This window comes from Drosophila novamexicana, unplaced genomic scaffold (genome assembly GCF_003285875.2).
Source record: "Drosophila novamexicana strain 15010-1031.04,08,12 unplaced genomic scaffold, DnovRS2.1 tig00002047-arrow-arrow-pilon, whole genome shotgun sequence".
NCBI lineage: Eukaryota > Metazoa > Arthropoda > Insecta > Diptera > Drosophilidae > Drosophila > Drosophila novamexicana.
In genome coordinates, this window is record NW_020824930.1 from 71,878 (window position 1) to 216,056 (window position 144,179).

Sequence of the window (144,179 nt, forward strand, 5' to 3'; positions counted from 1 at the left end):
CTAAACCTGCTTAAGCTACCCTGCCAGCTGTACAGCCCCCTTGCCACCGTTGCAAGGGTCGTCGCCTTTGAAGGCTGCAGCTCTTGTTTGAGCGCTAGTTGCAGCTTCCCTAAGAAAGTGCACAATTAATCTATGGCTTAATTAGAATGCTAGCTAAGTGCTTGGACAGACAACTTGGCTTAAAAACTTTCTACGTGGACTAAATAAGAAAACTTTACCTCTGTCCTGCCTTTAGCTGCAGTGCACCAGCCGCGGATGCGTGGCGACAAGTGCAAAACATTTTGTTGCACATCATCAAGCCCAAATCAAATACTCGGTGGAAACAACAACAACCGTGGCAACAACATCAAAACACAATTGTTGAACAGTTTCAACGCTTAATGAACAAAAATTACTAGACGGCAACCGCAGCCGTTGACAACTAACCAAATATTGAGTTTCACAAGCTGCTTAACGTTGTATACCCTGTAAGCCGTATTAGCAGAGGCTATGATGACTCACAGTACACAGACTATCAGATTTCCCAAAGGGTATAAATGGCAAAGGGTATGCCATAGTCGAATACTCTCTGGCTTGCATTTGTATGGCAATTGCTGTAATAAGATCAACAGCTGCTTTGATGCGTGCCTGGCAAATGGAGTTGCGAATGCAAATTGTGCGATTATGCGAACAGTGAATAACAGCAACAACAACAACAGCAACAGCAAACATAAAAAAGATACAAAAGTGCTGAATGAGAAAACAAATTTGAGTTTCACATAGTTATTCCCATTACAGTTGGGCAGCTTGTCTAAGTTTAGTCGGGTTTAGTTTGAAGTTTGCTCAGCTGAGCAAAGGCGAACAAGCAGCAAAGCGAGTAACTGCAGCTGGCAAGAGAAAGAGCAGCGGAAAAGTGTGAGAAAGTGAAAGTGCAATGGGGCGAATGCCGAGTAAAAAAATGCGCAGGCTGCAGCAACAAGGCAGGTATGCAAATAAGTGGGGCAGAAGCAAAGGGCTATAAAAGAATCTAACAAGAGAAAAGGGATATGGCTAAATGAAGCCAGTTAAGCCATGAAGAACGAGAGAGAGCGAGAGAGATATAATATTATTTTCTATATTAACAAATCATTTACAATTTGTGTTGTGTTGTGATTAGATGCTTAAGTAATTATATTGATCAAATTATATTAAAAATAATTATATAGAAATAATAAATGAAAAGTTATTTTTGGAAAGTATTCCAAGAGTTCCATCATTTGTTACCCCTACTATATTAATAATATAAAGAAATTAAATTTGAAAACTTTAATTTAAACATAGATAAAACAACACTAAATGCTGCTCCCTATAGAGGTGGAATATGTAGTATGAAATGACTTGATTTGTATCTACTATTTTAGAAGCTACATGTCAGATTTGCTCAAAGAACAGGATTTCGATATTTTTATCGATTGCTCAGAAACAGAGTATATGATCGATTATCGGAAACAAACTCGTACTGCGCGAGTCGAAGGATCTATATTTCAATATGCTGGCTCAGAGATCGACGCGTTTATACATACGTACTGACAGACAAACGGACGGGCAGATGGACAGAAAGACGGACAGCCGGACGGACATGGTTAGATCGACTCGACTATTGAAGTTGATTAAGAATATTTATGCTTTATGGAATCGAAGATGCTTACTTCTGCCTGTTACATACATTCGCACACAAACAATTTACCCTTTTTACCCATTGTTAATGGGTTCAGGGCATAAAAAGATGCAGGGTAAAGTGAAAAAGTGAAAATATTGCATAAATCATTAAAAAATATTAGTATATTATAAGAGAGCACACAAAGCTTACACACACGGGGTTCGTAGTGTGACCCACTTCTGGGCACCTCCAATGGCATAGTCGACCAGGTCGGACACATAATGTGCTGTACATAAATCAGAGATAAATCAACTCACTTTCACGATATTAACGCCCTCGGCCAACGCAGAGCCAAAAGACAAATCGCAGACAAATCAGAGACGGCAAAAATTCCATTTGATTACAATGGATTAATTGATTTGCTTTATCAAATTGTTGTTCAAAATTTTTTATGACGATTTTGAATTCCAATAGCCAAAAAAGAATTAAATAAATAAATATATATATATAAATATATAAAAACATTCAAGCACTCAACGACAGACATTTGACCAAAAACGGCAGCAAATACGATTTTCGGAGGCGCCTACAACATAAACCAAAACAAAGAGACAAAAAAACAACAACACATATAAAACAAAAATTGCAGTCGAACATTTTGTATTTTGTTTGCCATAAAAATCAGGTAGTTAAATAAGCAGAACAACAAAAAACAACAACTCTAACAGCAGCAACAAATTTTAAATTAAATGCGCAAAAGAATATATAAAAATCGCATAAAAATATCGAAAACGAACAAGAAACCGACCACAGATAAATATGTTTATATATATATATTTATATACATATGTATATATATATAAAGACGGAGCTTGATTAAAGTTGAGGCTGGCGACACAATAAAAAGTGCTTAAAACTTTTTCTTCTTCTTCTTCTTTTTCTTTTTTAAATTAAGCATTTTGAGCAGTTCGAACATTGAATAAGAAAACAACAACAATAACAACAACAACAACAAAAAGCGGCAAGTAGTGGACACGAGATATCAACAAAAAGTTGGCCAACAGCAGGCAGAATGAAGCGAATACGGCACCGAAAAAAACCGAATGTTCTATACCCTTAATAAACATGGGTGAAGTCTTAATAGAAAAGACAACTAATAAATATTACTATATATTATACATCATATAAAAAGCTTTATATAATTATTGGTAACAAACGGAAATTTATTATCTTATCAATTTTAACCTTGCAATAATAAATGTAAATAACTTTTATTTAGTGACATTTCTTCATTGGAATTGTGTTAAAGCTTAGACAAATACACAAATCCCTTACTTGTGCAATAAAGAATATTTTTTTCTATTTACACACTCAAGTTAATAAACCATAAGCTTGCTAATATACATAGGAATATATTATTTATTTATGGCATAGAATGCAATTTTCCATCAAGTCAAGCTATAGAAATAAAAGTTCACAGCTGCCTCTATTGGCTACGAACTTAATAATAATGTTATGATACCCATCTGCGATTCGTATAGAGCATTTGCTATAGAGAAACTCGTTTCGAATCGAATTTTAGCTGTGCGCTGCCCATTTTATGTTTTTGTTATTGTTATTAGCATTTTTCTCTGTCATTTGCTGCTGTCAATTTGGTTGTTGTTGTTGTTTTTGTTGTTGTTGCTGCTGCCGTTGTTGTTATTGCAATAAAATCAAAACAAATCCAAAGTTATAGCCAAGAGCTGTGGGGCAGGTTTTTATCTGGCTCTTGCCGTTGTCGAAGACGCAACGCCCACGCGACCAACATTTTTTCATGTCTCGCGCTTTTTGTTAGCTGCCGCGTTGCGCATACGTCGCGTGGTCCATGCCAGCGTCGCCTTTTGATTTGGCTGCTCGATTTGAAAACATAAAGACGCACAAAACCCGTCCGTTGCCTGGCTGGCACACACACACACACACACACAACAAATAATATAGAAAAAAATAAATTCAAAGTGTTACACGACAATTCGTGCAGGTGTCATTGAGACTTGCGAATGATTTGGCGCCAGTTTATGGCATTATATGACAGTCAAACAGCACGCACAGCAACTACATATAAATATATATGTATATGTATGTATAATAAACGACATTGGCTATCTTAAGATTGTGCTTGTTTATATCGCTCTCCTGGCGCTATGAAAAATCACTCTGCTTTGCATTTAAATTGATCAGTTGCAATAGTAAAGCAACAATAAAAATATTATTTTTAAGCCAATTGGTTGTCATAGCTTTTGGATGTACATGCATGTAAGTTTCAGCTTAGGTTGTGGCTCACACTTTTGCCACTTCTTTGGGGAAAGTTCAACTTTTGGCCATATCTGAATATTGGCAAGACAAAGCTGATGATTATCTGTTGCTCCATACTCTGTCCAGCTGCTTGGCTTTGTTAGAGCTTTGCATTGTATACAATTTTTATAATGTTGTGCAGTTTTTTTATTCGTTTGCGTGCTTTTAGGTCAAACTTTGGCACATCGTAAATTATATTCGGTGAGAGCGAGAGCAGCAAGAACAACTGCACTGTAACTTGGACGCCTTAAACAAAAACTCGTAAATTTTCATAATTGCATTGGTGGGACGACAGTTGCCAGTCGCCAGTCGCCAGACGCGTATGTCATGCGCACATCTCGCAATGGATATCGCTTTAAGGGTCGCCGCCGGATTACACTAAACACATTTCCGCCGCAGCCGGGCAACGTGTCGTATGAGTAATGTCTCGGTGCAAAAGTTGCGCCGGATGTGTAATCATTTTATCATATTACCCATGCCCGGACTCGAACAGACCCAGCCGTATGATGGCGCCCGCGTGGCCCACTAGCACTTGCCAGCCAGTGGAGCTCTGGCTGGACCCCGGTCTGGTTGGCCAGTTTGGGGGCCAGCGGGCCACGTTTCGTTCGTTAAGTTCGTCATCATCGTCATCGTCATCGTTGACGGCGACGCAAATTCAATTAAATTAAATACATGGCAACAACGCTCACTACTACCACTTAGCAAGAGGTACACTCTAGCGGGGGTAGCGAGCAGCGGTGGGGCAAACGGGGCCAAAGACTATGTGAAAATTTTCGCACAACAAGCAACCGGGCAAAGAGCCCACTTGTCTTGCTCTTGCATTTAAATTTCCGCTGAATTGCTCTGCCTGCCTGCTTATAAATCTTAATTAATTAAAGTACACACAACACTAAGCAAAAAAAAAAAAAAACAAAAAACCAAACACAAACAACAACAACAACAATAAACAGCGACAGACGGCGGTGAAGGCTAGTCCAAGCAAGACCCGAACTTTAGACACTCTCCACAAAAATAAACCGTCTGAAATTGGACAAATATAATATTACGGGTATTACGGGTTGCTGCAGTTCCTGCATTTTGGGCATTTTTTTTTTAAATAAGATGAAAATTTGCGCAAACAAAATATTTATTATAATAAGTGAAAGTTATATGAAAATATGCGGACTTTTTTGCACACTGCATAGATATAGAAATTAGAAAAAAGAATAAAGCAACTAATATTAATTTGCTTATAATAAATAATTTGCTTCAAGTATCAAGCACTTTTATATAGGCATTTCAAGTTATGGAGTGTATGTAAGGTAAGGTATGAGTTGTAAAAGAATTCAATGAAGAGAACTGCAGAAATTAAAGAAGATTTCTGGAAGACAGCCTGTTCAGTTGGGTGCTGTCACTTGGACAACATTATGAGCCACGTGCGAGTACTTGAAGATAAGCCAGCTCTAGTACTGTGACAAAAGCGCTGACATAGCTATTATGCCTGTTGCTTGACAGGCTTGAGGAGAAGCGCTCTAATGCCCAGCCGACGAAGAGAATTCGTAGTGTGCCCGCATTTGGTAGCGGACCCTTCCTATGCGCAGTTTCTCCGTTTGTCAGCACCGCGTGAACCGCGACATTTGTGAGGCAACATCATTGTCATCGTCATCATCTCCAGTGGCAGCTTCATCTCCAGCTCCAACTTTAGCTTCAGCTTCAGCTTCAGCTTTGTTGTCGCTGTCTTTCATCGGCTGATCATCAAACGGCTCGAGAACAGTTAGCAGCATTTCTTTGGGACCGCGCTTTTAGCTGCTTTTTTGTCTTTGTCTCTTTTTGCTGTTTTTAGCTTCTAATCGAAATGATTTTGCTTAATTCATCTTAATTAGAAGCGCTGGCAAAGCTGAAGGCGAAGACAAAGTTTGCTGACCGTCAGCTCTGCTAAAGAGCAAATACAAATGAAAGACAGCAAAAATATAAAAAACAGTAGAAAACAAAACAAGAAAGCGAAAAAGTAGAAATTATTTAAGAGCGTATCATTCGCCCGGCTATTTATTTTAATTTTCATTTTAATTTGCGCAACTGCCGTTAGTTCTGTTGGTTTTCATAACTTTAACTGTGGCTAGTTACCGCGAAAAATGAAAGACACAAGACTTGCCACAGCTGCTCCCGCCAAACAAGCTGAACTTGAGGTCAATCTAATCGTGCTTAATTGAGACGTGGCTTTTGCGGTTGGTCCGTAATATTACCTGCTCTTACAATTAGTTCAATTTCTTAGCCATCAAGCAAACTTCTTCTTAAGCTCTTTAATCAAATAAAAATCAAATGGATTATTTATTGTAATATTTACTTACTTAAGGAGTTTGAACACATTGGATAAGTTTGAAAAAAATAGTATATTCTTGCAGCAGTCTAAAGTCAGACCCTTCCAGCTCAAAGTTACGAACGAAAGATAAATAAAATGCTATTGCAAAATGATTTCTAGACATTACCAAGATGGAGCCAACAGATTATTTACCTCTCGGTCAGCAGCGACTGCAAGTATAATTTGCACAGATTTGAGCTGCCACAGCGGCTATGATTAAGACGATGACGAGGATGATAATGATGATGGTGGCAGTGACAGCGGTTGGTGGCAGCAACAAGTGCTGCACTTAATTTGCATGCAACATGCGACAGCATTGCTGCTGTGTACACTTTTCCCGTTGCCCGTTGCCCGCTGCCCGTGCACCACACCCCTAACACCGCAGCCGACGCATTCGCGCAGCAGTCGCAACTCCCCCAGCGAAGATTTGCATACAATCAGAGTGAAACGAAATTGATTTGCCACTTTGCCGTTGCCGGTTTCAATTTAGCAAATGGCAACGCTCGGCTGCTCAATTATTAATTTTTGTCGCGTGCCGGCAACGCCAGCAAGTGCCGACAACAACGGAATAAAAAGGAACGGAACGGAACGGAACGGAAAGGAACGGTAAGAGGCGGCATGAAACGATGACAAGGGCGAGAAGCGTTGTTCTGAACTTGAAAAATGATTGCGCATAATTGAAATCGAAATGAAGCGCAGCTTTTTTGTTAACGTCAGGCATCAGCAGAGGCAAGCAGGCAGCCAGGTGGGACGAACGGACAGATAGACATAGAGACAGACTGTCGGGCCGTCAGACAGACAGGTGGAGCAGCTAACGACAGGCTGGCAGCCCACGAGCAAATGCTCAGCGCCATAGCAGCGGTCCATAGCCACAGTTACAAAATCCTGCCCGGCAACCTGAGCCGCATCTGCAACAGCTGCTGCCACGCCAATTTGACTCGTTAGATACCCTGTAAAAAGAAACCGGCAAAAGATTATATGTGCTGCTACTATAAATGTGCTTACTATGCTTGTCAAGCTCATAATAAGCTATAATTACAATGGAAGTATTTGGATTGCATTTTAATATACCCTGTAATTTGCACAGCATGGTACATATTGCATGTTTTTCTGTGAGCTAGCCGTTAAGCGACTTAGCCACGATATCATTTGCAGGGTATCGCAGCCGCATCAGTTAATTTTCGACGGATTTTTATGATAAATGTGGGCGTCAAAGTTGCGTCTTTTGCCAGCAGCACCTTTGCGTGTGGGCGTACGCTAACAACGGGCCGATCCGTGAGGGCTGAAGACGGGGCAGCGGGGGCTTGTGCGAACAAGGCGTGGCCGTCGTCGTGTTAGCAACCTCTAGTTAAGTATGTCAACTTTGTTGGCTCACTCAATTTATTAGACTTGTTAGACACCAGCCGAACCAAAAATACCGTGCACGCATGTTTATCGATTGCCCAAGGATCTCCAATATCTGCAATACGTACGGGTTCGACTATGCAGTGTCGGAGTTGGGCCAGCGCTGGCCCAACCGGAGCCAGCTGTGCCATAATTATAATAACTATTTAAGAAAAAAATAAAACAAAAAAGGAATAACGAAAAGCGTGAGAATTTTACGTTTGAGTTTTCCGAATGCCTTGCAATTATATAATTAATTATTTAATATAGAAGAAAATTGTCTGCGGCATGCAAGCCATCGACAGGCAATGGCCGGCTACAGCTGAGGTTGAGCTCTAAGCAGCTGGAAGGGGTTTTCCAGGGGTCAGTTTGCCAACCACAGAACGCCACAAGTCAGGCGATTTTAGCCATGACAATGGGATTGAATGTGCATTTGATGGGGGGGTTCGAGTTCAGTTAACCCAACTTGTGGGTGCCTAGGACAGTGAGAACGCCCCAAAGCCCATGAATCGAGTGCCCCTTATTTAGGTATTGCATTCTGCTGCAAGATATTCCTATACTTATATTGATATACTATATATATAGTATTCTTATATATCATATTAGCTTCATCTAACTCTGTGCTGTGCTGAAAAGCTATCCTTTTTATGCAATATAATAGATTAAAGTCAATATCGATAAGCATTCTCATAGTTTTAACTGACAACTTTAACCACGCACTGGCCTGTGATTCGAATTAGCATCTTTCCCTTTAAAGTTGTCCAAATAAGTTGCTCTGCAGGCCAACTCTTCTGCTAACGAATGCGTTTCGTTTATAAGTCTCTTAATTTATAAATTAATTTCGAATATAACCTGCATTAATCCACGACTGAAACAATTCGATAGCACATTTCACAGGCTATCGACTACGAACCGCATCTCCATAAATCTCTGCTCATACCTAATAGAGATATTTTCGATATAAAATGTAAAAGGCCTAATTAATGCAGACATTTCACACAGGTGTATTTGGAATGCGTATTTTCCAATATTCCAGATGCTGGCCATAATTTCCATTAGGCGAATGATCAATGACCCGAGTTATTCAAGTTATTATGGCCATTATGCCGAATGCTTTGCATATTTATGGTCAAGGGTATCATACACGCACGCACGCACGCACACACACACACACAGTAGTTAGACAGTGGGTGGGCGTGGCACCAGTGCCCACAATGGGTAATGCATTTGGAAAAGCCACACGAATAACCGCATGAAATCACATAAATTAAAATAACTCTATTAACCTGAACAAATTTATTATTTTGACCAGAAGCATTTTTTGCACAACAAACCAAAAGTGGGTAGGGGGCGGGGCACATAACAGGTCAGCCCCATACAAAACTCTGACTGGCTGTGACAATAACGACGCGCAGATGGAGGCGGATGGGAGGAATTGGTGGGGGTCACACTGGTCTCTGCTTTGTATTTTTGGTAAAGCAAGCGAAAATTTATTATCCTTGACTCCCGCTGCTCCCTGCTGCCTGCCAATTGTTCGCTGTTCGTTTCTGTTCCGGTGCTCCGTTAACTATGCGCCATTTAAGCACCTGCTGTGCAGCCCAAAGCTCTCGCATCCGTGTGCCGCAGTCAGTTTGACTCCTCTAGTCCCCTGTCCGGTGTCCCACCCCACCGAAATCAGCCCGAAACCAAACTCATTCCACACGTCTATACATCATTGCGCCACAAAATGTTTATGGGAACCCCGGGCGGCGGCCGGAGCCACAAAGCGCCAGCTAGCACTCTGCCCCGCTGGCAATACCAACGAGCTTTTAATAGTTTTGTGCGCCAGTCCCTGTAATGCTTTATTTATTTTTAATCATAGAACAAATACGAGACGCCACCAGGAAAATATGGCCCGTCATTTGTACGACGATATGTGCAAACAATTGGCGCATTAAAGCCAAGCGCCGAATTCAATCATTTGAAGGCATGGCAACGAAACCGAACAGAAAAACAGTGTTAAGCAACGAGCGTGGCGGCAAATAACGGGCTCGATAGCTATCGATTATTTTCTGATTAAACCTGATGAGATATGACAAGCGACAAGAATTGGCCTTCGGACAAATGGTTTTGAATTTTATGTGCCACATACTTGTGTTTTTTAAGAATTTCAACTAATTAAAAGCGAAATTAAATAATTTTAATTTATGTAAAAGTTATTGCTATTAATGAGAAGAGGAAATTTGCACGAAATTTTCATAGGAGCTCAAGAGCTAGCCAGAATTATGACGAGCAGACGCTCAGATAGTTATTTTAAAGCTGAAACCAGAATGAAGATATATCTTCAAAATAAATATTGAAATCGTAATTGTTGGATATACAAAAAATAAATATACCTCAACAACAGAAATTAATCCCATTGGTTTAACTTGTGGTGTATTTGTCGAACAGCCCTCGCACATACAACTATGAGTTAAAGAGTTACGAGTCTCTAATTTTGAAGACATTTACTGGTAATATTGGACCAATGAGCTTAGAAGTGAGCCGCGGGCTGTGCTGATGTCTGCTCAACTGGTTGACGGCTTCACTTCTCGACGTTCTAACTGGGCGCTTGATTGAGGGGCTTTGGTTTCGGTTCTGTTTCTGATTCGGATTCTGGTTTTGGTTGTGGATCTCGTGCTAGCCAGGCATGATTCTGAGGCCGAGCAAGGGCCGCAAGCGTTTGAGTGTCGCTTAGATAATCGTTGATGTTGTTATTCTTATGTCATGTAGTCATTATTGGCACTGTTGTTGTTGCTGCTGCATTTAAATAGCCATTTGATAGCTGTAACAACAGCAGCAACAGCTCATCAGCAGCATCAGCATCAGCATCAGAAAAACTCAGTCACCGACTCGTTCATTATTTCAAGTCAATTAATCAATCATTTTGGTAAATGCTTAAAATGCTCTTTAACGTTCGTTTTTCTTTTTTTTAGACATATTTCGTGTCGGCTTCAGCTGAAGGGGTTGCGGTGGGGTAAGCGAGTGGCAGGCCGGGCCCCACAGCAAAAATTATGTCAAGCTTGCTGTTAAATGGAAATGGAAATTAAAAGCAGCTGGAGCAGCGTTGGGGCAAGGTCACATGGAAGAGCGGGCAACCAGAGGAATTTAAAAAGCACATGAGAATTTATTGAAATTGAATGGAAACTAGTCGCATTACTGAAATCAAAAATTCAGCATTATTTAGCTAACTGAATGAATAATGATTTGAATAAAAAGGCCAAATTAAATACCGGAAGGCCAGCCAACAAATGCACGGCATGAAAATAAACGATACAAATTATGTGAAATATTTTGCCAATACAAATCGCAGCTCAATGCTATGATACAATTTTAAATTGGGTGCGAAACTGCTGAAACTCGATATGCCAAAAGAAGCAACAAACTGAATGATTTTGAACAACGCTTCAATAACCATCAACGAATATGCACAAAACAAAGCAGGCAATAAAATATAAGATGAATTACAGATAAACAAATTAAAATTTGCAATATTTATCTCTCAAAATAAAATATATAATATCTAATATACAATAGATTTTATAACCTTCTAGACATGTGCCTCTTGCGGATATGTGAGAATCGTTCATATACCCGCTATATATGATAGATGTTCCGATCCGGTCGGATAGCCTTCAATAAAAAAAGGACCTATGCAAAGTTTCAAAACGATAGTCTTAAAACTGAGAATCCAGTTCGCAGGACACAGACAGGCGGGAAGAAGGGCAGATGGCAGACAGACAAGCAGCTATGGCTATATCAAATCGTTTGTTTATGCTGATCTAGAATATAAATATATATTTCATAACAAAATGATGATACGCTCTATAAAAAGTTCATAGTTCATAGTGTAATTCTTGCTTAGATGTTGACCCAACTTGAATTGAATGAACTTAAAAAAGTTCTAGCGCCACATATATAGCTATATAGCCAGATCTGCTATGAACTTAAAGCCTGCAGCCCATGCTTGGCTGCCAGTTGCCGGCTAAGTTTTCCTGCCCCAAAAAAGAGTTTTGGCTGGGGCAAACGCCTAATCGGTGCACAGCCCTCAAACCGCAGTTCACATTCTCATTACGCGTCACCGCAAAAGTCACAGCAGCTGCAGCCATTTTTGCACCTCGCTTTTGTTGCTTCCGTTTCCGTTTTTGGCATCGCCAACTCCTTTGAATGCTACTTGGACTCGATTCGAGGGCGCTGCAAGTCTGCGCTTTCTAATTAAGCGACTGCGCAATCTTTTTTATTGTTGCTGGCGCAATAGCGCAATCCCCACACCTGCCTGCAGAGACCCGCAGTTACCCTCACATCATGTGGAAAATGTTAATGGCATTTCGGGCAATTTGGAAAGTTGGCAGCAGTTGGCGGCGACATCAACAACTTTGCAATCATTTTAAAATTTCAAATTTGTTGATAGTTTCAAATCTATGCATGAGTATTCGCAGCATTTACCGCAAAGTATCTCATAATACTCATAGCTGTGATGGTGATTGTGTACACAAAGTACAAGGAATATGCCTCATACATGCCGGCATATATGTGAATATACACAGATGTTATATACTGAAGAACTATCAAAGCACACAACAGAAAACAAAATTTAATCACAACTTCCTGTACGCTGTGATTTAGAGTTTCTTTTTTATTTATTTTTATATTTGCTGTCTTCATAATTTGTTGGGCTTTAGATTTTTGATTTGCTTGCCAGCTGGGCGTGGGAAAAAGCTTAAGGCGTTTTGGGTGTGCACCACGACGTCATCGAGAGGAACGAATTATGTTAGCCAGCGTCAAAGACAATGTCGAAACTAGCGCCAAATGAGCCAAAGATCCGATATGTTTTATAGGCCAAGGCAAGACAATCAACTGACTAAGCTGATTTTTTTTTCCTTTTTTTTTTTGGAATTTCAGTCATTGAATATTCTGTCATTCGGTGCGAAATGTTGGCCAAGACGCATAATGATTCTATTCCATACACGACTATGGAAATGATTTCTGACCAAGCTCTGAAACAGTTAACACTCTTCTCTTGATACTCAGTTCTTGATTGTTTAGGCTTGATTCTCTTGAGTCGCTTTGAACTCATTTGGAACATTCAATAGACGATCGACCATCGTCGGGCCATAAATTATGATTTAAATATTATCAAGCTTGTTTTTTGCTTATCTTTTAATAAGAATTTCACAAACACAATATTTCGAACTGGAAATGAGGTGTTATATACTATATTCATATCTTAAACGCATCGCAAGCATTTAAATAGATTTGATTTACATATTCGCTTGGCATTTGTAATCCGAGTGCCCCGCATAAATCGCTGTCAGATGAAAAAACTAAACACTGACAGGCAGAGAAACTTTGCGCCCTTCGTATGAATGAATGTGCCAACATAGTGCGCCGAGCTGGTAGCTATGATCCTGTTAGCTGATTGTTGCAAAGTAATTGATAGGTTGATAGTTTTAATTTGACGGTTCATAGTTTTGATCTTTGAGCTTTTGATGGAATAAGCATTTATATAATTGCGATCAAAAACTGTCGAATCAGACTATTGCTTGTTGTGAATAAATATTATCAATATGGCCATCGACAAGTCTTTCAAAACAACTGTATCAGATCAGGCTTGAAATCATTCTTAAGGTATATTTTATGTACTTTTGTTAAAATCGTTTGATTGATCCAGGCAAAATTGCTGCTAAGTATATATTATTGCTGCTAATATTATCGGTCAGCTGCTAAACGAGCACAAATTGAGCGCCAATTAATGTGAAATTGTCAACTTGAAGACATCTGAACACGGTAAGTGAAGATCCAGTTGTTGCTCGTTGTCGCCAGCTACCAGTTAGTTAATATTAAACACTCGATACTTGTGGCCTGTCGCCAGTCGAACTTGTTTTGCGCACGAGTTTAACACGCGCGCTAATTTTTCGCCTTAATTATGCAACCAAGAAACAATATCTGAATCATATCAATATTCAAATGAGCTACCCGCGGCGCCATCCGCCAAACTATTGTGGCCGCTTTTGGCCGTGTGTTTTGTTTTGATTGCTCGGGCCTTTTGTATGCCAAATTTATGGGCTTGAAAGTCTCAAGTTTTGTGAGCCAGCAACTATACCCAAAGTCAATAACTTGCTTAAATGCGCATTCAACCTGATTAACGCACATAACTCGAAAACGTGAATATGGTATATACGCATAGTTACAGGATGTGCCCTGGCATTTAGCATACTAGTTTAAACAAAATATATGTATTTAATATACTATTTTGAGTAACTTCTGATAATAATTTTTAATCATCAAAGCGATCGAAGCGTCTCTCCTTTATTCGGACTAAAATACCAAACAACAAGTGAGTGCGTTCTTGTCGGGAGTGCCCGAGTAAGAGGTACCCTAAGCCCAGCTTTGAGCTGGCACTAAAAACATTCTTGCTTCATTCTAAAAATACAAATACCCACAAAGGCTGTAATTTGTTTCCCTTAGCACTATAGTTCGATCTTCGCAACATAAATATGGCAACCAAATACGTATAAATACCAAATATCTATCTCAATAGCCTATTTTAACTATTATGTCTAACTGGAGCAGGTATCGAAAAAGTAGTGCATACTGAAGCTGTGTAAACTAGACAAGAGACTACATATCAAATATGGTATCTTTAGTTGTTAAAGCTGCGGAATTGCTTAACAACACGTGAAGTCGATAGCGATTATTATCGATTTCACAGAGCGAGCTATCGATTTTTAAAAAGTGGACGATCTTTTCTTTCGCAGGACACACATTTCAAATTTTAAGTGTCCATGGTCACTCAGATAGACGTGTTCAGTCACACGGACTGACTAGAATATATCTACTTAAGGGCATCAGAAAGGCCAACTTCTGTCTGTTACACACTGCCGTACAAAGCCATTAGACCCTTTCGTTGTTCATGGGCTTTGGGCATTAAGGCAGATGTAATTCCTATGCCAGATTTAGTTTATACCAAAATAGTTTCGAGCTCCCATTGCCAATGTTTTGTACATATTCTGCAAATTAAACTGCAGCTCTTGTAGGTCTTAGCTAGCATTTGGCTTTGACTGAGTCAATCATCGACTCGACCTAATGCCACTTTATAGTTATAAGCAGAAGCTTTGGCAGCTCTTATCTCTGCCGCCATTCGCAGTTGTTGCCATTAAAGTTTAATATTTTCAACTCTGCTCGGTGCAAACATATTTCATATTCTATATTCAATTGCTGTGCACAGTTTTATTTACGACATTCACACACAACACACACACACAGCACACACACAGTACACACACAACCCACACACACTACACACACACATTACCTAATCTGCGCTTAAGCTTAGGCCAGCGATTTAAATTGATGCGACTGTGCAGTGGGAGGGTTTACGCGGGGTAGCAGTATGTATGTGTGTAGGTGTGTGTGTGTGTGTGGTTACAGGAACTGCTAGACCTCGGGTGATTGGGGGGTTACGTTGCCAGGGTCTGAGCGGATTTCGTGCATGTCGCCTGTCGGCTTTAAACGTCAACTCAATGCTTCTAAGAGGGCGGCTACTGTATTTGCCATAGTTGTCGTTGTTCTCGTTGTTATGGTTGTTGTTTCTGTTGTTGTTTTTGTTGTTCTTGTTGTTGCTGGCTAAAACTGTTGGTTAATAAATTGTTGGCTAAGCGCCGATTCTATTTTTCGCCCCAACAGCCCCTTAAACATTTTATTTATTTGTTTATTTTTCAACAAGATTCGCTTGTCTGTTGCTGTATGCATTGTTGTTGTGCCTTGTTGTGCATTGTTGTTGCGATTGTTGTCTGCTGTCTAATGTTCATTAAACGCTTCCGCCTTTGATGGCAATGATTTGATGATGAGCAAGATGAATTTGATGAGAGAGCACAAATACATCAAAGTCTCTCTGACAAAATTTATTACAAAGCTCGCAAGCCAAAAAAAAACCCCGAGTAAAAACATGAAGAGCCACAGGAATAAAGAAAATTGAATGCCATAATACACTAAACTTTGTTTACTTCATTTAAAATTAAACAAATTCATATTGAAATATACCTTTATACTTACATATTTACGTAATTATTTATATATAAATATTTTTATATTTTGAAATTCATTAATTAAAATATTTATATAAATATAACTTCATTTATTTTTATAGAAATATTTTGGTAGAATTTATGAATTATGAACACATTTAATGGTATAGCTAATATGACCTGTCTTTTGTGGCATCTGCAAATATGCAGAGAAGTAAACAGACAGCGGCAAAGGGCAATGGAAAAGTCAAAGGAATGCGAGCAGCAGCAGGGCACGGGGCCAACGGACTTGGGCAATTGGGCATAAATTTCTGGCACAATTACAACGCAATCAACTTAATTACATTGAATAATTAGAGATGAAACCCACTAAGCCGAGCGGAAGCTGTAGGCGAGGAGAGGGGGTGGTGGTAGTGGAGAATCGGAGCAGCTCTGGCGCCAGTCGACTTACAACTGTTGCACACTGAACCGATCTGGACAGGATCGAGAGCAGCTTTAAATCGTTGCATATGTGTGCGTGCTGCATTAACTATGGACAACAAAAAGGGCGTCGGAACTGCAAATAAACCAACAAAAGAAACAGACAAAGAGCCGGCACAGAGATCAATGAAAGGCAAATGAATAAATTAAGCATGAAAAGAGCTGAAATAAGTCAAAGACCGGAGAGAGAAGGAGAGAGAGAGAGAGAGAGAGAGAGAGAAAGAGAGAGAGAGAAAAAGAGTGAGAGTGAGAGGGAGAGAATGAGAATGAGAGACAATTGTGTGGGTGCTTCAATTGAAATGAGGGGCAGCAAGCCGGCAATTTGCCTTATTAATATTGTAGTAGTCGTTGCTGTTGTTGTACTTAAATGAATAGCCATGCAAATCAAAAGGCAACCTCGTCTATCATTGAGGGACCAATACAATGCGCACACAATACAACAATAGTGTAAGCAACCCATTTAACTTATAACTACCAAATGGGCTTTCCTCTTTGCAGATTAATGTGAGCAGCTGAAGCCGAATTGAGGGGATTTCGAAATTGGAATTGCTGATTAAAAATGCGAGTACTTGGGCTCAAATCAGAAGCTTGCCAAATTAACATTGTAAATGGCAAACATGCATTTCATTTATATTTAAAATAAACAAGAAACTAAATCAAGAACTACGAATAAATATTCTATTCGACCGATTGTTCCCATTGGAGCCATAAAGTATAGTATTTCAATTAGATACAGATTTGCAGACGCGTGAGAAGAAAAGTGATGTATGTAAGTAAATAGTATTCAGATATGAAAATATATAAAATAAATAATAAGAGATATTAATATAATAATTAATGTTTATTTTATTATCAAAAATGAACTAAATAACAAATAATATGTGTATGGCAAATTAAACAAAAGTTTCACAATCTCGTGAGATTTTCGAAAGAGTTGAATATGAATATGAAAATTGTATTTATTATTACTTTCTTCTATCAATTAACTATGTAATGAGGTGCATATGACGTTAAGTGCCGAGGCGAGTGGCTGAGAATCGGCAACAAATAGAACTCAGAATGGAGCAAGGAGTGCGTTTTAGTGGATCGTTTGTCAAATGCATTTCATTTGTGGAAAATTTGACAGTTTTACGCATTGCTTTGTACGCAGAGTCATAAAGCGGCCGTTAAACGCAGCGACAACTCTATTCAAAAGTATTGCCCCAACTCATTTATGTGTGCGTAATTCATGCCACAGGGCACATGATAAAAGATTTGAACTCAAACAAAGTCGAGTCGACTCGAGTCGAGTCGAGTCGAGCAGGTGCCGTAAAAAAGGGCGAATAGACGGATGCGGTTACCGCTCACAGTTCCCCAGCTTCAGTTGGAAGCAGAGTTTTAACTTCAGTTTAAGCTGTGTTAAAATTTTAACGGATTTGAAAAAGGGCCGCATCGCTCGTAAATGTCGTCCGGCGGGCCTTTGGTCATAAAGTTATTAAACAGCATCTTGCGGCTATCAAGCCAGAGATGCGATACTTGGGGTTTTATAGATGGATAGATAGATTGACGCTGAGATGAATTAATGAAAAGCAGTCGAAAATATTTCCGTCTTAATTGGACGCCAGCCTTTGTGCCATAAACTTTACGAGCTCGAAACGGCAACCGAACCGGTTCGGCGTGCGCACCAAATTGGGCAACGCCAGCAACGTCAGCCGAGGCGCCAGCAGCAGCCTCCAACTGTTCAACAGCGCTCAACTGTGTTCAACTACTCAACTGTTTAACTATTCAGGCCAAACTTTTTGCGATCCGGCCGGTTCTTGGTTCTCATGACAGCGCGCCAAAGTTGGTAGCCAGAGATTAGCTGTAACCAGAGACGCGCCAACATGCGACTAATAGAACTATTACACATTATCGAAGTGCAGCAGGAGAAGCAGCAGGGCGAAGGCCGAAAAGGGGGCAGAGAAGGTGGAGGCGAGGAGGCGCCGTTGTAGCTGTGGCTGTGGCGGACTCTTGAGCGTAGGCCGTTTAACGTTCGGCATTGGCGTTCCCATGGCACCGCGTCCGTCCATGTCCATATACCGTCCCAGCAGCCAGCGAGCAGCTCCCAGCTTCAGCTCAGGTGTGGCTGGCTGTTTGTGGCCTGCGCGTGTTGAAAATTGTTAAGCACTCAACTGGAAAGTTGTCTACAGATTTATGGCCAGCCATGGAGCTGCCGCCACTGCCGTTGCTGCCATTGCTGCTGCGGCAGCCTCATATTTGGCCGCTTGTCTGCGCCTAACTGGGCCGCGCACAGGTGTCTCTGGCAAAAACAAAATCTAGCGGGTACTACAAATTATTGTGAGAAAAATCAGCTGTATGGGAATTTGAGTCTGTCAGCAAATCTGTTGCCGTTGCCAAGCGAGCGAGCTCTGATTGATTGACAGTTTTGCCGCCATGTGGCAGCGCCTGCCGCTAGCGCCAGTTGCCAGTGTTGGGCAACTAAGTTGCAAGAACTGAGTTTGGTGGATTGCCAAATATACAAATTAACGCAAGACAAATTCACAACTTAATTATGAGCTTACAATTAATTGATCGATAATAGTGCTTTGTCATTCCCATAAGAAAAGCAACAATAGATACACATATTGCTACTCATTATTACTCGATTACAATTTATCGATTGCTTTTTTTAAATATTCTTGAAACTTATTGATCAAGAACCTAAGCCCATTTGCTGTCCATAAAAACTGATGAATTGTTCACTCAAGAATCGAAATAATATTGTAAGGCTATCGATATAATCCAATTTTTATTAATTCACCGATTACAATCTGACAAACATTCTCTCATACATTTCCATATAAACTGATCGATATAAATCGATAAAATGAAATCCTCATATTTTCCATTCCGAAATATATTAGCCCCCTCCTAATCAAATAAATTACTCAATGAATAGAAATCGATATATTAGCTGCCTTAGAATATCAAATACTCTTGCACCCATTCAAGATATGTGGTAGCGTTTTAGCTATCGAATATCAGATATCGATAACGCTCCCGCTTGTTGCCAGTAGTCTTCGCAGTCACTCGATTCTAACCACATGCAATAAGCCACTTCCAGTGCCACTTTTGCCACAGCTCCCAGCTGTCAGCTGTCTGAAATTCTTGGAGAGAGCCCCCCGTCTGTCCGCCCCTCTGTCCGCTGACCCCTGTCCGCTGTCCGCTCTGGAGCTCTTTATGAGTGCCTTGGCTTGGCATTTTTAGGGCTACATGCCGCAAAAACCGCAAGAAATCAATTCCAAGAAATTGTTTGTCTTCCGCTGCCGCGACGTGTGGACGCGTCGAGGGGGCGCCGCTGCCGCTTGCCGCATACTGCTTGTTGCACAGCCGCCAATTTTGATATGTATAGAAAATAAATCGACGCATTTGCCACGCTTCATTTGGCTTAGGTCTGCATCGGACATTGGCGCTAATCGGAGTCCGACTCCGAGTCCGATTCAGATTCCGCTGCCAAGTCCGCGCTGGCCTCCGTCCGTGTGGCCGGCTACTGCCTGGCGGCTGCATTATTGATGGTTTATTAACACGGCATGAGGTGTTGAGTGCTGTCCCAGTTGGTTAGGCTTACGGCTCAAAGCTATCCAGCCTCTACCCTGCCGCTTCCCCTCCGTCTGCCACGGTGTTCCACATATATTGAGGCGCGCTGCAATTTTGCGCGCTTGTTTTTTTATTTCTATATTTTTTTTAATCGCCGCCTTTTTGGGTTAATTTCATTGGCAACAAAAACATAAGTACAAAAAAAAAAAGAAAACAGTATGATAATAAAACTAAAATTAAGTGGCGAAAGGAAGTGAAAAACGTTGTTCAACAGCCGCTGCAGAAGCTCAGCCTCAGTCTGGCCGTGCGATCATGATGACTCTTAGTGTTGGGTCTGTCGAAAATGAAACCCAAACGAACACATTTATAAGGTGCGGAAATTCGAGGCGTGACATTTACCATTCCATGTCCAGCCAAAAGCTACCAACAAATACAAATGACCATCAACCGTTGCCGCTAATGACGGCAAATTTTAACATTTGCCGCCCTTGTCCCTCACTTTGTGGTGTGTGTGATGTTGTGTGTGTGTATGTGTGTGTGCTTGTGGCAGAAACATCGCACATTAATGCCATGCTTCGCAGGGGCCGGGTCAAGCATTTGAAATGCGAATGGACAGCGACTGCAGTAAACGGCGAATATATCACATTTATGTGATTGATATTTTGGGGCATTTAATTGTTTATTTTATTTATTTATTTATTGCTGGTGGACAAAGCGAGTGTCAACCAATGAATTTTATGCATTTTAATACACAAATTAAAAACTAAATAAACAAAACTTGCCCAATAACCAACTATTAGTGCATTTTTCAAACTCTTTTTATTAGTTATATCCCATTTATTTTGCCTTTGGTTTTAAAGCAAACAATATATTATTATAATAGAGAGATTATATATGCAACAAACAGACAAACAAACATTTTACTTCGACTCCACGTATCATAGGACACAATGTAGCCTTCTTTGAATGCATTTTTATATATCCAAGTCGAACTCTGTGACTTTTGTGCTGAATATTCAATTGTTTAAGATTTTGTAAAGCCGCTTTAATAATAATATTAATGACACAATCATCTCTACACTAATATTGCTTATAATTATTATTGTTCTTTGATCTGTGTAAACAATAACCAACAAGCAATAAGCGATAAGCACCGGAGAGTGAGAGGACTGTCTACATAGGCAACTATTTCAATAACTTAATTGTCCCATCGAAGCCTTAACTGGTTGGGAATTATAAGCGTGAGCTTACGAATAACAGTCAAATCAAAGTCTCCCTTTAGTGTGCTTTATCCTGACTGCAATAATTGCTGTATCTTTCATATAGTTTTATATAAAATCTGTATTCTCAATATTTTACTGAGTGGCATAATAAACGCAAATTGAACATACGCATATGGAAATAGTATAAGTGTGTGCATATAAAACTATCTGACATCAATTGTGTATTAGGTTAGTTTAGCACTCATTACTGAGAATTTGTTCAACATTAGGTTAATTAAGTTTACAGGCAATTTGTTAAGCATTCTAACTATCTCACAGTTTCCGGCTTATATATTTCAGTAAATTACATTACATACTAGGCTAGACTACTTTTTGGAAGACCTACAGATGCAACTTAATTAAATCTCTAAAATGTTGGCGATTTAATGTTGTGAAATTAAATTTTTGGAAATGCTGTTAAAGATAGCCTTGCTAAAGCAGCAAACAGGTCGGAGATTTGCCCTCCACTTGCTCCTCGATTGCCCAGCGGTTGGGCTTTTCTTTTGTTCGTCCGTTTAACCCTTGATCTGAGTTCGTTGGAAAATGTTGCACTAAATTATGCTAAACATTTTACAAATTGCAAAAATATTTTGTCGGTCACTTGCGGTTTTCAATTAAAATGGTTAAATTAGACACACACGCACACACATGCACGGTCACACATATGCACACGCCCTGCACACACCTGCACTGATGTCCAGGTTGTCTGAGCAGCTCCTGGTTACTGCGCCACAAACTAATTAAAAACAAGCGCTTGGCCACTTGAGCAGCATGTAAAATAATTTCCAGTTCATTTTTGCACACACACACCGGCACACACATGGCACACACACACACACATACACACTCGCACGTAGGCAGTGGAGCCAGTCAAGAGACTGCGGTCCCAGGCAGCTATTTATAATTACCTTGTGCGGATTCAGCTGCCAAAAACTTTTACATAGCAAGTGAAATCTAATTTGTGAACCAGTCGCAACTCTGGCGTGTCCGCCCTCAACCTAAGCCAAAATTTAAAATCGAGCAAAAATTAAGAAAATAAACGCATTTCACATGCGTCAGGTGGGCAGAAAATGAAAATTGGCTGATCCGGTGCAGCGGTACAGTAAATACCCACTAATGTAGTCTATCCGGAAATACCTGAGATGCGGCAGAAAGTTGAAACTGAGTTTGACGAAGGAAGGCAGCGAGATGTGTATTTGTGGGCATAACGTCAAAGAGAGAGAGAGTGTGGCAGAGAGAGAGAGAGGGAAGGATAGTGCTAATTGACATGGTTTTCTGTCAGTTGAGCGCCAAACGGTTAATCAGTGAGTCAATCAGTCAGTCACTCAGTCAGTCAGCCAGTCAGTCAGTTACTGCACTCAGCCACATTTCAGCATCATGTCCAATGCCCTCCAGCTGCTTGCCTTCCGTCTGCCGACTCCTGCAGCTTCACTCCGGCAACGACTGGCTAAATGCTTCATTTATTTTATGAATAAAAGCCAAGAAGAGCTGAGCCTCCGTTGAGTCGCGCCGAGCCAAATCAAGATGAGTCTGGGACAATGGCAATGCACATGGCATATGGCATGGCACACGGCCACCCGGCCGCCCATCCATCCAGCTACCCAGCCACCCACCTGACAGCAGCCACCACCCACTCGACACACAGCTTGAAGTGTTGGCAGCGACGATGACTTCCTGTTTATCAGCGTCTGGACTCGGGCTGCTGACTCCTGCCGCTCCTTTTGCACCGCCTCCAAGTGGCGTCCGTGCATGCTGAAGCGTCCACTTTGGTGCCATTCACACGACACGCAGCAACAGCAGCAACAGCAGCAGCGGGACGCGACTGGGGCTGCGGTTGGGCCAGCCTGAAGATGTAGCCAGCAACAAGGCAGCGACTTCAGCTGCCTCAAGAACAACCTGAGCCACCGCAGGCCGAGCCTGATCCCTTTGCTGCGCTGTGGTTGAAATGCCTTTGCACCACGCACACACATAGACACACAACTGAGACAGTGGTGGGGTGGACGGGGTGGCTTGCGCCTGCGAGCGTTTATGGTCTGGTTTATTTATCTTTAATAAATTTTAATGCTGAGATTGCAGAACTTTATATTCTAAGGGCCCAAGAACAAGAGCTGCTGCTGCGCTGTGTGGGGTTTCTTGCCGCAAAATTATAATTTTTATGCCACATACTTAAAGATAAAATTACAAATAATTCATAATTGGGTTCATGCTGAACAGCAGCCGCAGCAGCAGCAGCGTTCAAAGAAAACCTACACCGGCAATCTGTCAGCCGGAAGCACAACTCTTTGCTGTTGTTGCTACTCTTGTAGTTGTTGATGTTGTTGTTGCTGCTGCTGGCTTTTAGAAAGTAAGCTAGACTAAATGTTTTGCTTGAGCAGCTGCAGCTACAACAGCAGCAGCAACAATAGAGACCGCAAGAGTTTGTTACTAAACAAAAACAAATAAATACAAATCAAATAAATGCAAAAGCAAAAACTTTTATTCGTAAAGCTCGCTGCAACCAAGATATTCATCATTTTAATTGAGTTGTTATCGAAGATTCATTTAGTTAAATTTCAATCGTATTTTCAATTTCTTCTTCAGCTCATTTTTGGGGCAGTTTTCTTCAATATTAGGGGAATTGGCAGAGATATTTACGATATTTCGGAGCTGCTTCTGCGCACATTTTCAATGGGTTCAGGGAACAAAAATAAATAAAAATAACTAAAAATACGTAACTTCAACTCTTAATTTAAGTCTCTCTCCGAGCAAGAATATATATTTTTTATGAGCCAGAGGCGTCAACATACGTTAATACAAAATCATGAAAACCTTTAATAAAGGAGTTGTCGTGCATAGCCTCTAGATGATAGTTTAATCGTGTCAGCCAGCGGGTTTTGGTACGTGTTTGAGTGTTTAAAATGTTCATAGTAATAGTTATCTTAAAGAGGCTCAAAGCCCTGTCTGGTTTGAGTTAAAATATTTCAAAAAACATCTAAGGGTAACTTATCTTGCGAATCAGATTTAGACAAGCTTCATCAAAGAAAAGAATCGAGCTTCTGTCAAGTATCTACAAAATATTGTTAGTCGCACAATTTGCAGATGAAACACACCATATTAAAGGTGACAATCTTAACGTGATCTGCATTTAAGCCGGTTCTCATTACACTCAGAGAAATGAAAGATGACGGGTGACCAGAAACAGATGCGCGTCTGCGCTTGAGCGTGGGCTTGAGTTTGCGAGCGGCTTAATAAATATTAAAGTTGGAAATAATAAGCTCATACGCACACACAGAGACACAGAGCCATGTACATTCACAGACAGGGATCGCAATAAAAACAGCAAGAAGAAGAAAAAGCATGAGAGCAGCTGCGCCAAAAAGTATGCTAGCAAAATTGTTGCTTCTTTTGCATAAATATGAATAAATTAAAATCAGAATGAACATGTTTGATATGCGCACGGTTTGAGGCCTCGCTCGCGTGGGTGCCGGACACGGACATGGACATGGATCCGGACATGGGCATGGACATGGACATGGACACGAACACGTACCCAAGCGCACAGACAGTGCAAAATCGAATTGGCCCGGATTGGCGGGTGAATTGTCGGGGGCGAGGCTACGGCAACGAAGTGACTGACGCACTTTTTGCGGCCTGCAATTAAAAATTGCGCGCTGTTGCACATTTAATTATTGGGAATCGGCTTTCGGGTAATCATTGTTAATGGCAGCTACGCTGCATTTAATCTCAACGGTTATGTTGTTGTTGCTGCCACATGTATCTACATAAATATATATATACATACACCCCTTGCCACCATCAGAGCTGTTATTGATGTGCAGCCGTCGCCTTTAAGTTGTCATTGCTCATTTGCATACACATATTTATACGCAGGTTTGATATATTGACATAATTACTCCTATGGCACACCTGGCATATCAGCGCAGAATGCGGCTGGCGAGCTGCCATTTAAAGCGACAGCATTAATACGCATTACCTAACATTTTGTGCATGGATCGGTCGCAATTCACCATTAAAAAATAATTAAATCATGTGCGGAAATTAAAATTAAATTGTTAAAAGATAATGCTAAGGAAATCGTGTCTATATAAATACATAAAATATAAATAAATATATGTGTGAGTCTATTTAACTGTGGCATCATCATGGCAAATTGCAACTGCAAGCTGTTATGCCCTGCCATGTGTAGCGCAGCGAGCGGCAGCTTAAAAAGCGACAAAAATTTGCCTGTAAAAGTCATTTAAAATATTTATGCTTGAAAATTGCATAAACTAAAGCGATGAGCGTTTACGCGGCGAATGCGTGATATCAAAAGAAATTGTCTACCGTCTATAAATGCTGCACCAGTGTGCGAGCGTATGTGTGTGTGTGTGTGCGAGTGTGCGATTGTGTGTGAGCTACAATTTGGATACAATTTAAATTTAAAACGAATAAAAGTAAATGTGCTTTACAAATGAATTGCATTTGGCAGCACGGCAAACAGACTGAGACAGAAAGAGAGAGAAACAATACAATTTGAAGAATGTAAGGCAAACTGAAACCAAGTGACATCAAAAAATAATCATATTGTTATAATTGACCCAACTGTCGCCACATTCCTTGGCACTCGCATATTTTTAAATAGTTAATTAACTGTGCAACTTTAACAAACTGTACAAGAGCATAAACAATATTCAACAAAATGGTTGCTGCGTGTCACCAGCTTTGAGGCAGGTCAACGAATTAATTTTGGTCAAGGATTCCACGAATTTCTTTATTAATATGTCAGTTGCAGTTTACAAGGGGGCGGAAAGCGCTGGGAGCGAGGCAGAGATTTTGATATCAGCTCTTGGTTGACACAGAATAATATTCGACAAATTGCAAAGGCAGGCGGATATTTTTTTGTTTGTTAGCAATATTAAAATATGTATATATATTTGAAGGGTGCATTCAGGGCAAGACCTCGCGCAGACCAGCAATAAAAAATGTGTGCATAGCAAAAAATAATCTTAAAAACTGCACACGATGCACAACAAAAACAACAACAGCAATAACAATATAATGAAAGAGCATAGCTAGAAGAAGCAGCAGAAACCGATATAGTAGTAGAACCGATAAAAGTAAACAAAATCGGGGACAGAGGGCGCTGGAAAGACGCCTTTTGCCCGGCTGAATTAAAGTATCAGGCTGGAAATTTAAAACCTCTTCAATAACAACAACAAGGAGCAGCAGGAGCAGGGCGACACTGCAGCTAAAGCGTCAGGGTAAGACAGCAGATTGAGGGTGTTAAGGCAAGTGGTGGGGGGAGGGGAGGGGGGGTGGGGGGATTGCTTGGCAGGAGCATAAAAACCAAACTGCAACCAACTGAAAAATTAAACAACAACCAAGAAAACGACGACGATGAAGCGCTCTTCCAAAAAGAACAAGGCAAGAGTATAATGTTGCAGCCAGGCTGCGAGGCAGGCAGGGTCTGGGCGTGGTGCCAGAGACAGGAGACCAGGGTGCATAGCGGGTCGTGGCATCAATGTGACGTTCAGGTTGCGGTTTCGCTGCCTCTTCTTTTTGCTCGAGCTTGTATCTGTATCTGTGCCCCTATCTGTGCCGTTGCCACTGCCTGTGTGGCAGGTAGAGCTGTTGGCTGGCACGACCCTGACCAGCTTTCCATCAGCAGCAGCGGCTACAGAAATATTTTTAATAACGGGCCGGCGCATAAATAACATCGAAATATGAGCGTCCATCCTGGCAGCCGCCATGTCCTTGACCAGCCAGCGTCTTTGACCATTAAGATATTACATTGACCACGGCAGTCGTCCCCCAATCGAGTCTCTCCCCTTCCCGCCCCTCAATACTGCACTATACTCCAAAATATTTACATAAGGCCCGGGCGCTGGGAACCGGTTCGACAACTACGCGGCCCCACTGCTCCATGACGACGCGCTCATGCACTCCAGCGCCCTGTCAACAGGGGTGCGACATTACAATATGTCAAATTGGGTATGGCCAGCCGGAGACCAGGTTCGTGACAGGCATTTGCAATACTACAAGAATATGCGCTCTATTTGGTATTACAATTTTGGTCAAGAAATTAAATTTAAATTCTAATATTTTGTATTCCCTTGACATATTTGTATATACAATTAAAATCCAAAAAAAATCTTCAAAGCACGCACTTTTATATTTTTTGTTAATAAAACAAGTGTATTCGATTTAGTTACACTCTTATTGAGGGTATTATAATTAAATTGTGTAATGCATAGAAGAAATGTTTCAGACTCATATAAGTATACATATTCCTGTTAAGATTCAACAGATGATCTGACATAGCTATGGTTCCTCTATCAACTATATACCTATCGTAACGGAAACTTTATTATCTTCGTCTTTCTGTTATATGTATATGTCGAAAGTGTTCGGATATTGCAACTTTATCATATAGTTGGCAACATTTCTTTGGCTTTACAAAGCTTCTGAAATATGAACAAACATCTTATCAATATCGGTCTATTGTATCATACAGCTTTATAGGAAAAATGGTTTGAAACATCTGCAAGGGTATTTAAAATTCGGCGTGAGATTTCTCAAGATATTTCAATGAATTTCAACTAATGCAGAAATAGGATGAGTATGAAAACAGTACATATTCTTTACTCTTCAGGCATATCATATTAATAAGCAGAGTATTTGCGGTTCGTTATAGATAAGCCCAAAAAGGCTTCACAAATCAGTTTTTGTTGTTATTGTTGCGCTATTCGCTTTGCTTTGAATTAATCGCCACATGACGCGGCATCCTCATCCTCATCCACATCCACATCGCCATCGCCATCGCCATCGTCATCGTCACCCTTCAGCTACAATCGTATGTCCCGATTCAAGCTGGGGTCGCTTTGGTTTCGGCTCGAGTGCGTGTCGCTTATCAATGGAAAGTGCTGACGACAACGCAGCCCGAGGCCAAGGACCAGGACCCCTTTACGTGGCGGCATCGGTGAGCGTTGGGGAGCAGCAGCAGGAGCAGAGGCAGGGACTGGCGAGAGCCTGTTTATAGTTTGCCAGCAACTAAATTAAAATTATTTCAACTTGACTGACGTTCTGTGCGAAGCTGGCAATAACGGAGCCTCAATCGAGCCCTGAGTCAAATCCCGAAACCCGAGTTGGCAGCTCGATCCGTGGTCTAGGTGTGGTGTCTGAACACTGGAGACTGGAGTCTGCCGCTATGCCTGATTCCCGATGCCCGATGCCTGATGCCAGGGCCATTAAAACGAGTTTTGTCGAACCACTGCAGAGAGGGTTGAACTAGTGAGGGTGCGGCAACGGCGGCAGCTGTGCGCAGGGAAAGCGTTCTGATTGTACTCGAGTCTGTCGTTGTCGTTGTGGGTTCAATGGGTTCAAATTATAAATGCTGCTGCGCGAACGTAAATAATCTTAATAGAAGCGGCCAAGAGGCGTATACAAATAATGATTTGAATAATAAAAATAATAATAATAATTATAATAGTAATACTAATTATAATAATATAATTAATAATAATAAAATAAATAATATTTATAAAAATATATTTTTCTGCTGAGGTGGACAGTAATTCCTTCTGCATCTCAACTCTGCCGTTGCAATGTGGCATTTGGAGCTTGTTTTCACTAAAAAGCCCCCTCGTTAACCATACTAAAGCCCCCTCATCAGTCCTATCTTCCGTTTTGGTAAAGCTTTTGCATTGCTTCAAAGTGGGGCCTACTTTGGGCAATGCGATATCATCTCTGGCCTGCATTCAGACAGACAACAATAACAAAAAACAAGAAACTAAATAATTATTATAAAAATCATCAAATAATCATAGTTAAAATAGGAACAACAACAACATAATGAAGCGTGGCAATAACAAATCGAATGACACATTGAAACAAAAGGGCCAAAAAGTGTAAAGTCAAACAATTAAAAACTCAATTAGCGCCATATTGAAAAGCTGCCAATCATGTGGCACAAACACACACACACACACACTAACACAGGCACACACACATGTGTGTATACGTACTAGTGCGTGTGTATGTGTGTTTTTAGTGCTTGTTTGTTTGCATTGTGCGCCGCAAATTGGTCAAAAGTACAAAAATATCAAAGATTGTACCGAAAATAAAAACGAGCGAGCCAACAAAAACCAAATCAAACAAAAGGCAAAGGCAAATGGCAAACCTCACAAATAGAGCGTGAAATTGACAAAAAAAAAAAGAGTAGAAAAGGACAAATTTACAAAATAAAAGAAAAATAAAATGAAATGGGCAAAAACAGCAGCAAATGCAAAATAGCACACAAATTTTTTGGGAGCAACACAAGAGCTGCAACTGCATGGATACAAGTGTATCTGCATATGGGTGTGACCATGCCAAGGTAATAGTTGTCGTGTGTGTGTGCAGCCGGAAGGATTTAGCATATGTCGAAGGCATATGGCAAGCGTTCTGAATCATAAGAGATGCAAGGACAGAAGAGAGAGAGAGTACCAGCTATGCACACAAGTACAAATGAGCTGTAAAAGGAATCAAAATGAGTAACATGCAAAAAGACAAGCAAAGCAAAAAACGAGAAGACAGACACGCAGAAAAACAGGCCAGTTAGCTAAAAGAACAAAGTCAAGCAGTTGGGGAAAAAAACTGGGATTTATGTAAAGAATTGATTACTTGGGCATAAAAGCAAAAAGGATTTAATTCAGGAAAATGTGAACACAAAGAAATACAAAATATCTTGATTTTAATATATTGTTGGTTTTCTTTCAGTTACATAATATAGTTATTTTGCATTCTCCATCATTTTGTCGCCCTTTTATTAAACTTCCTCTCTTTCTCTCTCTCTCACCCCTGCAATATTTCATTTAATTTTCACAAATTCAAGCTTACATATTTGCAGCATGGCAAGAAAAGATTTTCAATAGGACTAACGTATTCGTAGGAACTTGTTCACTTTGGCATTGATTTACCCTCAACTAAAGCAGGAACCGCTAAATAAATGTACTTCATTTTCCAGGCCCGTTCCACACTTCAAGCCAAATCCTGCACCTTTTCCGCGTTTCCGTTCAGGCACTCAAACAGCCGTCTCATCATATAGCACAGGGCCGGGCCCAGGCCTAGGGCTAGGCTTATCATCAACATCAACATCTGCGTCAGCGACAGTGACAACTTTCTGTCTAGACTTGACCACGCCCACTTGCTTGGCCGCCCATGTTGGATAGCCGCGCCGTCAATGGCAGAAGTCAGCAGAAAACGGAAAGGCAGTCAAATGCAATTATGAAAATTCATTTGATTTGTGTTTATGATTTTGCCAACGTCCGTTGAATGTTTAAAATTTAATTTACCATGAGGATAAGGTTAAGCAGGGGACCAGCAGCAGATAAAAACGCGGCGACTAACACTTAGCACTTTGACTTGCCAGCCGCAAAAGCGCAAATCATGCCCAACACTAAATATCTCAGGCGGCAGCAATCGGTAGCCACATGGCCAATGCCCAACAGCAACAGCAACAGCAACAGCAGCAGCAGCAGCAGCAGCTCGGACCCATTGGCACCCCATGCAGATGCACGCAACTGTTGCAGTTGCTGTTGCAGTTGCAAACGTACGTATTTTGCTTTTACTCAACTCATTGCCTCGTAATTAGTGGAAATTACTTGTGCCGCTTCCCCCAAAATACAACAGCAGCAGCAAAAGCAGCAGCAACAACAACAGCAGCAGCAGCAACAACAACGCTAGCAAAAAAGTAAATAACCGAAGACAAAAAAAAAGTGCGGCTGCAGCTGAGAGTCGCTTGTAATTACCGCAGCGATCACAGAACAGCGATCAACGTCCACTGCCGCTTGCCACAGGTGCGTGGCACAAAAAAGGCGACAAGTGGCTGCCGCATGCAGCTTACAGAATTATGAATGCTCTACCACAACGATATAACAAGCTTTTGCGCACTTTTATCAATTTTAAAGTAGATTACAACGATAATAAATATAAAATTGTAGAACTTAAGATACAAAATAAAAAAAAATAAATACTTATTATATATATATATGTATATATATATAATACCTTCAAAAAATTGTATTTGAAAATATGAAATCTAAAAGAGTTCCATTATATATATTTGTTATTCTTATTATTTTTTATAATTATTTGTTATTATTATTAATATTAAATATTATTTTTATTATTTTTTTATTACTATTATTATTATATATTGTTTTTATTTATAAACCTTTGCCTTTACTTCATTTGAAAATAGTTTTTAAACTATGAAAATCAGTTAAGGCTCATTGTTAAAAATGTTAAAATTATACATGAATTAATAATGTTATGTCGCTGTCAAATATCTATGTTAGTTTTCAAAAGACTCTGATACTATGTGATGCGATATTTTGCTTTTTCTCATTTGGTTTCAATTGACTCAATAGGAAATGTTGAGTCAAATAATCATAGTTAAATCGATTCCTTCAATTTGGCAACAGACTTCACCCTGCTCACATAGTTGGATATAAAATATTTTTAAGACCAAATTGTGGTCAGTTATTTACTTATTCAGCTCACCTGGCGAGCCTTATGACCAACTTATTATGCTCTCTCTGGCTTGGAAAGCAAGTAAAATAATAATAATAAATACATCAACAAAAAAAAAAAAAAATAAGTGGAGAAAAAGAAGAGAAAAAAAACTCAACTCTGGACATGACACGGCAATTTGTGTCGCCAACGACGGCTTGCAAAATTAATTTGTGTCCGCTGTTATTATAAACTTTTTCTGTTGTCGTTTCTGTTATTGCTGATGCTGTTGTTGTTGCTGCTGTTATTGCTGCTGTTGTTGTTGTTGTTGTTGTTTTTGTTGTGGCTGTTGTTGCGGTTGTTGTCGTTGTCTTTATTGAATTAAGCGTTTTTGTAACTCGATTTCAATTTGTGTCAAAAAGCCGAACGCAAATCTCTGGGAGCCAGCGGCAAGGTAAGCTCAGCATTCACTTCCACTGCGCTCCGCTCGCACCTCCACCTTAGCACTCCGTTGCCGACCTTGTTGCCGGCTCCACGCAGACATTTAGGGCTGGCACGCTGGACATGTTGTGTGGGCGCGTGGGCGTGGCACTGTTTGATTTCTGGCTATGATGACGATGACGATGGCGTCTCATTTGCACTTGACATTGACGCCGCCACTGCTGCGGTAGCTGCTGCTCGCATCAACACTTTATGCTTCATTTAATGCTGCACAGCTGGCCAGAGATGCTGATGGTGCCGTGGCATCCCAGTTAGCGGTGTCTCGGCTCCAGTCAACCGTGGCCAATGGCATCGCCAACGCTGCTCAATCAATCGGAAAAGTAAACAACTAGCCAGGCTGCCCAGCAGGAGGGGCAAGGCGGGATGGTTGACGGGGTCTGAGGTGTATCAAATGTTTACTTCAAGTGGACAAGCAATTGGGCTGCCCGCCTCTAGCTGCATTCCTTTAGAAACCCCATCAGGAATTGCCGCTCCTTGCCGCTCGCCAGTTGTCTGGCTCAACTTTTCTTTGCTATTTTGTTCGCCTCCCTTTGACAAAGTTTGCCGGCAACTTGCGAGTTGTTAAACTGCAAATTCTTCTAGCCCTAGCTAATTAATTAAGTTAAGAACACTAATGTCCTAGTTAGATTCTTGTTCAGGTATTAAGGGAGTAGGAGTCCCCGAAGCACTAGTTCATGTTAAATATATATTCTAGGAGATAGCCCGTATCAACGTCTGACACAGATTCAATATTCTATATTCTATATATCTGTATAAAGATAGGCACTTACCCAATATTAATTAGCCTCCAGTCGAAGATTTAAGCAGATCACTGAAAGAACAAAAGAAGAAGAGAGTTACTCTTTTTAGAAACAAAAGAAAAGACCAGATGGAAAGAGAGAGAATGATTTGAACAAACTTTAGTTTATTGCTAACACAAGATATTTCTACTTAACACTAATCAATAAATCTGGCAAACCTCTAATGCTTTCTTGAATTTGTGAGAATCGAGGAGGAGGGCTAATGTTAGAAGGTTTTATTTAATTTGCAACGCTGCAGAAAGTGAATCAGGTATGCGTTTGGCATGTGTAAATACGTGCACTAATACAAACTCGCATACATAAGAACATACAAACATACATTAGAAAATTGATATATACATACATACACATTAATCCTACGAACACACTTATATTTATATAATAATGCATTCTTAGCATTCATTTCTGCATACATACATACATGCATACATACTTACATACAAAACTACATACATACCTTGATACACACATGAACTAATTTTAATTGACTGAAAACACTACCTTTTATTTCAAAGGCATGGCTTTTCTGATAGTCAGGACAATATAAAAGGATATATGTATATCTCCAGCACATTTTTTAATTTTCTGATAGCTTCAAATCTGTCAGCTTCCTGATAAATAATAACCTGCCTGTAAACCGTAACCTATGGACTGGTTTAAGTAACTTTCACTTTTCAATTTGTTATAAACGACGAAGCTAAAAATAAACAAAAACCATTTCCAATCGCTACAAAAAGGCAACATTAAATTCATATTGATGCAATGTCATTATCTTTTATGTTTACTGTTTTCCAGACATCCAACTTTTAAAAGGAAAACCCATTTAAACATATAACAATTTTGTGGCTTACCCCAACACAGACCACTAAAAAAATTTGTCACGTAATTTGTAAAATAAATAAACTAATAAATAGAGCATTTCTTAAGTTTCTTAGACGGGTCTACTTGGAAAGTAAATAAAAGTTACATTTTTCTTAATCTATATCTATATAAATATAAAATATTTTTGCGCCTTGATTAAGAATCGAAATTTGAATACGGGAGCTCATATTTATGTTTCAGCTAAGACTTTATAGAATTTAAATTTAATTCCTAATCGCAAATCAAATATTTACATATCTTTTTGTTGAAGGTAATGTCAAAAATGCAAGTCAAGTTTTAAAATGTGTTAAGTTTCTATCAAAATCAGATGTTTTTTGATTTCTCAGCTCTTGTCTGTCACACCTAATTTATCTGAGTGTATGTGTGTGTGTGTTCCTTTTTGGCACAGCCTGCGTGCCGCGCTGCCATTTGCAGTGGAGGCAGCGCCAATCAATTAGCCAAATTGTGCATAAATTTGCGACGCTTATCAATGTCAATATTATCATTATAACAATAACTGCCTTTTGGGCGGGTGGAGGGCGTGTCTGGGGGCGGCTGGCAGCTCCAAATTAACACATATTTCACTTTATAGCCTAGAAATATTATTGAGAGACGTTTCGCCTTCAGCTCGAGTAGGTCCTCTTCCATCTCCTGCTGCCCTGCCGCCTTCTTCTTCTTCGCTCCTTTGCTGGCTAATACAATAAATTGCAATATCGATAAAATACACGAACGTCACGCATCGCTCACGGCTCACGACCTCTCCCCGTTCTGTCAACTGGCTCCGCCATCGCTCCTCTGCCCCCCTTTATCCTGCCGCGCTCATTAGATCGGCCTCATTTTATGGCACGTGGGCGTTCAAGTGGGCGTGCCAGAATCTGTAGCTTGCGCATAGACATAAGCACGGGCACCATGGACATGGGCTTGGGCTAAGGGGGGCTACGTTGTTCCAGGTCTGGGCCTTGGTCTTGGTTCTGGCTCTAGCTCTGGCTCTGGCTCTGGCTCTGGTTCTGCGGGGTTGTCGTGTGCCGCCCTGTCTGCGCAAATGGCGCAGCAAATTGAATTTCGTTTATTGATTATCCTGGCATTTTATTTTTTTCGTCCTTTACGTACATATTTACGGACATACATATATATATATATATTTACAAATATATATATTTGTCTTGACTGCCGGGCTGGGACCACAGCGACTGTTACCATTTATGCAATTTATTGCCCAACAGATGTTGAATTAACTTTGCCAAGCCCTAAATAGATTTTGCGCCTGCATCCGAATCTAATATTGAGCCCGGAACACTTATAAAATTAGTCATTATTGGAGCGATTCGCAAGTTAAGCTGTCATTCGTTCAGCTCTGACTTGGCATATACCAAATACGCAATCCAATTGATGGACTTATGCGGCCCCTCGACCTGTACGCAAAGTGCCTGCTGCATATTTTAATAACTGAAAACATAAATAAGTGGAAAGCATGGCCGCAGTTGATCCATTTTGGGCCAAGACAGTTGGCGCACTGGAGCCGTGCAGCCGGGCAGTCAGGCGGTCGGACGGTCGGGCGGTCGGTAAGCGTAGAGAAGTCTAGTTGGCCCTCTCAATCCGGTTGACTATTATAAAACCAGGGCACGTAGCCGTTGTCAATCATTATGACAACTTAACGCACTCACACACACACACACATTAGTCAGCAGCAGCTGTGTGTGTGTATGAATGTGTGTGTGTGTGGGGGCCATGCATCAAAGTGCCAAAGTGTGCCTAGGCCAAAAGGAAAGAAAGAAAGATCCATTGCAGAGAGCAAAAAGTAAACACACACACGCACACACACACACACACACACACACGCACATACACATGCAACACATATTTTAATATAATAATGATAAAAGATTTATGACAATGGGCAAACGGCTCGAGTCCAAGCAAAGCCAAGTAGCTAATGTGAATAAATTAAGAAAACAAAACTCATAATACAGAAAAAAATTTACAAATAAATAAACAAAAATAAAAATAACAAAAAGAACTTGATTTAAATAAAGTGCAGGTGTCTGGGCTGCTGCATATATAATATATTTATATTTATATACAAACATTTCCATGCATATAATTTATTTATCATATGCAGCAAAGAAATAAGCCACGAAATTTGTATACCCTAGCATATGGACAAGTCTCAGGTATGTAGGACCTCCAATATATATATATATAACACAATATAATATCCTATATAGAGATATCTTTTTTGTTTTAATCAATTAGATTTTCTTTCTTATTAAGTAATAACTATTATGCATAAGCAATGTAAGTAAGATATATAATATATATATATATATATATATATATATATATATATAGGTATTTATAGGTATTTATCCTGTAGAAATGCTCGCAGCATACAGGGTAACCACGCTCGACTACATATTTTATTTTCCCTTCATGGTCTTCATAAATGAACTAGTGGACCCTATGACAAAGAGTGCCACGCTTTGGGTAAGGCCGAGAGCTTCACTCAGAAATGAACAAAGTGGCGCCCACATACGCAATAGCACGGAACAGGGTTTGAAAACGGCGAACGAGGGGCAAAGAGTTGACCATTTTATGCGGTAAAAGTTAAGTTTTATTTTTGATAAAAAAAAAAGGACAAATCCCAAAAATAGAAGAGACTTTATTAAAATGCAGAGGCAGAGAAGGAAAGCGAGAGCGAGAGATACAGAGAAAGAGAGAGAAAAAGGGAGAAAAAATCGAATATGAAATTTAGTTGAGCCAAAGCATTTGACAGCCAAAAGTTTTTCGATTCACATTTAGATGCTAATGGAGATGTGGACAGTTTGGCAGGCAAGGCGCAGAAAGGTGCGGCGCGGCTGGGGGGTGTGGCAGTGCAACTCAAATGTAGCGAACGCTGACTGCATAATTGATACTGCGGCAATCGTATGGGTTGGCCAGCAGCGAGAGAAAGAGACAGTGGGCGAGAGACAGAGAGAGAGGGCGAGCGATAGACAGAGAGTGTGACAGAAAGAGTTACGACAGAGAGGTAAGGTGAGAGGGAGACAAACAGATGCAAATCGCAACAAATGCTGATAACCTTGTTAAGATGCCAATTACGAAAATTAACTTGGCCCTTGCAACGAATTTATTGATTTCGCATTGAAATTGAAATCGAAGCCAAAGCCAACGCCAGCGCCAAAGCCAAAGCCGCTGGCAAAGTGAAGCAGGCAATGGAAAAGCAGAAAATGGAAAATGCAAAGTGTACGCGTCGCTTGGCCCTCATTGCTCAATTGGCAAGTGTGTTGCAGCAACTGCAGCAAAAAAGTGGCAAGAAATGTAACAAGCGTAAGAAAAACTTTGCACCAAAGGAAACCCAGTAGGAAAAACCAATGCACAAGTCGAAGAAATGGAAAAAAGCGAATGGAGGTGCCAGAGACAGAGCGAGAGAAAGAGATAGGGACAGTGACAGTGACAGAGACAGAGACAGGAACAGGGACAGTGAGGCAAAAAGCGGGCTAAATAGGCAGCCAGCGGAAGCAGTGAGGCAGTCAGAGACAGTTTGAAATAATTACATTGAGCTGTTGCCCAAGGCAGGGGCAGCAGCAGGGGCAGCGGGATCTGTGGAGGTGACGAGGTGGGTTGGTTTCTGGTGGGCTGGTGGGGAGGCAGGCGCATTACCGTTGGGGCCATAGCGCAACAACAAAGTGCACTTAAATGCGATGCAAAAATCGAACAAATGCAGCGGTTATTGAGCGCAGCAGGCGGCGCCGACGTCAGCGCCGACGTTGACGTCAACGTCAGCATCGACGCAGCAAAAGTACAAATAATTTCATTATAATGTTGTCTTAGGGGGCATGTAAAAAAAGGGTGGAGCGGTGCAGAAGCGGTGGAATTGAGCAGCAGGGTTAAGCAACAAAAAAAAAGGCAGACACTAAAGAGAAACAGAGAGCAGCAGCAAGAGAGTAAGAAAGAGTTGGGGCTAGAGCGTGGGGACAAAACTGACAAAGCAATCTATAAATAGCTTTACTGGGGAGTGGTAAATGTCGGCTGGCTAGGCGGGCGGGATGAGGCAGCTGGTGAAGACACACATTGTCAGTTGCAGCAGCAGCAGTTGCAGTGGCAGCAACAACGACAGCGGCAGTGACGACAGCAGCAACGCGTATTTATTGCGACAGCAGTTCGTCAACATTCCACAGGAGACAGGACCTGGCCCTAGCCAGAAACAGAGTCAGCGGCAGAGGTACGATCAGGTGCGCGGGCAGGTGGCGGCGGGCTGCTCTAGCAAAGCAGCAGCAACATAATTAAAACTGCCAACATGGCGCGTGATCAGCGGCAGCGATAAGCAGGAATTGAGACTGAGAACTGAAACAGAGACTGAGACCGAGACTGAGACCGAGGCCGAAACGGAGACGGCGACCCAGACTGAGAACTGAGACTTGAGACACAGACTGACACTGAGAACTGAAACCAGTGACAAGCGATCGATGAGCGACGAGGATGGACTCAAAGTGAGGTGAGATGCAAAGGCAGCTAATAGAGAATAACTAGCATAGCTCAGCTTAATGAATATGTAATACATTTTATGCATCTACATGTTTGATAAAAGAGCCATTATTTTGCATGGTAAATAGGGCTAAGAAAGAGACAGAGAGAGAGAGGGATAGAGAGAGAGTGAGAGGGACAGAGATTGATCAGTCCCTTAGAATAAATCACAGCATTACAAGGCAAATGGGGGACGGTAAGAAGTATCTATGTAGATCAAAAATAGATTGCTAAGAGGTAGGCAATGGCCTGGCTTGAATTGCTTTAAAACTTATTCTTTTATACACATATGCATATCTAACTGAGATAGAGAGAGAAAGAACAATTTATAATCGAAAATAAAATAATATAGCATTTCATAAAATTCATAAGAATCGCATTGAAGGGCGATCTGAAAAAACTTGTTTTCCTTCATTTGCTGCACGTTTGGGAGAGGTATCTAAAACTTGTAGTTAACTAAATTTACGTTTGGTACAAGAGAACATAAACACATGCATCTAAGTAAAACTGTGAACACTAAAAAAAATCACAGAAGAGAATGCATTAGAAGATAAAATGAGAGAGAAAGTAAATTAAATTAAACTCAGAGAGAAAGTAAATTAAATTAAACTCAGTTTTTTAATTCAAAACAACATAAGATCCTGTTGGCCCTAGTTGAATTCATGAAAATCGCATAGAACGGCGAAATTAAAAATGTATTTTTCAATAAGACAAAGTTGCAGGTCTTTTGTGCTGGTTTGTAGGATCTATTTGTCAATAATTGTGAGCTACTTATAAGTAGGCAAGCATAGATCCTTTGGGCATAATTGCAGCTGCCAGTTGTAAAGATTTGCTTATGACAAATGCAATGTATTTGGACGCAACGAGTTTCCAGGTTATGCAATTACTGGCGTATAGAATATGTCAGGTTTGTGTGCTCTTCTTTTTTTGTAACATATTCTAAGTAAATAACCGCATCGCAGAATGCAAAAATATGTAATTTTAAATCCCTTCATCTGTGCAAATGACGTTCATATTTGAAATCGGAAATCACAGCCTGCAGCCAAAAGCTGGGGCAGCTGCAAGCTGCAAGCTGCATCGCACAGTTAATTGCACCTGTCGCCTACTCCTACGAGCCAAAGGTACAGCTGCCGGCACTCAGAATTCTCAACTGGCGCTACATTTGCGACCATATTTGGTGGTAGTCAGTCGTCGTCGGCGTCGCCCAGTGTTGGCTCAGATTGAAGCCGAGACACAAACCAAGCAAGACACACGGCCTGCGCCTGATTATGAGGCCAGCAATTTAGCTGAAGCTGCACTCGAGCTGGGCATCAATAATAACAAGCAGCAGCGGCAGCCGCTCGTCGGTGGTCCAGGGCGGCAGCCCGCGGCGCAGCAGCCCAGCGAGTGCAGCCGCCGCAACTTGCAACCAGTTGTAACAAGCTGCCACATCCAAGCGCGGCAACTGCAGCGGAGATGGCCATGGACATGGCAATGCCGATGTAGATGGAGATGGAGATGGAGTTGCAGTTGCAGTTGGAGCTGTGGCCCTCGGTGCGCGTGGCCATCGCGTCGTGGCGTTTTACGACTTTGTTTGGCAGCGGCTGCCGCTTTGGCTTAGAAACAGGTGCACTTCATATCAAAAGACCAGGCCACAGTCAAACACTCGAAACACTTAATCAAGGCGTTTTCGTTTCCACACTGGGTTAAGGATGATCAAATATGTTGAGAATATTTGTGAAATCTTCCTATTTTGCGATCTCAATAAATATTTAGCAATATGTTAATGAATATATAAAAAATGTATAAAAAATAATATATTCACAAAAATATATAGCTAAATAAAGAGAACAAATAAATATGTATATATGTTAAACTGAATACTGTGTGTTATGATCCCTAATATTAATTGATCCCCAATATCCCTTATAATAATCCCTAATATTAATATTAATATTATTCTTGTTGTTATAATATATAAAATAAGTATATAAATATACATAAAATTGTTTTCATCATAATTTCAATGGGTGCTGGACACTGTGCGTCGCTGCCGCCTTCAACGGTTGCCCGTCTTGGCATTCACGTCTAATTACCGGGAAGTCAAATGCAGTCAACATATTGCGCTTTGATTTGCGCTGGCAGCAGCCGCTGCCATAAACCGAAGACTCTGGGCTCGAGCTCGGCTGCAGTTGCTGCAGCCGCATCGTAGGCCTGTCTTCGTGGTCATAGTTATAGTTTACTCGCCTGCCACACGATGGGAAAATGTGCGTTGTCTGTGGCAAGTGGTAGCCAAAGTGTGGAAACACGGCCAATTCTTTGCCTGGGCATCAGCCCCAGCTCCAGCCCCAGCCCCAGCCGCTGCCCCAGGTTGGGCCTGGTCAGCCATAAATCAGGCTCATTTTAATGACGCAAGCGAAATGCATCTGGAAACGTGTTCCGCTGCCCAGTTGGCCGCCAGTTGCTGCCCAGTTGCTGCCCAGTTGCTGCCCAGTTGCAGCCCAGTTGCCTGTCGCTTGCAATTTGATTCTCTGCAGGCACTTGCTCCAATTGCACCAGCGCCCGCCGCCGTGTGCTCCTGAGCAGCAATTAGAGTATCAATCATAGAGGCATTAACAATTGAAAAATTGTCTTTGAAAAATTGAACGGCAATTAGAATACGCAAACGCAATTGATTGTTGTTACATTTTCATATCGCCCAACCAGCCCGGCCCACAGCCAATGATTATGGCCAATTAACATGGCCAAGAGACAAAAAGCCTCGCTATATTTCTCTACTGTCAGCGGTCGCTTTTCTCGTACGGAAAAATGATAGCTGACTTGGTTATATACCAAAAGGATTATACATATTATTATCGCTTTTCTAACTCCAAAGCGAGAGCATTCATAGAACAAATCAAAGAAGAGCTCCGAAAGGAAAGACTTTCGTATATGTATTCACTACGCAATACAGCCTTCTGTTGGTCAAAAAGGAACGCAAGAAAGCGACGATATGAAAGCAATACAGCACTGTTTACATACCCTGTACATAAATTATATGCCCACAAATGATTCGCATTGATTGGAGCTAGATCTAGAGACACAAAACGATTTGTCAGATTTACTGCTTCTTGGCCAAATATAGTTAAAGCCAATTGGCCACCGCCACGTTTAGCCAGCCAGTATGTAAATTGAATCATTTGCCAATATGTGCGCGTCATCCGTGGAATGAATCATTTGGCAAAGGCAAAGACAAAGCCAAACTATGAAAACTTAATAAACATAATGCCCAATGCGACAAATCTGATTGAGTGGCATATACACAAGCGGCTGCTAATTGATTTAAAGACACATTCGAACGGTCTCAACGACATTACATTAAGCTTATAAGGTGTTTACTAAGCGCCCAAAACGAGAAAAAAAATTGAATAAAATATAGAAAAAAAAAGTTGAAGCACTTTTATGGCCGCTCAGAAACGCAAATTTTATGCTAAACTTATGCAAGTCGTCGGCCAAATCGATGGCCAGAATTTAGATGCGCATAGATTTTCCCAAGCGGCTTATGCCGAGTGGACTGAACTGAAGACTCCAAACAATGGAGCTCTGGCACACGAGTGGATAAATGAGTCGAGTGGCATAGAAATGGGGAACGTGGGGAATGGGGCTTGGGGTATTCTTAACAGCTTTAGTTCGACCTGCTGTTAAAGTGTTGAACATTTTTAACGAGCATTTTTTATTATATTTATTTTATTTGTATTTTTCTTTTCATTTTGATGAGGCGCATTGTAAAACTGTGCTGAGGAAAAAAATAACGAAATGCTATAAAATCGAAACGTATTTAAATAGAAAGCACCACAAATAACAAACAATCAAAAACAGTACAAAAAGGCGCTCGGAATCGAACCAAAAATCTAAACAATGCGCCACGTTGTCCGCTTGGAATAATGCTGCACTATATTTTTTAATTTTTATTTATTTTCTATTCCTTTTTCTTGATTTTTTATGTGGGTTTTTTTTTTTTTTGACTTTGCTTTGTGGCAGCTTCGATGGCTGCGCACTCGAGTGCATTTGTTGCAGGGAAATGCAGGGAATACATTATGTATGCCATGCGTAAATGCACGTGAGTCCAGGTGGACTGGTCATAACACATGCTTATAAATATGTGAATGTACATGCATGATCAGGATCAGGATTTAGGTATTTAATGGGACTTACTGATAATGTGTAATTCTGTTTAGTTAAGTGTAAGACAGGTTATTTTAAAGTCGTGCCCTTTGCATGCCCCTTGTCCGACCGGATCGGACAGCTATATCATATCACTGCCAAAGACGCGGTCGGTCGAAAATTCAGGGTATCTTATAGTCGTGCATCTGCATGTTCTGCTGCTTATCTTTTTATATGCTACAAGCTATTTATGTGGGTTATTTTATGTTTCATGGCTAAGCAGCAGCAATAAATTTATTCTAAATAAATTTAATTGCTTAAATAATAATGTGTATATTAATAAGAGGAAAAACAAATTTAAATACTTTTTAATTTAATGTGTTTTTTGCATATTTAAGTGGCTATTTCGCTTTTCAATAAATATCTTTTGATTTTCTTTTGCTGGTTTTTTCTCCATTTAATTTGAATACAAATAGAGCGCCTCGCAGGGTCATGCCCCGGCTTTGACAAGCTTTTCTCGTTGTTGTTGTTTCTGTTGTTGTTTTTGCTGTCGACATTGGAGGTGTTTATTTTATTTTGACATCTTTTGGCTGGCCGCCTGTTAGCTTTCGCCGTTAATTAAGGTTTATGGACAAATTATGCCCACAAATTGGCAATTAAAATTAGAACACGCACATAAATTCAAAAGTATCTAAAAATGCGCAGTTGCTGCTGTTTTTGTTGTTGCTGTTGTCATTACGCTGACAAAATGTTGTCACTTGACTGGTTTCTCATTTTGTTGCACAACAAAAACTGCATGTCGCCGTTGATAAGCCCGAACTGGTTTTGAGGCTGACATTGACCAAAGTTGACGAAGAACTCGAAGCTGTAGTTCATGTGGGCGTACTTGCCCAGCTTCAGCTAAGAGCATTGAAATCAAAACCAAAATCAACCTGATAAGATTACAAGAAATATTATTGCATAATTAAAGCTCATTTAGGCCATATTTAAAATGTTGCCAAATAAAATAAAACAAGTAAAATAAAAAATAAAAAAAATATATATATATGTATGAATGATACGCTCAAATGAAAAGTGTTTCGAAATTCAAGCTCGAAAACAGTTTTACTTAAGTTTATTAATAAAAAATAATAGTCTTACGGCTGCTTGAGCCTTAATTGCGTTCATGAAAATCGAATAGAAAGGCGATATTTATGTGTAAGTTAGCGAATGCAATGTAATTGCTGGCTTGCCATTTTTTTTTGTTTAAAACTGTACACGCCAGCTGTAAAGAGCATCTAATCTAATCCGAAGCGAAAGCGACTCCATCGATATGCCAATGAATTTTTTACTACATCTCATCAAATCTAACGCAAACCCGTTCCATGGAGCAGTTTAGGCACTTAGCCACAACTATAAGCTTCTAGTTTAATGTAACCGAACTGTAATATCGGCTCGCTATGCATAACTTGTTCCATTACAATTTTCAATGGGCTTCTGGTTCGATTTTATCCATCGAGCCGGCCGCTTTCCCAGAGAAACTTGGCTCCATTCGGCTGGCATCTATTGCTCTATTCAGGGCCGGCACATCTATAAGTCATGACAGTTTCTGGCTGGCCAAACCACCTGCTACAAATGCGTTGTCAATAATTACAACGCAAAAAATGCGAGGCGCAGTTCTCTTGTCGGCTCTCGCATTTGCCACAATCATTTACACTAAATCACTTAGGTGTACAAGTGTCTGTGGACCGCGTCGCACCGCCCCCAGACGCCCTATGTGCCCTGGCCCCCATGCCACAACAGAGAAGCGCGGTGGGCTGTGGTGGACTATGCTAGGCGCAGTTTGTGTAACCAAGTATAAGGCCAGTTGGCTCGTAAACATTTACGCATATTGCAAATAAGCAAAATAACAGCAACAGCAACAAACATGGTCCTAAAGAAGAAGAGGAATAAAAAGGAGAATAAGAAGAGATGCTATACCAGGTCCTGGAATGGGGCCCCACTAATTCACTTTGCTGCACGCTGATTGGCGGAGAGCGCCAGGTGGTCGCAAGTCTAATGCGACCGCCGATGCTTAATCTGCCAGGTCCGCAGCCCCCCTTCCCCCCTCGTTCCGGCAGGTAACATGTTTTCCACAGCGCGCACACGCCCTTCCCCGCACCTTCACTTGGTCAGCAATAGACAGAGGCAGAGGTGAGACGAGGCGAACGCATCCTGCCAAGACTTGTGATTCTCGCTGCTCGTTTCTCGATTCCCGCTTCTCTCGGCTCTGGGCAGCGGTGTTTCAAAGCTGTTTGACTGCTCCACTTTGGCGGCGGGCGCTCGTCCGCACGTCCCAATCCATCCATCTCGCTGTGGCCGCCACATAAACTGGTTCACTCCCTGTTTCAACTGACTACTGCCCCTCAGCTCCACTGCACGTCCTCCTTACCCTCTGGCTACCCTGCAACGCTGCACATGGCATAACAAGCTTTGCTTTTCGGTTTGATTTTTTGCGCACAGGTGGCTCCTTCAGCGATTGCTGTTGTTCTTATTCTTGATATTGTTGTTGTTGTTGTTGTTGTTGGAGCGAGCGATCGCGCGTAATAAGCCGCGAAAACATTGTTCAGCTACGAGTATTGGCCATTCCGCTCCCCCTTGCCCGTTGCCTTTGAGCGTGCGCAATCAGCAGTCAATGCTGCCGAACCGGTTCCAGCGGCACCTTGATTTCAGCGCAAGGATGCCGATCACAGCATACGATAAGCCAGCCTCCTCTCCCCCCTCCACTACTCTCTCAGATCTCCGCTTAGCCCCTACCGCAGAGTCCAGCCAAGAGTCACAGTCCCGGCAAAGGGGGAACCACATCTATCTGTAGGCAAATTATGCGAGCAGCGGGCAGCAAACACTGCCAACTGAGAACAGGTGATGCTCTTGAGGGAAAGCGTTGAGTAAGTGGATGAGAATTGCAGAGGCGGGCAGCAGGCAACACGCAACAGGCAACAGGCACGGACACAGGCAAAGGCAAAGGCACAACAGCAGCAGTCAACACTTTCGCAGGCCGTGCACAGATATAAACATTTGGCCATTAATCATTGGCCGCTTGCAACAAGAGTTGCCGCACCTTGTAGAGCTCATTATGCCAGTTAATTGAAATGTTATAGAGGACAACGCGGTATATGGTGTTTCAGGGCTTACGGCCAGTTGCCATATTCAATATATATTCTCTTATATAAGCAATGGTAATTAGATATGAAAAATCATTTAACTGCCACATCAGATGTTTCGCAATCAAGAAGATCTCAACCAGCTCAAGAGAGAATGTAATTATTAAATAAGAAACAATATAAACATATACATATATATACATCTCTGGAGTCTGATGAATCGAACAATATTTTGATATATGTAGTATGAGCATGCGTTTGCTTGCCTCACAGGAACAAAAATAATATTGCATTTCACGAACGTTTTTATTTTAGTTTTTAGTTGAATTAATCATAATTATAGCCTCTCTATGCGATTTTCAAGAACTCAAGTCAAGGCTTAAGGCAACGATATTTTGTGGCACTTTGGTTCGTTTGCATTGAGTCAAACGAATCGCGTTTAGCTTACACGAACAATTACTTTTATCAAGCGATCAATCAATCATTGTCTTTTTCTGTTTGTCTCCTTCTCTGTCGCACTCTCTTGCTCGTTTCGCAGCACAGTATGTTGCGCTTTTGGAATTAAATTTCTCTCTCTCTGTTCCCTTCTTTCTTTCTCTTTCTCCCTCTCTATTTCTCTTTTACTTTACAATACAGTTTATTATGACTTCAAAATGGATTTCTCACCTCCCATTCTCTCATTTTTGGAATCGGTTAGTTGCATTTTCGAATTGGAATCTATATCTATCGATCTCCCTCTTCTTACCTCCCTCTCACTTTCTCTCCCTCTCTCTCTCGCTCTCTTATTGTGCAATGAAATACCTTGTGGCTTGTTTGCGATATTTTAATGAGTCAATTGAATTGAAATTTGCATTGTTCCTCCTTATTATATCAAGTTGATGCAAATGCCGTCTTGTCATAACCATAGACTGTAATATTTGAATTTGACGATTGCCGCATCAATGCGCAAGCAATTTAATGCTACACACACATGAGCATACACACACACACACACACACACACACACACACACACACACACACACACACACACAGACACACACACACACACACACACACACACACATAGACATACGCATGTGCCCTTATTTGTGGAACTACATCCGCATCCGCAGCTCTTACGTCGAATTTCGTTAGCCTTTGACTGCAGCTCCAAACTGTGCTGCATGCCACACACAAACCGCAGCAGCAGCAGCACAAACAAGAGCGAGATGGTTCACTGAGTAAGTGAGAGAGAAGGGTAGAGGCGGGAGGGGGAGGGGGTAAGGAGATGCTCCACTGCCAACGCCTTTGCCCTGGCCTCAAAGATAGCTTATCTTAACCCTTGGCTGGCCCAGGGTCGTGCTCATTGCGTGCATCTGCTTTTGCTTGTCTTTTAGTTCCTCCGTTTTTTATTTTTTTGTTCTTATTATTATTTCTTTTTCTTTCATCTTCTGTTGTTGTTGTCTACTGAAAACTGCCAGCGACAAGTGGCAAAAACCTTTTGACAACTGCAACGCAGCCGGCAGCAAAATGCGATGACATTTTAATCGACAGGCAGCCGCAGTCGCAGCCTCAGCTCAACTCGAACTCCAACTTCACTTGCATCTTCAGCTACAGCTTCAGCTTCTGTTTTTATGTGTGTGCTACTGCTTCTTCTTCAACATCTTCTGCATCATCTTTTTCTTGTAATGTGTAATAACGTTCTAGTCCAGAGAGTTCGCAATCCCTGCAGCAGACCCGCCATGGCCAATGCGAGCTGCCAGCATCGCCCTCAACAGTTGTCTGAGCCGCCTCTTTTTTTCGGTTACAGAGTCCTCCTCATCGTTGTCGTCATCATAATCATCAACATCATCATCGTCGTCGTCGTCAGCGTCATCGTCATCATCATCGACTTGTGCAACATCACTGCCTCGTCAAAACGTCAATCGGTGTAATCAAGCGTTAAGTGATTCTGCGGAAGCGCAGCATAGCCCAAGCCCAAACTTGGAGTCGATTGGGGGGTTGGGGGGTTGAGCAGCAAGGGGGAATGGTTACGGTTTGGGGTCGCCTGCAGCTTGACTGATTCCACAGAGGCAGCTGCGGCTTTATGCCTTACGTGTCGCCTCTTTTCACAGACGACCAGGTAGACTCGAGCGAAATTTGAATGCGATTATTGTACGGCAACTGCTTGAGATCGGCTACAAATATTATTTACTTAATCATTGAGCACAAAAGCGAAAAATATTTTCATTTTCAATTAACTATAATTACGACTCAACCTGGCTGAAGGGAATAGGGCTTACTTATCTAGAATTTCTTTATTCGAGGCTTCATGAATGTAAAAAACCAATGGTTAATGAACCGGACCTCAAGGCAGGCCGCTTGCTGGAGGCTTAAAACAAACCAAGGACATTTTTGTGCTGAAAATATGGCCCACGTTTCAGTCAGGTTGATCCCAGATAGTGTCAGCCAAGAATTGGCAACTCTTGGAGTAATTCGAAATTTATACCAAAGACATCATCATTTAATTTGCCTAATTACAGAAATATGTGTGTGTTTGGTTGCGTATTTTTCACTGGCAAGCAGAGAGTCAAATTCAATTAGCAATTGGCTTACTTGTTACAGACCAGACCAGCTATGGAACAATATGCCGCAATCAAAGCAATTACAATTTGTGCAACAACAACTAGAAGAAGAGTAAGCGGAGGAAATAAGTACTTGTTAGGCCGCCAAGTTGACGACTTGGCTACTAAAATGGTCATCAAGCATGCAAATTGCTCAGATATTTTCACTTTCAACGATAGTTGAAGTCCCACTCTATAGGAATTGGGCATTGAGTGCGCCAACTCTGAGACACCTTTTTGTTTATTAGCCAGGGTAAAGACGCATGAATGGTATCGATTACCACACTTGACATTATTCCAATGCTCTATAAAGGAACGAAATAAATATATATTCGGATTGCTGTTCGTCTGGCCATATATCCGTATAAAATGTATTTGTTTATTAGATTCTATACAAACAAGTGCATTTTGTCAGAGAGTCCACCAATGCAACAATTTCGAAGCATCATTTCCAACTTATGCACAGAGTATTTTGCAGTCGGTTGCAACTTTCGAACTAACATTATTTTCTTATTATTATTTTGATTAGGTAATGGTATAGCGAGCATTAGCAAAGACAATGGGAAAATCATTATTATCAATCGATATCGATTGTGTCCAATACCCATTCTAGTTGCCTGCGCGTAGCTGGCGACCAAATTTTACGAGCACGAATGTCCTCGTCCTGTAGCCGGAGCTCAAGTCAAATTTGCTGTTTAGCATCGAAAGGCAAATTTCACGACAATTGCATTGCATATTTATACGCAACGAATAGTTTGTGGGGTTAGTCAAATGGGTTTGGCCCGTTATCCTTTTTACCTGCCATTATTCTCGGTCGGTTTTTTACCCTGCTTAGCCAGCGTTTCGATTATTGTCCTCTCTTTATTTCGATGGGCGTCGTTTTCTTATACCCTGAACCCACTGAAAATGGTTAAAAAGGGCCTAATGGCTTGTGGTCAAGTGTAACAGGCAGAAGTAAGCACGTCCGAAAGCACATAAGTATTCTTGATCAGGGCGAAATGCTGCGTCGATCTGGCCATGTCTGTTCGCTAAATAATTTTAATGCCTATGTTTCTTCTCTTTCAGCACACGCAAGCCAAGCTAATATGTTATACCGATATTTCGTCCCAGCTTCATTAAATCGATATATATCGATTAGAAGTCAAGGTCTCTTAAGCATAACTCGAAAACTATAAGAGCTATTAACGCCAAACTTGGCATGTAGATTATCGTATGGTATGCGCAGATTACGAAGATTTAATTTCTCGGATAACACCTCCTATTTAGACATAGGTCAAAACATCCCACCCTCATAACTCGGTCAAATTTCATCAGATTTGTACGTTTGGCCTGTAGATCAATTCCCCATCTGAATCTGGCAATATTATTATTGTATAATATATAAAAGTTGTATATGATATGTATATATCCTAATTTTTATAATATATTATATATTTATAAATTATATTATATATATATCTATCTATGTTTTAATTTAAATATATATATATTCCAAAATTTCAACAAAATAAGTTAATCTGCATCATTTTATAAACATACCTACATTCTAAAATAAGTAAAACTATTTATTTGCAGCTCACAAATAAAACTTGTTTGGGTAACGTTAAATAATTGATGTGAAACATTTAATCAGATTTCCCAGTTGGTCAAATTGCAATCGCCTTGAAGGCAGACTTAATTAATTGAAATATAAACAAGTCTGTGGAAAATAAAAACTAATCGAGCGAAGCTCTACGTAAGATAACAAACTCTTGTCATGTCTGTTGTTTTTCCATTTAATGTATTTATAAGATGTGAAGTGCATTAAATGTTCGTTTCAATTTAAATCAATTTCGCTTGCATTTCATTTATTTTTGTTGTTTTTTGTTCTTGTTGCTGTTGCGATATGGCAGAAAATTCGATTTGAATCGATTTCTTATTTTATTATGCATTCGATTGCGACTTTCGGCGCGCTTCGCCTTCAAACATAAATATCATATATATTTATATATATTATACATATATAAATACATATATATATACATATATATACATATGTATATATGTATATAAATACATTTCATTTATGCTCAAAGCAAATTTGACGCTGCCAAAAGCTGCCAAAAACCAATTGCAATTTTCCATGCGCCGCATGCATAAATAATACACACAAGCACGCACACACAGGCGCACAAAGGCTGCAAATAAAACAAAATTACGCATACGCCGTGTGTTGGCCATGGCAGGAGCGCGCAAGGGTTTGGCCTGTTGCTGTTGTTGTTGTTGGGGCGGCACTTGTTGGGGGCATGGTCGACGGACTCTGAGCTCTGGTGACATCGACTGGCAATGGCAGTGCCATGATACTCAGTTTTGTTTAATAATTTATGTATATGCCTTGGCTGCAGCTCACACACACACACACACACACATATATATACACACACAAACACGCGCACTTACAAAGAGCGAAACACATCGGTTACATATGTTTCATTTGCGCGTCTGTTTGTGTAATTTACAGTTACACAAAACCGCAAATAAAGTTGCCAACATTACGATCTATGGGGGGTTGGAGGTTGCGAGCTGGCGGGCTGGGGTTGGGGGCTGGATCTGGCAATAACAACAACAGAGAAGAAGACAAAACGCTAAAAAGTCAACGTTTGCGGCTAAAGGGTTCAAAAGAGCAACACACAGACATGCAGCAAGCGGGCAGAGTAACAGGTGGGATGGGGATGTGGGGGGTACTGGGGTATTGCCATGCCATTATGACAATAATATGTCGCAGTTGAAGTTAAATTTGAAGTGCTGAACGAGTTCGTGCCGCACAAGTTACAGTTGCCGGCAGTCGTGCAATAGTTGCCCATAAATGTTGCCCAACGCCCCAACGCCCCCTGCCCACTCGCCACAAACCAACATCCTTGCACACACACAGACACACACCCGCGCACAACGCGAAGCGATAGCAAAGTAATTGAAAGCACTCACAAAACTGAACGCTAAGTTTAAGTTTCTTCATTTATTGATTTTGTTGGAGGACTCGCTGCTGTTGTTGTTGTTGTCCTCGCTGGTTTCGCATTTTCTGCTGCTTGCAGCCAGCTGCCTGCGTTTTGTTTACCCCTTTCTGCCTTTCAATGGGTTAATAATATCGATAGGTTTTTGATAACATCAAACAGTCCGACACTGATTACTGTATGGGCTGCAATCAACATTATCGATAAGTGCCGCAAATGCTGCCAATAGTAGGGTTTAACAATCGATAACAAGCAGACAATAAATATTTAGCAAGAAGCGATTACCTGGGCATCGATAAGTAATGTGTGAAACACCTTTAAGGCCAAAGGCTTTGAAAGTCGCAGTTTTTCAAAAGGAGGGGTTAATTTTCCTTATTTAAGTTTATCAAGAGGAGTTAATTTTTTTAAAGTATTTCAATATTATTATTTTTTATGTATATTCAATATTGTATTAAGATATTAATAAAATATGAATAATAAAATAGCAGAGGACTAAAATTAATAAATATTAACTGCTGAGTTTATATTTCTTTAAAAGCTGCAAAATAAATATAATATAGAAAACACAGTTAAAAAAAGGCTGAGAGTCAAGGGTGCCCGACTTAGAGATGGTCTGTAACCAGCGTCAGGCTGCTGTCACAAAAATTCGATCCTTTATTAACACCTGCACATGCAAAGATGTATGTACATACACACACAGACACAAGCTTTCTTGCCCTCAACTCCAAGCCTTGAAAAATGCTTTCTCAAATAAATTTCCTATTTATAGCCCAAGTCTTAAATGAGGCAACCATCAGAGTAGCTGCATTATACACGTTGCTTGAACATTTACAGGGTATACAAAGTGTCTTTTGTTATTTCCCTGCCGGCAACAGCGTGCACTGTAGTTAATTTAAATTTTTTTCCTAAAGGCCATATTCAACTCAATGTCGTGAATATTGTTAAAAAAAAAAAACGCACGACTCTAGAACCTAACAAGGCAGCCCCCAGAAGCGGGAGATGACTTTGGACTCGATGCACTCGGGTGTCGTCTGCTAGCTGTGGTTGCTCGCACACACACAAACACACACACACAAACACACACACACACACACACAAAGAACGTAAACATTTTCAATAGATTTCCGCTAACAAGATAAATAGTTGAGGCTAAGTTGCTGGTGCACTTTAAGATACAAAGGCACAACTAAAAAGCAGCAGACGTTCCCAATCGCCACCGTGTTTAGCTGGCAACGCCAGCGCCAGGACGAGCAACAGCAGCAACAACCACAACAACAACAATAACAACAAGGAGCTAAGCAACCAAGCGAAGGCTGCTCGGATGGGGACGCTGGGAATGGTATATGGCATATGGTATATGGGTTATGGAGCTTGGGACAGGTTGGCTGCTCCTAGCCTATTATTGATATCAAATTGGAAAGTGTCTTAAGTGTAAGTGGCTTGGTGGGAGCTGAGGTATAATTTTTGATACCCTAGCAAAAGGCTAATATAATTATATCACAGAGCATGCCACACCTCAGAGCAGACATAACTAACACATATTGCCTTATCGAACACAAATATATGTGTAATAGGATTCGATTCATGATAAACAAGAAATTGGTATTCCCGGCTCAAATATTGCTTTATATATGGATATGTATGTATTTATATAAATTTGAACTGGAGCTTACGATGGAACTAACGAAAATTATTGTTGGGCTTGCAGCCTTGTTTTGAAGTTACATTAACAATCCTTGTAAGAGCCACCTAACGTATGTACTTAAAATTTGTTGAAATCAGTTTAGAATAGTTAAATATATATTTATATATATATATATGGTCGATTTTTCGATATATATACATATATATAGCTGGTTTTTCAATAAGCATGAATTGTTCATATAAAAAAAAAATAAAAATGATTTAGAATTATGATACATTCAGATCGGATAAATATATCCCACATCTGCCACATATTTGCAGGGTATGTGATCTGTGGGTAGCTGAGATAATTTGTTTTTTCTTGTTGTCTTCGTTGTTATTTTGCTATTTTTTTGGCCGCAACAATTTCATATTTGGTATTGGCAAAAAAAAAAAAAAAAAAAAAAAAAACAAAAAAAAAGAAGGAGAAGAAGAACATATATGCCATAAAATGCCAACACAGGCGTCTTTTGTATGTCTGAGTGTTTGATGTGGAGAAGGAGGGTTGGGGTGGTTGGGAGGTTGGTTGGTTGCCAGAGCTTCAGATGCTCATATTAAATATCCTGCTTAAATATCCTCCTGCTGTTTCCTATTGATTTGCCGTCTCTGTTCAATTCATTCGCCTTTGGGCCACCCACTCGCCCTGCTGTCCGCCACATTTTCATTTCCTATTGCAATGATTTTCCTTTTTACCGGCTATTTATTCTGCCTCAGCATTGATGCCGCCGCTGCAGTCGTCGTCGCCGTCGCTGTTGCTGTTGACGTCGACGTCGACGTCGGCCGTGGCACTAAAAAAAAAAATTCGCTTCCCATCATCATGAAGAAATTTGTAATAAAAATTCAGCAGCAAATGAGAAAAATACACACACTGACGCATGCCTGGCAACCACCGCGCGCGCCCCCGCACTCACCCACGACCCCGGCTCTTGTACACGCCATCTCTCTCACTCACACTTTCTAGTTTCTTTCCATACACTCGCTGCTCGCCGGCTGAGCAACGTGTCAGTTACCGTTATACGTGCAAAAACTATGCCACTGCCTTTGTCTATCTTTGGCGTTTCCTCGGATTCTGTCGCTGTCTGCCTGGCCCCTAACCCCTTCGCCATTGTGCGTCCCTCTCTCACTTTCTCGTTCAATCTATCTGTCTGTCATTGTGTGTGTGTGTGTGTGTGTTTGAGTGTGTGTGTGCGCGCCTGTATGGGGTTTATTTAATAGTATTAGTTGATGGTACTTTTCGTTGCCCTAGGCCAGCGTTTGGGCTTTGGACTTTGCAAGGAAGTTTGGCTTTTGCTCAGCGCAGGATTTTCAGGTGGATAGTTAAAAGTGCTTCCTTTATAAGCCCAAGGGGAGCCGTAAATATGTATAAAAGGCGATTTCTTTTGCCTGAATATTACAGCTGCCAGGGATTTCTATCTAAAATTCGTATATTCTTAGAACTAAAGCAATGCGCGAAGGTTAACCAAAAGTTTTCTAAATGAGAGCATATAATATAGATGAACTGATTATGTGGAATATTTTGGCTATTCTATAATATTAGAAAGTGCTTAATCTATCTATCTTTTTGATAGTCAAGTATACTTTGACATGCCCTGCACATCAAAAGAAAGCGTATTACGGATTCGTTTCACTCGCCGTTTGTTGTCGCCCCCTTTTTTTATCGAGCAGTTTTCGGCTTGACAAAATGATGACCATCTTGGCTGGCATCGGGCTCTACGTAAAGGACAAAATATTGAAAGCATTTTAACGAAAATTGCTGCTAAAGGCATTTCGATGGCATAAAAATCTCTTAACTGAAATTTAACCCCCAGCTGGGGTAGAGGGTGATGCAAAGGCGTTGCGCTGAGCATAGCCATAAATGAGAATAAAGCTTAAATTAGAGAAAAATATTGCATTCAAATGGGTATTTATACAATTCTCAATGTGACCAGAGTTGCAGCTGCAGCTGTGCACAGACCCTCACGGATTGTTGGGCACACACTCACACACACAAACACACACATAGTTTGCGCATGTGAGAAATTCCGCTTAATTCTATTAAATTAGCGCTTGCCCAAATCAATGGGGTCCACCGCAAAACGGAAATGAAAGGCGACGTCATAGGCTAAAACTTTTGTGAGTTTTTCTTCATTCGACAGTGGCTAACATAAAACATAGCATAGGAAATGGAGCTGGTCATGAGTCAGCCACACAGCCACACACACACACACACACACACACACACACACACACACACACACACACACACACACACACATACCCAAAATACATACAGAATGCCACAAATCAACACGTAGCCATAAAAAGCCAGAGCTGCTTCCCAGTCCCTGGCTATAAATAGCTAAAAGTGAATATATCTATACATATTCTTATATGTATATGTACTTTCTATATGTATATGAACCCTTTTTAGTAGTCAAGTCAACTTGGCAGGCGGTAAAGTGTTATTTTTCCTCCTTTTTTTTAGTATTCCCTTTGCCAAACAATGTGCAGCGCCACAGCCAAGTCGAATCTCGTATGCTCTAACTGGCATCTTATGCAAATAGCTGGTAGTCTAGAGTTCGGGCAGTCTTTTGACCCGAAAGTCTAAGGCAAGTTAGATTTGCAGCAACTTTGAAAATACCAAGAGCATATTAGTCTGGCAGTCTTGTGCACTTGGTGTTCCAGGCTTGGCTCTGGCAAAGCGTTGACAATTATGAGTTGGTAAGGGCAAGGTAGCGGCGTCTAATGACAAAACAAAGGCCTCAGCCAGACGGCAGCAATAGCGAATGCAACAACAGCAACAACAAGCGCTGACAGCTTCGAGTGTCTGAAAACAACAACAAGAGGCACAACATGCGGGGCATGAGCATAAAAATAAATAAAAACGGAAGTGACATAAAAAAAACATGTGGCAGCATTTTCCTCAAGCTCTTCGGCTCACACACTAACACGCCCCCCGCCCCTAAGCACACACACACACACACAAACACGCCCCTTTGGCCGCCTCTATCTTGGCCACGCACGCAAAATGTGTTGCCTGCTTTTGGGCGATGCCGCACGATATCCTTTTGCCATGCTTATTCGGCTGCGGCTGCGGCTGCGACTGCGGCTGAGCCTGTTGTCCAAGGCATGCAAAGCTTTTTTAATATGTATAGAGTACCCAGCATGCCTCTCCAACCAACCACTCCCCCCTTTTTCCCCTGCGCCCAGCCACCTGCTTGCCCTCTCATGCTCTGTCCCTCTCTAATATGCTGCCAAAAGCGCCTGCGGGACAAATATTAATAAAATATACAACTATTAGTCATTGGCTAGCTGTATGCGTATGTGTGTGTGTGTGTGTGTGTGTGTCAGTACACACTGAGGCTTGTATTTTTAATATGAGAGACAAAATAAATATTCATAAAATGGCGGCCAGGCAAAGCCAGAACCAAAGACAGCAGCAAAGCCGACAACAGCTACAAGTTCGTGTTCCACAAAACGCTTTCAACTGCAATATATGCAATTCGCTTGAATCGAACACAGTTTTCGATGGGCCCAAGGCCCCATTTTATATTTTGCTTATATATCCTGAAAAATGCAAAAGTTTTCCCATAAAAAAAAACTCACGTTTTATTTTTCCTTGGCATATTTACGCGCAGGAGCTGAAATGCGTTCGATTGCGATTTTCAGAATATTCGCGTTGGTATCGCTCGCATCGCTTAACCCGCACCCGCAGAGGCACCCGCACCCACACCCCCTTATCCATCAGCCTGCCCCCATTCCCTTGCCCATCCGCCATCAACTAACAATAAGACTGACGAATGTTGCGCCATAAAAATAAATACCTGCTGACATTTTTCATTGTAAATATTTTGTAGCTGCTGACGCGCGGCCAACTGACTTGGAAGTGGGCGTCGAAGGGGGCGGTGCGGTTTGTGTGTGTGGGTGTGTGTATGTGTGGGAGGGTGTGTCAGCTGTGGGAGCTTGGTGTGTGCGTGAAAAAAAGGTTTCCACTCTTGCCGGCCAAGGCACGCACAACATGCGACCACACACACCACTTGGGAGGGGCAGCGGGGTGGGGGTTTAGGGCTGCTTTAGACAAATGGACGTCGCAATAAACGCGTTTCTGGCGCATTGAAGGGTGTGTGCGCTGATCAACAGCATTACGAGTATCATGCTGTCTGCCTGCCCAACATCATCATCTTCGTCGACATTATGAACATCAAGACGATTATCGTGAATGCGCTAGTCCAAGTCCTAGTTCTAGTCGCAGTCCTCGTCCTTGTCCTTGCTGCTGTCATTATGGCAAACACCAACAGTAAAGTACCATGATATGTGGGCGCTGCCCGTTGGGTCTTAACTTCTGCCGGGGTCAGGCATTTATCAAGAGCTGGGCGCGTGTGGGCAGCTAAAACTATAATGCCCAGAGCTTGGCGAGAAACCAGGTTGAAAATTATGATATACCATGGAGAAAATTCTATGGAAAATACAATGTGAATATCGCGTATCGATGTGCTGCGATTTGCAAAAGAAGTAAGCAAGGGAAAAGTCTAGTTTTGTTTGACCAAAGTCTTAAAGATCGCATTTAAATATAGAGAAGGCTTCATAAATAAAATAATATAAAAAAATAAAATAAAATATACTTATAAAATTAATGTAATTTATAAAATCAACTGCCATTATATTAATAAACAAAAGAGAATAAAAATAAATATCATATCTACAAAAGCCTTAAACAATCCTTTATACACACAACTAAGATCTAGGCTCGTGTCGTGTTCTCGTTCGTGACACGAACACGCAAGGCACTTTGTCACACTTTGTCTATATCCACATTTAGTCTCACTTATTTTAAGCGTTTTGAAAAATGATATAAAATAAAAAGTGAACAAAAAAATACGGATATCTTGTTAATAAGCCGGTAGACGTCTATACGTAAGCTTTACTACTATCCGATTGTTTCTATAGCAGCTACATAATAAAATAGTTCCGATTTGCGACGGTTTTGCAGATAAGTTGGCCAAATATTGATGAGTGGCCGACCAGGGAAAGCCCTGAACATTCGGTAGCTATAAAGTGAAAGATACTTTTTCTGTATAAACTATTCTAGAAGTCACATGTCAAATTTGCTGAGTTCAGCCATTAAATTATCGATTGTTCTGCAAACGAGTAAGATAATGATGCTTATCGAATGCTCTGAAGAAGGGCAAGATATCAATTAAAGCTTCTGAGAAAGACGCGTTCATACACACGGAACGACGCACTTGGCTATATCGACGCGGCTATTGATGCAGATCAAAAATATGTATTTACTTTATGGGCCCTTCTGCCTGTTATATACATTTGCACAAAACATTATAGCCTTTTTATCCATTTTTAATTAATTCAGGCTAAAAAGCTATCGATCAAAAGCCAATAAAGATACATTGTATGGTTCATAATTATATGATCCCTCAAGCTGGCATTCAATCGAGCTCAAAGCTGCTATGACTTATGGGTGTTAGCTCAAGGACTTGCTACTTAAAGAGCAGCAGAAAGAAGGGCAAATAATGAATTGGGAAAAGCGCTTGGCATGGTTGCATTTCGATAGGTTTTTCCCAAGGGCGCCGCTTGGTCCGACCGATTCATAAATTAAACAGCGTTTACAATTTGTAACTGCGCTCGTTGCGAAAAGAGTAATAAATAAATATATGTTTATACATAAATATTTATTACAGTGCAGCATGCAATTAAAAGGCAACAACAACAACAACAACAACAATAACGGCAACAAAATTCAAATGTTGTTATAAAAATTCAATTGATTTATGCGACGATAAAGCAAACGCCCCCCATTAAAATCGTTAGGCTTGATGATGGTTGCTTTTTTTGTATTTTCTATTTATTTTCAATTTTTTTATTAAACGTAATGACTTTTAAATGAGACGCGTGCCGCGGTTGCTTTATGCTTCATATGCCAAGCAGGCTGTTGAGTGGGAGAGCGAGTGCGAGCAGAAGCAAGGCGGGAGCGGCTAATGAAGCCATCAAAGCGTTGCCAAAAATATTTTGGTAAATTATTATTAATAATGGCAGAAACAATTAAAGCTCCTCTGCTTCGAAAATGTGTGTGCACACATGTACGGGTGGGTGTACGTGTGTGTGTGTGCATGCGGGTGGTTTGGGTTGATTTTGTGTTGCCTGCATTGGATGCCTATTAAAATTATAAAAACTTTTAAAAAGGCGCACGCGCTTTTCAATTAAAACAATTAATATGCAAACTATTTGAGCAGCATGCCAGCAATATTTGGAAAACACACACTCACATACACACGCACGCACTCACAACAGAGCATGGCCACAAGTAGAGTACACCGACTAGTGTATACCCATTGCAGGCATATACAAATAGCTACTTAGCTTAAGAAAAGTTAATCATGATATTTTGAGCAAAAGTTTTGACAAATCACATATCTGTCAAGCAGCTGTTTTCATTTATAAGTGCCTAGACGAAATTACCCGGCGTTGCACATCTCAAATGAATATTTTTGCAAATTGCTTATTTAGACCACACGAGGGCTCGATCCCTAAACTTTGCGCTTTGTTTATTTGTGTATTATAACAAAGCAAATTAAATAAATATAAAAAATGACAATTGCTGCAAGAGTTGCACCGGATTATAAGTTAGACGCTTAGACAGCCAAGACGTCACGTTTACAAAGAACAAACTGCATATATTTAAAGAAAAAAAACTCTAAAGTCAGTCCTCGTCTTGGAGATTTTGATCAACCTATATACATAAATATATATATATATATATATACAGTCGCCTGCAAAGCGCAAATTGCGCTATTGTGAGTGTGTTACATGATTTATAAGGATATTCAATTACCTTGCGCAACGCATGCATACGTTCTGCTGTTATATAAAATAGCTTTAAACAATGGCATTTAATCGAAATTTTGGCAAATATTTAACGAGGCAACCAATTATTATTTGGCTAGCTGCATTTTAGGGTCTATTCAAAAATTTCAATTCAATTTGTGCGGGCTTGAAAAAGAAATTAGGTAAAGATAAATTGAACATAGCAATTCAACAAAATGGATGCAAGAGTACTGACATATGATATCAGATAAAGGATATATGATATGATATACATATATATAACGTCGGCATTTGAATAAGAACACTCTAATATAAGCTGCTGCCTGGTATATTGATGCGTAATTGGGTTTATTTCTTAGGATTGTTTTGATTTTGAGGAATTCGAGTGTTTTCTTTACAAAGAAATCGAACCTAAAGCCTATTTGAGTTATAATGCATAGCCAAACCTAAGAGACAACCGAGATATATATTTAAAAAAAATGTTCGGGTTTATGGTATAAAGCGAATACAAACTATAACCATATGCTTAGACTATCTACATGCTAAATAGTTTAGAATAGATGACTTTATAAGAGGAAGAGAAGACTCTAAGCAGAATACTGTATACTATAATACTATATATGTAATGCTTGTTATAAGCATGACTTTACGATTAAAGACGAAAGATAAACATCAGAAGTTTACTGGAGTATGACCACGAAATGAATATTGTGGAGACCGGATACAAGGATATTATTGTTATTTTAATTAATATTATTATTATTTTTAATTATATAGCAATTTGAAATGTTCAATTTGAACCACAATTGTGAAAAGCTACGTTTAGGAGGCGAATCTCAAGACATCGTTTGAACCGCGAAACAGAAAAAAAGGCTCCCGGGATTGCTGCTCTGAATGGGATATCGAGTGAATAAAAAAGAGTTAACATAACTCTGGAAACTACCGCCAATCCCCTATAAGTAAGTGTGTTAGTTGTGCTCATAAAGACACTCGAATAAATCTGCAATAAGTATGAATTACACTGATTGAGGCTCAGCTGAGAGATAGCCGTGGCCAACGCCTTTGGCTTAATTACCAACTGGGCCTCATTAGGCCCTCACCGTGAGCCTTGCAATTTGCATGTAAACGTTTTTTTTTTAGCTTTTTTTAAGCTCTTCAGCGCAGCGGGCCCGTGAGGAGCCATTATCAATTTCTTTGGCTGCAGCGCAAAAAAAAAACACAAGTAAATAAAATTAAAGCAAAGAAAGGAAAAGGTAGGCATGAATTGTAGAGGCGAAGGCTGCGCCGAGCCGAGACCCAGAGAGCAGAGAGAATATATAATGATTTAATTAAAAAGTTACATTAAATATGTTTTGTTTTCTTTTTTGTTTATTTTTTGTGCAATTTTTGTTGTTTTTTTGTTGTTTTTGATGTTCTTTGTTGTTGTTTTTAAATAAAAAGTACAACAAAACATAGTCGCAATCACTTTGCGCATTGCCTGCCCATTGCAGCATTCTTAATTTACTTCCGAACTTGCTCCCCAAGCCCCTTTCTTTTCCCACTCTCTCTCTCTTTCTCTCTGTCTCTGTCGCTTTTCCCTGTAAAAAGGGCGCAAGTTTTTACCTCTGACTAAACGGAACTCATCTGAAACGAGCTGAGCTGAACAGAGCATCCGCTGGTCTGGGCCATATATCCGTAGCCCTGCTCATTAAGTCATCGTCGAGTCGAGTCGAGTCGAGTTGAGTCGAGTTATTCAATGGCTTCGCATGCCGACGACCTTTTGATGAGTAGCTAAGGGGCGCATCGAGGTTGCGCATCGCATCGCATCCCATCGCATCACATCGCATTTTATTTTCATAATTTAATGTGTGCGCCTTTTGTTTTTGGCGGTGCCCAAAACACTCGACAAAAAAAAATGAAAAACAGCAGCAACAACCACGTGGCGCAGGCGGCAAAATGTGCGGAAAATCTGTGCGGGCAGAAAAAATATATAAAAAAAATGTGAATGAAAAAAAAAAAAAACGCAAGCAAAACAAAGCCAAAAATGGGAATTTCGGGGAAAATGTGCGAAATGTGGCGTACGCGTGGCAGCCACAGTAATGCGCCCGCGCCCCCCGCCCCCAAGCCAACAGTCAGCCAACTCAACCCGAACCAGCCCAGCAGCCCCTTTGGCCCACCCACATATTGTCCCGTTGAACTTTCACTTGTGCCTCAAGCAACAACAACAACAACAACAAATTAAGCAGCGGCTGCAAAATGAGCGCCAAAACGTTTAGCGAGTTGTTTACGAGGTTGCCATTTTCTTGCTGTTGTTGTTGTTGTTGTTGTTGTTGTTTTCTTTCCTTTTTTACCGCTGGCTTTTCCATGTGTAAGCGGCAGCAATCCGACATCTGTTGAGTGCTATATGGAAAAGCAAAAGGAAACTTTCGCATCAGCAGCCAAGTGGGAGCCCAATTTCCAATTGAACTTTGCACCCCTCACCACCTCAACCTCCTACCCACCGTCCCCCTCCCTCCTCTCACTTAGCTCCTACAAACAAGTGCATACGTATATAAATAAAATAATAAAGCAGCTCTTGCCTGGGTTTATAAATTAAGTGAGTATGCGCGGAATATGTACTCAAAGATACCAAAACATGTGCTTGGTTGATTGGGGAGGGGGTGAAGCGCGGAAAGGAGGCTTTGGTTCCAGGCTAGATGTATATATAAGTGCATGATTCGTTAGTATCACAAGCACACATATGACAGGGATGAATATTTACATCAAATGTGGTTCGATATTGAAGATACACTCAAAAGGCCGCGCTTTCCTGCTTCTCCCCTTCCCTCCTCTTCTCTTCCCTTCCCTTCTTCGTAGGCACAAAATGTGGTAAATGCATTCCTGATTAACTCAGATATTTTATACTATAAATAATGATCAGAAAGGCTCTTCTAGAAAAAGTAAATTGTAGCAAAACTTAATGTCAAAATAGAATTGAACATTCTTAAATATTTTATCAATGAAGAAAAAGAAAAAACAAATCAAGAAAGCGCATTCATAATATTTTTCTGAAAATGAATGCTCAGTATGTACAAGCTTCTCGTAAGCTGAAGGCCTCCATGTGCCCAGTTTGTGGTCAGATAGAAATGAATTAAAAATATTCTTAAATTTTTGGTTTTTTCATAATATTTTTTCTGACTTCAACTCCTTTTTTTCTCAATTTTCTTCTGGCTTTTATTTAAATTTTCTGTGATGCTGCAGGAAATGTTGCCAGATGTTCGAATTTTGGGAAATGTTATTTAAAGCGTGAGCTGTAAAATCGATTAGTTCGCCTAAAGATGCTTATGCTAATTGAACGATAAGTTATTTGCATACATTTTCGGTGCTAGGCTTTATGGAAGTGTGTATTATCGAAGAACACGCCCCAGATAAGCGACATACCACCTATCCCCCCGCCACGCCACTGTGAAGTCAGCCCTTGTCCATGTTTTACACACTCGACCAAACAGCAAAAGTTCTATTTTCTTGTGTGTGTGTGCGGTTCCTTTTTTATGGAATTTTCTTTGTATATTTTCTTCTTGGGCGTTTATTAGATTGCTGTGAGCCGCGGCTCTGGTGACTTACAAAGGAATTTTAAATTCCAATAAATCTGCCAGCTTCAATGAGTGTCGGGCACTTGAAAGCGCAATCAGCTTTGGCTCGGGTCGACCAGGCACCTGCCTGGGTGGGCTGTGGGGCGACATTTGTGCCTGTGCATTTGCAACAACAAGAAAAGATGGCAACAAACTGACTAACTGACTGACTCACTGACTGATCGACTGACTGACTGATTGACTGACTGACTGAATGACTGAATGACTGATTGACTGACTGACTGATTGACTGACTGACTGACTGACTGATTGATTGACTGACTAAATGACTAACTGACTGACTGGCTGACTGATTGATTGACTGATTGACTGTCTGACTAACTGATTGACTGAATGACTGACTGACTGAATGATTGACTGATTGACTGACTGACCAACTGACTGATCGAAAGACTGATTGACTGACTTAAAAGCCAAAACGCAGTTTGGTGTCTGAGACATTTGGGGTTTTCGTTGTTGGTGGTTGTTTTCTGTCAGTTCGGGTCACAAAAAATGCGAACGCATTGAAAGCAACAAGCCAGCGGGAAACCATACCCCACCCTCCTGCTGACTTCAACCCACGATGTGGCATCCCTAGCAGTTGCTGACAATACACAAATTTGATTGGCGCCACCCTAATGTGATTTCAACTGGGACTGAAGTTTGACAACAAACATTTTGGTTGGCAATTTATATGCTTTATAATTTTTATTGGTTTTACTTGGCTAAATCGATTTTAGCCCTGTCCAAAGAGCCGCACAGCCAACGAGCGCTAGGTAGCTAAGCCGTGCCTCAGTCCGAGTTAACCTTAACATCCCGCCTCCATCCCTTCCCTCCCCCTGCTAGCAGGCAGGCAGCTGCCCGACGGTGTCCTTTAGAATTTCACTCTTTCGCGCGCTGTCTGCATTTCGCATTTCAACTGGTCGCGGCGACAACGAGGCCATTTGTTAGCCATTTTAGAGTAGAGGGCCGTAAAATAGAATTTATTATTTGAATTATAACGCGGAGCTTTGCCCACAGCCCGCAGCTCTAAGCCATTTGCCCGTTTGGTATTCCCAAATATGGCTTAGAACTTGGCAATTTTTGGCGGTCAGGGTCCTTAGGCTCTTTTGTCCAAGTCGCTGGGCCAACATTGAAGCGACAGTTTTTTAATTAAAGCGTCCGAAAAGTTTGAAATGTATGCAAAAAGAAAACTAGAGAGCATTTGAGTAAAGAGCACAAAAAATAAGGCCTTTAATATAAAACTATAAGCCTAATGTTCATTCACGCTCATAGAAATCGTGTTGAAATGTTCGAATTGATCAGATGAAAGCGGTAACAAACCAGATATATGTCTACAATATTCCTTAACGGGTATATAGAGCCAAACTTCGTATTAGTATCCATAGGAAGAACATCAATTAAAGTTAATGGAAAATTTTATAAGGCAAGCAAATTGTACATTTTCTTGCTTTCTCAAGCCTTTGTGCACAAATATGCGCGAACAGTGTGTTAATCCTATGAGGTCGCAAACGTGGAGATAATATGACGCGCAAGTGAGTATATCTTTTGCGCGCCGAAGATTTAATACCCTTGTATACATTTCTCATTTGTCTATCTAAACATAATCTACAACAAAAAAAAATTAAAAGAGAATTATTTGACAACTTAGCCTTTTTAATTGAATGTCTTCGAGTTCGCTCAGCCAGGCTTTTGAGTATCTAACAGCAGCCGTTAACGTGCGCTGTAAACTTAACAGAGTCGGCTCGAACATGTTCGCAGCGTGTTCGCTGCCAACCGAAGAGAGTTAGGCGGCATGCGAACACAACGCAAACAATATATGGTAAAAACAATATTTGAAAAATGTTTTTAAATTAAAATTAAAGTTCGTTATTTGGCTATCGGCCGATTGGCCCTTTGTTATGAGGAAAACAAAGCCAAAGGAACAAACAATTAATTTGCAGCTAATACAAAATGTTTTAAACAATAATTTTGTATTGGCGACAACAGGCACAAAATAAAAACAAATAAACGTTGTTAAAAATATATTTATATGTATATGTGGATATGCATATAGCATGTGCTTGGCTCATTATTTGAAAATTGCATTTCGTATGCGTTGAGCGAAATTAAATTTGTAACTAAGCAAATGCTGCATATTTGATAGGGTCCCAACCCTGCCACCAGACCCCACTCCGCCCCAAATTGATGTGACTGTGCATGTGTACACTAATTAAATACACACACACACACATACGTACACACCTGTGCTGTGTTGAAGGTGTGCATATGCAGTTACCAACCAGCCAGGCAGCTAGCAAATGTAAACACAAAGCACACACCACTCCGCTATCCCCTGGTGCCCAATGCGCTAGCCGGTCGCGATAGGAGCCCGGGAATCGGCAGGCAGCGAACCGAACTGCCATAGCCCAAAGTAAATTTCTTGCTAATTAAAATCCAAATATTAATTTTAAAATGCAACACACAGCAGCGTCAACCGAGAGGCAGCAGCAAATGTTTAACAAAAAAGCAGAGAGAACAAAAAGTGTTGCATGTGACTCATGGCTCATGGTTATCGGGGCAGCAGCTGCAGCTACAGCTACAGCTACAGCTACAGCTACAGCTTAAGCTTAAGCTGCAACCATTGATGGCCACAAATTTCACTTGCCCCAAAGGCAACCAGCCAGAGCCAACACAAAGGTAAACAGAAGGTCTGCTGACTCTAAGTACACTTCTATTTAAATCTGGACTCAACGCAACTCTACGAACTGGGCTCCAATTGGAGCTGAAGTGCCACACCACTTGACGCCAGCTCAAGCAGGGGCTGGGAGCAAGAGGGGGGCTCGGGCTACTGGGGGACTAAGCGCATACACAACAGCTCCAAAAGCTGTCCAAACATTTGGGCATTCAGCTAAAGGTACACGAGCACACGTTGAATGCCAGCAAAGGATGTGGCCAGAGTTGCGAACGATTTGCGAAAAATATACAAAAATATCGACTCTAAATATTATCCCCAAAGGAATGGAAAGGGAAACTCAGCAGAGAGATAGTCGCTGGATACAGAAATATGTGGCAAGTTGTGGAAACTTTTAAAAGAAAATCTTCAAACTTGTTAAGCAAGATAATGTTTGCTTATGCCTCTTAAATCTAGGCTCTTGTGAACAAATCTGCTTTAAAGTTGAGGAACAACTATTTTAAAGATTGTTTTGGATGAGATAAACAGACATTTTTTATTCGATTCTATTCGATTTCTGATTTATAACTATATAATAAAATATATTAATATAAATAGCTGATAACTAAAAAATATACCAATAAAAATTTTAATTTTGATGTTAAGCTCAACTATTCAACTAAACTATTATAAATAAAAGTAATAATATTAATGCGTGTGTAAGATAATTGAACTAAGAAATGAATAAACAGATATAAAAAATACATTGGATAGTTATTTGAAGCTTGGGAATTTGAGGTTAATCTTAATTTGAACCATTTGCTTTTGATTCGAAAATCTAGTAACAAAATCTATTAACTGTACCTCTCTACATCTGCATCTATATATGCATCTGTATCTGTATCTATATCTGCATCTGTATCTGTATCTGAATCTGTATCTGAGCTAAATGAATGCTCTTTTTTGCTCTGCGGCTCAAGTCATATAATTTTCTTCACTTACAGTTTAAACGATGCGATAATTATAAATACAACAACAACCCAGTTGCTGGACAAGTGTTAAGCAACAACAACAACAGCAAGCGCAAGACAATACATGCATGTCACAGCGCAGATCGAACATCGAACCAGCTGACAGAGGCATACACACTCAGCCAAGCGCCAACAAACGCACTCTTCGATCGAGCCGCGAGGCTCTCTTAGCTATGCTCAAAGCGTGATCAATTTGGTGACTCTTTGACAACTTTGACCATAGCCAATGGGTGTGCGTGTGTCTATGTGTGAGTGTGCGCGCGTGTGTGTATAGTGGGAGAGTTTGTGTGTTGTGTGAGAGAATTTTATGTTTATGCTAAAAGATTTACAATTTGTGCGTGCGGAAAATGTTAATGAATTTGGTTATGGTTTTATATGCCTGCCACAAACGTGTGTGCCAGTGTGTGTGCGTGTGTGAGTTGTCTTGTGGTTCTTTGGGCCCATTGTCGTGCCCATCATTCGATTTGCTATAAATTACGAGTGTTTTTAAATACATGAGTTTAAGCACATAAACAGCAATATATATATATGTGTGTGTGTGTGTGTGTGGATATATGCATTGGATTGGGCCAAGTTTTTTGTATTATTTTGTATTTTCGAGGGGGGCTTGGCATGGTATTTATGGAAATTATGAACGGTGCCAAAGCGACGCCAATTGCTTGACCCAAATTAAAACATTGCGGGCTCATTGTTGTTGTTAATTGTAGAACAAACAAACAACAAACAGCAAACAACAAACAACACGAGAAACAACAACGCAAACAACAGCATTTGCCATGGGAACGGGCAACCTAATGGGACCGACTGCCAACGAAATCGGATTCAGAAACTAAATCAGTTTGCAGTCTCTTTGCGAGCAAATCAATGGCAATATTTCAAAATGTCAGGCCTGGCCCGGGCACAGGTGTGAGCCACAAAACTTGAACAACGAGCCAACGAGGCAGCATCCACATCAGCAGCAGCAGCAGCTGCTCCATAAAACCCATTATACCCAATCATCATCAGGCAGCGGCAGCAGCAGCAGCAGAGTGTCCAGCTTTTAAATCGGGATCTGGGACCCCAAACAGCTCCACTGAGAGAAACATCATGTCATGTCAACAAATAAAGAAAGTCAAAAAATAATAATTTACACTGCAACATTTAAAAATTCATTTATTATTTCTTGACTTTCTTTATAAATAAAACTTTCTATAAACATACTAATATGGAATATATAATAATATATTATATATATATATATATATATATATAATGTAATAAGAGTAAAATATTAAAAAAAAAATATGTGTAATATATTACTTGACCATCTTTTTTTGTTTACATATAATATTTCTATGTCTAAAGATAACTGTTTCTGCTAGGAAAAAGAATTCTGGTTTAGAACAAATAAAAATTAACCGAAAGCCGAATAAAATAAATATATAAACAATTCAATTCAAGCAAATGTAGGAAAAAGCAGGCTATAATCTCTATATATAAAACTGTTTATCCCGACTGACTGACTGAACATTCCACCCGCAAGTGTGGAAAAAACGCGGATAACGCATGCGCGATGTTTCTTAAGAATTTATCAAATATAATTAATTAAATTAAGGGAGAAGAATAAATGAAATGAAATAGATTTCTATAAATTTTCAAATTATTCAAAGTATTTTTGTTAAAAAGTGAATTGAACGTGCAACCAACTCATAATTTCGCTCACTGCAGCTTGGGGAGCGCATTTTATGCAAAGAAATCACTTTTCATATATGAAAGCAACAGGACGGGGCAATGTGCAGACTTAAAGCAGGCACAAGGGAGGCAAAGGGGGTCGGTGCATAACTGGTTTGGCAGTAACTATAACTACAACGGGTATACGAACCACAACTGGACAGATAGGGGCGCATTTTTGCTGCAAGCCATACAAATACAACAAATGCATGCGAGAAGTTGCTGCGGTGCTTCAATTTGTTGCCGCAAAAGTTGCCAGCGACAACATCAACATCCACATCACAACATCAACATGCAACATGCAACAGCAAGAAAAATAAGAAGCAGCAGCAGCAGCAGAAGAAGAAGAAGCAGAAGCAGACAGGGCTGGGGCCTTGTGGTCAGCATTGTGTGTGATTTGTATCGTTTACAGGCTGCCCCGAACCGAACACAAGTCGAACCCCAAGCCAGAGACAAAGCCAGAGACAGGCCGTGGCTGAGACAAAGGCGGGGGCAGAGGCAGGGGCAGAGCCGGGCACCGCAGCGCAGCTCACAGCGGAAGGTGTCTTTGCTCCTTGAACGCGGTGCATAATTATGCTGCAACAACAATGAGCTGTGCAGTGGCGCAGACAGCGCAGCGGCAGCGACGCAGGCAGCACAAAAGTTCAAAGTTGAGCCAATGCGCTAATAAGCACTCACACCCGCACCCATACATACACGAGCGCGCGCGCGCGCGCGCAATGAATCGCACACACACACACACACACACAAATACACGCAAAACTTGCATTCGGGCAGTAGCCAGCTTTGCGGCACTTCTGCTCACTTGCTCGCTATCTGGCTCCCTCTCGCTCGCACTGCCCAATATCTGCTCATCTCTATCCTGCTTATGCGCGCGCCGTTCGCATGTCGTGCGCGTGCGCAAAGTTCGCTTCGAGACTTTTTTTTCGTGCTGTATTTCTTTCTTGCTTTTATTCCTTTATTTTCTTCTCTCTTCTTTTTTTTTTTTTTTTTTGGTGCGCGAAAAACGGCAGCCAACTGCCCACACGTCGCAGCTAACTTGTGTGTTGTTGTTGCCGTTGTTGTTGTTGCTGTTGCAATGAAGACATCGCACAAGCTCCTTCATTCATGACTACCTGAACTGGCCTACCTGACTCCGACACCGCTACCGACTCCAACTCCAACTTCGACTCCGACTCCAGCTCCAGCTCCAGCTCTAACAGCGCCTCTTGACTGACAGCAAGTTGGCAACGCACGCGCATTCATGTTGCCTTTGCCTTCGACTTCGTTTGCGGTGATATATTGATATATGTATGTATACATATGTATATGTATATGTATATGTGTATTGGCATAGTTGGCAATAGAATAGTCTCACAGATGCGACTGATGATGGCTTTGTCAATAAATATATATAAATAGCGATTTATCAGTTTAATAGTGAACGGAACTAGTGTTAGTCGTGAACAATCATACCATACCATTTTTATACCCTGAACCCATTAACAATGGGTAAAAAGGGTATAATGTTTTTGTGCAAATGTATGTAACAGGCAGAAGGAAGCATCTCCGACCCCATAAAGTATATATATTCTTGGTCAGCATCAATAGCCGAGTCGATTCAAGAAGCAAAATCTTTAGGCAAAAAGCTAGTTCAAATCGTAAAAGGGCTTACGTTTGCAGCCCTGCCATAAATATTCTCTTTACGCCTCTAATTTGCCTCTTCTCTCTTCTATTTCTACATCTGCCGGCTTTCTGCCCCATGAAAGCTCTAGAAACATGAAATTGGTTCCGATTAGCTTTAAAATCTCTCAATGCCAACTCTGGACGGACTCTAAGTCAGGCCTTTGGTGTATGATTTAGTGAAACCTGCTCTTGAAAACTGAAACAACATTTTGGGTGGTAAATTTTTGTAAAATTGAATGTTTTGCTGATAGCCTTTCGAATCATTTAACAACCATTAACAATCTCCAACAATCAATTAGATTGCTGCTCTTGTTAATGCTCAGATATGAGAGCTATGCGCGCTTGTAAAAAAATGGAAAATATTTGAACATTGCTAACATACCAAGAGGCGGCCGAGTGGGTATTTTTTTTATTTATTACAATTTTTTTGTTTTGTGTTCAGCATATTTTAAATACTAGGTTGTAAAGAAGCCAACAGCAACAAAAGCAACAAATGAACAACTAACATGTGTAATCTTGGCGCTTAGATTGTTTTGCTTGTTAATTGTTGTTGTTGCTGTTGTTGTCATGTTGTTGTGGCTCAACTTTCACTTGGCCAGTCATTTGGTGGTCAGCAAAAGTTTTGCCAGGTCCGACCGAGACGAGCTGCGGCCAGCTCGCCGTGAGACAAAACACCTAAATTGACAAACCGACTCAGCGTACAGAAATCTCAATGCGGAATGCAAAACGTCTCGTGTGGCATGTGGCAGGGCGGCAAGGAGGCAGGGAGGCAGGGAGGCAAGGTTTATGTGGCTTGTGGCCCAGAGAGAGCAATGGCACTCCATTAGACCAAAATGTGTTAAAACCAAATACATACAATTTGGTACCCGCAAGTCACAAGGACAATGAAAGCGAAAACAACCAAACGACAAATGACAGCAGCACCAACAACAACAACAACAACAACAACAACAACAACAACGACAACCACAAACGACGACAACGAGAACAAGAGCAGCGCCGTTTTACGAGCACTCGCGTCATAAAAATTGTTGTAACAACAACAGAAACGCATTTGGGGCAGCCCCTAGAAGTACATGCCGCCCCGCCCTGCCCCGCCCCACCCCAACACAAACACACACAGCCGCTGGGCCGCGGCTGCAGCACCACAAAAGGCGATGGCGGCAGCGTCGGTGGCGGCTCTCATTTTTTTTTTATGTCAAAGTCAAAAGCCAAAAGGCACAGGCATAAAAATGCCAGGCATTGAGATAGCTCACAGTTTACCGAGGGCTGCCACAAAAATAACTAAAAGTAAAAATTTGAGATAATTGGGAAATTGGAGTCCAGCCGTAACATCTTGAATTCCACTCCTATTTTAAAATCTGTTTAAAGAGGGCGAATAAAGAACCAAATGTTGGAATCAAAGATTTCCGCTCAAGTTAGCCTTGTGGTGAGAAGCTTGTAGCAGCAAAATAAAGTTTATTTTATAAAAAATTTCACCGCATTTTTCAATACAAACGCGTTGCATTCTTCGAAAAACGAAGTAAATAAGTTTGAAAACTAAACTGTTGCAAATTTTCCGCCAAATTTCCACAGCTGCGGCTGGAAGTTCGAAAATCGCTGAAGCATGTATTGATTAAGTGTTTATTAAGGTATTTGAAAAAAGGTTTGCAGCAAATCGGACACAACTCAATACTTCGCCCAAATAATCTTTGAATCGGATTTCCATCGAGGAACGTTTTCCGCGATATTTCCACACTTTGGGGTAGAATTTCTCAGCGGCTACCTTTGCCACAGGGAAAATTTCAGCAAATTAGCTCTTACGGTTGGGGCTGTGCGTTGATCACCAATCAGTCAGGACAAACAGTTTTATCTATATTGATAATAATAATAGCTGCTCAAAAAAGCTTATAATAATTTAATTTTTATTTCTTTTGGCTACTCTTAAAGCGCCCCTCGTTCGCTCTGCATACGGCTGTGCCCATAAGTCGAACCAAGTCAATCAGAAAACACAAATTCGATTAAGTTGTTTAAAAACAATTTTTATTTATTACCTACGCATTTTCATTGTTTGTCGCTGCCTTTGTCGCTGCGGTTTATCAACGATCCGCAGAACCACGCCCCCAACCCTAAATATTCAAGAATTTGTTGATACCTTTCGGTACGTTCTCATTTCTGTTTTATATATATGAGTTTTTATTTTGTTGTTTCTATTGTCCAGGAACGGAAATGCGCTTTCTTTTGGGCATTCATTTGGAAATTAGTCGAGCGCCTGTCACTTGATAAAAAGCCGTGATAATTAGGCTCGAAATGGAAACGGGATGCAACGGCGGACACAGGCGGTAACTCGGGTAGCTAACTAATTTATACGAGCGTTCCCTCCGACCCTCGGATACACTCATTCCACGTTCCAATTCCTTGAGCTCGTTACCATATCAATTTGGGCCAGAAAATCTAAAAACAGAAAGAGATAGAATAACGAAGACTAAATACCCTGGTAAATACCCTTGCAGTTGGTTAGCTTTGCATACATGTGAGGTTGGAATAGGGAAATTGCTGAGTTTCGTTCAGATATCTTGAAAAACAGCTAACTTTTCCGAGAAACTTAATTTTTCGTCCAATTTACCTATAGTTCCTTATAATTTAGTATTTTGATATTAAGAAGATTTTGTTTATGTCAAAAGAGTATTAAAAAACTGAAACAAATTCAATTTTCGCCCGATTAATCCAATAGTTCCATATGATATCGTAGTTTCATATTGAAAAGATTTGGCTGGGACTCATAAGTCCCACGTTTACATATATAATGCTTCTCTGCATGACATATTTGATGAGAAAACCGAACTACCCTCTACCCTGTGTAATTTAATGTAAAATAAGGATAGAAAAACAAAACAAAGCCCGCAAATGTCCAGCAAAGGAAAACTAAATATGTCACTCAATCTACGGGGGGGGAGGGGCATGGTGCGGTCTCGCTGTGCGCCGCTTTAGGGTTTGAGCTAGGGTTCCGGGCTCAGTAATTTCCCAGCAACACCTCTGGCAGCACGCAGTGCATGTGTGTGTGTGTGTCCTGTGGCATGCGGCATAGAAAATTGTATTTGAAACACGTCGTTGGCAAGATTGGAGGGTGTAGCAAATGGGGCAGCGGCCCGTTGTCATTGTCATTTTACAATACGAAACATGCCTCTAATATCCTAATTGATTGGCCAAACATGAATGTAGCTACATTTCTAGGGGCTTTTAGCCAGAATGGTAAAAACGGTTGCAAACGATCAAACGTTACGAATTTTATGCGTTTCATTCTATTTAGTTGGCACCGGCACCAGCACCAGTCGAAGGAAGGGGAGGGGGGGAGGGGAGGGGTCGCTTCGGGTGGTTAAATGAGGTCCAATGAACGGTAGTGAGCATTTCGCCAGCGGCTCGAATAATATCCATATGTCAGGGATATTAATGGATGGATCAATGAAACAATACAAAAGGAAAGGGAATACCGAATGGAATACACAAAAGTAGGCGAGCTACAACAAAGGCGCAGGGCATTATACATATAAAAGTGTAAATAAAAATGTAGCCTCAATAAAGTTACAGTTACACGACTGCCATGGAGCACACTTTATGCAGCAGCTGTGCTGCTCCTTTTTCAGGCCCACACTCTGGGAATTGCATTCCCAAATAACTTCGGAGTTCATGGTCCGATCTGTTTGAAATCCTTACAGCTTAAATATCGCATACGGAAGTGTGTGTATACCTATGCGTAAGGCTCTATCTTTAAAGATGTGTTTCCTACATTTCTTGGGGGAATGGAAGAATATTTCCAATAAGTTAAATATTCCTAAGCTGTCTAGACTATTCATAGACCTGCATATGAAATTTGATGTAAATAAGACTTATAGTTTTCGAGTTATGCTAAAAAAAAAAAAAGTGTCTCAAAATCGATATTATCAAAATGGGAGGAATAAAAAAGAATATACTGACACAATTGCATTGCATATGGAATAGGAGAATACATATATTTCAAACTTCATGTCTCAATCAGACCAGAATTAACCATATAATTTTTATGGGCTCCAGAGGGCTCCACTTAATAGGAGGGGCGATATGTACGCCTAAGAAGGGTGTTTGCCAAATAGAAGTGTCCGGTAGCAGAGACTTCACTGTAGTTTATGGAGCTGCAGTTGCCTTCTCTTGCCTATTACATATATTTGCGCATAAATCCATTTTACCCATTCTAAATGGATTCATTAAATAAATTAAATAAAATATAAATAAATATGGACAACAGTTAAGAATTGTACAAATTTGTAATATATCAAACTTTACCAGTGGAAAGCAGAGCCTATTAAGATTATCTTAAGGTTATACAAAGGGGAAGTTGGGGATATAATTGATTTTTTAATTTTATGTAATATAATGTAAACAGCAAATTTCTCTCAGTGCATTGGGTACGCCAAAAAAGACGTCAATTCTGAAGAAAAAAATCTCTCGATGACGATACATTTATCAGGGCGAGAGTGTGCCACACACAATATATTATAGCTCAGCTGTCCCGACCCTGTTAAAAGATCACGAACACGTCCGGCACTAAGTGAGCCATGCAGGGCGACAACAACAACAATAACAAGAGCGACCAGACGAAAAAACAACAGGAATAACATTATGAGCATATCATTGGAATACGGTTAAGGAATCGAAACAGAACGGAAAGGAACGGAACTCAAGGCCGTGGCCCTTATCCTGTTGCGGCTGAATGACCCAGAGCCAACGGCAACTGATTGCCATCATCGCGGACTCCTAATGAAAATGCCGAAAAATGTGGAAGCCACATTTCTGTTGAGTCATCGAAGATGAAATTCAAACGAAACGGCGAATGGCGTACAAAGATAAACGGCACGACAGAGCAGATACCCTGTAGTCGCCGGGTGTCATACCATTTGGTAGCCTCAAAAGTTCATTCCTTAAATTAGTCTGGTAATTGAAATGTTTGTAAAAAAAATTTGAAAATATTAAGAAATATCCTGTAATTGTTTTTGTTAAAATATCTATAGGTCTATTTGAGGAATCTATAATAATAAAATGGACATTTTCATTGAATTATTTATTGTACAGTTACAAAATACATGCCATGCAAACATACCCGCCCGCAGTTAAGACTACGCGGTATAACAAGAAAAGGTTCAACGGAAATTTCGACTGTGCGTTTCGTCCGAATGCCGGCTACTTAACGACGAATGCGAATCATTTTAAATTGTGATTCATGCAATTCAGTCGAAAAGAAAGAAAAGAAAAAAAAAAGGACAGCAACCGATTTCGATAATCAAAACAGGAAAAGGTCACACATGGATCAGGGACTCACTCGAGCCTAATGATGAGCGGAAATAGACAGGCCAGACGGTCAAAGTAAGACGTGGGACAGTCAAAGTCGAGCAAGAGAAATGGTGCACTTGGCTCTAATAAATGGAGAGCACAATTTCCAACAGAAGGGACCATCGCCAAAACGCCCTCCCTGCCCCCAGCCCGTTCTCTCCCTCTGTCACGGCTTAGACGCGCTTATTAATGGTCAGCGAAGGTTTCGCCAGAGCAATTATAGCGATTCGCTAACGTTATAATTAAATGCTCGCCATGTCGCACACAAGTTAAATTAAAATCAAAATAAAAAAAATAAAATAATAATCGAAGCAAGCAAGAGTGCTTTAGTAATATCCGACTGGGAGATACCCTCGTACGAGTTATACATAAGTACGCGAAGCAAATATCTACACACACACGCACACACGCTCAAGCTTGCTCTGAACGCTGAAGATGTGCTGCTTCTGCTGTCAAAGTAACTTCGGTATTTACAGACCGATCCTTGTCCATTTTTGAGGCAATAAATATGGAATCAAAATGTGTGCAAACACCAAAGCCCAAGTCCAAAAGAATGTTTTTGTAATTTTTGGGAGAGAGCGGAGGATAGCTGTGCAAAAAGCGAAACATATTGGTTAAAAGTTTACATATAACAATTGTCAAATAAAGAGGCTGATATTGATTTTTATCGATATCATTGAAAATAGGCTATTTATCGATGATTTAGATCTGAAAGCGGAAAGCTTTAACAATCGAGGCGGACAGACAAACAGACAGACTGATCAAGACTAAATGTATACTCTCTGCAATTGGAGATGGTTTCTTCAGCGTATTAGAAACATTTGCACAAAACCCATATAGCCTTCATTACCCATTCACTCTGGGTACAGGGTATTTCAAAATAAGCAAAATACTGACAGCAACTGGCTGGCAAGCCGCAAGCCACAAGGGTCTCATATATATTTGGCCGCAGCCGTCATTCGGCGAGCGTTTCTTGCCGGTTTTTCACAAACTGATTCGCTAGAGTTGCCAGAGCTGCCAGGGTTGCCACAATTGCAAGAGTCGCAGCTGCAACCGCTGCAGTCACTCAAAAGCCTCTAGCTGACCAACAGACTGACCTTTTGCTTTAATTGCTCGCCGCACAATCTTGAGTCAATGCCAAATAGTTCGACTGCCCGAGGACCGAGCCACGTTTTCATATCTATGCTTGGGTATTTATATATGTATTTATATTTTTGATTTTGTTGGACACACATCGTTTTAATTTGAAACGGGTTGAGTTGATTTCGTTATGTGTCATGTGGGCGTTGGGTTTTCTTGTTTTTCAACCTAGCTGCAAATATATGTATAGTTTTCCATTTGCCTAGCTATATTTGAAACGTCAGTGTTAGACAGGGGCTTAGCTCTTGGGCAGTTTAAAACGAGGTTTGGAAAATGAGTACAATATTTAATAGGATTAATTGTTAAGTATTTAGTGTGGTATTCTATTGTCTAAGGCAAGACAATACTTATAGACATACTAAGCGCTTGTACTTATATTGACCGTTATGTTTGTTAATGCACTAAAACCTTACTTCTTAGATGGTAGACTCTATGAACGTGAGTGACAAATTGAGCAGTGAATAAGGCGCATAGCTGAAGGGAGCTGCAAATATCGGCTGATGCGATTAGAAACAATTGTATTCTGACAAGGCTGCGATTAACACTCGTCAATTACTAATAAATCATAAAAATGTTGCAATTTGCATTTTTATAACAATTGCCATTGCAGCAGCTGCTCAATTACACTTTTCGTAATCTGCGCCCCTGCCAAAACCTCACACACTACGCCACTGTGCAATCCGAAAGATACATTACATTGTATGGCTATCTATCGCTGCGAGACACTGTCTCGACGGTCTGGCGTTTGTTTAGGCGTTTCGATTTTTATGTTAAACTAAAGTGAAAAATTAACATAAATTACAAGTAAACTTATGGCGCACGATTGAGTCCAAATGCAAAATGAACGCGACAACTGACGCCACTGGTCAGCCGGAGGGGGGAGGGTGCGCGACTCTGTCTGCTTAGCTATTTGTTATTGTTGCTGTTGTTGTTGTTGTTGTTGTTGCCTGGTTTCCAGTTTATTTTTTGTTGTGGCTCAATAATGGAACAGCTAAATGGCACCAATAAGCTTCTGATTTGTGTGAAGTTTTGCTCGCATTTTCAGCGCTTATGTAAATTCATATTAATAATAATAAATAATGATGTTTCTCAAGCTATTTGCCAGTTGGCCAGTAAATGTTGTTAATGGCTGTTGTTGTTGTTGTTGTTGTTGTTGTTGTGCCTAGAGAGACCTTCAGCATTTGTGGCAAGAGTCGTTGAGCATTTGAGGCGTTGGCTGGCCATTTAATTTGAAATGATTTCAGCCTCATGGGGCAAGTTAATTTCACGTTCAACCCATAGACAACAAGTTCCAGATACAGCTCCAACTCCAACTCCATCTCCATCTCCAACTCCATCTTCATCCCCATCTCTGCTAGCCAAATCGACTTTGAGTTTGCTTTTCCAATTTCAAGTTGCTTCATTTAATTTGCTGCTGCTGCTGCCTCAGTTGCTGTTGCACCCAAAGTTGCTGCGTACGATTTTCATGCCACATCAAGTTGCTGCCGCTGCCGCTGCTGCTGCTGCTTCTGCTGCTGCTGCCTCAGTGATTGTGTGTAGAATATCAATTACTTATGCTAAACACCTGCTGCATCGGAATGTCTGTCGGGCAACGAGCGCCGATTCTAAACCGGGCCTAAATACTGACTCTCAGCGACACACACACGCGCACACACGTAATCATGCACACACACACACACACACGCTCACACACACACGTGCGCGCGCTAGCTCATGCACTTATGCTAGCTCAAGTTTGTGCCTTAAGTCTTCAATTTTTTTTTCATATGCTTTTTTGCTCATCACAAGTTTTTTAATGGTCTGGCATGCTGTGTCCATTAGCTTTACTGACCGTTCTGTAACTTGTACATTTAGATCGTGTTAGCCAGAAAATACCTACTTACTTATAACTTATGTATCTGCAGAAAGGGCATTTATTCTATTTATTTGCGGTCTTTACAGTTAAGCCTTTATTTTTTGGCAAACACCATCTTAATGCATATAAGAGCATATATCTTATATAAATCAAGTAGATGGTATATGTTTAAGAGATATTTAAGAATAAAAAGAAACATTGGGAAATAAATTACTAATTAAATAAACTTTCTCAATACCTTTCTTAGAGAATTTTTCTTTGTTTATTGTTAATAAATATGTGTGTGTATTTTATTTTTATGTATAAGTCTCATTAATTTTAATATCAAATAAATTATTTCTTGTGGAAAGTGCGTTACGTTAAAAAATGTATTAACTAAAAGTAGATCAGAAAATAAAATGTTCTCAAAGTTTTCCATTTTTGAGTCTGTATATAAACAGATATATGCTCCTTTACTTTATGCTATTATAAATGTGTATTAATAATTGATTTACATTCTTTAAATTTATCAATTTTAATTTAAATTTGTGTGCATTTTTAGCATCTTTAACTCGAGCACAAGCGCATTCGAAGTTCGACTTCTTCAAGTTAATTGCTTGCGCTGCTTCTCTTGTTGCTTCGCCTCGTTTTATGTTTGCTCATTCAACTGGCATCAACACGCCGTTTCGTGTAACGCAGTTGAGGCCCAGTCCCTGTCCAAAACCAGCACCAGCCTCAGCACCAGCCTCAGCTTCAGCTGCAGTGTGCAAGTGCCGGGTCCAGGGTTAAGATTGAGGTCCAGTTTGAGTTTCCCCCCGATCCGAAGATCTGCGGCTGTGATCGCATTCAGTCTGCGGCTGCCGTCTTCAATGAGTTTAGTTTTTGTTGTTCTCTGTTCTCTGACTTTGTACTTTTTCTGTGGGCACTGGCAGGCAGTTAACGTAGCTGCCTGTGCTTATGAGGTCGATTTTTCTTATAGTACTCCCCCTTTCCTGGTCCCTGTCCACTGTCTATCGACCAGCTAGGCCGGCAACTGCCAGCTGCCATAAATGGCTGGTATCATTTGCGGTGTTTTGTACTGTGCAAGACTTGTTACAATTAATTAACTGGCGCATCAATTAAACGCTGCAGTCTTGGCCAAGTTAGCAGGCGCCGCATTGCCAAATCCCTTGGGATAGCCCAGCAGGAAAACGGGCCGAAATGCAAGCATCGATCGGACATAATCCACAAACGATAAAAACTCAATTAATGGCCATCATAAAAGCAGCAGACGCATTCACAACATTCACTTTGTTGAGGCGTTGGCAACTTTATCTGCCAGTGGGCGCGGCCAGCGCCAGGTGTTGCGCCCAAATCGAGCTGCGCCTGCGATTCAAGAAGCATTTTAGTATTCTTATATCTTTATAGTCTTTGTAGCCCCGATAAAAACGTTTACTGCACAGCAACAAAATGCATTTGATTGAAGCTACAAAAGCTGGAGCTTGGAATTTAAAATTGGAAAGCATTCAAGACAGAAACTAGAAGTTGTATTCAAAATATAAAATGCATTTTATGTATCTAAAATATTATCTGCATATCTAGAGCATATATCTTTCGCGGGATCAAGGCCCTTCTTAGCCCTTGTCAATAGAAAATTTGGTATTATATATTAAATGAACCTTAAGTGGATTATTTGCATAGAGAACGGCTGAAACTAAACTTAAACCCAACCATATTTGTTAAAATAATATTCGCTTTTTCTTTATAGAATTTCAGCATATCGAGGACTTAAAACATTTATCGATTGTACATATCTAATTAAATCGATCAAAATAATATCTTATTGATAACCATTAAAGGGCTAAGAAACGGCACGATTTTCAGCTTATTCGTCTATCGACATTAAGAAACATTTATCGACTCCCTCCATTCCGTTCACAATTGTTAGTCCACACAGTTTCTAAATTAAGTCTTGAATTTCAATTATACCATTCGTAATTAGATCGAAAGACTAAACTAATTAACAGTCTAAGAAACGGCCAGACTTTTAACATATCGGCCTATCAAAAGCATTTATTGATTCTAACTTTTCCATCAATCGTTTTGCAGCCCTCACAGATTCTTGATTAAATCTTGATCTTTAATTGAATCAATCTTAATCAGATCAATAAACAAACACAATTGCGTGCCTAAGAAATGACCATCTTTTAGCCTTTCGATAGTCGAAAACCTTTATCGATTCCAAGTTGTTCTCCTGCCAGCACCCGCACCTTATTTAAAATCCAAATTTAAAATCAATTAAATCAATCTAAATCAAATTAATAGAGTTGAACAATTATCTGGCTAAGAAATTTCTAGCGCTCCGTCCAGATTTTCAGCTTAACCGCCTTAAAGTCAGTATTTTTTTGGTATGCCATCAATTTCCATTGCCTCAACCGCAAGTTAGTTCTATGGAGAACATATTTTGCCATTAAACAACAAAACAAACGAGCTAATTAAAGAAAATACCGAGTGAAATACCTTATCAAATGTAATTCCGACTAAATGACTCGGTAATTGTAGGCCTAAATAAAAGTAGTCCCCGAAAAAAAAGAAAAAAAAGATAAAAAATTGATGTAGCGCAACCAAAAAACAACTTTTTGAAGAAGTTGAAGTTGAAAATTAAATGTGATTTGGATTTGGGCACCTTGAGAGTTTGTTGGGCAAACGAAAAACAAATGGAATAAAGTTCTCACAATTAAAATGAGCTTAAATTAAAAAGTACTTTTACAGTTTCACACTCTTGACACGCAGCAGGCTGACAGCTAGTGGGTTGGTGGGCAGCGGGGTGAGGCTTGGCCAGGTAAGGCACTCAAATTGACGGACAGTGTAACTGGAACTGGGTGAGTGGACCGAACGACTGCGGACGTGCTAGCCAAGTAAATGACTTATAATTGATATTCTAAAAACGGATAAGCATCGCTCCAAGCTGCCCCACAGTGACTGGGCAGAGAGTGGGCTCCATTGGCCCGCCAGCCCATCGCCCCATCACTCCATCGCCTCATCGCTATCATCATCATTATCATTATCATTATCATTATAATGAAATTGCCAAGTCGCTGGCAATGGCGATGTTGGCGACTGCGCGGTTGCTGTGCGCCGCATTCCATGGTATGTTGCAAATTGTTGTTATTGTGCCTGCTACCGTGTGGCAGGCGCTTTGTTGTTTGGTAATTGCCACAAGGCGCAGCAACAACAGCAGCAGCAGCAACTCAATCTCAATGCGCCCACGGACTTGCCAACGCAGTTGCGCTGACCAATTGAAAATTAACGTGTCCACGAGACGTTGCCACGTATGCAAACGAGTGTTGCGTGCGCATCGCCAGCTTGAAAGGATCGTTGGGCTCTGGCTGCCGCATGACAGGTGCTGCACGCGCCTCCAAGTTGCAGCGGCTGCAACTGTAACTGCAACTGCAACTGCAACAGCGACTGCGTCTTTATATTGTTGTCAATTTGGTGGTGATTGTTAGCTGCACGTTGCAAGCAGCATTTGGCCGCAATTGGCTGACCAGCTCCGCTGGGCGGATATGCAGCAGTTGGTCGTGGCACAAAGCAGCAGCTGAGACTCGACTCTAATAAGCGGCCAGCCAGTGCCTGGGCACAGCACGCAAAACAAAAAAGAATGCCAACTGACGGTTCGCTCCACTTTAACTACACACACACCTCGCTGCACCACATTTGATGGCTGTGATTACGCGTTGAAATTCATGAAATGCAAATACTACGTAATACACAATCAAGATGCTTTTATCTGCACTCTTGTGCATTGCATAACGTTGGCCATAAGTACTCCACACCTTAAAAACTATTTAATATCAATCCTCACGCAGTATCTAACCATTTTTAGCAGGGCACGACTCACAATCTGGCTGAGAGGTGACATGGGAACAATCTTGTGTTCTTTGCCTGAATTACTTATATATGTATATGTATATGTATATGTGTATGTATATGTTTGTATATTTATATATAGACTTACCCATACATTCACATTCACACGAACGATTCTTTTATTGCCATTGGAGACACGCTTTTTATGCATATGCATATCACTGAAAGAATAGAAGAAGTAGAGAGTTAGTTGGAGTAAGATCAGAAGAAAGAAAAGGCAACAAGCAAAAGAGGGAGAGAGAGGCAAATATAGAGATAGAGGAAGAGAAAGAGAGAGAAATGAGAGAGAAAGAGAGAGGGATATTGATATATGGAATGCTTATAATCAAAGTATAAAAACCTGAAAGGCTTTCTTGAAATCATGAGAATCGCATATAACGATATTTTAAAAATAAGTTTCCTTAAATTTTAATGTACATACATACATACATACATATGTATATGCACACATACATCACATACACAAACATACACGCATACATACATACACACATGCATACATACATACATACATACATACAAACATTCATACATTTTTATTTTTTTGCATGTCGTGTTATTTGTATGGCCACAGTTGTACATTCTAATACACACAAACAAAACTAATATGCCCTTTTTCAAAATGTGAAGGTTATAAATAGTGAAATATACTTGTTCTGAGCTACAAGTTTACGTGCTTTATTTGATTAATTTTTGCGAGACGTTTTACAGCTCTGAGTCTGCAAGCTACAATTCACCCGTCGTTATCTAACACTAGAAAGAAGTTGGTTATATTTATTATGTACTTTATGAACAAAAATAATAATAATAATAGTAATACATATTTCATTTTGATGGCTCCTTAAACAGAGAATAATAGAGAAAGCTTTTTTTATAAATAGCTTCATACAAATTGTGGACAAGATGTTCGCTTAACTTGCTGTAAGACGTCTTCAAGCCTAACACCCATATGTATTCTCTCTTAAATTTCTCTATTAAATTTTTCAATATAAAATGCCCTGTAAATACTCAACATATTAGCTGTATTATGCCTGATATGCTGCGGGTAGAAATATAATCTACTCTAATTATCTATATTCTTTTGTTCTTTGGAACTAGCCCGTGCGTCCAATAGCGCCCAGGCCGTTGAGCTCTTCAATGTTCTATGAAGGCCTTGGACGCTTTACGCAATTTTCTCACAGAATTGTTGTACAACGAGCTGAGCTCCAAAGTTAGTTAAGTCGCTTGGATTGCAAGCAGTTCCCAGACACCTCACACACACACAGACAGACACACACACACACACACACATACTGTGTGGAAGGCCTTTGTTTCTGGCATTTGGTAGCGATAATCTGATTGGAGTGGAAGCTGTGCAAACGGCTTTTGGGGTCTAGGACGGAAGCTGGCTGCTATAATTAATAATGATTTCAATTTGCATTTGCCCACCTGCAATTTAAGGCGTTTGCGCAAGCGCCAAGCGGCTTCAGCGTCAACGTCAACGTCAACGTTAGCGCCGACGTCGACGTCGTAGCCGGCGATGCGCTGCGCTGGCGGCGGCAGCTGCAAGCGTTTCGTAAAGCGCGGCAGCCTCAGCTCTGTAATTTGCTAACTAAAAAAAGTGCCTGACTGGGGCTTTAACCAACTCTTAAGTTGGCTTAGGTCCCAGATCTGCGCTCTTGGGAATTGGTTACGCAAGCGTTTAGGCCAACGTTAATCAGCTGTTGGCAAATCAACGCCAATCACAGAAGCGCGCCACAAAAAGCCTTTGCCGTATTTAGGTGACTTTATTGGAGCAGCCAACAACAACAAGGAGAACAACAACAAACGTCAACAAGAAGCAACAGCAACAGAAGTTCCAATACCCTAACAGACAAATTATAGCTGAGTTGGGTTACCCGAGTTTAATCAAGATATCTTAAAAAATTAAGAAGCAACTTTTCGACCGACCGTTCCTATGACAGCTGTATGATATGGTAGTCCGGTGCAGATAATATATTGCATATATGTAGGAAGCAGATAGACTATATCGTCTTATGCTGCTCAAATATATATTAACTGAAGAGACATCTCCCACTATGCGTTACATATTTCATGACAAAGTCGTAATACCCGCAAAGAAGAGTATAAGCAACGACAGCAACAACTGCCGGCAACAGACAAGCGCGACAAAAGAAAGCAGCTTGCTGATGGGAAAATTAAAGCTGAGAATTGTATCATCGATGGCAGCTGCCCGACTGACAGACAGACAGACAGGCAGACAGAAAGTAGCATAAGCCCTAGAAAAAGTGTTGTAAAACATGCTGACAAATGACTCGCACACTTACTCACACACACACACACACACACGAACGCGCATGCACTGCAACGAAATATGCAGCAATTATGCGCTATATTTCAGCTGCAAACATGCAACAGTTGGTTGTACTGTAGCCCCTAACCCCGCCCCCTGGCCCACTCAGCCCACTTACATGTTGTTCGTGCTCATATTCATGACTGTCTCCAAGTGGGTGGCTGTTTGTGTTGGTATGTGTGTGTGTGTGTGCATGCAACTCACACAACTAACTTATGTTTAGCTACAACAACAATTTATGTGCGTCGTCCACCCAGCTTGAGGTAGTTGCAGCAGCTACTTTACACATACGCGCACACCCGCACACATACACACATCATTTTGATGGATTCAAATAGTAAAAACTGATTTCACTCCTACCCTAATTTGTTTTGTGGCTCAAACTTGAATTGGGCAAAACGTTTTTCTAACTCTTATTTCTAGTTCTACAAATTCCATATTGCACTCTTTCCAATCAGCAGTTATTTTAAGTTGGCCGATTAACTTTTTTTTTACACACGGAACTATTCAACTTATTTGAAAGGAAATATTTAAGTACCTAAGTTTTGAAGCCCTGGAAAATGATTGCATATGTGCATGTTATAGGAATGCATAAAAAGAGCTGCTATGAAATAAATTTTTCCAAAGGAAAGCAGATTAGGCCCCGGGTTATCGTAGTGTACTCGACTCTGCCAAATATTAATAATGATAAAAAAAATAAGTTTTTAAGTACTTAGCAAGAGTTAGCCACAAATTCGCTTCTTATTTTTCCTAACCATAATTAAATAAAAATAAAACTATTGAATGCAACTTTTTGTTTTCGCACGAACCACTTAAATCTAATTTAAAAGCATCTATGTAAAACGTGATTCGCCGATCTTACTCGGATTGATGCTAAAGGAGGCAGACGTTAATTATTTCTCATGTCAAAGGGAAAAATAAAGTCCTATATTTATTATTAATAACTTGCCTCGTGCAAAGCCGGCTAATACTCGCTATGGACATTCTCAAATACCATGCCCCATTTATATTGACGCAATAATTGATATTTAACCACTGTACCATGAATAGATAAAGAACAAACGGCTCAGCCGCGGAGAACCGATAACAACAGATGCCTAAATTAAAAGGGCAAAAAATATAGACAAATAAGAGAAGCTTACCAACAACAACTACTCGATGCGATTGAAAGATATGCACAAGCACGCAATGCGAATTCTCAAATTAATAAACCTAACTGCAACCCGAAACACGACTTGCACTCGCGACAAAACAACTCTTCGTGGATAACAAATAGATTAATTGAATTTTTAACAATAATTGGGTATAAAATGCGGTCAGATTTTAAAAAATTCGGATCGCAAAAAAACACGTCTGTTTGCTTCTAAAAGTCTTACTCTTCTTTGACTACATTCACGTTTGTATGTAGTCTGTATGTATATTAACATTTATGTATACATATATGTATGTCTGCAAATATGTATGCATGCATGCATATATTTAATGCGTTTCTATGTGCATGCTTGCATGAACATATATGTATATGTTTATATGCTTTCGCGATTATGTATGAATTTATGTATGTAGCTATGTAGGTATTTGTATGTAGGTATGTATGTATGTATGTTTCTATGTATGCACGTACCAATGGGTTATATTTACTTGGCCTATTAGCTCTCAAACACCCTATTCCTCTTCGAATGTACATACGTATTACATATATATACATGCATTTATATACATATACGTTTCCCTTATAACAGATGCAGACAAAGTTTACTTTTCGCTGCGCTGCAAATTTATAAAACAAGTACTTTCAAAATAATACCGTACTATGCGATTCTCATGAATTCAAATAAGGCTAGTTTATACTCTGATTACAAAGAAAATAAAAGCTTATTAAACAAAGTAAAAGCTAGCTACGAAGCTCATTATTGTTCTCGTTACTCATGTTAATTTTGCTTCATAAAAATTATCTCACCTTAATTGCACAAAAGAAAAAACTTCTGTTTGAATTAATTGAACAAATCCAATTTTATATACAGTGAAAACTTTACAAGGGACACTCCTACTAGGTGTACACTTCTCTGGTCGCTGTCCGCCCAAAAGCCTTTTTACTGCTACTGGAGTTGAACCGGCAACTTCTCGCTTGTCAGTCCCTCGCTCAGGCAGCTAAGACACACAGTACTAAGACAGTAATGTCTTGCACATTAATAATTTATTCTGAAAGTGGAAAGCGAACAAATACCTACTCCATTGTCAATGTCTATTAAGCAACTAAAAACATTTCGCCATTGCTGAGGCGACAGACGACAAGCGACAGGCAACAGGCAACAGCTACAAAAGCCGGGAAACAGGGAAAAAGCTGGTTGACGCGGCGTATGCGCAACATGGCCAGCAACAAACATGACAAAGAACTTTGCAACAGAATACGGCAAACTAACAAATAGTAATGAAAAACTGACAGCATGGTCAGGCAAGGCAGAGTGAGGGGTGTGCAGAGCAAGTGCAAGTGGAAGTGGAACGGACTGGCTGAGGTCCAGCAATTTCTATTGTATTTAGTAAAAAACTAAGCGACGCGCTCGCTTGTAACCAGCGACAGTCAAAGGGGAAGTGAAGAGAAAGAGAGAGAGAAAGGGTGGGTGGAGGTGGGAACAGATGGTGGTTGAGGGCAGGACTATCAGGGCGGAGAGGGCAGAGGCGAGGGCTGTGCCTTGTGCTGCGTTGCTTAGTTCCCGAAAATTGGCAAAATTTGCAAAACTTGCTCAACGAAATAAACAACAAAATTCAACAAGAAGCTGCGCAGAAGGTGGCAAAAGGGGCAAGACAGCAGGCGGGTGTGGTAGCGAGAGGAGGGAGGGGCAGTGTGGCGTGCTATTTGATATGGAGCGTGGTAAGCGGTCAAAAAGTGAAGTTAGACAAGAAACACAAAACTAAATGGGCCGCGAATAGCGTCGAGTGGATGCTGGCCAAAAGGGGCATGGGGCAGTGTGGTTGTAAGGGGGGCAAGAGGGTCGGGCTGCAAATATGACAAATGCAGGCAATAAGAGAGAGGGGCTGCACTGAAACACATAAACTGCTGCAAACGCAGCTTTGAGCAAACAAGAGTGCGGGTAGCAAGGGGAGCAAAGGGGAAGCGTAAGGGAGTCAGCTAGTGAGAGGGGGGGGGGGGGGGGGAGGGAGGGAGGGGTGTGCACTTGCAGGTCTTGTTGTCTTGTTGCACCGGCTGCCCCGCGTTCGCTGGACAATGGCACAAAGTAATTAATTTCAATTTGTAAAGTTCAGAAAAGCCAACGCGCTGTGCACCAGCAACACACCCCCTACCCACCGCTCCCCCCCCCCTTGGCGGACGTGTGACAAGCTGAAATAATTGCGCCGCATGCAGATAAGCGGCGCCCAACAAAGCAGCTGCCACAACAGCAGCAGCAGACAACTTAATGTACAACGAGAGCGAGAACCTTGAGCACACTTGAAGGCGATGCATCTTAACGCTGCTACCCCACCCAACCCCCACGGCCCCGTCCCGCCAACCCATTAAACAGCACCAACTGATATAGAGTGCAAATATATTTGGTAGAGTTGGCCCAAAAGAAGAACATTTCGGTTTCAGTTTCCCTTTCGTTTCGGCCCGTGTTCCATTTGCGTTGCGCCTTCCCATTTCGTTTCGGTTTCGCATTTTGAACTAGTTCTCGTTACCCGCCGCGTGCCCCCTTGGACAAAAAACCAGTGCAATAAATTAATGCAACATAAATTTACGGCCTACTGCAGTGCTGCAGTGTTGCAACAACAACAATAACAACAGCAGCAGCAGCAGCAGCAACAAACACAGCACAACATTTGCAACATTTTCTGTTTCGCAATTTCTAAATTGGCTGCAAAATAACAATAGGAATCGCAATTTAATATGCTTCTTAAAGGGCAGCAAAGTTTGCCATATTAAGTTAAGAGCAGAGCTGATAAACTAGCAGATACCCTGTTCAAAGTCTGGAGCATATTCATTTTTAGACGCTTTAAACTTTTATATGGAATGAAGTATGTTTCTGATGAGGATTATAAATAATAATTTAATAATCAATAATAAATATAGCCGAATACTATGGCAGATAATGCTAAGTAGTTATAATCTTGATAACACTACAACTAATTTAGCTTTTTTTTCTGGAGTAAGACTGCATTTTTGTTTATAGGAATATGCTTTTAACACTAACAAATCTAACTTATTTATTAACATAAATTCATTTTAAGACTATATATCAAATCTAGCCTTTAGTTGGACTTTATATTCTTTTTATTTCCATAAATTTGTTATTAAAAATCTAGCCTTTTTCTGTAACTTGGCTGCGTTTTTATACTTTATGCGCACATATATGAAACAGGCAAAAGGAAGCATCTCCAACCCCATGTATATCTAGTCTTGATCAGCATCAATAGCCGAGATGATATAGCCAAATCAATGCATATGTAAAATAAATCGAAATGTTTATTAAAACAAAATGGTTTTTCAACTTTGATTGTAATAAATCCAAGCTAAAAAAGGTTCAATAATAATTTGCAAATATTATATAATAACAGCTTTTAATGCAATGCATTTAAGAGCCCTCGGGGTTTAGCGGGTTCTATTAATATTATAATTGCTGTTTTTAATATATGCATTTATATTCGCTTCTAGCTTGGGTCTCTCGAGACGGGTTTGCGGTCTGGTTCCCCTTTCAAACCACTATTTGGACCCTTTCAGCGGTAGGCAAAGAAGAAGTTCTTCGTCAGACCAAAGACACGCTGCTGCTCAGCCGATGAGCGACAGCGTGACTTGGGTCTGACGAAGAACAACTTCTTTGACTTGCAGCAACAGCAACAGCAGCTTCTGGCCAGGATTAGATGCAGGCGAAGGGTCCGCCACGACAGCACGTCCAGAGCAACGCGACTTAGCCATCCATTGGACTCCACTGCAAGCCACAGAGGCAGCTTTTAAGGCGTACATGTGAGCTTGTTAACTAAAAACTCACCCGAGTCTTTGGCGGACTAGCTTAAAGACTAAGACTAGACTAAAATACTATAATGGAGTACAAATTTACAAAATTTAGAAATTTAAGACTTTCTTTTTTGTTGAGCCGCGTAGCTCGCTTACAGCTCTCGAGTGGAAATGAATTTAATCTGCTTTCAGCTCGATCCAATAACTATTTTGACAGACTTTTCAATCGTCGCCTACTAGAAGAACACTTTCTACAAAAAGAAGTTTTTTCCTGGCACACTTTAAGCTGTTCAGACTTTCCTTTTCAAGTATCAAGTAGTCAGTTTTTCTTTCATTTCTACGATTATATATATATACATACTTTTATTGTGATTCTTAAACTCAAACTCTACTTAAACTCCATTTATTTATCAAAGAAACATGTCTTTAAGGTTTTTTAGTGGTAGCCGTTATGCATATATGCTTGAATGATGATTGAGATTATAAGCCAATTTTTTTAATGGAATACCATTATGATTGGGGAATTTCTTGATAATTGATGACTTAGGTCGGCGCACTGCGAAGATTACAAAGTATTTGCGAAATAATCAAAGTAGAATGTTAAACCACCTAAGGGTCAAAGTTATATTTAATCATTGCGTTGTTTAATGTTTCAGCTAAACTAAAGTCTAATTATATTCTAAGAAAATATTTATAATTTTAAGGCATATGCAATAAATTCTTTAGAAAATCAAGATATTTGTCGAATTGTTAGGTTCGACACATTTCTACACACTTCTCTTCGGGGGGCCCCTTAGATATTACGCATGCCTTCCGACATATTTTTCTTTGTTTTCCTCCTTACATTCGTTTTAATTTCTCACTTTTTCAATTGGCTTTTGGCAAAGGACCTACACTGTCCTACGTCAACAATGACAGAATGCCTTGGAATATATGTGAATGGTTCGGTGCAAGGTTTTATGAGGCATACATCTATCTCATGCTCTCTCTCTTTCTCTCTCTCTCACTCCCACTCTCTTTCACTCTCTGCAAATCTCCCTTTTTCTCTCTCCCTCTCGAAGTGCATTTCAGAATTTACAAGCCAACGGTTGCAGCCATCGGCGAGCAAAAGGATCTGCATCTGGCGCCAGTTGATGCTGATTAGACTTCTGTTGTTTGTATACCCTTGCAGAGAGTATCATAATTATGTTACGAAGCATGTAACACATAAGAGATGACAAATCCTACCATATATCATCTGTTTTTCATCAGCATTAAAGACTAAGTCTATACGTAAGTCTTCCTTTTCTCGCCCATATATCAAATTCGTTCAGGAAAGTGAAGTTCTTGTAGAAAAAACTGGTTTGTTTTAACAGATATCTTAGCCCAACTTGGCAGTTCATTATTTCATTATGGCATCCACATATGAGAAAAATCTTTTCAGTAGCAGACTATCTGATAGGTGTTTCATGCCTTTCGCAAAATCCACCCCACTTGGATGAAAGAGATTGCAAGTCAGAGGTAGTCAGGGCAAAATTTTAAGTTTCGTTCGAGCGCCCTTAAACTTATTTTAACAACATAAAATCAAAATGATAAGCTGGGTGAATAAATAGTAATACACGTTAGCTATATCATATGGCTTAATAGTAAGAATCGTTGGTAAACAAAGTTGACACCCTGCAAGGGTATTCAGTCTGCGGCGTGTCAAGCGCAGACGTTCCTTTTTTTTTTTATTTATTTTCCCCTTTCTTCGTATTGCCAACAAGTTGCATTGTTTTGTGTATAGCCTTTGCGAAGAGTATTATAATTTGGTTGCTCTTCTTTTTGCTTTTTAACTTTGCCGCCTAATTTCCAAGCAGCAGCAGCAGAAGCAGCGGCAGGATGCGAATGTGAATGCAGGTTTAAATGTGAAGAAAAACCAAAACGAAAACTCGACTGCTGACAGAAGAAGTTTTCTGAGAAAATTGTAGAGCAGCAACCGCTAATTAAAAATGCATTCGTCTTCTCCCCCCCCTTCGAAACACAAACAAAAAAAAAAATTAAACCCATTTTGACCGATAACTGGGTAACGTTTGCGGCTTCTGGTTTTTTGGGCTTGTTGAATCTTTGGGTCTGGCCGGCATAAATCTTTATTATCACGAAACGACAAACGACAATGATATACCACAACACAGAAGCATAAACAGATACAGAAACGAATACAGAAATGAAACGAAACACGATGATGATAAATATGGGTGTACGGAATTAAGAAATAAATAAATACACAACCAATAAAGCTGAAGACCTTTAGTTGGAAGATGAAATTAAACTTAATTAGATCGGGTCTGCTCTGCTGTGGCTGGTTCTCTTGATTGGGTCTAGTGACTGTGGCTGTGACTGTGACTGTTACTGTGACTGTTACTGTGACTGCGACTTTGAATGTGAGTGTGCCTGGTTTGCCTTGGCATTTATAAGTTGCTGTTGATGGCATCAATCATGATGTACCTAATGAAGTGCATACAGCTAGATGCATTTGCACTTTCAGCGCCTTTCATTAGCATTTCGCACTAATTGTCGCCCCGACTCGATGAGAATTTCCTTCGCCGCTCATTTGATTGGATTTGCCAGGCAGGGCCCAGTTCGGGTCCAGTGCAAACAATCAGAACTTGCAACAGCAGCAGAAGCAAATGCTAATGAAGTCATCTCATCAGCGTGTTGCATACAAATGCGTCGCATTCGACGGCAATTTCCGCTTTTGATTTATGCTGCAAAAAGTGGCAACGAGGCCCAATGGCAACAATCAATTGGCTATCGGCAAATCGGGCAAAGAAAATTTGTGAATTCGAAAAACAACAACAAGCTAAATGATAGCCAAGGTGCCGACAAAAGCTGCCGCTGTCGACGCTGTTGTTGCTGACGCTACTGCTGCTGCTGCTGATTGATGACACTGATTGATGATGTTTGCATGCGATGAGCTGGCACATAATTATTGCAACTAGATTCTAGCATTCTGATAAATTCTGATATGATTGAAATTGCTTCAATTTAGGCGTATTTGAATTTAATTCTTTTGTTATGTAGTTCAATCAAAACACGTTTGAAAGTAAAACCCAGTAGAAGCATTAAGATACCCGCAAGAATCGACTGTTTCATGGAGATTGATTGAAAGCCCATCAAAGATTAACTAACAAGTGATTGAGCCGAATTTCAGACTGATTAAATGATTGACTTAATGATTGAGTTACACAATTACAGCACAAAAATAAAGTCTGAGATATCGAAATGTAACTGCACATTTGATTGAAGGCCCTATTATTGCACACCAACAATGATTGACTTACATATGATTGAGCCCTAAGGTAAACTGACGACTGATTTAATAATTTACCTACACAATTACAGCGCATATTTTTAAAAATAGAAAGCATTCAAATCAAATGACCCAATCACTATATGATTGAAGCTGCTGTAAAACAAAAGAGGATTTCATATAATGCTTGACTGTCTTATGATTGAGCAATGTTTGTGCGTGTATGTGCCAGAGTTTGCGACTCAACATTTAAGCAGATAAAAGATACCGTTGGCAAATATTTTCCAAGAATGCCGGAAACGAATCCATTTACCTGAACATTTTCATCGGAACTATCGCAATTAGCCAACATCAAAACATATTTTTGCTTTTTGTTCTATGCACAATTTTTTTTGCGGCTCTATCAGATCTTTTTGATAGTGCGAAAAAAAGCGAGAAGAGAAACAATGAATTAGCCGAGGCAAAGACAACAATTAACACAGTGAAACACTTGGCTACCTTCATCAAAAATGGCCAAGACGAAAAAAAAGAACAACAACAACAAGCAGCAGCTGAAAGACGTAAACAACAGCTACAAAAACAGTTGAAGGAAACAGAATGATAGATAGAGCGAGAGAGACATATGTAGGTAGATGAAGAGGGAGAGAGCGCAGGGGAAAGAGTGCGAGCAGGAGAGATGAAACCAAAGATTCGCAAAAATCTGCTCAATCACTTTTCACTTAACCCAAACACAAGAACTTCAAGTTGATGTAACAGAGAAACAAGGGATAATTGGGGGGTACGCAAAGACTTGGCAAATCGGTCAGAGTAAAGGCTGAACGATGCATTCGGGTGGCGGAGAGGGTGGGGGAGGGTATGTGTAAAAGTGATGTGTGGGCTTTTGAACACCAAAAATACAAGAGAACAAACAACAGCAGCAGCAGCAGCAGCAGCGCAGCGGCAGCGCAGCAGCAGAGAAGAAGCCGACAAAAAGCAAAAGCAAACTTTACTTGAATGATGATGATATGCAAAAAAGCCCAAGTCGGGAGAAAAGAGCACAAGCCGTATGATTCGGGCAATGCGAAAGCAGCAGCAACAACACATGTGCACATACGAACACACACACACACACACACACATGGAGAGAGAGAGAGAGAGAGACGTGTATTGCTTGATATTTAATTCCTACTCCGAAAAAATAATAATAAAAGCGTTGCTACGTCAGCAGCAACAGCAGCAGCAGCCAAGGCAACACTTGACCCAAAAAAATAAAAAATAAAGAAGAAAATACAGAAAAGTGCTTTGCCCAAAATATTTTGCAGCAGATAAAGTCAACACACAGTATGGAGTAAATTTACTGGGCGAATGCCGAAAGTCGTGATTGATTGTGATCGAGTCACGCAAGCTGCTAGAGAAAAAGCGAAATTCATCGAACATCGATAAATTTTAATTATCGATTGATAGTGTGTAAATTACTCGAATACTGAGTTGCGCTGTCTGCGTGTCAATATTAGAAGATAAATAAGTTCCATTAACCAAATTTATATACTCTGATTCATTTAATAATCGAAAACCTGTTTCCATAAATTATATAAATACTCGATTATACAAGATCATTTTAATTGAAATATACGATAAATCGGAAGAATTTGTTTTTTTTTTTCCCCAACTGTTTTCTCTTGCACCGATTGTGACTACAAAAATTGTAAATTATGATTGCTGCATAGCTTTGGTCACACTGTGTCAGCCTCTACCCACATGCAAAAGGCTTTGGCCAGACCTAAATGTTCATTAAGGCTGGGAGCAATAGGAGAAAACTGCCTGGATAGCTGGAGCCATGTGACTTGACAGTTTTTTGAGGGCTCGCTGCAATTTGTTGTCGATGCTGTTGTTGTTGTGGTTGTTTTTATTATTGTTGTTAGGCACTTGCACATTTTGTTTTTTGTAATGTGGATGAGGCTGGCGTTAACTTATTGGCAGTTTCAATGTGTCAGCAGCAGGTGCCACGCCCACGTTTGCTGATGATGAAAGTGCGTCAAATGGTTTTTTGATTTGGTCTTTGCGTAACTGAGCCAACGTCTGCCTGCCTGCCACTTCCACTCCCACTCCCCGAAGCTACAATGCTCAGTTTTCCCCCAGCCTAATTGTGTATGCGTGTGCAATGCTCGAGTCTTGCGTAAATTTAACAAGTTGCCACTTGAGCCAAGCCTAGCCAAGTCGAGCCAAGAAATACCAACAACAAAAACTACGTTAACTGGCAAAAGGCACAGTCACAGGCCCAGAACGTTGGCAGGGACTGAATTTTGGTGAAAGTCTCTCCTCTCTCCCTCTCTCTCTTCTTCTAACCCTGGCAAGGATTAATTTGATTTAGATGTTGAACTGTTGCCTCCTGTGTTGTGGACTTCACGCTTGTCATACACTTGCCCAGCTGCTTAGCGCCATTGTCATGCCATTTGCCACGCATTTGATTTCCTGTGCATGAGAGAGACCTCTGCAAAATGTGCCCGAAGACAAAAATTTGCGGAATTTCAAGTATTTGTGCACAGAAGACGAACTTAAATGACTAAACATTTTATTTTCATTTCTCTTAAAACCTATATAAATTACTATATTTTAGTTCTGTTAAGTAACATAGTTCTGCTAAAAGTAATAGAACTGAAAGCCAGAATAATTTCATTTCTTTTAAGTATCATTCTGCTAATAATATAAGGGCTTGCAAGCTACAATTAATTATTATATTTTAATTCTGTTAATTAACATACTTCTGCCAAAAGTAACAGGATTGCAAGCCAGAATAAATCGAAACAAAATTGTTGCTGGTTCGGTCCATAGTTGGACCTAGCTCCCTGCCTTTGGGTGCAGTTCCTGAAACTGGTTTTGCACCTGCATGAGCCCAGGACTTTGCTCAAATTTAGTTTGGCACTTCTTCTCTTACGAGTATTAAGATAACAATTTAATTGAAGCGTCCGTTCTACAGCTGTCCATTTAAGAGCAAAACAATTTTGAAGTACAAGCTTCGGGTTATCCAGCACAAGGGAAGTGACCCTAGCCTAACCTAATCAACCAACCATTAGCTAACTACCAGATCTTAACTTTATCTTGCCTAGCCCCAGCTCATGTAAGCTTACATAACAAAACTTAACAGATTTAACGCAACCTAACTCAACTTTTATTCTGTTCACATCGGAAATATGAATTATTATTAATAACTTCAAAGCTTTAGTCAATCGATCACTTGTTGGACAGGTACTTATATAATGAAAAAAATTAAATACAAAATATATAAAGTAAGCATTAAGCACAATTACAGTGGAGGCTCTCTTGGGTCGACAGCGAGCATCGGGTCTTTTTTTTACGTTGAACAGGATGTTTTCAATCTGTTTTCAATTTAGACTTAACTTTTTTTTAAACATAATTACATCTATGGAAATCAATCCAATAATAAGGCTTATTTTCGAACTATTTACTATGTATGCAGAGTATTAGCAAGTCGGCATTGTCCAGCAAAAACAAAGAAAATAATTTTCTCGGCTCGATTTGTGTAGCTGTTGCTGCTGGTTCATTTTTCTTTCTTTTTTTTTTGTTTTTTGTTTTTGAGTTGGGGGCAGGCGGCAAACAAAGTTGCCACGTTGCCGTTGACAGCTCAAAAAACACTTAAAACGCTGATTTACGTCACGTCTTAGACAGGCAGCACCCCCCGCTACCCCCTCCACCACACACTCACACACACACCCGCCTCACATGGCCTCGTTGATCATTACGACGCACAAATTTGGCGCATTGGCAAATTGACTTTGGGGACTGCAGACGGCAAAGGGCGGCGAGAAGGCCTGAATGCCTGCATGACGTGGCTACAAATCGATGAGGTGCCAAACCTGGCCCAAACCCAGCCCATGGCTCCAATTAGCAGGGCTGTGAAAATCCTCAAGCCTTTCGCACGTTCACCTTACTTTTTCCTCTTTTTTTCTTCTACTTTTTTTTATCGCTGGATTTTGTTGCTTACTTTGACAGCTGCAAATTAATTAGATTTCATTATTATCCGCCGCTGCTGCTGCTGCTGTTCGTCCGTTGATTGCTTCTAATTAACTGTACTTGAAGTTGGCGTACGCCTCAAATTTCAATCATCCATCAAGGCCAAACATGTGGGCCACATAAGCGGGCCGGGGCGGCCGCGCGGGCCGTCTGTCTGGGCGGGTTGCGCGCTTCTGACCCTCTTCTTTCGCATTCAACTAGACAATATGCTGCAATTATGTCAGCAGTCGGCATCAATCAATTAATTTCTTATCAGCGTATTATTGTTTAATATATCCTTTATCAATGGTCTGAGGCGGGGTCAGCAGGTGGCCTAAGGTTGTCGTCGCTAAGTAACACAGATGTGGCCCCGCTGACCAATCAACGCGAAAGCCGGCTAAAAAGTCATGAGTCTCAAATGCGCTTTAAACGATATTTACATCAAATTTAAAGGTTTAAAGGCCTTTAATGGAGGAGGTGGGAATATTATTGCATTTAATGCTTATCTGACTATGTGGCAGCACAGTGTGCTGGGTGGTAACACTTAACACTGATCTATAAATTCAAAAATTACCCTTAACTCTATTTGTTGCATATTGTTCATTAAAGTCACATTATTTTAATTTATTAGATCAACCAAAAACTATCATTAATGTCTTTGCAAATATTTCAAGTTTTTGCTTTTGAGGCCAAAATATGAGTGAACGTGCCTCGAAGGCAACTGTGGTATGGCCATGCTGTGTGTGCTCTATATATGTATGTGAAGATATATACTTGTATACATATATATGTATATGTATATATGCCTGAAATATTGTACATATATGAACGTACGTATCTTGATTTTAGTAATTAACTTTAAAAGTCATTTATCAATCAATCAGCAAGAATGTGTCAAGCTAGAGTCGCAGCCGAAAACCAACAAGCCAAATGGCAAAAATTGAATGGACGCCACGGGGAGACGACAGCAGCCACAGTAAGTACAACAATAACAACAACAACGGCAACAATCATTCACTCCACTCCACTCCACTCGACTCGAGTTGAATCGAGACGACAAGTGTGCTAAAAAGCATTCACGAGAAGGTCGCACTTGCTGCGGAGGCCGCAAAGCTGAAAATTGGCTTCCAATTGGCCTGTGAAGCGGACGAGCGACGACTAAGTAAATCAAACGTCAAGTGACCAAAAGAAAAACAACAGCTAAGCAAACAGTTCTAAGCTCTGCACGAATGCGTAATACCCTGACAGATAGCCAACAATTTGGTAAAATATATTTAGTCTATAATATTATGTATGTAACTGCAAGCAATAAACAATAGGATATCTTCTTCACGCCGAAGATTAAATGCCCTTGTAGACAATTGCCTTTTGCAGATATGTGAGAATAGTGAAGCTCGAAAGTTTGATAAAATACCGCGGAAAGCAGACTACTTTGCCATACATAAACCTACTTTTCGACCCATTATTCCTATGACAACTTTGATATAGTTGCTGCCTCCGACATATGTATGTACTGCCTGCAACAGAAAGACGGACATACGGAAAAGTTTCAAGACGATAGCTTTAACCACCTACCATACAACATATATTGTATGGTTAATGTTTTAAGTGAGATTCTAGTTCATAGAAACAGACGGACGGACGGACGGACAGACAAACATGGGTATATATCAACTCGTCTGCTGATGCTCATCTATAATTTACTATATGTACCTTATGGGGTCGGAGATGTCTTAATCTATCCGTTAAACATATCACGACAAAATCATAATACCCTCTTAGAAGGTATAAGAACATAAATTTCGCACGATTCATTCTATACTATTACATATTATATAATCAAATTTTGTAGAGAGAATAGTTGAACTAAAAAATCAAGATACATTCTAAAAAAAAGTATATATGTTTCTTGATAGAATATAAAACACTTGATACGTGAAAAAAGAAAATAGTTAAGTATTTAATTTGGCTTAAAACAAATAAAACACCAGTTACAAAAATGCCAATAAGAGCAATATGCCCATTCCGGCCAGGGTAGTAGAAGTAGAAGTAGAAGTAGAAGTAGAAGCTTAACAAGAAAATCAAACACGTCACGGCAATTAAAATCAGCGTTGGCCAAGCGCAAATCCAGGCTGAAATTCAATAAAAATACAAAAAAATAACAACAACAAATTAAATAAAATAAATAACCAACGCTTGAATTTTGTGCCACGTCAATTGAGCGTTTCGCAATGTTGGCCGAGTAAATTTTTTGTGCTTGTGCCTGATAAATGACAAAGGCGGCCATTTATTAACCTTAACTACAATTATGGCTGCTGACCGCACGCTGACCACAGACAGGACCCGACACAGGCAGAGGCAAAGGCACAGGCCGAGAGGCATCTGGTTGTGGCAACGGCTCCAACACTCTGGCTGAGGCACTCTGCATGCCAAATGCGAGCATTAACTGCCATTAGTTGTGGGCTCTGTGTGTGCTTCTGTGTGTGTGGGTGATGCGAAGACTGTGGCAGCTGATGATGCGGCATGCGGCTCAAACTTTTCCACTTTGCAACTATTTCAAAAGTAAAACGAAACTTGGCCAACCCGCTCCGAACCGCCGCCGCCTTCCTCCTGCGCACTGTCAACGCTTTTTGGTGCCAGCAACTGACGTCGATTTCCAATGCGATTCATGTCTGCTGACCCAATGCCCCTGCCTCTGCTTCTGCCTCTGCCGCTGCCCCCGACCGCTGCCTGGTGGCTGGTGCCTGCTGCATGATTTATAATTTTGCCAAAAGTATTTCTGTGGCCAAAAGCCTCGAGCGGGCCGGCGTTCAAAGTTGTCTGCTCAAATCATTTTAATTGAAAAAAATTACACATGAGCGGAGTCAAAATAAAAGGAAAAAACGTAACAAATGGCCGAGCAAAGGCAAGCGCATAACGAATCACAAATGCACTATCTCTTGGTTTTTTTTTGCCTGACTGCAAGCTCTACAAACGTTTTCGCTGGTTCGGTTCACAGCTTGAACCAGTGGCTCGTCAATAGGTTCAGTTCGTAAATCTGGCTTGCAGCATCTATAGGCCCTGGTTCGATTCCAAACCAAGACTCCACAAATTTCTTTTGGCACTTGTCAGCATAGTTGAAGCAGTAGAGGTTTATTTCTGTCTCAGTTGTTTTAGTAGAACTCTTAATTTTTCATGATCGATAATTCTCTCAGACGAACTATACATAAAACATATCTGAAATATCTTGATCTTTGCCCAAGTGAACCTCATAAGAATTAGTCTTCAATTCTATTGCATATTGAAATGATAAACAATATTAATAATAATAATAAGTATAAGATTAGTAAGAATATTTATTATATTAATTATAAAAAAAATAAAAAGGATATAATAAAAATGAAAATAATTACAATAATAACCGTAATAATAATAATAATAATAGCAATTTATTAACAAAACCTAGCTAAGCGCAAATCGCAAAAGACTGACATTTGAAAAGGGCAACAAAATGTATCCAATGAGTTCACGTGTTACTCTCTGTACAAACACACAACTCTCTGTGTGTGCGCCATACAGGAGCCAAGCTTATGCCCTTCAGCTGGGCAAGGTTCAGAAGTGGGCTTGGCTATGCCCTGGGTGTGGGTCTCGCCCAATGCCCGGTCTCCGGTCTCAGAGCCTGGGCCTGGCACGTTCACTAGCTACCGGAAATGTCCATTCACTTGCATATTAACAAAGTTCCGCACAGGCAGCGACGTCGACGCTGTTCGGACTGCTTGCATATACTTGGCAGTACTTAATAAACTCCCGGGACACAGCCAGAGAGTGGGAGAGAGAGAGATAGACAGAGAGAGAGAGGGAAGCGAGTGAAAATGACGAGCAGACGGACAGACTTAGAGCCACATATGTATGCGTGTGTTCGAGTGTGTGTATGTGTGTGAGTGTGGCTAGGGAACAGGCCAACTAAGTTGCTGGTACATCATATGGAGACGATGTCAAGGAGGGGGGGCGGCGCGGTGCGATGGCAATGCAAGTCACAGTGGCCTTTAGAGTGGCCTTTCCATAGCATACAACTGTGCGACCGCCTGTGGTGCTGTGGCTTTGGCTCAACTTAACTGAAACAGGAAAGTATTTCGAAGGCACCGGAAGCCGGAAGCAAGCAATAATTCAAATGAATTTCAAATCAAATCATTACAAAACATTTACAAAGTATGCGCAGCAAGCTGCACAAAACCGCAGGAATCTTCAAAGCCAAACCAAACCAGCGCCTGCCCACCCTGAACTTGCATGCCAACGAATAGCCTTGAGCCTTGAGCCTTTAGCCTGTCGCCTCGAGCCTTGCGCCTTGCGCCTTGCCCCTTGCGCCTTGAGCCACTGCCTCCAACTGTGCCTAGCTGCAGCAGGTGGCCAACGACGCTGTGGCGCAGTCAGTGATTAATTTCTATTATTATGACACTGATTAGGGCCACTTACAGGCTCATTACAGTCATGAGCAGCACGAGGCGCACACACACCCGCACACACGCACATACACACACCCAAACTGGACACCAGCAATGGCGACCGCTTCTCGTGCATTTATCAAGTCATTGGCCGCCACATGGAGCGGCCGTTTGTCTTGCACTTGACCAGGCCAGACCCAGCCAAGGCAACTAAATCAACAGGCAACTGCAGCAGGAACTTGCCCCGGCAGCGGCGCCGGCGCCGACAGCGGCAGCGGCACGTGCCCCACAAGGTGTCCTGGCCATTAAAGTGGCAGCTTGGAAATTTAGTACAGAATTTATTTGTACAATTGCAGCACTAAAAAACACAATTGTTAAAGTTCGGTTCACGGCGCGAACCGAAGCCTAGCTCATGGCTTCGGTTCGTGAGCCTGGTTTTGCTTTAAGCCATGTTCACATTTTTGTTAGATTTTAATTTTTTTAAATACTAAATAATATTTTTTATCGTAGCACATTAAAAATGTTTAAATAATACTTTGAAGTATGCAAATAAAAATTGATTTTTAACCATTTTTTTTTTTGACTTTTTGGACTTTGTGTAAACATAATTCAAAATATATTGTCATATATGATCGACATTCCACCTATTCAAATAAAATTATAACAACAGAAAAATTAATCAAAAAGAAGAAACGCAAAAAAGTTATCTTCTCACGCCGAAGATCTAATACCCTTGTAGACATTTGCCTTATGCAGATACATATGAATAGTGAAGCTGGTAAATGCTGAGTTTGATAAAATTGATCTTGGAAAACAGAATACTTTGCCAAACATAAACCGTCTTTTCTACCGATCTTTTCTATGGAAGCTACATTATGTTCCGACTTATGTAATGCCTGCAATAGGGTAAAAATATATTGGTTTGATTAACGGTTTGAACCACTGCTTCGATTCATGAAGCAGTTGTTCACAGCTTTGAACCCAGATCTTGGTTCGAACTTTACAATTGAAACAAATTGATCAGCTTTAAGATTTGGATTCGCCTTGTCTTTAGGCGGCCAAACCGTTACGGCGCTAACCTGTTCAATTTAAAACTATTTATGAATTGTTTTCCTGCATAGTTTAATTGAGTAACGAAATTCATTGAATAAATAAATAATTTAACTTTATAATAAAAAAAAAAATTGTGTTAAAAAAATGTGGTGTTAAATAAAGGAAGTTTGTGGCAGGGCTGGCTGCCGACTGGCCGACTGGTCGACTGTCTGATTGGTCGCTGCTCAGCCGCGATTGGGTCGCACAACCACCACCTGGGGCCGCTTCTTGCCGTTCTTGTTGCCCTTGCGACGGCGGCGTCTGCCGTTTGTCTTTTTGTTGACGCGTCGTCGCCGTTGCTGAACGACGCGTCGCCGATTGCTGTTGTCGGCGGGACGGGTGCGCTGTGCGATCGCCTGGCCAACGATCTGTGGCAGCAAATTGTTGACGGGCGTGGAGCCATAGATCGCCTGATTGAGGGCTGCTTGGGTGTTGCTGCCCGTGGGCGATGCATTGCCATTGCCCAGACTCACATAGATGGCATTGTTGGCAGCGGTATTGCTGGTGCCTGTACCCGTGCCTGTACCCGTGCCTGTTAAAGTGCCTGTTAAAGTGCCCAGGCCCAGGCCAGTCCCGGTGCCCGTGCCCGTGCCTGTCACACCCAAGCCGGAGCCAGCATTTGTGCTGGTTGGACGCAACTGTTCGAGCATGTCCTGCTTGTTGGTTATGTAGCTATTGAGTGCCGCGTTTAGGCCGTTGCTGCCGCTGACACCGTTAGTATTGCTGTTCAGGCCGGAGGCCAGAAAACGCAGCTGCCCATTCTCGTTGCCATCCTTGACATAGAGTCCGGCCAGCCGGGACTGGTCCGCAGCGCCCCAAGAAAGCAGCGTCTGGGCCGACAGCAGTGCCAGCAGAGTCCAAAGGTAAACAGCTCGAATCATTGTGTGCCTGCTGCTGCCGATGACTGTTGGCCTGGTCCAGCGACTCGTTGGCTTTTATAGCCGTCAATGATATGCAAAAAGCATATCAGCTGCGGCTTTGCGCGGGCTCCACTGAAAAGTTCACGCTTTCTTCGCAATGATTCTATGCTGAATTATTGCAAATACTCAATATCATTGCTAGATTTTGGTTTACGCATTAGAAAGCCGCACACGCCCTGCAGCCAAATTTCCAAAACTGAGCCGTTTGCTTTCTAAGCGTGTCAAGTACCTAATCTACTCGCATTGTTTGCTCAAGATCAACAGCCGCCGATCAGACCGCTCGGCATAGCCCTTAACCCAACTCGGTTCAGCAATCATGAGTTCAAGTGCCGCTTTTTCATTCAATATTCACAGATGAAAATGAAAACTGGGCATAGCCCATTGGAGTATACCCAGTTAGCGACAAAAATCTCCACTTTTTGCTTTACTTCCCCACAAGCCAGACCCTAGAAGATCGTGCTGTAAAATACACTCCCTTGGCAATTTGCAACAAAATTTAAGAAAAATGCCAGGTGAATGGTGAATGGAAAAAATATTGAAATGCTCAATTTAACTTGATAAACAATTGAGAAACAAAAATAAAACGAAGAAGACAATAGTAAGCTATAGTAAGCTTACAAAACTTCGGTCACACTTAAGACAGCAGAGAATATGTCAAAGACTTTTATACAGTGAAAACTCTCTTGAGCGGACATCGTATGTCGACTAATGTGTCTCCGGTCAAAAGGAGAGTCTCCAACTAATAGAAAAGGAATGAATATGGCCTAAAGAAAGTGCCCGCCTGAAAGGGATGTTCGCCTAATTGAAGTGTACATTAGCACAGTTTTGTCATATTATTTGTATAATTATTATTATTGTTATTATTAATATTAATATCTGTGTTGAGATGGCATAATCATTGCTATCTGAACACAGCCAAAAGATGAAAGCGAACAGCGCGAAATAGGGATCACAATACGAAAGCCTTTTCGAAGCGGAGATGCGCCTGATAAAGGAAATTTTAAATGGGAGCGAGCCATTTGCCACCGCAGCCAAAGAAAATTATAACAATTATAATTAACGTTTTGCATATTATAAAAATTATGATTTAAGTTATATTAGATTCAATATAGTACTATACTATTGATATTGTATTATATGGTATAGTATATTATATATCTATATATAACATAGGTTAGTTAACCTAACCTCTTTAATATTTTTTTTTTTATAGAGCTTTGTTTTTCATGCCATTCGGGGTTCGAGCCCTAATCTTGTTTAGGTGAAAAGGCTGGGACAGCTGATCTATCTATCTTATTTTTATAACTTTCTTAAATTGTTCAAGTTAACATTGATAACTTTTTCAAGTTTATAAACTATGAACTGAAACAGTGAGAAACTCATTAGGCTTTGGTTAGTGGGCTTTATCCGAGCGACTGTTACTCAATTAAGTCACTTCCATGTGAATAAGTTATGATTCACTTAAATTTAATGAATGTAAGGGAGAAAACCCTATCGCTGTCTTAGCGCTGCAGTTCACAATTAACTCTTCGAATTCAATCAAAAAAGCAATCGCAAATGTCAAGTGATATTCTGAGCAGAGCGAAATTACTTTCCCAAATGTTGGTCGGTGGCAGACAGCCAGCTTTTTGCCTTAGGCAGTTGAACGCCTTTTGGATAAATTTCAGCTTTTGATAGCTGTATACAATGTAACGTACATCTAATTAAATTGAGTGCCTGCCACTGACAAGCCCTACTGCAATTTTCGGCAGCCCGTGGCCCACTGTACAGGCGGGCCACAGGCTGAGACGGTAAGAACAAGGTGCGCCTAAGTTGGCGAAAACGACAGTTTGCTGACTGCCTGGCGGGGTTGTTGAAATAAATTTCACTTACGCCAACGCATAGTGCACACACGCGCATACTAGACACAACAGACACACACACACGCACATATACACTCGCTGCTCACATGCGGTGCGCCGTTTACTTGGCAATGCAATTACGGCCGCTAACCGCGCGTGAAAATAGCAACACAGCAGTTACAACAACAGCAACTGTCACAGCAACAACAGCAGTGAGTGGCAGTTAGCTGGTCGAATGCACCAGACTAGCAGATACCCTGCACTCACCGACAAGCAGCCAGTACAATCACTTGAACCTGCGCTGCGTCTGTGCTGCTTCTGTCCTTAGCCACAACTTATGAGCGATGTGCTCTTGCATAACTCTTTATGAAGTTTGCAGTGCCTAAACATTACATACCAAAGAACAAGATCAGAAAAAATGAGGGGGTCTTGTCCTAAAAATTAAATGTTCTTCTAATGTACATAGTATTGAAGAAGCCACATATCAATTTTGAACAACCAAGTCTTAAAATCGATATTTATTGATATTATGGATATGTGAGGGATAACAAAATGGTAATGCATAGAATTAAACGAGAGTATATGTTAATCAATTTTTTAATAGGAGAGACATTAATGTCAATGGGCTGCGCATGCGCTTCTGCAATAGTGATAGCTTAATCTCATGTTTCTTATTAAAGGGTTCATTTAGACGTCAATCAGCGCCCCATTTGGAAAATAAATTGCACAGGTAACTATCAACTGTTTGGTTGTATCTTCCACCTTGGCTTTGGCGGGAGGCTTATCTGAGAACTCTTCCGATCTAAGGATCACGGCACCCGGTTGCAACTCCACTTCAAGCAATTGCTCTAGCCACAAACACCCCGAAACACCCCGAAGCGCCGTCAACAAAAACCAGAACGGAGCAAGATCTGTGAGCTCCTGATTAGCCGTGACACCACATAATAAGCCTCAGGTCAGAGACATACGAAGCTGAGCTGAGCTGCTAAAAGAAAATCTATATAATTTATTGAAATTGTTTGCTGCTGCCTGTTACATACACTTGCAGGCAAACATTATGCCCATTTAGCCATTTTCGATGGCTGCAGGGTATAGCAACAAGAAGAACAAGCACTGTTGCCGTCAGCACTGCTGCCACTGCTGAGCGGCTTAAAGCGACGCAATGACAATTAACAACAGGCGACAAAAACCGAGGCAAACGAAGACGCCGCGCACGGCATTGCCCAGCGCAGCGCGATATCAATGACAGCGTTGAGGAAATGCAACCCAAATGGCAGGACGCCCAGCTGGCAGGATAGCAATAGCAAAAGCAGCAGCAGCAACAGCAACAGCAGCAGCAGCAGCAACAGCAGCAGCAGGAGCAACAGCAGCAGCAGGAGCAACAGCAGCAGCCTTACGCATATTAACAGGCTTGCATTTTTCGCAGCTTGAGCTATTCCGACGCCAAAATGCAATGCAAAACGTTAAACGAAAACCGCACGCACTTCATTTCCACGTGCAATGGCAGTGCAAATGTGTCGGGGCAATACAATGCCAGTCAAAGTTTTTGCCACATCTACCTCAACAGCTAACATGCAGCACAGGCTAACCTACGTCCTGACTACTCCCGTCCCTACCCCACTTTGAATCTCCTCCCCCCCTCCTGCACTGCTGCTGCAGCGACAAAACAAAAAGCAGTTTGGCCAAATGGGAAAATTGCAAGGAATTTTAAGTGAAATTCCATGACATTTTAATGGGGTTGCGATTGGGCACACACTCAAACGCAGGCGCCAAATGTTTTGTGCAACGCGGACTGGCATTGCAATGGGCAGGGATGGGGTGGGGGGCAGGGCAGGGCATGACTGCCACATGACAGCGCCTGATCCTCTTTATCTGGCCATAGGTAGCTTCAACGCTTTCAATTTATATCGCCACGTAGCCAAAAACCAGGTGATGTGCATGAAAAAATAAAATATAGCTGAAGCGAAACGTATGAATTTAGAGCTTTGCCTTCTATTTATTCAATTCACAAATATCAAGTGCTTGGCAAGCTTTTTAAATATACAGGCACAGCTCAGCAAGCAACCCAAAACTTGCAACCAATTTTCCATTGAAAATGCATAAATATGAGCAGTATGTGGGTATAAGAGGCATAAAAAACAACTCTTTATGGAGCTAGCTCCATTCTTAAGGGGTTAAGAAAAGGTTACAATGGGTTAAGCAACATAAGGCTATATATTCTCAATCAGGAATGCGTCAACCTCGAAAACTACAAGCGCTAGAGAGCAGAGGAGTTTAAAGTAAATAATCGCGTTACGATATCTTTCCCCATTTCCATAATATCGATAAATATCGATTTCGAAAAAAAAGGCTTGTTAAACATAACTCGAAGGTTATAAGAGCTACGCACACAAAATTTGCCATATAAATTTATATATTCAAATGTAGAACAGAAACTCTCCGAACATTAGCCCTCTATTAGGCGGACAGAAATTGGGCGGATCTTCAGCGGACAGAAATTAGCGGACGGCGGCCCAACACAGTTTTCCCTTTAGTAAGGTCTTAGGTCTTTCATAAATATATTTCAAGTTGTAAGCCCTTCAAATATAAACAAAAATTTCGATTGAAATTTAAAAAATGCAAAAATTTCATTGACATAAAGCTTAAAGATTGTTTTCATTTTTTAAAGCTGGCCACACTTCAGTGTCTTTGGTGATTGTCAGCATGGCACGTGATATCAATGCAGCGGAAGTGTTTTTAGTTGGGGCTGTGGGGGTTGTCAGGCATCCAAAAATAGTCACGAATATGTAACGAATCTATGCTTAGAGATCAATAATCGTTCCCAGCAGGGCCCCCCGTTGCAGGTAAGCCCCGCCAGATTGAAAAATGTTGCAAGCCAAAGTCATAAAAAGGTGGCGTTTAGAAGAGGGGCGAGTACTGAGGGCAGCTTCCCCACATCAAATGACAAACAGACGCAGCAAATAAATAACAAGAATCAGGGCATGGGCGTGTGATAAGGGGGAGGAGAAGGGTAGGGGGAGGGGAAGGGAGAGTCTTAGCTTACCACTTAAGTCGCTGGCATTTGCAGCCCTGCGGGCGACAAATTAACACACACACGCAGACAGCCAGGGGTAGGAACAGGAAGCGCCTGCTTGCAGGGCTAAGCAGATGAGCACTCGATCTATTTTCAGAGCAGACACGCACACATTTTGGGGTACAATAGGGAGCATCCGAGAGGGGCCAGAGACAAGGTTGAGCGATCAGTTGCACGCCAGCCCCTCGCCAAAGAGCTCACCATGTCGCACCTTTATTAATTGCAGGCGACGTTGATGCAGACACGCCCAGACGAGCGTTTGACATGTTTAATGCGAAAAAATAAAAACGGAAAAATCATCGCAGACCCCTCTCTGCCATTTGGGGGCGAGAACTCTATTTTGGTAGAGCACAGCCATGGCGCGACGTTGACATAGGCTGGAAATTCTTTTCAACTGCATCTACTTTGGCTGCCCTAGCAACAGATTCCATTCCATAAATATTCGGATACAGTCACCGAAAGCCAGCAGACAACAGACAGCAGACAGCAGGCGGCAGACAGTAGACAGCTGACACCACACAGGCCACAAGTCCAAAGTCTGAGCGAAAAATGCAAATGCTAGCAAATAATCTGCCATGCATATATAGCATCTATATATCTACCATATGCATGCCCATGTCTGTGCCTTTGTCTGGGTGATTGTACTTGCTGTCAGATCAAAATAAAACATTCCATTGCCGCAACTTGGCTGCATTAGCCACATCCTGACAGAAAGAATCGTATATAGCGGAGCTACATAAGCTAAGCGTAGTTGATGCTCTAGAGATTTCATTTATTTACCATGTGCAGATCGGATTTGGCATGGAGATCTTTAAGTCCAAGCCGGAGATGACAGTTTGCTACAGGAGGTACATATAAGTGTATCAAAATGGTTACTTGATTTATGCAGTTTTTCTTTCGATATTTTACTTTTTCCACTGCTATTTTATACATTTTTTAGTATATTTGCTTTGACTTTCAATAATATTTTGTATATTTTATTTTTAAATATTTCGGTTTTTCACATGTTTTCCAAAATAAAATAGATTTTAAACAACCAATCATGGTACCTTCTCATCGTTTTTGATACATTTTCATGCATTGAGATATATGAAAAACTATTTCGTCTTAAAAGAAAAACTTTGAAGTGAAACTCAGTATCAAAGCATAACTACTTATCGTCCGATCCGGCTGGTTGCGACACATATGCCGCCTGCAAAGGAAAGGCGGACCTATGCTAAGATTCAAGGTTTATAGCTTTAAAACTGAGAGATGAGCTCGCGCAGAAACTGATGAACAGATGGACAACCGGACTCGTCTGTTTATGCTGATGTGGAAAATATACACTTTACGTGATCGGAGATTTCTTTTTCTATGCCTAACACATTTCAAGACAAAATTGTAATTCCTTCTACAAGGGTAGAGACTTGCGGTTGGCCTACAAAATGTTCAGTATTTAAGCAAAGTAAATATAAATATGAACTCAAGGCTTTATCTTAACGTTTTTATACATGCGACACCTGATTAGGCAGCTAGCTGAGAGCGAGTCGGCGAGTACTTCACATACAAGTAATCAGTTCGGAGTTGTGGCATCTGTATGCGGCAGATACAGCTGCCACTTGTGGCAATTGCAATTGAAATGATAAATGCTTTATTTTGTGACAATGTTGGGCTCGCCCACCTAGGCGTGCCTGGCAGAGACCATAATTTAGCGCAAGCTCAGGGGCGAGACCAAAACATCCAAAACATGAAAATCAAATTTCCAGGATACTTGGTAACTGTTTCAACTTGAGGCAAAGGACAAAAAAGAAAAAAAAAAGAAGACCCAAACACTTTTTGGCAATTAGTGCAGTGCATCCTGGGTCCTGTGTCCCATGTCCTTTTGCCATCCTCGTCATCCTCGTCGTGGTCGTTGTCGTTGCCGTTGATGGATGCGGATGCACTTGAAGGCGTGCCCAACTCGACTCGAATCGTCCAGCCCGGCCAACGTCCACTTGAGCTGGCATCTAATTTAATGGGCGCCAAAAATGAAGGCCACTCGCATGTGGTCATCAAATGCGAGTTTTATGTAAATGTCCTGCACTCAAGTGCCAAGCCCAAGCACTTATCCTTTAAGATGCTCGTCAAGTGCCCCTCTTGCGTTTTTTTTCTTTTGCAGCACAAAAACCCAAATGAGTTAAGGGCGCTCGCACTTGACTTTCCTTTACGTATTTTTTTGTACTCTACTTCTATCTTTTTTTCCTGTTTTTTTTTTTTTTTTTTTAATGTCTCGTATTACACAAGCGGTCAGGAAACGCACAAAAGGATAATGACAGGCGCTGGCTGCATTTCGTTACTTACATGTCAAGCGTGCAGATCGCTGAGATTTGTTTTGTTCGTGAGCCAAGTTTCGGGGCATCGATTTCAGTGCTTCATCTTTGTATACCCTGAGGCTGCACCAAATGTATAATGGGGCATTTTAGAGTTATACGAACGCATGTAACCGACATCTGTGTGGCTCTTTGGCTAAGACATTATTGATCAGCTTATCGAAGCGAGTGGATCTCATCTTGACAGCGAGTTAAGCTCAGCAATTATTGGAGCTGGGTTGACCATAATTTGCATTTAGGCATATGCTTATATATTATACGCAAATCAGAATCATTTTTCTCGATAATTCCTGTCAAATCGATAAGTATTCTTATATATTATCAAATTTGAGGTTAGATACGTCAATTTTCAAAGATATATTGAGTCTACAAAGATATGCAGATGTCTTAGATATACAGAGATATAGATTTATAGATGTATACATATATATATATATATATATATATATATATATATATATATATATATATATATATATATATATATATATATATATATATATATATATATATATATATATATATATATATATATATATATATATATATATATATATATATATATATATATATATTTATATTATATATTTATTTATATAAATATATATTCAAAGATATATTGAGTATATATATACATATATATATAAGTTATAAAGGTCAGAATTCTGGAATTCCGTGTTTAAAAACGGTATTCACGTTCATTTCGTATTTTTGATTATTCTGGAAATCTGTGTTTCAGAACGGTTTCATTATAAGCCCGTGCTTATCGATTACTATAAATTTCGAATATCATTTGCCAAATAGATAAATATCGATGTTCAGGGTAATATTTTGTATTTTGGATTAGCACCTCAGCATTTTATTTGTATTATGAGGATATTTCCGTATGAAATCAAAAATAATAAGCTGTAATTCAATTTTTGAAACAGTTTCATTATATTGATCTTGACAGATAATGATAAATATTGATTGTTATTAAATATATAATATTATTTACCAAATCGATAAAATTCATATTTTTGATAAGCATCTTGACAATTTGATTGTCTTAGGCATATCTTATGAGTAGACTCTTTTGTTAAAGGGTATCTGCTAGTCGCACAGCTTGAACTCGATTTATTTCCACTAATATTTTTGGTATTTTTTATCTCTATTTGCTTGTTGCCGTAATTTGAGTCGTAACTTTGTGCACGTTGTGCTCTTGTTAGCATCGCTTGGCCTCATTTCGCCTTTTTTTGTTTTTTTGCCCTCGAGCCTCGGATTTCCTTTGAATTGGCGCCGGTCTCGGCTCTGGCAGCCAGCGATTATTGTTTATTTGTTTGTTTTGTCAACATTTGGTCGTCATAAGCGAGTTTCATTTTCTGTTTTATTTTTATTTATTTCTATACATTTTTTTTTTTTTGAAGTTGTCTACGGTTACGCACCGATTTTCCAATGAAAGTTCCGTTTCTGTTTTTATATGGAAAGTCTTAAAGTGATCTCTCTCGTCATCTCTCTCCCTCTGTCTCGCTCGCACTGACCGCTCGATAGGAAATGCAACTCAATCAAATACGCTTAAGATGCCAAGTTGGCAACTTGTGTGGCTTTTCTCACACATTTTTCACGCTAAACCGTGGACGAGGTGACCCGACGCGTCCAAGTCCGAGTTGGAAAACGGCGACTCCATCGGACGCTCGTTGTGTGTGGCTTTTGCTTTATTGGCTTAGCCCGCCCGCTGGGCGGCCCTTCATTTGTCATGGGCCACATCCGTTGCGCTCTGTGGCTGCCGTAGTAGTTGTTGTTGTTGTTGTTGTTGCGTAATGAATTTGTTTTACCCAAATTGAGTCAGAAGAAAAAACTACCGTGTCTCAGTTTTCATTTCGTTTCATTTTTTTTTTAATTTTGTTTTCATTTTTGTTGTTTTTTGATGGCAGCGCTGCATGTGGCGGGCGTCATCATTGAGTTTTCTTTTGATTTTCATTAATGTGAGCCGTGGAAAACTGAAGAGGGCGCGTAATTGATTTTTGCCTTAGGCTTTCCAGGTAAACAAATATCATTTTTTGTGTAGACTCGAAAGCCAGAAAATTTTACAATTTTGTAAAAACTTCTATGAACTAGTAAAGAGTGTTAGAAAGTTTCATTTTAAATGTTGCAAGCTTTACAGGTATACTCAAAAAAAAACACTGGTCAGTGTAATGGAGACTTTTGTAGACAAGTGAAGTGTTGGAAAGTAGCAAATGACACAAGATATTCTCGAAAATCAAGAAATTGTACAGCGTTGTGGAGACTTGTATAGACTAGTGAAGAGTATTGGAAATTATCATGTTAGATGTTAAGGAGACTTGTGTAGAGAAATGAAGAGTATTGGAAAGCGACCTTTTCAGTACTGCAGACTTTCCATGTATACTGGAATACCAGAAAATGGAAAAGTGTTGTGAAGACTTGACTTGACTTGACTTAAAAGCTGCAAGCTTTGCAGATATACTCGATTAGAGGATTGTTAAGTTTTGTGGAGACTTGTGTAGACTAGTGAAGACTGTTGGTAAGTAGTATTAAGAATTTTCACTTGTGTAAAGATGTGGAGCCTTGTGTTGAAGCATTAAAACTATTTGCATATAAAATAAAAGTTGTTTTTTTCATAAATTATGAACACTCCAGATTTGTGGAGACTTTACTATATCGAGCAATGAAAAGTAGCACTTAGAAAACTTCTTACCCTAAATTTCTTATGGAGACAATAAAGCTTTGGAGAATTACATTTGAAGAGCTGAGATATATGAACACTAGCATAAAGAGGCGAATGCTTTGGTGTTCGAGTTTTGAGTGGAATCGTGTCGAGTTGTGAAAAAGTACCAACTGGGCGTGACAGTTAATGACGCCAAGAGACCACTCATTCAAGTCGCCCTCTCAGATGGCGCCACTTTTGACACATTGAAGATCGCCAAATTGATCATTGTCAGCAGCGAACCGATGACATCGCCACCGCCATGAACAATCGTCATAAGCTGCGCCGTAAAACGCCCTCAAAAAAACAATGAAAAACTAATAAGAAGGCTTATGCTGGTAGTGCCGGACCAGGAAATGCCCTGCAAAAACTTGTAACTTCTCTTAGAAAGACAGAGCACACAAATCTCAAACTGCGCAGCTAATGCAGTGGCTGTACTTCTTCTTGTCTCAACTGCAAGCAATGAGAGAAGTACACAAAAGTGTGTATATACCAAAGTCCACGACCCGGCATCAAAAAATTCTTATTTATTGTAGAGTATGAAGAGGGAGGTGAGAATTTAAAAATGAATCATTCTATGTTTATCGACTTCTTGAACTATCGTTGTGAAAAAGTTAATAATATTAAGAGTTACGTCCCAAAATCCAAGTGAAGACTATATGTATGTATATACTTTATATGTGCAGCGATGATTGTGACATCAATTGTTCACAAAATCATATTGCCCACTTTCAATGAGTACAGGGTATAAACAACAAAAATTAAAAAAACGAGATAGTATGTATATGCTCGGCACGCCGAAGTTTTAATACGCTTGTAGACATTTGCCTTACGGTTTTGCAGATGTGTGACGATATACTTAGACCAACGTTTTTTTAATGGACTTAAAACTGACAGACTAGTTCGCAGAAACCCGACGGACGGACAACCGGATATGGCTGTATCAATTCGACTGCTTATGCAAGCTTAGAACATATATACTTTATGGGGTCGGAGATAACGCCTTCTATGCGTTACACATTTCATGACCTAGCTACTATACTCTCTACAAGGGTATACAAAATTGAAAAGAAAAATAAAAGAAATTAAAACAAAAAATGCAAATAGCTCGCAACAATCGGGAACTGGTGGGCAGCTAATTTGGAGAACAGATTTGGTAATTTGCTGTGGGACTGCATTGTTTTTTTATACTTTTTTTTAGAGTTCTTTTGCCTTATGCGCAAATTAAGTTTTATTAATTTAATTTTTTAACGAGCTGTGATCGGCTCGAAGATTTATGCGGCATTGTGTCGATCGTAATGCTGATGATGTCGGCGTCGGCGTCGTCGTCCACGTTGGTTGCCCCAAATTTATTGAGACATTTTACTTTTTGGAATTTCTACGGTCGACGTCTGCCAACTATTTAATTCGAATTTCGTTCGTAGAAGGCTTTGTAATGATCTCTGATGAGGTGTTTATGAGCATGGTCAGGCATTTTGCATTAGTCATGCCCATTGTGGCGTCTTCATGGGGGCGTTAACTGTGTCGGTTGTCGGGTAGTCGGGTAGTCGGGTAATCGGTCTGTTGGTTGTCGGTCTGTTGGTCATCTTTTGCCGATTGTCGGCATTGCTTTGTTTTCGGTTTGCCCATCTAAGGCAGTCATTAGACACTGGGAAACCGCTTCGATTTGCCACGCCTGCGGGCAAATGAAATCGAAAACATTCGAAATTCATGCAGCCAAGCTCAACTAACTGCCATTTCCTGGCCCTACTTACTGACGGCTACGTGAAAATTAATGGGTTTTTAGTAAGTATATTTCTCATATTCAAAGTAATAAAATTTGGAGCTGAGTTATTTTCATTTTAACTCTCTTTGTGAACAAGATTAAGCCCTTGATGAAATTCAAACAAATTTTAGAATAAACTGAATGGAAGATTATTATTTAAAAAATGTATGAATATATATCTTAACAAATTTTTGAGATCTAAAACCAAGGTCCTTCTCGAAACACACGGAAGCCTGAGGGTACAATATATACATACATGATTTTTGACCCAAAATTATGTTGCCAGTTTTAAATGCCCTTTTAAAATGGGGGCCAAGCCATAAATAAAAACCTCAACTCCGTGAAAATCGGTTGAGTTTTTACCGAGTTATGGGATTGGGAAGTTTTGTCCCATGACTATATGGGATTTTTGAGGGTACAATATGTACATGATTTTGGACCCAAAATTATGTTGTCAGTTTTGAATGCAATTTTAAATTGGGAGCCAAACCATGAATAAAAACCTCAACTTCGTGAAAATCGGTTGAGTTTTGACCGAGTTATGGGATTGGGAAGTTTTGACCCATGTCTATATTGGATTTTTCAGGGGACAATATTTACATGAATTTGGACCCAAAATTAGGTTGTCAGATTTGAATGCCAAATTAATAAAGGGGCCAAACCATGAATAAAAAGCCCAACCTCGTGAAAATCGGTTGAGTTTTGGGCGATTTATGGCATTGGGAAGTTTTGTCCCATGACTATATGGGATTTTTGAGGGTACAATATGTACATGATTTTGGACCCAAAATTATGTTGTCAGTTTTGAATGCAATTTTAAATTGGGAGCCAAACCATGAATAAAAACCTCAACTTCGTGAAAATCGGTTGAGTTTTGGCCGATTTATGGCATTGGGAAGTTTTGTCCCATGACTATATGGGATTTTTGAGGTACAATATATACATGATTTTGGACCCAAAATTAGGTTGTCAGATTTGAATGCCAAATTCATAAACGGGCCAAACCATGAATAAAAAGCCCAACCTCGTGAAAATCGGTTGAGTTTTGGCCGATTTATGGCATTGGGAAGTTTTGTCCCATGACTATATGGGATTTTTGGGGGTACAATATATACATGAATTTCGACCCAAAATTAGGTAGTCAGATTTGAATGCCAAATTAATAAAGGGGCCAAACCATGAATAAAACGCCTAACCTCGTGAAAATCGGTTGAGTTTTGGCCGATTTATGGCATTGGGAAGTTTTGTCCCATGACTATATGGGATTTTTGAGGGTACAATATGTACATGATTTTGGACCCAAAATTAGGTTGTCAGATTTGAATGCCAAATTCATAAACGGGCCAAACCATGAATAAAAAGCCCAACCTCGTGAAAATCGGTTGAGTTTTGGCCGATTTATGGCATTAGGAAGTTTTGTCCCATGACTATATGGGATTTTTGAGGGTACAATATGTACATGATTTTGGACCCAAAATTATGTTGCCAGTTTTGAATGCCATTTTAAAATGGGAGCCAAACCATGAATAAAAACCTCAACTTCGTGAAAATCGGTTGAGTTTTGACCGAGTTATGGGATTGGGAAGTTTTGTCCCATGACTATATGGGATTTTTGAGGGTACAATATGTACATGATTTTGGACCCAAAATTATGTTGCCAGTTTTGAATGCCATTTAAAAATGGGGGCCAAACCATGAATAAAAACCTCAACTTCGTGAAAATCGGTTGAGTTTTTACCGAGTTATGGGATTGGGAAGTTTTGACCCATGTCTATATTGGATTTTTCAGGGGACAATATTAACATGAATTTGGACCCAAAATTAGGTTGTCAGATTTGAATGCCAAATTAATAAAGGGGCAAAGCCATGAATAAAAAGCCCAACCTCGTGAAAATCGGTTGAGTTTTGGCCGATTTATGGCATTGGGAAGTTTTGTCCCATGACTATATGGGATTTTTGAGGGTACAATATATACATGAATTTCGACCCAAAATTAGGTAGTCAGATTTGAATGCCAAATTAATAAAGGGGCAAAACCATGAATAAAAAGCCCAACCTCGTGAAAATCGGTTGAGTTTTGACCGAGTTATGGGATTGGGAAGTCTTGTTCCATGACTATATGGGATTTTTGAGGGTACAATGTGTACATGATTTTGGACCCAAAATTATGTTGCCAGTTTTGAATGCCATTTAAAAATGGGGGCCAAACCATGAATAAAAACCTCAACTTCGTGAAAATCGGTTGAGTTTTTACCGAGTTATGGGATTGGGAAGTTTTGACCCATGTCTATATTGGATTTTTCAGGGGACAATATTTACATGAATTTGGACTCAAAATTAGGTTGTCAGATTTGAATGCCAAATTAATAAAGGGGCCAAACCATGAATAAAAAGCCCAACCTCGTGAAAATCGGTTGAGTTTTGGCCGATTTATGGCATTGGGAAGTTTTGTCCCATGACTATATGGGATTTTTGAGGGTACAATATGTACATGATTTTGGACCCAAAATTATGTTGTCAGTTTTGAATGCCATTTTAAAATGGGAGCCAAACCATGAATAAAAACCTCAACTTCGTGAAAATCGATTGAGTTTTGACCGAGTTATGGGATTGGGAAGTTTTGTCCCACTATATGGGATTTTTGAGGTACAATATATACATGATTTTGGACCAAAAATAAGGTTGTCAGATTTGAATGCCAAATTCATAAACGGGCCAAACCATGAATAAAAAGCCCAACCTCGTGAAAATCGGTTGAGTTTTGGCCGATTTATGGCATTGGGAAGTTTTGTCCCACTATATGGGATTTTTGAGGTACAATATATACATGATTTTGGACCCAAAATTAGGTTGTCAGATTTGAATGCCAAATTCATAAAGGGGCAAAACCATGAATAAAAAGCCCAACCTCGTGAAAATCGGTTGAGTTTTGGCCGATTTATGGCATTGGGAAGTTTTGTCCCATGACTATATGGGATTTTTGAGGGTACAATATGTACATGATTTTGGACCCAAAATTATGTTGCCAGTTTTGAATGCCATTTTAAAATGGGAGCCAAACCATGAATAAAAACCTCAACTTCGTGAAAATCGGTTGAGTTTTGACCGAGTTATGGGATTGGGAAGTTTTGTCCCATGACTATATGGGATTTTTGAGGGTACAATATGTACATGATTTTGGACCCAAAATTATGTTGCCAGTTTTGAATGCCATTTAAAAATGGGGGCCAAACCATGAATAAAAACCTCAACTTCGTGAAAATCGGTTGAGTTTTTACCGAGTTATGGGATTGGGAAGTTTTGAACCATGTCTATATTGGATTTTTCAGGGGACAATATTTACATGAATTTGGACCCAAAATTAGGTAGTCAGATTTGAATGCCAAATTAATAAAGGGGCAAAACCATGAATAAAAAGCCCAACCTCGTGAAAATCGGCTGAGTTTTGACCGAGTTATGGGATTGGGAAGTTTTGTCCCATGACTATATGGGATTTTTGAGGGTACAATGTGTACATGATTTTGGACCCAAAATTATGTTGCCAGTTTTGAATGCCATTTAAAAATGGGGGCCAAACCATGAATAAAAACCTCAACTTCGTGAAAATCGGTTGAGTTTTTACCGAGTTATGGGATTGGGAAGTTTTGCCCCATGTCTATATTGGATTTTTCAGGGGACAATATTTACATGAATTTGGACCCAAAATTAGGTTGTCAGATTTGAATGCCAAATTAATAAAGGGGCCAAACCATGAATAAAAACCTCAACTTCGTGAAAATCGGTTTAGTTTTGGCCGATTTATGGCATTGGGAAGTTTTGTCCCATGACTATATGGGATTTTTGAGGGTACAATATATACATGATTTTGGACCCAAAATTAGGTTGTCAGATTTGAATGCCAAATTCATAAAGGGGCAAAACCATGAATAAAAAGCCCAACCTCGTGAAAATCGGCTGAGTTTTGACCGAGTTATGGGATTGGGAAGTTTTGTCCCATGACTATATGGGATTTTTGAGGGTACAATGTGTACATGATTTTAGACCCAAAATTATGTTGCCAGTTTTGAATGCCATTTAAAAATGGGGGCCAAACCATGAATAAAAACCTCAACTTCGTGAAAATCGGTTGAGTTTTTACCGAGTTATGGGATTGGGAAGTTTTGACCCATGTCTATATTGGATTTTTCAGGGGACAATATTTACATGATTTTGGACCCAAAATTAGGTTGTCAGATTTGAATGCCAAATTAATAAAGGGGCCAAACCATGAATAAAAACCTCAACTTCGTGAAAATCGGTTGAGTTTTGGCCGATTTATGGCATTGGGAAGTTTTGTCCCATGACTATATGGGATTTTCGAGGGTACAATATATACATGATTTTGGACCCAAAATTAGGTTGTCAGATTTGAATGCCAAATTCATAAACGGGCAAAACCATGAATAAAAAGCCCAACCTCGTGAAAATCGGTTGAGTTTTGGCCGATTTATGGCATTGGGAAGTTTTGTCCCATGACTATATAGGATTTTTGAGAGTACAATATATACATGAATTTCGACCCAAAATTATGTTGCCAGTTTTGAATGCCATTTAAAAATGGGGGCCAAACCATGAATAAAAACCTCAACTTCGTGAAAATCGGTTGAGTTTTTACCGAGTTATGGGATTGGGAAGTTTTGACCCATGTCTATATCGGATTTTTCAGGGGACAATATTTACATGAATTTGGACCCAAAATTAGGTTGTCAGATGTGAATGCCAAATTAATAAAGGAGCCAAGCCATGAATAAAAAGCCCAACCTCGTGAAAATCGGCTGAGTTTTGACCGAGTTATGGGATTGGGAAGTTTTGACCCATGTCTATATCGGATTTTTCAGGGGACAATATTTACATGAATTTGGACCCAAAATTAGGTTGTCAGATTTGAATGCCAAATTCATAAAGGGGCAAAACCATGAATAAAAACCTCAACTTCGTGAAAATCGGTTGAGTTTTGACCGAGTTATGGGATTGGGAAGTTTTGTCCCATGTTTATATTGGATTTTTCAGGTGACAATATTTACATGAATTTGGACCCAAAATTAGGTTGTCAGATTTGAATGCCAAATTCATAAAGGGGCAAAACCGTGAATAAAAAGCCCAACCTCGTGAAAATCGGTTGAGTTTTGGCCGATTTATGGGATTGGGAAGTTTTGTCCCATGACTATATGGGATTTTTGAGGGTACAATATGTACATGATTTTGGACCTAAAATTATGTTGCCAGTTTTGAATGCCATTTAAAAATGGGGGCCAAACCATGAATAAAAACCTCAACTTCGTGAAAATCGGTTGAGTTTTTACCGAGTTATGGGATTGGGAAGTTTTGACCCATGTCTATATTGGATTTTTCAGGGGACAATATTTACATGAATTTGGACCCAAAATTAGGTTGTCAGATTTAAATGCCAAATTAATAAAGGGGCAAAACCATGAATAAAAAGCCCAACCTCGTGAAAATCGGTTGAGTTTTGGCCGATTTATGGCATTGGGAAGTTTTGTCCCATGACTATATGGGATTTTTGAGGGTAAAATATATACATGAATTTCGACCCAAAATTATGTTGCCAGTTTTGAATGCCATTTAAAAATGGGGGCCAAACCATGAATAAAAACCTCAACTTCGTGAAAATCGGTTGAGTTTTTACCGAGTTATGGGATTGGGAAGTTTTGACCCATGTCTATATCGGATTTTTCAGGGGACAATATTTACATGAATTTGGACCCAAAATTAGGTTGTCAGATGTGAATGCCAAATTAATAAAGGAGCCAAGCCATGAAAAAAAAGCCCAACCTCGTGAAAATCGGTTGACTTTTTACCGAGTTATGGGATTGGGAAGTTTTGACCCATGTCTATATCGGATTTTTCAGGGGACAATATTTACATGAATTTGGACCCAAAATTAGGTTGTCAGATTTGAATGCCAAATTAATAAACGGGCCAAACCATGAATAAAAAGCCCAACCTCGTGAAAATCGGTTGAGTTTTGGCCGATTTATGGCATTGGGAAGTTTTGTCCTATGACTATATGAGATTTTTGAGGGTACAATATGTACATGATTTTGGACCCAAAATTAGGTTGTCAGATTTGAATGCCAAATTCATAAAGGGGCAAAACCATGAATAAAAAGCCCAACCTCGTGAAAATCGGTTGAGTTTTGGCCGATTTATGGCATTGGGAAGTTTTGTCCCATGACTATATGGGATTTTTGAGGGTACAATATGTACATGATTTTGGACCCAAAATTATGTTGCCAGTTTTGAATTGCATTTTAAAATGGGAGCCAACCCATGAATAAAAACCTCAACTTCGTGAAAATCGGTTGAGTTTTGACCGAGTTATGGGATTGGGAAGTTTTGTCCCATGACTATATTGGATTTTTCAGGGGACAATATTTACATGAATTTGGACCCAAAATTAGGTTGTCAGATTTGAATGCCAAATTCATAAAGGGGCAAAACCATGAATTAAAAGCCCAACCTCGTGAAAATCGGTTGAGTTTTGGCCGATTTATGGGATTGGGAAGTTTTGTCCCATGACTATATGGGATTTTTGAGGGTACAATATGTACATGATTTTGGACCTAAAATTATGTTGCCAGTTTTGAATGCCATTTAAAAATGGGGGCCAAACCATGAATAAAAACCTCAACTTCGTGAAAATCGGTTGAGTTTTTACCGAGTTATGGGATTGGGAAGTTTTGACCCATGTCTATATTGGATTTTTCAGGTGACAATATTTACATGAATTTGGACCCAAAATTAGGTTGTCAGATTTGAATGCCAAATTCATAAAGGGGCAAAACCATGAATAAAAAGCCCAACCTCGTGAAAATCGGTTGAGTTTTGGCCGATTTATGGGATTGGGAAGTTTTGTCCCATGACTATATGGGATTTTTGAGGGTACAATATGTACATGATTTTGGACCTAAAATTATGTTGCCAGTTTTGAATGCCATTTAAAAATGGGGGCCAAACCATGAATAAAAACCTCAACTTCGTGAAAATCGGTTGAGTTTTTACCGAGTTATGGGATTGGGAAGTTTTGACCCATGTCTATATTGGATTTTTCAGGGGACAATATTTACATGAATTTGGACCCAAAATTAGGTTGTCAGATTTAAATGCCAAATTAATAAAGGGGCAAAACCATGAATAAAAAGCCCAACCTCGTGAAAATCGGTTGAGTTTTGACCGAGTTATGGGATAGGGAAGTTTTGTCCCATGACTATATGGGATTTTTCAGGGGACAATATTTACATGAATTTGGACCCAAAATTAGGTTGCCAGTTTTAAATGCCAAATTAATAAAGGGGCAAAACCATGAATAAAAAGCCCAACCTCGTGAAAATCGGTTGAGTTTTGGCCGATTTATGGCATTGGGAAGTTTTGTCCCATGACTATATGGGATTTTTGAGGGTAAAATATATACATGAATTTCGACCCAAAATTAGGTAGTCAGATTTGAATGCCAAATTAATAAAGGGGCAAAACCATGAATAAAAAGCCCAACCTCGTGAAAATCGGTTGAGTTTTGGCCGATTTATGGCATTGGGAAGTTTTGTCCCATGACTATATAGGATTTTTGAGGGTACAATATATACATGAATTTCGACCCAAAATTAGGTTGTCAGATTTGAATGCCAAATTCATAAAGGGGCCAAACCATGAATAAAAAGCCCAACCTCGTGAAAATCGGTTGAGTTTTGGCCGATTTATGGCATTGGGAAGTTTTGTCCCATGACTACATAGGATTTTTGAGGGTACAATATATACATGAATTTCGACCCAAAATTAGGTTGTCAGATTTGAATGCCAAATTAATAAAGGGGCCAAACCATGAATAAAAAGCCCAACCTCGTGAAAATCGGTTGAGTTTTGGCCGATTTATGGCATTGGGAAGTTTTGTCCCATGACTATATAGGATTTTTGAGGGTACAATATATACATGAATTTCGACCCAAAATTAGGTTGTCAGATTTGAATGCCAAATTCATAAAGGGGCCAAACCATGAATAAAAAGCCCAACCTCGTGAAAATCGGTTGAGTTTTGGCCGATTTATGGCATTGGGAAGTTTTGTCCCATGACTATATAGGATTTTTGAGGGTACAATATATACATGAATTTCGACCCAAAATTAGGTTGTCAGATTTGAATGCCAAAATAATAAAGGGGCCAAACCATGAATAAAAAGCCCAACCTCGTGAAAATCGGTTGAGTTTTGGCCGATTTATGGCATTGGGAAGTTTTGTCCCATGACTATATAGGATTTTTGAGGGTACAATATATACATGAATTTCGACCCAAAATTAGGTTGTCAGATTTGAATGCCAAATTCATAAAGGGGCCAAACCATGAATAAAAAGCCCAACCTCGTGAAAATCGGTTGAGTTTTGGCCGATTTATGGCATTGGGAAGTTTTGTCCCATGACTATATGGGGTTTTTGAGGGTACAATATATACATGAATTTCGACCCAAAATTAGGTTGTCAGATTTGAATGCCAAAATAATAAAGGGGCCAAACCATGAATAAAAAGCCCAACCTCGTGAAAATCGGTTGAGTTTTGGCCGATTTATGGCATTGGGAAGTTTTGTCCCATGACTATAGGATTTTTGAGGGTACAATATATACATGAATTTCGACCCAAAATTAGGTTGTCAGATTTGAATGCCAAATTCATAAAGGGGCCAAACCATGAATAAAAAGCCCAACCTCGTGAAAATCGGTTGAGTTTTTACCGAGTTATGGGATTGGGAAGTTTTGACCCATGTCTATATCGGATTTTTCAGGGGACAATATTTACATGAATTTGGACCCAAAATTAGGTTGTCAGATTTGAATGCCAAATTCATAAAGGGGCCAAACCATGAATAAAAAGCCCAACCTCGTGAAAATCGGTTGAGTTTTGGCCGATTTATGGCATTGGGAAGTTTTGTCCCATGACTATATGGGATTTTTCAGGGGACAATATTTACATGAATTTGGACCCAAAATTAGGTTGCCAGTTTTAAATGCCAAATTAATAAAGGGGCAAAACCATGAATAAAAAGCCCAACCTCGTGAAAATCGGTTGAGTTTTGGCCGATTTATGGCATTGGGAAGTTTTGTCCCATGACTATATGGGATTTTTGAGGGTAAAATATATACATGAATTTCGACCCAAAATTAGGTAGTCAGATTTGAATGCCAAATTAATAAAGGGGCAAAACCATGAATAAAAAGCCCAACCTCGTGAAAATCGGTTGAGTTTTGGCCGATTTATGGCATTGGGAAGTTTTGTCCCATGACTATATAGGATTTTTGAGGGTACAATATATACATGAATTTCGACCCAAAATTAGGTTGTCAGATTTGAATGCCAAATTCATAAAGGGGCCAAACCATGAATAAAAAGCCCAACCTCGTGAAAATCGGTTGAGTTTTGGCCGATTTATGGCATTGGGAAGTTTTGTCCCATGACTACATAGGATTTTTGAGGGTACAATATATACATGAATTTCGACCCAAAATTAGGTTGTCAGATTTGAATGCCAAATTAATAAAGGGGCCAAACCATGAATAAAAAGCCCAACCTCGTGAAAATCGGTTGAGTTTTGGCCGATTTATGGCATTGGGAAGTTTTGTCCCATGACTATATAGGATTTTTGAGGGTACAATATATACATGAATTTCGACCCAAAATTAGGTTGTCAGATTTGAATGCCAAAATAATAAAGGGGCCAAACCATGAATAAAAAGCCCAACCTCGTGAAAATCGGTTGAGTTTTGGCCGATTTATGGCATTGGGAAGTTTTGTCCCATGACTATATAGGATTTTTGAGGGTACAATATATACATGAATTTCGACCCAAAATTAGGTTGTCAGATTTGAATGCCAAATTCATAAAGGGGCCAAACCATGAATAAAAAGCCCAACCTCGTGAAAATCGGTTGAGTTTTGGCCGATTTATGGCATTGGGAAGTTTTGTCCCATGACTATATGGGGTTTTTGAGGGTACAATATATACATGAATTTCGACCCAAAATTAGGTTGTCAGATTTGAATGCCAAAATAATAAAGGGGCCAAACCATGAATAAAAAGCCCAACCTCGTGAAAATCGGTTGAGTTTTGGCCGATTTATGGCATTGGGAAGTTTTGTCCCATGACTATATAGGATTTTTGAGGGTACAATATATACATGAATTTCGACCCAAAATTAGGTTGTCAGATTTGAATGCCAAATTCATAAAGGGGCCAAACCATGAATAAAAAGCCCAACCTCGTGAAAATCGGTTGAGTTTTTACCGAGTTATGGGATTGGGAAGTTTTGACCCATGTCTATATCGGATTTTTCAGGGGACAATATTTACATGAATTTGGACCCAAAATTAGGTTGTCAGATTTGAATGCCAAATTCATAAAGGGGCCAAACCATGAATAAAAAGCCCAACCTCGTGAAAATCGGTTGAGTTTTGGCCGATTTATGGCATTGGGAAGTTTTGTCCCATGACTATATGGGATTTTTCAGGGGACAATATTTACATGAATTTGGACCCAAAATTAGGTTGCCAGTTTTAAATGCCAAATTAATAAAGGGGCAAAACCATGAATAAAAAGCCCAACCTCGTGAAAATCGGTTGAGTTTTGGCCGATTTATGGCATTGGGAAGTTTTGTCCCATGACTATATAGGATTTTTGAGGGTACAATATATACATGAATTTCGACCCAAAATTAGTTTGTCAGATTTGAATGCCAAATTAATAAAGGGGCCAAACCATGAATAAAAAGCCCAACCTCGTGAAAATCGGTTGAGTTTTGGCCGATTTATGGCATTGGGAAGTTTTGTCCCATGACTATATAGGATTTTTGAGGGTACAATATATACATGAATTTCGACCCAAAATTAGGTTGTCAGATTTGAATGCCAAATTCATAAAGGGGCCAAACCATGAATAAAAAGCCCAACCTCGTGAAAATCGGTTGAGTTTTGGCCGATTTATGGCATTGGGAAGTTTTGTCCCATGACTATATGGATTTTTCAGGGAACAATATTTACATGAATTTGGACCCAAAATTAGGTTGCCAGTTTTAAATGCCAAATTAATAAAGGGGCAAAACCATGAATAAAAAGCCCAACCTCGTGAAAATCGGTTGAGTTTTGGCCGATTTATGGCATTGGGAAGTTTTGTCCCATGACTATATGGGATTGTTGAGGGTAAAATATATATATGAATTTCGACCCAAAATTAGGTAGTCAGAGTTGAATGCCAAATTAATAAAGGGGCAAAACCATGAATAAAAAGCCCAACCTCGTGAAAATCGGTCGAGTTTTGACCGAGTTATGGGATTGGAAAGTTTTGTCCCATGACTATATGGGATTTTTGAGGGTACAATATGTACATGATTTTGGACCCAAAATAAGGTTGTCAGATTTGAATGCCAAATTAATAAAGGGGCCAAACCATGAATAAAAAGCCCAACCTCGTGAAAATCGGTTGAGTTTTGGCCGATTTATGGCATTGGGAAGTTTTGTCCCATGACTATATGGGGTTTTTGAGGGTACCATATGTACATGATTTTGGACCCAAAATTATGTTGCCAGTTTTGAATGCCATTTAAAAATGGGGGCCAAACCATGAATAAAAACCTCAACTTCGTGAAAATCGGTTGAGTTTTTACCGAGTTATGGGATTGGGAAGTTTTGACCCATGTCTATATCGGATTTTTCAGGGGACAATATTTACATGAATTTGGACCCAAAATTAGGTTGCCAGTTTTAAATGCCAAATTAATAAAGGGGCAAAACCATGAATAAAAAGCCCAACCTCGTGAAAATCGGTTGAGTTTTGGCCGATTTATGGCATTGGGAAGTTTTGTCCCATGACTATATGGGATTTTTCAGGGGACAATATTTACATGAATTTGGACCCAAAATTAGGTTGCCAGTTTTAAATGCCAAATTAATAAAGGGGCAAAACCATGAATAAAAAGCCCAACCTCGTGAAAATCGGTTGAGTTTTGGCCGATTTATGGCATTGGGAAGTTTTGTCCCATGACTATATAGGATTTTTGAGGGTACAATATATACATGAATTTCGACCCAAAATTAGGTTGTCAGATTTGAATGCCAAATTAATAAAGGGGCCAAACCATGAATAAAAAGCCCAACCTCGTGAAAATCGGTTGAGTTTTGGCCGATTTATGGCATTGGGAAGTTTTGTCCCATGACTATATAGGATTTTTGAGGGTACAATATATACATGAATTTCGACCCAAAATTAGGTTGTCAGATTTGAATGCCAAATTCATAAAGGGGCCAAACCATGAATAAAAAGCCCAACCTCGTGAAAATCGGTTGAGTTTTGGCCGATTTATGGCATTGGGAAGTTTTGTCCCATGACTATATGGGATTTTTCAGGGAACAATATTTACATGAATTTGGACCCAAAATTAGGTTGCCAGTTTTAAATGCCAAATTAATAAAGGGGCAAAACCATGAATAAAAAGCCCAACCTCGTGAAAATCGGTTGAGTTTTGGCCGATTTATGGCATTGGGAAGTTTTATCCCATGACTATATGGGATTTTTGAGGGTAAAATATATATATGAATTTCGACCCAAAATTAGGTAGTCAGATTTGAATGCCAAATTAATAAAGGGGCAAAACCATGAATAAAAAGCCCAACCTCGTGAAAATCGGTCGAGTTTTGACCGAGTTATGGGATTGGAAAGTTTTGTCCCATGACTATATGGGATTTTTGAGGGTACAATATGTACATGATTTTGGACCCAAAATTAGGTTGTCAGATTTGAATGCCAAATTAATAAAGGGGCCAAACCATGAATAAAAAGCCCAACCTCGTGAAAATCGGTTGAGTTTTGGCCGATTTATGGCATTGGGAAGTTTTGTCCCATGACTATATAGGATTTTTGAGGGTACAATATATACATGAATTTCGACCCAAAATTAGGTTGTCAGATTTGAATGCCAAATTCATAAAGGGGCCAAACCATGAATAAAAAGCCCAACCTCGTGAAAATCGGTTGAGTTTTGGCCGATTTATGGCATTGGGAAGTTTTGTCCCATGACTATATAGGATTTTTGAGGGTACAATATATACATGAATTTCGACCCAAAATTAGGTTGTCAGATTTGAATGCCAAATTAATAAAGGGGCCAAACCATGAATAAAAAGCCCAACCTCGTGAAAATCGGTTGAGTTTTGGCCGATTTATGGCATTGGGAAGTTTTGTCCCATGACTATATAGGATTTTTGAGGGTACAATATATACATGAATTTCGACCCAAAATTAGGTTGTCAGATTTGAATGCCAAATTCATAAAGGGGCCAAACCATGAATAAAAAGCCCAACCTCGTGAAAATCGGTTGAGTTTTGGCCGATTTATGGCATTGGGAAGTTTTGTCCCATGACTATATAGGATTTTTGAGGGTACAATATATACATGAATTTCGACCCAAAATTAGGTTGTCAGATTTGAATGCCAAATTCATAAAGGGGCCAAACCATGAATAAAAAGCCCAACCTCGTGAAAATCGGTTGAGTTTTGGCCGATTTATGGCATTGGGAAGTTTTGTCCCATGACTATATAGGATTTTTGAGGGTACAATATATACATGAATTTCGACCCAAAATTAGGTTGTCAGATTTGAATGCCAAATTAATAAAGGGGCCAAACCATGAATAAAAAGCCCAACCTCGTGAAAATCGGTTGAGTTTTGGCCGATTTATGGCATTGGGAAGTTTTGTCCCATGACTATATAGGATTTTTGAGGGTACAATATATACATGAATTTCGACCCAAAATTAGGTTGTCAGATTTGAATGCCAAATTCATAAAGGGGCCAAACCATGAATAAAAAGCCCAATCTCGTGAAAATCGGTTGAGTTTTGGACCGAGTTATGGCATTGGGAAGTTTTGTCCCATGACTATATGGGTTTTTGAGGGTACCATATGTACATGATTTGGACCCAAAATTATGTTGCCAGTTTTGAATGCCAATTAAAAATGGGGCCAAACCATGAATAAAAACCTCAACTTCGTGAAAATCGGTTGAGTTTTTACCGAGTTATGGGATTGGGAAGTTTTGACCCATGTCTATATCGGATTTTTCAGGGTATATTTACATGAATTTGGACCCAAAATTAGGTTGTCAGATGTGAATGCCAAATTAATAAAGGAGCCAAGCCATGAATAAAAAGCCCAACCTCGTGAAAATCGGTTGACTTTTTACCGAGTTATGGGATTGGGAAGTTTTGACCCATGTCTATATCGGATTTTTCAGGGGACAATATTTACATGAATTTGGACCCAAAATTAGGTTGTCAGATTTGAATGCCAAATTAATAAACGGGCCAAACCATGAATAAAAAGCCCAACCTCGTGAAAATCGGTTGAGTTTTGGCCGATTTATGGCATTGGGAAGTTTTGTCCTATGACTATATGAGATTTTTGAGGGTACAATATGTACATGATTTTGGACCCAAAATTAGGTTGTCAGATTTGAATGCCAAATTCATAAAGGGGCAAAACCATGAATAAAAAGCCCAACCTCGTGAAAATCGGTTGAGTTTTGGCCGATTTATGGGATTGGGAAGTTTTGTCCCATGACTATATGGGATTTTTGAGGGTACAATATGTACATGATTTTGGATCTAAAATTATGTTGCCAGTTTTGAATGCCATTTAAAAATGGGGGCCAAACCATGAATAAAAACCTCAACTTCGTGAAAATCGGTTGAGTTTTTACCGAGTTATGGGATTGGGAAGTTTTGACCCATGTCTATATTGGATTTTTCAGGGGACAATATTTACATGAATTTGGACCCAAAATTAGGTTGTCAGATTTAAATGCCAAATTAATAAAGGGGCAAAACCATGAATAAAAAGCCCAACCTCGTGAAAATCGGTTGAGTTTTGGCCGATTTATGGCATTGGGAAGTTTTGTCCCATGACTATATAGGATTTTTGAGGGTACAATATATACATGAATTTCGACCCAAAATTAGGTTGTCAGATTTGAATGCCAAATTCATAAAGGGGCCAAACCATGAATAAAAAGCCCAACCTCGTGAAAATCGGTTGAGTTTTGGCCGAGTTATGGCATTGGGAAGTTTTGTCCCATGACTATATGGGATTTTTCAGGGAACAATATTTACATGAATTTGGACCCAAAATTAGGTTGCCAGTTTTAAATGCCAAATTAATAAAGGGGCAAAACCATGAATAAAAAGCCCAACCTCGTGAAAATCGGTTGAGTTTTGGCCGATTTATGGCATTGGGAAGTTTTGTCCCATGACTATATGGGATTTTTCAGGGAACAATATTTACATGAATTTGGACCCAAAATTAGGTTGTCAGATTTGAATGCCAAATTCATAAAGGGGCAAAACCATGAATAAAAAGCCCAACCTCGTGAAAATCGGTTGAGTTTTGGCCGATTTATGGGATTGGGAAGTTTTGTCCCATGACTATATGGGATTTTTGAGGGTACAATATGTACATGATTTTGGATCTAAAATTATGTTGCCAGTTTTGAATGCCATTTAAAAATGGGGGCCAAACCATGAATAAAAACCTCAACTTCGTGAAAATCGGTTGAGTTTTTACCGAGTTATGGGATTGGGAAGTTTTGACCCATGTCTATATTGGATTTTTCAGGGGACAATATTTACATGAATTTGGACCCAAAATTAGGTTGTCAGATTTAAATGCCAAATTAATAAAGGGGTAAAACCATGAATAAAAAGCCCAACCTCGTGAAAATCGGTTGAGTTTTGGCCGATTTATGGCATTGGGAAGTTTTGTCCCATGACTATATGGGATTTTTGAGGGTAAAATATATACATGAATTTCGACCCAAAATTAGGTAGTCAGATTTGAATGCCAAATTAATAAAGGGGCAAAACCATGAATAAAAAGCCCAACCTCGTGAAAATCGGTTGAGTTTTGACCGAGTTATGGGATTGGGAAGTTTTGTCCCATGACTATATGGGATTTTTGAGGGTACAATGTGTACATGATTTTGGACCCAAAATTATGTTGCCAGTTTTGAATGCCATTTAAAAATGGGGGCCAAACCATGAATAAAAACCTCAACTTCGTGAAAATCGGTTGAGTTTTTACCGAGTTATGGGATTGGGAAGTTTTGACCCATGTCTATATTGGATTTTTCAGGGGACAATATGTACATGAATTTGGACCCAAAATTAGGTTGTCAGATTTTAATGCCAAATTAATAAAGGGGCCAAACCATGAATAAAAAGCCCAACCTCGTGAAAATCGGTCGAGTTTTGACCGAGTTATGGGATTGGAAAGTTTTGTCCCATGACTATATGGTATTTTTGAGGGTACAATATATACATGAATTTCGACACAAAATTAGGTAGTCAGATTTGAATGCCAAATTAATAAAGGGGCAAAACCATGAATAAAAAGCCAAACCTCGTGAAAATCGGTCGAGTTTTGACCGAGTTATGGGATTGGAAAGTTTTGTCCCATGACTATATGGGATTTTTGAGGGTACAATATGTACATGATTTTGGACCCAAAATTAGGTTGTCAGATTTGAATGCCAAATTAATAAAGGGGCCAAACCATGAATAAAAAGCCCAACCTCGTGAAAATCGGTTGAGTTTTGGCCGATTTATGGCATTGGGAAGTTTTGTCCCATGACTATATAGGATTTTTGAGGGTACAATATATACATGAATTTCGACCCAAAATTAGGTTGTCAGATTTGAATGCCAAATTAATAAAGGGGCCAAACCATGAATAAAAAGCCCAACCTCGTGAAAATCGGTTGAGTTTTGGCCGATTTATGGCATTGGGAAGTTTTGTCCCATGACTATATAGGATTTTTGAGGGTACAATATATACATGAATTTCGACCCAAAATTAGGTTGTCAGATTTGAATGCCAAATTCATAAAGGGGCCAAACCATGAATAAAAAGCCCAACCTCGTGAAAATCGGTTGAGTTTTGGCCGATTTATGGCATTGGGAAGTTTTGTCCCATGACTATATGGGATTTTTCAGGGAACAATATTTACATGAATTTGGACCCAAAATTAGGTTGCCAGTTTTAAATGCCAAATTAATAAAGGGGCAAAACCATGAATAAAAAGCCCAACCTCGTGAAAATCGGTTGAGTTTTGGCCGATTTATGGCATTGGGAAGTTTTGTCCCATGACTATATGGGATTTTTGAGGGTAAAATATATATATGAATTTCGACCCAAAATTAGGTAGTCAGATTTGAATGCCAAATTAATAAAGGGGCAAAACCATGAATAAAAAGCCCAACCTCGTGAAAATCGGTCGAGTTTTGACCGAGTTATGGGATTGGAAAGTTTTGTCCCATGACTATATGGGATTTTTGAGGGTACAATATGTACATGATTTTGGACCCAAAATAAGGTTGTCAGATTTGAATGCCAAATTAATAAAGGGGCCAAACCATGAATAAAAAGCCCAACCTCGTGAAAATCGGTTGAGTTTTGGCCGATTTATGGCATTGGGAAGTTTTGTCCCATGACTATATGGGGTTTTTGAGGGTACCATATGTACATGATTTTGGACCCAAAATTATGTTGCCAGTTTTGAATGCCATTTAAAAATGGGGGCCAAACCATGAATAAAAACCTCAACTTCGTGAAAATCGGTTGAGTTTTTACCGAGTTATGGGATTGGGAAGTTTTGACCCATGTCTATATCGGATTTTTCAGGGGACAATATTTACATGAATTTGGACCCAAAATTAGGTTGTCAGATTTGAATGCCAAATTCATAAAGGGGCCAAACCATGAATAAAAAGCCCAACCTCGTGAAAATCGGTTGAGTTTTGGCCGATTTATGGCATTGGGAAGTTTTGTCCCATGACTATATGGGATTTTTCAGGGGACAATATTTACATGAATTTGGACCCAAAATTAGGTTGCCAGTTTTAAATGCCAAATTAATAAAGGGGCAAAACCATGAATAAAAAGCCCAACCTCGTGAAAATCGGTTGAGTTTTGGCCGATTTATGGCATTGGGAAGTTTTGTCCCATGACTATATAGGATTTTTGAGGGTGCAATATATACATGAATTTCGACCCAAAATTAGGTTGTCAGATTTGAATGCCAAATTAATAAAGGGGCCAAACCATGAATAAAAAGCCCAACCTCGTGAAAATCGGTTGAGTTTTGGCCGATTTATGGCATTGGGAAGTTTTGTCCCATGACTATATAGGATTTTTGAGGGTACAATATATACATGAATTTCGACCCAAAATTAGGTTGTCAGATTTGAATGCCAAATTCATAAAGGGGCCAAACCATGAATAAAAAGCCCAACCTCGTGAAAATCGGTTGAGTTTTGGCCGATTTATGGCATTGGGAAGTTTTGTCCCATGACTATATGGGATTTTTCAGGGAACAATATTTACATGAATTTGGACCCAAAATTAGGTTGCCAGTTTTAAATGCCAAATTAATAAAGGGGCAAAACCATGAATAAAAAGCCCAACCTCGTGAAAATCGGTTGAGTTTTGGCCGATTTATGGCATTGGGAAGTTTTGTCCCATGACTATATGGGATTTTTGAGGGTAAAATATATATATGAATTTCGACCCAAAATTAGGTAGTCAGATTTGAATGCCAAATTAATAAAGGGGCAAAACCATGAATAAAAAGCCCAACCTCGTGAAAATCGGTCGAGTTTTGACCGAGTTATGGGATTGGAAAGTTTTGTCCCATGACTATATGGGATTTTTGAGGGTACAATATGTACATGATTTTGGACCCAAAATTAGGTTGTCAGATTTGAATGCCAAATTAATAAAGGGGCCAAACCATGAATAAAAAGCCCAACCTCGTGAAAATCGGTTGAGTTTTGGCCGATTTATGGCATTGGGAAGTTTTGTCCCATGACTATATAGGATTTTTGAGGGTACAATATATACATGAATTTCGACCCAAAATTAGGTTGTCAGATTTGAATGCCAAATTCATAAAGGGGCCAAACCATGAATAAAAAGCCCAACCTCGTGAAAATCGGTTGAGTTTTGGCCGATTTATGGCATTGGGAAGTTTTGTCCCATGACTATATAGGATTTTTGAGGGTACAATATATACATGAATTTCGACCCAAAATTAGGTTGTCAGATTTGAATGCCAAATTAATAAAGGGGCCAAACCATGAATAAAAAGCCCAACCTCGTGAAAATCGGTTGAGTTTTGGCCGATTTATGGCATTGGGAAGTTTTGTCCCATGACTATATAGGATTTTTGAGGGTACAATATATACATGAATTTTGACCCAAAATTAGGTTGTCAGATTTGAATGCCAAATTCATAAAGGGGCCAAACCATGAATAAAAAGCCCAACCTCGTGAAAATCGGTTGAGTTTTGGCCGATTTATGGCATTGGGAAGTTTTGTCCCATGACTATATAGGATTTTTGAGGGTACAATATATACATGAATTTCGACCCAAAATTAGGTTGTCAGATTTGAATGCCAAATTAATAAAGGGGCCAAACCATGAATAAAAAGCCCAACCTCGTGAAAATCGGTTGAGTTTTGGCCGATTTATGGCATTGGGAAGTTTTGTCCCATGACTATATAGGATTTTTGAGGGTACAATATATACATGAATTTCGACCCAAAATTAGGTTGTCAGATTTGAATGCCAAATTCATAAAGGGGCCAAACCATGAATAAAAAGCCCAATCTCGTGAAAATCGGTTGAGTTTTGGCCGATTTATGGCATTGGGAAGTTTTGTCCCATGACTATATGGGGTTTTTGAGGGTACCATATGTACATGATTTTGGACCCAAAATTATGTTACCAGTTTTGAATGCCATTTAAAAATGGGGGCCAAACCATGAATAAAAACCTCAACTTCGTGAAAATCGGTTGAGTTTTTACCGAGTTATGGGATTGGGAAGTTTTGACCCATGTCTATATCGGATTTTTCAGGGTATATTTACATGAATTTGGACCCAAAATTAGGTTGTCAGATGTGAAAGCCAAATTAATAAAGGAGCCAAGCCATGAATAAAAAGCCCAACCTCGTGAAAATCGGTTGACTTTTTACCGAGTTATGGGATTGGGAAGTTTTGACCCATGTCTATATCGGATTTTTCAGGGGACAATATTTACATGAATTTGGACCCAAAATTAGGTTGTCAGATTTGAATGCCAAATTAATAAACGGGCCAAACCATGAATAAAAAGCCCAACCTCGTGAAAATCGGTTGAGTTTTGGCCGATTTATGGCATTGGGAAGTTTTGTCCTATGACTATATGAGATTTTTGAGGGTACAATATGTACATGATTTTGGACCCAAAATTAGGTTGTCAGATTTGAATGCCAAATTCATAAAGGGGCAAAACCATGAATAAAAAGCCCAACCTCGTGAAAATCGGTTGAGTTTTGGCCGATTTATGGGATTGGGAAGTTTTGTCCCATGACTATATGGGATTTTTGAGGGTACAATATGTACATGATTTTGGATCTAAAATTATGTTGCCAGTTTTGAATGCCATTTAAAAATGGGGGCCAAACCATGAATAAAAACCTCAACTTCGTGAAAATCGGTTGAGTTTTTACCGAGTTATGGGATTGGGAAGTTTTGACCCATGTCTATATTGGATTTTTCAGGGGACAATATTTACATGAATTTGGACCCAAAATTAGGTTGTCAGATTTAAATGCCAAATTAATAAAGGGGCAAAACCATGAATAAAAAGCCCAACCTCGTGAAAATCGGTTGAGTTTTGGCCGATTTATGGCATTGGGAAGTTTTGTCCCATGACTATATGGGATTTTTGAGGGTACAATATATACATGAATTTCGACCCAAAATTAGGTAGTCAGATTTGAATGCCAAATTAATAAAGGGGCAAAACCATGAATAAAAAGCCCAACCTCGTGAAAATCGGTTGAGTTTTGACCGAGTTATGGGATTGGGAAGTTTTGTCCCATGACTATATGGGATTTTTGAGGGTACAATGTGTACATGATTTTGGACCCAAAATTATGTTGCCAGTTTTGAATGTCATTTAAAAATGGGGGCCAAACCATGAATAAAAACCTCAACTTCGTGAAAATCGGTTGAGTTTTTACCGAGTTATGGGATTGGGAAGTTTTGACCCATGTCTATATTGGATTTTTCAGGGGACAATATGTACATGAATTTGGACCCAAAATTAGGTTGTCAGATTTGAATGCCAAATTAATAAAGGGGCCAAACCATGAATAAAAAGCCCAACCTCGTGAAAATCGGTCGAGTTTTGACCGAGTTATGGGATTGGAAAGTTTTGTCCCATGACTATATGGTATTTTTGAGGGTACAATATATACATGAATTTCGACACAAAATTAGGTAGTCAGATTTGAATGCCAAATTAATAAAGGGGCAAAACCATGAATAAAAAGCCAAACCTCGTGAAAATCGGTCGAGTTTTGACCGAGTTATGGGATTGGAAAGTTTTGTCCCATGACTATATGGGATTTTTGAGGGTACAATATGTACATGATTTTGGACCCAAAATTAGGTTGTCAGATTTGAATGCCAAATTAATAAAGGGGCCAAACCATGAATAAAAAGCCCAACCTCGTGAAAATCGGTTGAGTTTTGGCCGATTTATGGCATTGGGAAGTTTTGTCCCATGACTATATAGGATTTTTGAGGGTACAATATATACATGAATTTCGACCCAAAATTAGGTTGTCAGATTTGAATGCCAAATTAATAAAGGGGCCAAACCATGAATAAAAAGCCCAACCTCGTGAAAATCGGTTGAGTTTTGGCCGATTTATGGCATTGGGAAGTTTTGTCCCATGACTATATAGGATTTTTGAGGGTACAATATATACATGAATTTCGACCCAAAATTAGGTTGTCAGATTTGAATGCCAAATTCATAAAGGGGCCAAACCATGAATAAAAAGCCCAACCTCGTGAAAATCGGTTGAGTTTTGGCCGATTTATGGCATTGGGAAGTTTTGTCCCATGACTATATGGGATTTTTCAGGGAACAATATTTACATGAATTTGGACCCAAAATTAGGTTGCCAGTTTTAAATGCCAAATTAATAAAGGGGCCAAACCATGAATAAAAAGCCCAACCTCGTGAAAATCGGTTGAGTTTTGGACCGAGTTATGGCATTGGGAAGTTTTGTCCCATGTACTATATGGGATTTTTGAGGGTACAATATATATATGAATTTGGACCCAAAATTAGGTAGTCAGATTTGAATGCCAAATTAATAAAGGGGCCAAACCATGAATAAAAAGCCCAACCTCGTGAAAATCGGTTGAGTTTTGACCGAGTTATGGGATTGGAAATTTTGTCCCATGACTATATGGGATTTTTAAGGGCACAATATGTACATGATTTGGACCCAAAATTAGGTTGTCAGATTTGAATGCCAAATTAATAAAGGGGCCAAACCATGAATAAAAAGCCCAACCTCGTGAAAATCGGTTGAGTTTTGACCGAGTTATGGGATTGGGAAGTTTTGTCCCATGTCTATATAGGATTTTTGAGGGTACAATATTTACATGAATTTGGACCCAAAATTAGGTAGTCAGATTTGAATGCCAATTAATAAATGGGGCCAAACCATGAATAAAAAGCCCAACCTCGTGAAAATCGGTTGAGTTTTGACCGAGTTATGGGATTGGGAAGTTTTGAGCCATGTCTATATAGGATTTTTCAGGGGACAATATTTACATGAATTTGGACCCAAAATTAGGTTGTCAGATTTAAATGCCAAATTAATAAAGGGGCCAAACCATGAATAAAAAGCCCAACCTCGTGAAAATCGGTTGAGTTTTGACCGAGTTATGGGATTGGGAAGTTTTGATCCATGTCTATATAGGATTTTTCAGGGGACAATATTTACATGAATTTGGACCCAAAATTAGGTTGTCAGATTTAAATGCCAAATTAATAAAGGGGCCAAACCATGAATAAAAAGCCCAACCTCGTGAAAATCGGTTGAGTTTTGACCGAGTTATGCGATTGGGAAGTTTTGTCCCATGACTATATTGGATTTTTGAGGGTGCAATATATACATGAATTTCGACCCAAAATTAGGTTGTCAGATTTGAATGCCAAATTAATAAAGGGGCCAAACCATGAATAAAAAGCCCAACCTCGTGAAAATCGGTTGAGTTTTGGCCGATTTATGGCATTGGGAAGTTTTGTCCCATGACTATATAGGATTTTTGAGGGTACAATATATACATGAATTTCGACCCAAAATTAGGTTGTCAGATTTGAATGCCAAATTCATAAAGGGGCCAAACCATGAATAAAAAGCCCAACCTCGTGAAAATCGGTTGAGTTTTGGCCGATTTATGGCATTGGGAAGTTTTGTCCCATGACTATATGGGATTTTTCAGGGAACAATATTTACATGAATTTGGACCCAAAATTAGGTTGCCAGTTTTAAATGCCAAATTAATAAAGGGGCAAAACCATGAATAAAAAGCCCAACCTCGTGAAAATCGGTTGAGTTTTGGCCGATTTATGGCATTGGGAAGTTTTGTCCCATGACTATATGGGATTTTTGAGGGTAAAATATATATATGAATTTCGACCCAAAATTAGGTAGTCAGATTTGAATGCCAAATTAATAAAGGGGCAAAACCATGAATAAAAAGCCCAACCTCGTGAAAATCGGTCGAGTTTTGACCGAGTTATGGGATTGGAAAGTTTTGTCCCATGACTATATGGGATTTTTGAGGGTACAATATGTACATGATTTTGGACCCAAAATTAGGTTGTCAGATTTGAATGCCAAATTAATAAAGGGGCCAAACCATGAATAAAAAGCCCAACCTCGTGAAAATCGGTTGAGTTTTGGCCGATTTATGGCATTGGGAAGTTTTGTCCCATGACTATATAGGATTTTTGAGGGTACAATATATACATGAATTTCGACCCAAAATTAGGTTGTCAGATTTGAATGCCAAATTCATAAAGGGGCCAAACCATGAATAAAAAGCCCAACCTCGTGAAAATCGGTTGAGTTTTGGCCGATTTATGGCATTGGGAAGTTTTGTCCCATGACTATATAGGATTTTTGAGGGTACAATATATACATGAATTTCGACCCAAAATTAGGTTGTCAGATTTGAATGCCAAATTAATAAAGGGGCCAAACCATGAATAAAAAGCCCAACCTCGTGAAAATCGGTTGAGTTTTGGCCGATTTATGGCATTGGGAAGTTTTGTCCCATGACTATATAGGATTTTTGAGGGTACAATATATACATGAATTTTGACCCAAAATTAGGTTGTCAGATTTGAATGCCAAATTCATAAAGGGGCCAAACCATGAATAAAAAGCCCAACCTCGTGAAAATCGGTTGAGTTTTGGCCGATTTATGGCATTGGGAAGTTTTGTCCCATGACTATATAGGATTTTTGAGGGTACAATATATACATGAATTTCGACCCAAAATTAGGTTGTCAGATTTGAATGCCAAATTAATAAAGGGGCCAAACCATGAATAAAAAGCCCAACCTCGTGAAAATCGGTTGAGTTTTGGCCGATTTATGGCATTGGGAAGTTTTGTCCCATGACTATATAGGATTTTTGAGGGTACAATATATACATGAATTTCGACCCAAAATTAGGTTGTCAGATTTGAATGCCAAATTCATAAAGGGGCCAAACCATGAATAAAAAGCCCAATCTCGTGAAAATCGGTTGAGTTTTGGCCGATTTATGGCATTGGGAAGTTTTGTCCCATGACTATATGGGGTTTTTGAGGGTACCATATGTACATGATTTTGGACCCAAAATTATGTTACCAGTTTTGAATGCCATTTAAAAATGGGGGCCAAACCATGAATAAAAACCTCAACTTCGTGAAAATCGGTTGAGTTTTTACCGAGTTATGGGATTGGGAAGTTTTGACCCATGTCTATATCGGATTTTTCAGGGTATATTTACATGAATTTGGACCCAAAATTAGGTTGTCAGATGTGAAAGCCAAATTAATAAAGGAGCCAAGCCATGAATAAAAAGCCCAACCTCGTGAAAATCGGTTGACTTTTTACCGAGTTATGGGATTGGGAAGTTTTGACCCATGTCTATATCGGATTTTTCAGGGGACAATATTTACATGAATTTGGACCCAAAATTAGGTTGTCAGATTTGAATGCCAAATTAATAAACGGGCCAAACCATGAATAAAAAGCCCAACCTCGTGAAAATCGGTTGAGTTTTGGCCGATTTATGGCATTGGGAAGTTTTGTCCTATGACTATATGAGATTTTTGAGGGTACAATATGTACATGATTTTGGACCCAAAATTAGGTTGTCAGATTTGAATGCCAAATTCATAAAGGGGCAAAACCATGAATAAAAAGCCCAACCTCGTGAAAATCGGTTGAGTTTTGGCCGATTTATGGGATTGGGAAGTTTTGTCCCATGACTATATGGGATTTTTGAGGGTACAATATGTACATGATTTTGGATCTAAAATTATGTTGCCAGTTTTGAATGCCATTTAAAAATGGGGGCCAAACCATGAATAAAAACCTCAACTTCGTGAAAATCGGTTGAGTTTTTACCGAGTTATGGGATTGGGAAGTTTTGACCCATGTCTATATTGGATTTTTCAGGGGACAATATTTACATGAATTTGGACCCAAAATTAGGTTGTCAGATTTAAATGCCAAATTAATAAAGGGGCAAAACCATGAATAAAAAGCCCAACCTCGTGAAAATCGGTTGAGTTTTGGCCGATTTATGGCATTGGGAAGTTTTGTCCCATGACTATATGGGATTTTTGAGGGTACAATATATACATGAATTTCGACCCAAAATTAGGTAGTCAGATTTGAATGCCAAATTAATAAAGGGGCAAAACCATGAATAAAAAGCCCAACCTCGTGAAAATCGGTTGAGTTTTGACCGAGTTATGGGATTGGGAAGTTTTGTCCCATGACTATATGGGATTTTTGAGGGTACAATGTGTACATGATTTTGGACCCAAAATTATGTTGCCAGTTTTGAATGCCATTTAAAAATGGGGGCCAAACCATGAATAAAAACCTCAACTTCGTGAAAATCGGTTGAGTTTTTACCGAGTTATGGGATTGGGAAGTTTTGACCCATGTCTATATTGGATTTTTCAGGGGACAATATGTACATGAATTTGGACCCAAAATTAGGTTGTCAGATTTGAATGCCAAATTAATAAAGGGGCCAAACCATGAATAAAAAGCCCAACCTCGTGAAAATCGGTCGAGTTTTGACCGAGTTATGGGATTGGAAAGTTTTGTCCCATGACTATATGGTATTTTTGAGGGTACAATATATACATGAATTTCGACACAAAATTAGGTAGTCAGATTTGAATGCCAAATTAATAAAGGGGCAAAACCATGAATAAAAAGCCAAACCTCGTGAAAATCGGTCGAGTTTTGACCGAGTTATGGGATTGGAAAGTTTTGTCCCATGACTATATGGGATTTTTGAGGGTACAATATGTACATGATTTTGGACCCAAAATTAGGTTGTCAGATTTGAATGCCAAATTAATAAAGGGGCCAAACCATGAATAAAAAGCCCAACCTCGTGAAAATCGGTTGAGTTTTGGCCGATTTATGGCATTGGGAAGTTTTGTCCCATGACTATATAGGATTTTTGAGGGTACAATATATACATGAATTTCGACCCAAAATTAGGTTGTCAGATTTGAATGCCAAATTAATAAAGGGGCCAAACCATGAATAAAAAGCCCAACCTCGTGAAAATCGGTTGAGTTTTGGGCGATTTATGGCATTGGGAAGTTTTGTCCCATGACTATATAGGATTTTTGAGGGTACAATATATACATGAATTTCGACCCAAAATTAGGTTGTCAGATTTGAATGCCAAATTCATAAAGGGGCCAAACCATGAATAAAAAGCCCAACCTCGTGAAAATCGGTTGAGTTTTGGCCGATTTATGGCATTGGGAAGTTTTGTCCCATGACTATATGGGATTTTTGAGGGTACAATATATACATGAATTTGGACCCAAAATTAGGTTGTCAGATTTGAATGCCAAATTAATAAAGGGGCCAAACCATGAATAAAAAGCCCAACCTCGTGAAAATCGGTTGAGTTTTGACCGAGTTATGGGATTGGGAAGTTTTGAGCCATGTCTATATAGGATTTTTGAGGGTACAATATATACATGAATTTGGACCCAAAATTAGGTAGTCGGATTTAAATGCCAAATTAATAAAGGGCCAAACCATGAATAAAAAGCCCAACCTCGTGAAAATCGGTTGAGTTTTGACCGAGTTATGGGATTGGGAAGTTTTGAGCCATGTCTATATAGGATTTTTAAGGGGACAATATATACATGAATTTGGACCCAAAATTAGGTAGTCAGATTTAAATGCCAAATTAATAAAGGGGCCAAACCATGAATAAAAAGCCCAACCTCGTGAAAATCGGTTGAGTTTTGACCGAGTTATGGGATTGGGAAGTTTTGTCCCATGTCTATATAGGATTTTTGAGGGTACAATATATACATGAATTTCGACCCAAAATTAGGTTGTCAGATTTGAATGCCAAATTAATAAAGGGGCCAAACCATGAATAAAAAGCCCAACCTCGTGAAAATCGGTTGAGTTTTGGCCGATTTATGGCATTGGGAAGTTTTGTCCCATGACTATATAGGATTTTTGAGGGTACAATATATACATGAATTTCGACCCAAAATTAGGTTGTCAGATTTGAATGCCAAATTCCCAACCTCGTGAAAATCGGTTGAGTTTTGGCCGATTTATGGCATTGGGAAGTTTTGTCCCATGACTATATGGGGTTTTTGAGGGTACCATATGTACATGATTTTGGACCCAAAATTATGTTGCCAGTTTTGAATGCCATTTTAAAATGGGAGCCAAACCATGAATAAAAACCTCAACTTTGTGAAAATCGGTTGAGTTTTGACCGAGTTATGGGATTGGGAAGTTTTGTCCCATGACTATATGGGATTTTTGAGGGTACAATATGTACATGATTTTGGACCCAAAATTATGTTGCCAGTTTTGAATGCCATTTAAAAATGGGGGCCAAGCCATGAATAAAAACCTCAACTTCGTGAAAATCGGTTGAGTTTTGACCGAGTTATGGGATTGGGAAGTTTTGACCCATGTCTATATTGGATATTTGAGGGTACAATATATACATGAATTTCGACCCAAAATTAGGTTGTCAGATTTGAATGCCAAATTAATAAAGGGGCAAAACAATGAATAAAAAGCCCAACCTCGTGAAAATCGGTTGAGTTTTGACCGAGTTATGGGATTGGGAAGTTTTGACCCATGTCTATATTGGATTTTTCAGGGGACAATATTTACATGAATTTGGACCCAAAATTAGGTTGTCAGATTTGAATGCCAAATTAATAAAGGGGCAAAACCATGAATAAAAAGCCCAACCTCGTGAAAATCGGTTGAGTCTTGGCCGATTTATGGCATTGGGAAGTTTTGTCCCATGACTATATAGGATTTTTGAGGGTACAATATATACATGAATTTCGACCCAAAATTAGGTTGTCAGATTTGAATGCCAAATTAATAAAGGGGCCAAACCATGAATAAAAAGCCCAACCTCGTGAAAATCGGTTGAGTTTTGGCCGATTTATGGCATTGGGAAGTTTTGTCCCATGACTATATAGGATTTTTGAGGGTACAATATATACATGAATTTCGACCCAAAATTAGGTTGTCAGATTTGAATGCCAAATTCCCAACCTCGTGAAAATCGGTTGAGTTTTGGCCGATTTATGGCATTGGGAAGTTTTGTCCCATGACTATATGGGGTTTTTGAGGGTACCATATGTACATGATTTTGGACCCAAAATTATGTTGCCAGTTTTGAATGCCATTTTAAAATGGGAGCCAAACCATGAATAAAAACCTCAACTTTGTGAAAATCGGTTGAGTTTTGACCGAGTTATGGGATTGGGAAGTTTTGTCCCATGACTATATGGGATTTTTGAGGGTACAATATGTACATGATTTTGGACCCAAAATTATGTTGCCAGTTTTGAATGCCATT

The 144,179-nt window shown here is 40.0% G+C and overlaps 1 protein-coding gene across 1 annotated transcript; it reads right to left on the reverse strand.

The window, feature by feature from the left end:
* Window positions 1-102,599: 102,599 nt before the first annotated feature.
* LOC115768834 (putative per-hexamer repeat protein 5) lies at window positions 102,600-103,295 on the reverse strand. Its single transcript, XM_030713530.1, has one exon. It carries the CDS (start codon window positions 103,293-103,295, stop codon window positions 102,600-102,602), a length of 696 nt encoding a protein of 231 aa, XP_030569390.1.
* Window positions 103,296-144,179: the final 40,884 nt, after the last annotated feature.

Excerpts from the sequence above, each read along its gene's own strand:
- LOC115768834 (XM_030713530.1), bottom strand. The coding sequence starts at position 103,295 with ATGATTCGAGCTGTTTACCTTTGGACTCTGCTGGCACTGCTGTCGGCC.